At 32.4% G+C, this 144,179-nt stretch overlaps 1 protein-coding gene and 2 long non-coding RNA genes across 4 annotated transcripts; all 3 read right to left on the reverse strand.

Moving 5' to 3' along the window:
- Nucleotides 1-11,351: 11,351 nt before the first annotated feature.
- Nucleotides 11,352-100,589, reverse strand: LOC127738697 (uncharacterized). 2 transcript variants are annotated; one of them, XM_052250036.1, is made up of 6 exons: nucleotides 100,203-100,589; nucleotides 99,695-100,018; nucleotides 97,107-97,211; nucleotides 96,614-96,641; nucleotides 95,984-96,087; nucleotides 11,352-11,928 (listed from the first exon to the last, which is right to left on the reverse strand). In XM_052250036.1, the coding sequence occupies exons 1-6, from the start codon at nucleotides 100,417-100,419 to the stop codon at nucleotides 11,504-11,506; spliced, it is 1,203 nt and encodes a 400-aa protein (XP_052105996.1). In that variant the 5' UTR covers nucleotides 100,420-100,589; the 3' UTR covers nucleotides 11,352-11,503. The 2 variants fall into 2 exon arrangements, with proteins under 2 accessions (XP_052105996.1, XP_052105995.1); XM_052250035.1 differs by lacking the exon at nucleotides 11,352-11,928 and adding an exon at nucleotides 92,538-93,957.
- Nucleotides 59,031-60,371, reverse strand: LOC127738720 (uncharacterized). The gene is made up of 3 exons (XR_008000149.1): nucleotides 60,171-60,371; nucleotides 59,651-59,678; nucleotides 59,031-59,128 (listed from the first exon to the last, which is right to left on the reverse strand). It is a non-coding gene; the product is annotated as an uncharacterized LOC127738720 (long non-coding RNA).
- Nucleotides 100,590-104,542: 3,953 nt separating the features above from the next.
- On the reverse strand, nucleotides 104,543-113,955 carry LOC127738722 (uncharacterized). The gene is made up of 3 exons (XR_008000151.1): nucleotides 113,917-113,955; nucleotides 107,583-107,679; nucleotides 104,543-104,906 (listed from the first exon to the last, which is right to left on the reverse strand). It is a non-coding gene; the product is annotated as an uncharacterized LOC127738722 (long non-coding RNA).
- Nucleotides 113,956-144,179: the final 30,224 nt, after the last annotated feature.

A 144,179-nucleotide genomic window follows, 5' to 3' on the forward strand; every position in this document is an offset into this window, starting at 1 on the left:
ACTTCTGTGTGCAGTGATATTTAACACCTTTTAATTTCGAACAAGTGACTATGCTCAACAATGTGTGCTGATTTAAAGAGCAGAACACGATAGAAAAAGGTGTAACAGCCATTGATGTATTAAGATATACGGAAAGATTTGAATTTTCAATGAACTTATTGCGTAAAATGTCTCAGCTTTGAACCGAGCCATCATATATATCTACGTTTACGATATGGACAGAGGAATCGAATAAGATTCTATCATTACCGCCTACTTTAAATCAATTGTAGGTGCTTTAGTTGATATCTTATGCATCGGTAGCTGTATTGTCTGATATCTTTTTATGGGCTTTGATTTATGTTATTTATATCGATTCATGTAGTGTATGCTATCTGTTTGTCTGCTTTGCTTATACACATATGTATAGTATCTGTATCTGTATATTTGCCACCTTTTTGTGATGTTTAAGAACTTTAGTATGGGTATCTTTATTATCTTCTATCCAATATATACTTTTGTTTATGTTATATCTTTGTCTATTTGTATTCTTTGCTATCTTTGTATAAGCTTTGGTTAATGTTAAATGTATGGAAAATTGTATTTTCTGCTATCATTTTATGTGCTTTGGTTGATCCTATATACATATCTACGAGTATTTCTTTTTTCTGTTATCTTTTTTCTGTGCGTTGGTTGATGTCATATGTATAGGTATCTGTATTGTCTGCCATCTTTTTATGTGCTTTGGGTGATGTTATATGTATAGGTAACTGTATTATCCTTTAGTTTAATCTGTTTTAATTAATGGTATATGTATGGGTATCTGTATTGTGTGTTTTCTTTAAAATGCTTTTGGTTGATGTTATATGCATGGGTCAAAATCCCTTATACGCGTCAAATTGAAGTAGTTAATAACAAATATTTTTGTAGTGATATTGGACATGTCTCAAATTTTAACAAACGACTAAGCTTAACCAATTTCGCTGATTTGAAGAGCAGAAGAGAATATAATAAAGATGTGAAAACTACAGGGATTTTAAATCTATTGAAAGAACTGAATTTGGGTTAAAAAAAATGATTTTTACCTCGAGAAGCCGCATCACAAAGGTTTTTTTTTGATGGTTTACTAAATTACTGGAAAATGATTTCACTTCGTATCCCGAACATTTAACCATATATGTGAAAATGTCACAACCATTATACATAACCAAATTTACTATATGGGTAAGAGAATCGAGGAAAACGCTTCAATTACCACCTACCTAAACATAATTGTGCATATTGATCCAGATCCTTCAAATTCAGTAAAGGTTTTGATAGTACACTTCTTAACTATACAACAAAGATTCAATATTCATAAAAGAACACATATACTGCAAGCAAATAATGCAGTTGGATAACACTGGTCAAGTGTTATCTATTTGTTAGACATTTTGTAAAACAGTGAATTTTAAGTGAACGGTAAGTGACTCTCTATGGAAAGCCAACGGGGTCAATATCTATAAAAGGCATTCTACGTGTCTTGCCTATTCTGCCATTTACACAAATGTCGCTTGGTCTGCATCATATCCAATATAACATGTATACACTGTATTGACTTCCTCATTTCGAAACTTGATTTTTAAAACCCTTGTTTAGAATTGTGAAGCTACAGCTATAATCGCGAATAGTATAACAATAGACAGTTCATATCGTTCTTCGTTCGGCGTTGCAAAGATGAAAGTGAGAAACACCATTTCTTATTAGAGAAAGAAGAAACTTATGGTCAATAAAAAAAACCGAGAAAAAAAAACAAAAATAACAGTTCACAGAAGTTATAGATTAAGTAAAATGAACGCTACAAAAACTTAGGTATCAACGCAGATACTGCAGTGACTTCGTATTCTGATTTTCTCATAAAACGATTACGAAGAGACACACAAAGATAACAAGCAACATGTTTAAGCAGTCCCTTGCAAAAAAACTATTGACAAACTTATGTATACCACATGTACAATTTCGGCTGGATAAGTCATAACTGGTCATATTTACAGTTTTACATATACTTCTCTACGCAATATGTGTTTTCCAAAGCCCCCCGCCCCACTTTTCAAAAAAAAAAAATAAATACAAAAAAAAACCGTTAACGCAGTGGATTCTGTCAAAGAAAGTTTTTCAAAAAATAGGTCAAAATGCGAACAAGTACTGTTGTTATTAATCTTTCCTAAATAGTTTAGACTTTGTATAAAAAAAAGGAGATGTAGTATGATTGCCAATGAAACACCTATCCACCAAAGTTCAAAAGAAGTGGGTGTAAGCAATTATAGGCAACCATTCGGCCTTCAACAATGGGAAAAACCCATACCGTATAATCGGCTATGAAAGGCCCCGACATAAAAAATATGAAACAATTCAATTGAGAAAATTAAGGTGGCTGGGTGTCTTCCTCCATCTTGGATTTTGAAGTAGCAGATAACAATTGGTCTAGATCTTTAATGAAATGTGCAAATTTTGAGAGTAGTATGTAATTCATGTGTAAAACTTTCCTCCATCTTGGATTTTGAAGTAGCAGATAACAATTGGTCTAAATCTTTAATGAAATGTGCAAATTTTGAGAGTAGTATGTAATTCATGTGTAAAACTTTTCATTTTAATATAGAAAATTATGTGTTTTATCGTATTTACGGCTGTATTTTCATAAAAACACAATATTTTTGTTTGGTTCATTTTTTTTCAACTTTGCCACATACGGGGAGATAACTCAGATAGTAGGGGAGATAATTCAGATAAAGTAATTTTCAAAATAGAAAGTGTTGTGAATTTACCTATTTTAAATGTAGCAAGAAAACAAGTCCGGTGACCCCATTTTTTCTTTTTCTTATCTGAAAGCATGTTATAAGAGCTATCTTCTCACATTTTATCTCAATATTCTATGGTGTAGTTTTCTTTTTATCACTCAAAATTGGATTTTCCATGCATAATCTATACGAAATCTGACAATTTTGCACAACCTGTAGGTGACCAATACTTTTTATTATATTTTGGAAAAAAGCATGATAAAAACGGCATTTTGACAAATTATTAAAAAAAATTCTATGGATTTTATTTAAGACAACACCCCCATCTACTTTAACGGCCTTATTTATAACAAAACAATTTACCAAAAACCTATTTACACAGACATGAACTAACGACAACCACTGAACTACACGTTCCTGATTTGAGACCAGGCATATACAGAATGTGGCGGGGTTAAACATGTGAGTGAGCGCTCAACCCTTCCCTTAACTGGGAAAGTGGTGTAACAACACAACACAAGAACAAACTATAAAAATCAGTTGAAAAAGGTTTAACTCATCAGATCGATAGAAAGAAGAACATCAAACAAAAACACAGAGAGGAGTCGGTTAAACAAATCAGATCACAGCTTTTCGCATATGCGGTTCAATTTCCGGGGTACGAAGTGAGATTAAGATTTTTGCAAATTAGAATACCCCGAAAGCCTTTTTGGTTTTGGCTTCTCGAGGTTAAAAATAATTTTTTTTTTCACAAAATAAGTTCTTTAAAAATGCAGTTCTTTCTATATATTAAAGACTATCAGTCACCGAGGGTATCATCAGCTCAATGCTAAGACTTCGGTACTAACATTATTTATAACAAAACTTTCTTAAATTGACAATTCAAAAATTAGGAAATTATTAAGAAACTAAGGTTTTAACTCCCTCGGGTAAAGTTGACCTTAAATAGCCATGGCTATCATTTAGAAGTGTAAATATGGTTGTTATCAGTATAAATATTGATATTGTTATCAATAATTAAAATTAAAACCTAGCTAAATATTATTGTTATACACATAATTATGTACATTCACGGTAATACAACCTGTCGATACCTAAATTTTGACATTGTACAAGGTAAATATTTCTGTGACTGTAAATGACGTCTTTACACTAATTCCATTGAAATTTGGAGATGTAGTCAGTGGTATTGGAGTCTTAGATACATACTTTTCTTATTAGTTGTTATTAACTTTGAACTAGCTTTCGATAATTGCGAGTACTCTCAGATCTGTAGTTAGTGTCTTTTGTTTTTTTCGATAGTTGTTTTTGTGTATTGCATCAATCTGATGAGTTAAATCTTTTTAAACTGATTTTTATAATTGATTCTTATGTTGTCCTATCTAAAGGAGGGTTGGCACTCCCGGAAACATGTTTAACTCCGCCACATTCTATATGTGTTTGTCCCAAGTCAGGAGCCTATAATTCAGTTGATGTCGTTTGTTGTAGTATATCATATTTGTTTTTCGTTTATTGGTTTTTACATAGAACATGCCGTTAGTTCTTTCGTTTGATATGTTGTTCATTTGGCATTTCGGGGCCTTTCATAGCCTTCTATGAAGTATTGATTTTGCTCATTATTGAAGGCCGAACATGACCTATAGTTCTTAACCTTCTACGTCTTTTGTTTTCCATAGTGGATAATAATTGTCTAATTTGTTATCATAACACATCTGAATTTTAGATCATAAGTCCCTCTGCTAGGTTAAAAATATAAAACAATATTTGACATCTCAACCTTTTAAGTAAATTATTCCACTTTCTAAATCTAAAGACACCGTCTATCTGTTTTTGTACAAATTACGAACGCAAATACAAATTACTTGTTTTTGGAAAGTACAAATCACAACTGTACACATTTCTAATCAAACAAAACAAATTCTGACATCATCAATTACAATAAATGATTAAATTTTGTTCACGCAAATTTGCTACGTTTAAATACCGGGTAATTGGAACAGGTAAATAATATTATTACGAAAACTGACTGTGCCCTTCTTTCTACGGTTTGTTCTTTCATTTTCACTATGAATACTCCATACATGTACTTCTCGTAAATTTTTTAAACCGTGCACTCGCCTTTAAATCTCCAGTTTTGCTATGAAGATTATTTTCTTTTACTAAATAATCTATAAATTTTGTGACTAGGATTTTCACATCTATCCCATTATCTTCAAAAGAGGACTTTTTTTACATAATTAAGCCGAAGATCTTACAATAACAAGTGCTTTAAAACGTCTTTTAGTGAATAGCGCTTTCATCTATATGTAGGGACTTGTCAAGGATGAGATTGTGTTATTAAGTATTTTGTTGGGGAGATTTGGTGACGTTACGTGATCGTTTACATTAAACAAAGTAATTCTTCATTTATTTCCCTATACGAATCGATCTCTCTTTTACATTTCTCAAACGAAATGTTCACGCAGTGGAATCTTCAGATATTCCTTATGTTTTATTTGGTCTTTGTGGACACATACCTGTTCACCAAAAGTTTTTATACAATTTGTTAAGATTATTAAACGAACAAACTTTTGAGTTTCACTTTAATTTTCCGCTCAGTAACACAGTTTAAATCGCTTATTGTAGTCAGATATCTATTGTCCCTCTACTGTAAATATCAACCCATACAGTTTACTTCGAATATTACCTATGTGGAAGTTCTAAACCTTTCCCCAACTTTTTTTTTATTTTGGACCATTCTGTATGCACAAAATTAGTACACAGCAAATCGAGTTAAGTTTTAATTTTCTAGGAAAATTAAATACATTTGAACTTTATATATATTTGTTCATGCTATAACCCGCAAAATTTCCAGATGAAAAGGTTTGTTTGCACTCAGAGTTAATTGTATGGTGTAAACACGGCAATTTTAACCCTAAAGGTCCAGATGAACCTTATAACATGTGACGGGAATGGTTTTATAAATCAGATAAGCAAAACTAATAATATATAATATAAGGTAACTGCTACAAGAAATGACCACCACTCTATTTCAACATAAGACATAAGGTTCAAAATTGTGAAATGATTTTCTTTCACAAAATAATCTACAAGTTTTGTGACTAGGATTTTCACATCTATAAAGGCAACAGTAGTATACCGCTGTTCGAAATGTTATTTTCAAATAAAAGGACTTTTTGGATATGATTAATGCGAAGATCTAACATTGTTGGGTTACATTTGAGGTGAAGTATATATTTATATATGTATAAAAGTTAATGCTTACGTACAGAATAATTTATAATGGAAAAAAAATAGCAAGTGCGTTAAAATGTCGTTTAGTGCCGTAGCGCTTTCATCTATCTGTAGGGATTTGTCAAATAAAAGGACTTTTTGGATATAATTAATGCGAAGATCTAACATTGTTGGGTTACATTTGAGGTGAAGTATATATTTATATATGTATAAAAGTTAAGGCTCACATACAGAATAATTTATAGTGGAAAAAAAATAACAAGTGCGTTTAAAGGGACTTTTCAAGGATGATTCGATGTTATTGGTTACGTTGTTGAGGAGATTTGATGACGTTATGTGATTTGTAACCCTATTGATGCCAAATTCAAAAAATTCAACGTTATGACGTTGCCAATAGGTAATAACATTTGGACGTCACCAGTGCCAAATTCTTTTGACGTCGTCTTTTCAGGCATTTTTTATATTGATTTAGCAATTTTTTTTCCTACGCGAATTTATTTATAGAGGAAGTGACTAGAAAAACATTTTGATTAGGATATACAAATGTAGTGACTGATTGAATTATTACAATACAAATGTCAATCTTGTTAGATCAAGGAGGAATTTACAGCTATATACAACTGATAATTATTTGAAAACACTTTTACATTTGTGCAATTTACGTTTTTATAGCTGTTGATAATTAATTTATCCATTTACCTTTTCGTCTGGTAAGTCTTGCCTCTTTTATTTTGTCAAAGCCAAAAGGAGAACCAAATACAAAAAGTTCTTTTTTAAATTGCTAGAGAATATTGTAACGTATTATGTAATACGTATTTGCCATCTAAATATTAAAATGGTTAAATATTTTATATATAAATTGACAATATAAATATCGTTTTCTAAAAGATATTTTGAGGGCATTTATGTGCGGATTTTACATACTCTTATGTTGAAAGACATATAATTGCCAGCAGTTTATTTGTTTATTTGGTCATAATTTTGTCTCCAATTGTTTTTGTTTTCTACTGATGTGAACATAATAACAATAATATTTTTCAAATTAATTTGGTTACAATATATAGCAAATTTTACGATAAAATAAGTAATTGTGTTTATATCATCAGTAAAAGAGAACTCTTCACAGATATATTTATAACCATATAAAAAAATAAATATGTGATAATTATTCTTTTATCGGTACCAAGTTTATTGATTCCAACTAGAAATGACTTCATACAATTCATTTAAAAAACGTAGTTTTTTTTATGTAGTATTTAGCCAAAAGTTGTACATGACGAATACTTCTCGCCATTGTTTAAAAGAGGTTTATACCTAATTTCTTCTAAGCGGGTAATGAAGGGTCAGTTATAATCGTATATTGTTTCCACGTCGTTCTTCTAAGTGACATCTTGATGTAACGATGACCGATAAAAAAGGAAGCGAGTATTTTCGGGAATATTTCATCCCGTGCTCATTGTACTGTGCTGTAGGTATTTTTTTCCTTGCATTTAATGTTCAGGGATAATTTCAGCAGACTGGCTTAAACTTATTTTAACTCGTCTTGACTCGGGACTACTTACTATACAGTGAAGTTTTATATATAGATGCTTGCCTATTGTTTGTCAACCTCTATATGTCATTTTTTATTCAATGTGTCTATTGTTGATTGCTGTCTCATTGATGTAGCCCTAAAGCTGGCACTTTTTTTTTAAATGGAGATGGGGTCTTGAAAGTCACGATTTATTTTTTGTGTATGTTTCTGTAGAAAATCAAATTCAAAAGGGTGCTAATAAGGGCATGAACACTGTACAAATTCAAAAAGATAACAAATGCAACACAGTATGAAAGAAAGTTTTGCCCGTAGTTACAATCGGAAATAATTTAAGTACCAATACTCCTCGTATTTTTCACCTGCAAAACACCGTATATCATTTTTAAATGCTATATGTTATATCATTAACCGAAGAAAAAAAGGTAAAATGGATCCAGATTTTAGAGGCCGTAATAACCGCTGCTGAATTTATGTAAATATATTTTTGCCAGTATTTTGTGTCTCTTCTTGAATATTTCCTGTTCTCTTTTAACGAATGCAAAGAAAATTGGGTGTTTATTTCCGATTTTTCAATATAAATCATCGCACAGAGAAATAGAGAATACTATTATCGACTAGATCCCTTAAATTACAAATGAATGTCGAACACGCAGAGAACATTGTTTTATCAGTTCATTCCCTATAATTTATTTATTAATACTGTGGTATACGTTAAGTGAAATTCAGATCACTAGAATTACTTCTGTTTACTCTGGAAAAGCCAGACTTCAAATACAAAACACTGATCCCTTTTATGACACTTCAAGCTAGACACAGAATGTGCATGCATGGATAAAAATACTTAATAGTTTTATGTACCGGTAAATCAAAAAAGAAATCTGTAAAGGATCTATAAGAAATCAAATTAAGCTGATGCTAAAAGTTGATGAATATTCCCTGTTCATGCAGCACAAACTCCTTGAAACCATATTTGAAATAGAAATACAGAACCCATAACATCTCTCCGACATCTCTCTAAAGATTAAATTTAAGTTATTTCCCATTAGTTTTCATTACATGATTTTAAAAACTTTATTGTCATACTTGTACATGAGTATGAATAAGCTAAAAATAGATGTTATGAATTAGGCCGTTAGTTTTCTCAATTGAATTGTTTTACATTTTTCATGTCGGGGCCTTCTATAGACGACTAAATCTTTTACGGTATGGGTTTTTCTCATTGTTGAAGGTCGTACAGTTGCTTATACCACCTCATTTGAATTTTGGTGGATAGTTGTTTCATTGGAAATCATACCACATCCCCTTATTTGTATATCATAAGTATGAAATATTTGTCGCTGAACTATAAAATGACATTCAATTAATAAATTGTAAATTCAGTTAAGACTTCGGAGCTAAAATCATTTAATAGCTTTAGTTAATGTAAGTTGAATATTACGTTAGTAATAATAAAAGTTCACGAGATATATATAATAATCTCATCATAGATATCAGGATTGAAATTTTGTATTATACTATGTAAAATATGCAGATAACCCTTCCTTCCTTCGGGACCTCAGCTAGCAATAATAAAGAACTCTTTAAAACATCGAAAGTAGCATAAAACATGGTCAAATTCGGCTTTTGAAAACTATCAATATAAATTACAATTAAAATCATGTATTTGTTACTCATCAATCAAACACCCTTTGGATAAAAAGAACTGAACTCGGATTAGAAAAGTAGAAAATGACGGCTTGTTAAATGCATTGGCAGTGTGTATTTTATCAACAATGTCGGGAATTTCTGTTGAGTTTCATGTAGAAAATTAGTGTTTATTCTATACCCTTTTTTGGTATTTATCGAGTTTTTACTTTGTGTCCTATTGGGATTCTGCAAAGGGTGGACCGAAATGTCCGTTTGGACTCAGAGGGTAAACACATACAAATTACTATTAGAACATACGTAATGTATGAAACTTTCTAAAGCATTTTTCAACACACATGTAGTCTGACGAATATGTCGAAAATGCAGTCAATAAAGTGTTTTATATGATGTAAGTCTAAGTTACGATGCAAAAAGCGACGACCCGGTCATGTTGTTAAATTATCTCGTGTTTCGAGCTCGTTATATGTCAATTCTGAAATCTTCAGCACCAGTGTCATGTGCGTGCGTGCATGCAAATACAAAAACCAACAGTACTTGTAGACGACATTTTAAGAGACAGAAACACGAAAACTAAATTTACTTTTGCCATAATTATAACGTCACAATGACGTCGTGGATATGATGTCATTGCTTCAAAATACACTAAGTTGACCGATGGTCAACAATGTTATAAAGCAATAATTATTTAGTGTATTATAGGTTGCAATTTTTTTTATTTATAATGAATACTTATTGCAATATTGATGAAACGACATATATGTCGCCTTGGCATCATACCCCCAAACGACATATGTGTCGCTTTGGCATCAAAACTCAAACGACATATATGTCGCTTTGGCATTAAGAGGGTTAACGTTGAAATTGTAGTTGACGATTTAACATCGGGTTAAATGCCTTGATAAACAATGCCTCATTTATGTCCTGTATGAATCGATTTCTCTATTACTTTTATCGAACGAAATGTTCACGTAGTGGAATCTTCCGATATTCCTTTTGTTTTAATTGGTCTTTGTGGACACGAACCCGTTCACCAAAAGTATTTATACGATTTGTTAAGATAATTAAATGAACAAACTCTTGAGTTTCACTTTAATTTTCCACTCAGTAACACAGTTTAAATCGCTTATTGTAGTCAGATATTTATTGTCCCTCTACTCTATATATCAACCGATACAGTTCACTTCAGTTATTACCTATGGGCAGTTCATAGACCTCTCCCGAACTTTTTTTTTATTTTGGACCATTCTGTATGAACGAAATAAGTGCACAGCAAATCCAGTTAAGTTTGAATTTTCTTCGAAATAAAAAACATTTGAATTTTATATATCTAGTTCATGCTATATCCCGCAAATTTTCTAGATAAACAGGTTTGTTTGCATTCTAAGTTAATTAAATGGTGTAAACACGGTAATTTAAGTCTAAAGGTCCAGATGAACCTCACATCATGGGAATTGTATTATAAATCAGATAAACAAAACTACTACTATAATATAATATAAGGTCATTGCTACAAGAAATGACCACCATTCTATTTGAACACAAGAAATACAATTCAAAATTGTAAAATTACGCTAAGAAAGCGATTATTGGTAGGGATTAGTGGTTTTCCTTTCCTGGGTAAATTCCTTGGGTTTGCATTTTTGTTGAGAGCTAGATTACACAGTATAATTCTGACTATTCAGGTCAAATACAAAGCCGGGTATAGTTAAGAACAAATTCATAGCAGCCGAATTTTTGTCAACCATGAAACACCTATACACACGATACTGTATATAATATTATTCAATAATAAAGTTTAAAAAACCTCACATTTTTCAACAAAAACTGTTCTTTTTATCTATTTTTTTACATTCTGAAGCGTGCGAGAAGCATGAAAACGTCCGGTGTTTACATTTGACGCCGGAAGCATACATGTACATATGACGTTTTCTTGTTTAGTTGCCAAAGAAGATAACATCATTTGGCGGAATTTTCGTTTTATGATATTTTACATCAAAATAATAACTGAAATGGACTGATTTATTTATTTTGCATTAGAATAGCGATACCCGTGTTGTATTTGAAGCTTGGCCTATGTAAAACGTCGGTTTAACTGTCAAACATTGAGTTTTCTTTGTCATATAAATAAGATTGGCGTAATGTGGAACAGCTAATCTTGCTAAATGTGCATTTAAAAAGGCTTTTGGGCGTTAAACTGCCATTAATCAATCCGAAGGCATACCATCTAAGATTATACTAGTAACTGCAATCGGATCATACATATAGTGACCTCTTTTTAGAATACTATCATGTTTAGTAGTTCAATTAAAACGATAAATTCTAAAACACAATGTTATTGGTTAAGCGACAAGTTGATGTATACTGCCTTATTCATTTGCGGATAAATATAAGTGTGAGGCACACTATCATTTGTTTCGTTAAAGTCGTTCACTTCGTATTTCAGATTCCAATTTTCTTGGTCATCATGCGCATTTGTTTTATCTGATAAAGAATCTTCTTCTAAGAATTCACAGGCATGTCCACAAGCAACATTCTGAAAAGGAATGGCATTTTCATAATTTGACTCTTTTTTGGTAGTGAGATAAACATGATCGTCTTTTACTTGATCAGTAACCAACAGCGTGGTGTATGGTTGTTCATATCCATCTTCTAAACATTCCGAAGAATCTCTATCATTGTCCGATGATGTGGATGTATGTTCTGCCGACACTATGTCTATATCTCTATTGATCATTGACATGATGGAGTTATCATTTTCTGCAATCATAAGGACCACATTATATCATTTTCTTTTGAACAAAAAACTTGTGTAAATTAAAAAAAAAAACCGCCAGAGTTTCACGTTGCAGCGTTATATAACCTTTTAGATTTTTTTCAATTTTTATCATCTTTTTCAGTAATTGCATAACATGATTGGTGTCAATTTTCCCTACAACTCAATCCAAATCAAAATATGACAAGAAGATGGCAATTTGACTGTATATTGTAAAGGCACAGAAGCTTTTCTGAAGAGCAAGGAAAACTGTACAATTTTTCTTCAACCATGAGTACGTTTTATTTGGTGCAGATATATAAACAATGTATTTACGAGTGATTGTTGATTGTTGGAGTTTAATAGGCTGTATCATGCAGGCTAGGGTTTTTTGTTGAAGTTGCATGAGTATCCGACCAGAACAATCCACCGTCGTCAAGTAAAGTTGCATCAGTGACAAATAAGATAGGAGTCGAGCACTCTTCGTCATGAACGAAGTCCAAACTCACCAATTCAGAAGTGCAGGCTAGTGACCAATCAGCTACAAATCCCCATTTTTAAGCTCCCCTGATCCAAGTGCGCGTTAGCATTTCTGATTAGATAGCGTCTGACGTCTGACGTCTGTCATCTTTTTAGTTATAATACGTTGATATAGAAATATCATTCTCTGAAACTACTAGACCAATTGAAACCAAACTTGGCCATAATCAACATATGGGTATATAGATTAAAAAATGTGGCCAATTAACTCTGTTTTCAACAAAAATTGTAAAAACATAGAACATAGAACAAAGTGATAAAGTGATGTTTATCCTAAAAACCTCTTTGAGTAGAGAAATTGAGGGGCTTAAAAGTTCAGCATGCCAAGTTCTATATACAGTCTATTCGAATCGAACTGTTAGGAGAATTCTTAAAGGCCTTATTGCCTTAAATGCTGATTTCTATTATTTTGTTAATTTTTGTGTATGTTTATTTGTGTTATTGCCTATATTATCTCGAAACCTATAACAGATAAATAGAAACTAAAACTAAACAGCAAGACAAAATCCACAAATGTGCTAACATGTCCGAAATTATAAGTCGACTCCTGGTCAGATAAACAGCCCTACATGACAATGTTTACAAGAATTTACACTTTTGACCAAAACTATGGCAGATAAATAAATACTGTAAATAGCAAAAATGATACGTAATACAAGGTCTGCACTTATATCAACATAGCTAAAATATTTAATCGACTCCTTAAATAAATTGTTGTTTTTAAATAAGGACTATTAAACATTGTGTTCATTTATAGCGAAAGTTATAGCAGATAAGGTAAACAGTACACAGCAACAATGAGGAACAAAAATGAACTAGACAACTTTACCGATAATGCCGGATGACTTCTAATTGTTTGCATGTTGGGCAAAAAGCATAAAAAAATACTACTGATAAAAAGTAAATAGCAAAAATGATCAACAAGACAAAACGTACAAACAGGTCAACAAAACTCTGAAATATTAAGTCTACTAATAGAAGTTGTTGTTCTTTGAATGACGAGTGTTGCCTTTCGTTTTGGGCAAACACTACAGTAGATTGAAATGCACAGAAACAAGGAAACTGATCAGCAAAATTTATTTATAAATTCCAAATGAAACAAATTGGCCCTCTTTAAAATAATTTCAGTCATTAGTGAATCTAGATTTGCTTTTCATTATGTACAACATTACGACCGCAACTAATCAGATTGAAGACCTTAGCTGTGTGGAACTACTACTAATATAGTGTGCAAGATATGTACTACTGAAATATCCTTTATTAGGCACATTTGAGACCAATCATTCAACTTTTCCACTGAAAACTAAAACGAAAAATAGAAGCATGAAAAAAATATGGTAGGCACCGAAGCAATCAAGTATCTTTAAGGTAACATTTTCCAATGTAATGCTCAGCTCAAACTTTCTTGCAAATATACGAGAACAGATGCAATTCATTACTACAAAATGTCATTTAACTGAAATAAGAAACGAACCAATCATAACTTGGTTGATTGAGCCCTTTAACCTGTCTATCCGCATTGGTACCTACTAACAAGTAGTACAAATCGAATTGGAATGTTAACATTTCTTTGGTATTGTATTACATTAAGTACCTTGCGATGAGGGCTGTAGGTTATCATCTTCAAATATCTCTGTATAATGAGCACTTTCACCAAAAGTCCCTTCAGATGTTTGGACATTTATCGCAGGTTCAATCCTAAAATGTTTAAATGGCATGTGTAAACTAAAATTTAATTGCAAATGTGCAAAGCAGAAATCATTTAAAATTACCATGAGAACACTATTTATTCAAAACGTGTAATTCGCTCCCTTATAACAACATAAGCAAATCATTGCTCACTTAACCGTCTTCTGGTCTACTAAAACTACGTTTCCATGTTAAAGGAATTGGCTTATTAACTTCCCAGTATTTAAAAATAATTTCCTTGTTTGTTGTTAAATGTTTAATCGGACAGAGAAGGATCTACTATAACAACAAAGAATGATTGATACAAATGAAAATCCACTTATCCACAAACAACCAATAGTAAGTTATGCACATTTTGAAAACCGATGATTACAAAAATGATTTATTGCCATTAAGATCAATAAAACATTATATGACTAAGATCAATTTTCAATACAGAGTTGCAATTATACAAAATTTGAAAAAAAAACCAATATTGTTCTCTGGAATTTTATAAAATTCTGTTCTATCTGTTAACACAACATTAAACGAACCTTTCTTTGTACCTCTGTTTCAGTCTACCTGAAATTGAAACATAAAACAGACCTTTAATAACATTAATTTGCATTGAGTATGTAAATGTAGCATAGCAGTTAATGGATTTTTATTATAATCAATTTTGTGTAATTTTTATATTGAAAATAGATTATACTGATATCACTAAATTACAGTAAAACATATTTATTATACAGAGTTTATTCCAAACTAACGAAATGTTTAATACAGTTAAAACGGAACCGAAAAAAGTTATACGATGACCTTTTGAGACGTATATACTTTTTGTTATAACATTTGTCTAAAAAATCGTACTCTATGGTCCGTTATTCAACGCAATAAATATATATATACCACATTGCGTCTAATGAATAGTCATTGTTCAATTGGCATATGCCTTTCCTTGTGTGCAATATTACGTTTCGATTATGTGTTTGATATTCCGAACAATTGTCTATTAACATACTTTGAAATATGGAATAACCGTTTAACAGATGATATCGGATATCTTCCTTATGTCGTAACTACAATACTCTTCCCTTTTCACGAATGTGTCTTACCGAATTAGACTATTTACCGGATTTGTAATAACATAAGCAACACGACGGGTGCCACATATGGATCAGGATCTGCTTACCCTTCCGGATCAACTGAGATCACCCCCAGTTTTTGGTGGGGTTCGTGTTGCTTAGTCTTTAGTTTTCTATGTTGTGTCATCTGTACTATTATTTGTCTGTTTGTCTTTTTATTTTTGGCCATGGCGTTGTCAGTTTGTTTTCGATCTATGAGTTTGACTGTCCCTCTGGTATCTTTCGTCTCTCTTTTTTTTGAACTTACGAACATATAATCCCATCCCAGCTACCAGAAGTACAATGATAATCACTAATGATAAAATGACGACGCTTTGGATGGATAGGAATGTTTCTTCAATTGCATCTGAAATAAATCAAGCATATGTGCAAATGAATAAATCGTAAAAGTTGTAAAACCAATTGTACGTATATTTAAAACACATTTTGTATTCTACGAAAATGATTTGTTCATCTGAATCAATGATATTACTTCCAACAAATTATTTCTTCCGATTGTGAAAGCGTTCATCACATAGCAAAAAGAAAGTAAATCACTAGCAAAATGACTTTAACAAAATCGTATACAATGTATCTTTGAAAATCACTATATTTCCAATATTTGTTATTGTTGAGGGACATTAACAATAAAATTTCATTTTTAATGCTTCCACCTAACATACGGCAAAATCATATATCATTCGAAAGCATATCATCTGTTCTATTTTTTTTGCCCGGTCGTCAAATATATGTATGGTACAATTTCTGTTAAATCACGATAAAAAAGTAAAGACAAACAATTTCTTATTTTACAAGACGCAAATATTTTTGCATATTCTGTTTTTTAAATAATAAAATTCTGTATGGAAATAAGAAAAACTTTTAGAACAGAGACTATTAGTTAATTGTCAAACTCTTTTTAAAATAGTGTCCGTCCTTGACCATTTATCAAAAATGAAAAGAAGATAAAACGAAATTCCGAGAATAGCTCTGGCAATATATGGCTGACGGTATAAAACATAAGTGATTCGATTAATTTAAAATTTTCATACAGCATATTCGAATTTCAATTGTTTCGGTAAAGACTTACGGACATACATACGTGCGTGATTTAAAAAAAATAAATCTTTCCGAACGGAAAAATTGAATGTCCCTTTGGTATCTTTCGTCCCTTTTTTACCAGAAACACAATTTACAAAAAATATTTAAGAAAATAATACAGTTTTATGTTATGAACGGTAGAACGACATAGTTTGAGGTAAACATTTTTTTTTTAAATAAAGATCAAAGGAAAACTAGTATTCTGTATTTTCCTTTACATGTAAAATGAAGGCGGTTCTTTTTTGTTCAAATTAAACATAATTATATTTGAGTAACGTAAATTATGTTGTCTTTTTTCGCTATGGTGTCATTAAATATTTTTCTGTATGAATAATATTTTTCGCCACGTATCTACCACTGCTGGCTTAAGCTTGTCATATACACGCTATAAATATAATCGAAAATATATGTAATAAATTTGTTTGAATTGCATTTACTGCATTACTACATTACCAGTTTGTATTAGAATTTCTTCTGTTCTATTACTATCATTTATCCTGTTTCTTGAAAACATTCGAATGAGGTATTTAGTGGCGGGCTGTAATCCACAAATAACTGTCGAGTTGAATGAACTCGTTGTTTGATTGTTCCAGTTTATGTCTCCTATTTCTTTATATTCAACGATAAACCATTGAAGAAAGCCACCATTAAATCCTGGTATCCATAAGACAAAGATCTGTGTTTGTTTTGCTGCAGTTTGAAGAATCTTGGGCGTAAATGGATCACCTACAGAAAATTGGAATTAATGTTACTTTGTTTCGTTTCAGTAATTTTAAAATACGACCTTGATATACAGTTAAATTAAAATAATAACTAGAACTAAAGAAAAGTCATACTTTTTATATGTGTGCTCACGTGCAAAGAACAATTTTACGTTGAGATGTAAAAGTTCTGTAATTAAATTCACGTGACTTGCAAAGTGCCACAAAAAATAACTACAGGGTAAAAATGTTAAAAAGTGAAAACAATATTTAATTTGTTTGATTAATGTACTTGTATATATAAATTTTGTTATTAGAATATTACTTAAATTACTTCCAGAAACAAGTTTTATTGTATGGTTTGAGCATTCAACTACATTCTTGACAACTATTTTATACGAGTTAAAATCATCTAAAGTGTCTATTTGTATCTGTAAAGATATGATGCTTCCTTTCACCAAAACATTTTTACCATATATATTATCTGTTAATTTCATATTTCTGTAAACGGTTGCATTGTAATCTGCAAATTTTGTTCTATTCTTATAGACGCTGTAACTGTTATATTCGGGAACACTCACAACCTTTATCTTAATCTCTGCTGTCTTGAGATAAACTCCATATTGGGTGTTTTCAGTAGAGCTGACAAAATAAGGTGTGCCTAAAAGAAGTTGTTTTTATAGAAAATAAACATTTTACATAATAAATAGTATATGCCTAAAAAGCGAAATTTGCATCTTTGAGGACATTACATATATTATTACATTGTGCTTATCTTTCGTTATACATATTGCTGTATAATCTTAAGAGCACTCTGGAGGATTCATTGGAATTTTAACAAGATTCATTTAAAAGAGAGACGAAAGATACCAGAGGGGCATTCAAACTCATAAATCGAAAATAGACTGACAACGCCATGGCTAAAAAGGAAAAAGACTAAGCAACACAAACCCCACCAACAACTTGGGGATCTCAGGTGTTCGGAAGGGTAAGCAGATCCTGCTCCACATGTGGCACCCGTCGTGTTGCTCATGCAAGTACAAACCCGGTAACAAGTCTAATTCGGTAGGTCACATTCGTGAAATTCGTGAAAAGGGGACGGGATTATAGTTACGACATTACGAACATATCTGCTATCATCTGTTAAACGGATATTCCATAACGGTCGACCAACTCGTGATGACGTCCGTAAAATTTATGAAGGGATGATTTCAACTTCACCATTTGAAACTCTTCTTTTGATAACTTTCTTGTGAGCAGCAAACCTCTATCAAGGAAATCATGATAGGAAATACAAGCCCGGCAATATCGTATCAATTGGGAGATATATACTCCGTATGCAGGCGCTGCTGGATGTTGCTACAAAGAAATGGAAAGTTCACAATCATCTCTTTTGTCGTAAAGTTTTGTTTTCAACCGACCCTTATTGTCAATTTCTAGATTAAGTCAAGATTTAGCTTCATACGGCTTTATATTACGAATCCTCTAAGATTGAGAACCGATTAATCATTGTAGTTGGAGAACAGGATAACATTTTAGTGCAGAAAGGTGCTGTTGATGTCACCTTGACGTCGTGCTTATGGTGAAATTGTAATATTTTTGACCAAAAATGGCAACTTTACACATAGTTTTGGACAAGTTTTCTCATATTTGCACGGTAGGGGCATTAGCTGACAAGTTTATACCCGCCAAATTTATTCAAACTTTTGCATATTTTCTAACATATACCTAAATGTAATTTAGAACTACAAAAGTTCATAGAATACAATGATAGTTATAAAGATGGTGTCAAGTCAGGGGCGCATTACGTTTGCCCGCATTTTGGGATTAAGATTTGTTACGTTTGCCATCAGCTTTTGATTACAATTGTGGGAATTCATTTTACAGGTAACACAGGTAAAAAATAAAGATAATTCATATTGATAAGTATGAATATAGTTATTATGAATTTTGAACATACTTGTAAATTTATTATAAATTTTTCATATTGAATTCCAACAAATTATAAAATGATCATGAGAAATCCCGTAATAGTTTAAAACATACATGTAACTTAATTACAATACTTCAGAATAAAAAGTATTCTGTTTCCTAATTTTACCGAAAAATGATAGCTTAATTTAGTATTAATTACTGAAGTTAGTTTGTAAACTTGCGTCAAGCCACACACATCAAGTTTCGCTTGTCAGAAACAAGTCGGAGGAAAAAATCATTAGTGTACGATGGATATACTTTCCGTATCGACAGAACACTTAAATCAGGAGATATTTCATGGCGATGCATCGCAAATAGTTGCAAAGGTATTTCAGCAAATTCTCCATGGCATCACTACTATCAGCAGAATCCATGCGTACTCCATTTTGAAGTACAAACAGTCCGGAATCATTCCATGCTCACTACAATGAGCAATTTTATGCAGCACATTCATGTACTAATAGTATTTTTGTGTTTTGTGTTTTCTGAAAGCAGTGGGCTTCAAATTTTCAGAACGTTACCACATGTAAAGTTAGAACGTAAAATCTTAAGATTGCTGTTTTTATCTGTAACAGTATATATTTGAAGGACTAAGTGCCTGTGCATAATAAAACGGACTTGTCCTGCTCGAAAATAAAAGTTGAAAATATATAAATAAGTATAACCCTTACTGTATTTACCTGAGTTTATCTGTGAAATAAAGCGCGCAAATATAACAAAAAGCTGAACGCAAATGTAATGCACCGCCAGTCAGAAATACGATTTCATGCATTGGCAATTGTTTTCTTTTGAAGTGTTGATTACTGGGTAAACCATGAAATTATTAGTATCCTACATCCACTTCATTTGAACTTTGGTGGATAGTTGTCTCATTGGCAATCATACCACATCTCCTTATTTTTATACTAAAAAAAAGTGAATGGATTTCTTTTCATTAAAAATTGACTTAATTGTGCCGAAACATTACGCATGTATTTAACTGTTATCCCTGTTTGATTCTCCAATTACATCAAGGTTATCATGATTTTGTGGTTCAGTTTAAGTCTATGTTATCTAGACAATTGTAGGACCAATTTTATTACTACTCCTTTCCTGGGCAAAAATAATATGCATAGTCATGATTAAGACATTGGAACTTCTTAAGAGATTAAACCAATCTTGGAAACAAAACTTATATTGCTACTAGCAGACCAGATGAAAATAGCTTTCTTTACAATTATTTTACTTTGATTCCATACATATCTCAATATGGTGTGCGCCCATAACATAAAGATTCACTGAATATTGTATGGCGTTTTTATCAAATATTATCTAGTCATGTATTATTTCACTATGTAGCATCACCACTGGATAAAGGTACCTCCGAAGCGGTAAAAAAAACAAACAAATGTGAAGTCAGGTAAGATCAATTACTTCTTATTTTCATGATATTCTACGTTTTGCTGAAAAGTAAAGTTTTATGATAGTGATTCCTGATAATGTAGCTATTATTTAGAGTTGATTATGATCCTTAATTGGCTTTTCCCTCTCTTCAAATAATCGTCAATCAGATAGGGTGGTACTTGTTCAACGAAGCATGTGACGATTTCAAACTTTTTAAAAACACATTCATACTTCAACTGTTCATTTGACGTTTTCGCAGAAAAAAAGGTATATCATAATTAAGCTTGAACAACACTGTATTTCGAAATAAACTATTGTTTACACAGAGACGTTCTTGTAAATAAAGCGGATAGAATTGTACGGCAAATAGTTTTTTACTGTAAGGGGTTAGAATAGGTACTTTTTGCTATCAATGTTTCTTGGCTTCGGGGGTACCTAAATCCGGTAATTTGTTTACCTTTAGATTATTCTTATTCATTTCAGTTTTTAAAAAACCTATATATTAAATCTTATGATCAGTTGTATGACATTTATCCATCCTGTCTAAATGTTTTAGACCATTGTTTACCCTGGATTTGTCTTTCGCAAAATTTACGATCCTGATTTTTTATTACAAATTTCTTCCTTGCAAGTAAAAAAAAACAAATGGTTGCTTCCTAACGACGAAATTAGTGTTTTCATAATATGGATGTTCTTTACCACATGAAAACATTAGGAAAAAATAGACTCACCATTTAAATTTAAATTAAACTTTCGCATTACAAACATTCCATCAGTTGATGATATGTTATTTGAAGCCCGACAAATGTATATTCCTTTATCTCGATGATGATCTTTTCCAGTCACATTTTGAAGAAAAGTTAAAGTTGCGTTATTCCCTTCCTTCGTTGTCGCCAAAAACCTTATGTGATCGTTGTATTCGGTTGTATGTTCCCAGTCCTTAAACATGTAACTATCGGGGACACCACTTGGAATACAAACCATTTTTCTTTTTGTTGGAAAATATCGTATATCGATTGTTGGAGCATCTGGAAATTAAACAAACTCGTTTCTATCTGTACAAGGGAATGAAAATTTCGTTACACTAATAATGCCCGCAACACAGTTTTTTACACATGATGATTAAATATTGTCAGATTGGGATTACAAACTTTGAATTCTTAGATATGATTTGCATATCTACAAATCCTTTTAAATGTGATTGGTCCGTTAGAATTTGTTTCTTTGGTTAACACTCCAAAAGATCATGCTGCTAAACTACTTTCGTAATCAATGTTAAACTATGTCGATTTCACTTTGACTATGTTTATGTGCGATACATTCGTTTTGAATTTTAGGGTTCCAAGAAAGTTCAAATTGAATGAAAAAAAAAGTAATTGTTTAGGTTAAGAATTATAATGCTTAAACACATTTTTTACAGGTTACTGGTTTGTAAACTTGGTCGCTGACTGACACACTTTACATCAAAATACTCCCAACTTTTATTCAGTTAGTGAGTTTATCGGCCCAATTTACACATCAATGACTTATTGAAAAATGGTGTTTAACCCTAAAATGTAAATCTGACCTTATCTGTTATATTTATTTATATATTAGAGCAAGATTCGAATTGAAATCGTTATGTACATCTGATATAATTTTTATTTTGTGTTGCTGGTATCTTAAATGTTATAGCTGAACATTCAATGAAGGTACCTATTGCAAACATTTCAATCTGGTTTTCGTCGGTCTCCGTCCTTTCATTTACCAAATGCTTTAAAACCAGTGTTCATTACTATTGATTGAATTGAAATAAAATTAGGTCTGAAAAATCTAGGTTTCGCCTATCAGGTGTTCAAAACAGTCGCATCAAGTATCCCCTAGAAACGTGGTACGAATGTAGAAACGCATATATATGCATGTATATATTAGTTTGTTTATTGTATTCATACTTTCATCAGTATTGAACAATGCCTTATTCTAACTGCATCACTTACACTGCACAACAACTTTTGCATTGACCTCATAAACACCTGATTTTGTGTCAATTATGCATGTATATAGGCCTGCATCTGTCCGTTTAACTTTTTCAAATTTTAATAAACGACTTTTTTGAATAGTTGTTTGTGAAAGGTGTCTTATCCAAACAGTAGTTGCGTTTGGATCGTTCCCATCATTGCTGCAAATCAGTTGCGCTTCCGCACCTTCTTTCACAATTAACGTTTGATTGGGACTGAAGGTTATCTTTGGAATATCTGAAAGCATAATTAACGACAAGTTTATTATTATTAATATTATTATTAATAAGAATTTGGATGATGATAATGATAATGATAATGATTTTTGTAATTGCCTTTATTTATTTTTAATATAATTGTGTAAACTTTTAAAATATAATTACAATGTAATTGATACATAAAATGCTTCAGCTGGTGTTTGAATGTAAGTAAAATGCAAAGTTTAAATAAAATGTTCAGTTTCGTCAAAACAATAACGTAGAGGACCTCAAAAGAAAGTTTTTACAAAATCTGGTAGTGTCATCGATGGATATGGAAACCCATACCAGAAAAAAAATCAATTATTCTTTTTCAGGTCTCTATTTTGTATATAAAGGTCCTCATGTAAAAAAAGAAATATAAATCAGTGAAGTAAGAAAAGAGGTATGGCCAATTACCCCTGACCTTATTTCAACATTAAGAATATGTTCATCAAGTTTATCTATATCTATATATATATTTACTCAAATCCCTGTGTATGTACCATAAGTTTTAAACAATAGTTTGCCAATTTTTACATAAATAACTAAGTTATAAACGCCGGAATAAACTCAATACCGGAATTTTGATAAATTATGGATAATATCGAATATTTAACAAAAGTATAGTGAGGACAAAGTTAATCAAAACCGAAATTCTGATGAAAGTAAAGTTGTATAATCACTTTCTAAAAAAGTAAATAATTTCTAACGTTTTGTTTAGAAATGGCCTTCAATCCATAATTTTACAAAAACACGTTGCCTCCAACAACAATATATAACCGCTGAATGACCTTTTGATCCTGTTTGATAAAATGGTATTTCGATATATAAATCTCGGTGTCACCTGTTGCAGTCGTTACAATTCCTTTTCAGTAATTCAACTTTTAGAAAATACACGAATTGGACATGCACTGAAATTTTATGACAGCCATCAGTTATATGCTTGATTAAATTATGCATGTTTTGTGATTGTTAAAGTTTCACCTAAACGACATTTGTTAGATATTTCTAGCAATACCTGCAGATATTACAATAAAAAATTTGGTTTTTTATACCTTGACTCATCAGATCAACACAAAGTATAAAAACAACCATACAAAAGACACAAAGTGTCGATCTTACGAGTAGTTGCAGTTATTGAAACTAGTTCAAAACCAATTACAAATAAAAGATAAATTAAATTTTCCCCTTCTAAAACATCATTTAGCTTTGATAATTTGAAGCGAGATTAAAATGTTTCGTTCGCTTATTTTAATGAACCTATGAATAGGTTTGTAAAAGATCCTTTCTTCCTGAACTGTTTATGAATTTGCAAGAAATTAATTCTTAAGTACAGCCATTAATATAAGAGTGTAAAAGAAAAAGAGAGGCGAAAGATACCAAAGGGGTATTCAAACTCATAAGTAGAAAATAAACTGACAACACAATGGCTAAAAAAAGAAAAAGACAAACAGACATACAACATTACCCAAAACACAACAAAAAAAAATAAAGACTGAGCAACACGAACACCCCCCCCCCCCCCCCCCCCCCCCCCCAAAAAAAAAAAACGGAGGACACGATTTCATATCAGCAGGTTAAGTACGTCGAGCTTGCTTTAGTAACAGCAACTATGAGCATGTAAGGAATGACTGTAATATTTTTTCTGTCTATGAAGACATGTTGATGACGTCACGGTCACATGACCAAATTATGTCTATGAGCTGATAACCAAAATTCTCTCAGCCAATCAGAAAACGTGTTACATCCAAAATTAAATTATTCCGTGATAAAGTAGAGTTTGCTATCGTTTTTTTGCTTGTGCTTGTGTTATTATTTATTTTGACCGTTATTATAAACAAGCGTCTTTGGTGACCCGATTTTCATTTTATAATCTTATTTGTACTTTTTTCAATCCAATGACCGAGATTGAAAAACGGGGTGTATTTCGAACTAAAAAAACAATAGTTTTAGCCTGCCACAAGTTTATGTGTATTTTTAACTTATTTTTTGTTGTCATATCTTATTAGTGTTTTGGTTATTTTGGATACTTTGGTGTTGATTGTAAGTTTTGTTTAGTTTCTGTTTAGTTCATAACTTTTTTCAATTCTTGGCGATTTATCGCTCAACACCTGTCTTTTGCTGTTGATATTTTGATATTTTTTGGTTATTTGTGTCGATGGATTAAAGTCTCAATGACGTATACCGTTTTTATAAATAAATTTAAGATTCCTTCTTTGTATCCTATGTAAAGGAAGGGACATTCCCCTTGGTATCAGTATAGAGTAATTTCAATAATTCATCCGGGCTTGACAATGATTCATTTTAGGAAATGGATTCTTCAGGGACTAATGCAGCGAAACAAACTCGCTCGTACTATCCTCTCCAAACAAGCAATTAATGGAGGGTTGCTAATCACTATTTTGATCCTGTTTTATAAATTTAGTTATGGGCATATATTTTTTCTACATCTGCCTCCACTTCTACATTTCCTTTAAATTAATTGTTGTCTTATTATGATACTAGTGTAGTTCACCATGCATGTTCATGTTTATGCAATTATACATCTGTACGATTACTATGCCGTTTAAAAGTGTAAATAACATGTATAGCTAAAACAGAAAAACATCTTACAAAAAACTTTTAGGAGGACTGAGGATTCCATTATTTTCTCGCCGTCGCTGTTAAAAGCTTCACATTTGAATAGCTTTTCATTGTCAGATCTTTGAGGTATCAATCTGTAACTAACCAAACTTGGTCCATTATTTGCAACAACAACTCCGTCAGTAGACCAAGTAATATTGCCGCCAGGTTGTCCACTGGTTACCCTACATTCTAAATTATGTTCTCTACCTTGAACTGCAGTAATTTTTTGACCGGTCGCATTTACTATAACTAAGTCCGATGGATTTCCTTGATGAAATAAAAAGCAATAAGTAAAACGGTTTTAAAGTAACATTTGTCTTAATGTTAATATATTCAGTAAAGATATTTTGTAATTTCAGAAATATCAAGATTTTACACATCATCGTTTAAATATCTGAAAAGCACCTGGCGATTGTAACACGGCTTGTCAAAACAAATAAAAATGATAAAATTCTTGACATGGATCGCTTAATTCTGATAGATGATTTGCTAGGTAGATAATTGCTTACAAAATGTAGGTATTCAATTATCAAATGCAAAATGTGTGACCGCTTGAAAGTGTCAAATCTACATTTTTCTTCTAAAAATACAAAAGTTTTACATTTTTCAGTGGCAGTCTGAATTTCGTACCTTTCATCCTGACTGACCTACCTTACAGACCCAACCTATTGTATAACTTTTAAATAGTTTTCGTGCTGAATTTCCCAGAAATGTTTGCCACTGGACGTTAAGCAAGCAACACACAACCTCAAAAAGACATACTACCACAAAAAAGACATACAGTCTTATTACAGGCAACATTTTTTAGTGGTAAAAAACTATTTTTTTTGGTTAAAAAATGAAATATGTAGGACATCAAAAATGATATATATTTTTGTTTTATTCAGACATTCTTCGTTTAATAGCGGGATCTTTTTTCATTGTACTTTTTATGTTAAAAATGCCATATACTTGCAGATATTTCGAACTTCTGCATAAACACGAATAAAATAAACATATCTGGAATAATATGAACTCTTTTCTAGTGAATATTATTTAATAAATGCTGCATGTACATAATGCCTTTCAAAAGTTCATTGTGTACATAAACTCATCATAGATACAAGGATTGAAATTTTGTATTTGCGCCAGACGCGCGTTTCGTCTACAAAAGACTCATCAGTGACGCTCGAATCAAAAAGTTAAAAAGGCCAAATAAAGTTCGAAGTTATATGATCAGATGATAAATATTGAGTTGCGACAAAACATAAATATAGATTTGCAATGAACTCTTAAAAGATAATTACAAATTTGAAGAATCTTCATATTTTAATAAGATCATGGTGTTAGGCAATTCATAATTTCATTTGTGTAGTTGTTTTAATCTGTGTACTGATTAATCCCCACTCAAATAGATATGTATGTTATGTGTTGCTATTTATAGGCACTTATATATTTTATTAAAATTCATAATTCGCAAAAACTACATTGCACAAATAATAAATATTCGTTATAATAATGATTCTATTGCTTTCATGCAATGAAATATATACAATAAATAAATAATTGATATGTGATAGAACTTTTGGTTTTAATCTTACTTTTAATTATCAAGTTAAATTCTCTTTCAACATAAGTATCAGTTCATCTGAATTTTCCACTTTTGTCTTTCGTGAAATGGTGGATAAGTAAAATAGACTTTTTATCTGTGTCAGTTTCACTAATATCAACTTGTGTGGAAATTTCTGTTAGTACTTCCGTCCCTACACCGTATACTTTGAGATTTGGTGGTCCAAGCCAAGTAGTATTGATGATGGGACACACCAGCTTGACTGAAGATCCTAAACTCTTGTAAATACTTTCCTGGGTTACAACTAAATCTGTAATATAATTCATGTAAATGATTGTTTAGTTATTAGTTAAGAAATCTCATCGTCATCTATTTTAACTTTGCATAATTGTGTCCCTATCTATATGTAGCTTTTCATATTGAAGACGTAATCACAAAGAGATCTATAACCCAGATCGTAACATATATAGAATGTAACTCTTGAAGAAATACAATATTTCCTGGAGTCAATTAAATGCATATTGACCAGGTTAATCCATCATTTCATTAACCGTTACGGTTTGTACCCTATAATTTGGTGAATTATATTTGCGAGCATTACCATCCATTTGCGCATAAAAAAAAACTACATTTGCGCTCAGATTTTTATAACATTTGTGCGCTTTCATTTTACAAGTAAACATAAGTAAATTTAGGAAATTAAATATCATGATGAATATAGTGTTATGAACATATTTTTTATATATTCAATATGATAGATTTACTTGTTCTATCACAACTAATTAATTGTATGCATGTTCATTCGTATCAAAGTGCTCAAATTAACAGCCTCCTTTATCATTTGGTCTCTGGTGTAGAGTTGTCTCATTGGGAATTATAACACATTTTCTTATTTTTTTATTTAGGAAATGACAATAGAGAATGGAAATGGGGAATGAGTCAAAGAGACAAACCCGACCGCAGGGCATAAAACAGCCGAAGGCCATCAATGGGTCTTCAACACAGCGAGAAAATCCAGCAACCGCAGGCGGGATTCCGCTGGCCCCTAAACAAAAGTGGTACTAGTTCAGTACTAAACTCCAAAATATATAAATGAATTAAATTAAAAAAACATTCAAGACTATCAAAGGCAAGAGGCTCCTGACTTTGGACATGCGCAAAGATGCGGTGGGGTTAAACATGTATTGTGAGATCTCAACTATGTTCATTTTCCCGTTCTGCATGAACAAAATTCATTGTGATTTTACACTAGATTTTTATTTTCCTGAAAGAAAGATCACTTTATTTCAACATGTTCCAAAGATTAACTTTTACACTAACTGTAAACAAGTAATCAAATGATCGGGAATGTTATGGACTTTTGAACTCAAATATCAAAATATAACGCTTTTTAAGTACATACTTTCTACAGGTTCGTAATGAACAGTCTATACATATTTTACCCGTGTTACCTCAATACGCTCAAACTCAATAAATCTTGCACGCAATCGTGAAAAAAAATCCCCTAATGCGCCCCTATAATGATGATTGAAATGTTTACTTCATTTTCTTTCGTTTCTTAGATCAAAATAGTAAAACTGAAATTAATTGAAAAATGTACCTGTAACAATCTAAATTATATGAATTCAAATGTTAAAGGGGCATCAACTACGACACATTAAAGAAATTACAATATAATTTTTTTTCAATCATTAATGAAAATGAAATAGTGAAATGATAATTCGCATTTAGCAGCCAAATTGGTTCAATTTTGTCAAAATAAGCTAAGAAAGATCTCTGATGAACTATTCCATTCCAAGTAAATAATTTGAACTCATTGAATCTGTAGTTATGTGACCTTCAACTCAACCCGTAAACTGGAAATGGATTACGCATGTATTCAGCATTAAAACGGAAAAGAATGTCAACATTGAAAGTTAAAAAAGGATGAACCATTCGGTTGACGGATTCGATCCACAAAAACGCATTGTTATACAAGTAAAAACGATGATACACATACTCTTTACCTTACAACATGGAATCAAACAGACTTAGAAAAATCCAATTGCAAGTGGTCGCTATCTATTTATATTTATATCTATGTTTATTATGAGTTATATGACTGTCAGCAGTCTTCGGAGATCATTTCGATGGTTAATTAGATGACGTCTAAACAAAAATACACACGAAATGCTGATACATATTATCGAGTTCATGCATCTTTAATTGTTTATTTTAGACTTTTTGTAATTTGGATATACATTATAGTATCTTATAAATCAAATGTGAGAATTTGAGTCAATTCGATGAACATGAATTTCACAGCTAATGTCCCTGTTTAATACTGGTAGCTGATCAGAAAGGTATAATTATGTTTTTGGATCAGTCATTCTATTTAGTCTTTTACTTTTGGATCTCGCTACCAACATAGCAAAGATGACTTCAAATATATGTAGCGGAGTAAAACCAAACCCTCCCCTGACCTTCCCCCTAACCTTGGACAGTGATGTAACAGAATAAACTATAATAATCAGTTGAAAAGGGCTTAACTCATCAGATCGATAAGAGCACAAAAACACAAAGTACAGTTCTGAGAGTACTAACAATTATTAAAAACTAATTTTAAGGCAATAACAACTAATAAAAACATCATGTATCTAAGATTAAAAACCGGTTTTGGGGTAATTTGTAGGGTTGAAATTACTATTACATTTTTTGCAAATGTGCTCATATCCTTCACTTTATAGAAAGAGGTATGATAATAACTCTTATTTGGCTCTCAAATTAAAAACATAGTTAACTCAATCGAGCCTTTAAAAATAATGTTAATTTTATTGATAAATGCACATGTTTATATAATCTGGACACGTTAGTGCAGAAAGGTCACTTTTGATGTCACAATTTAAAAAGTAAACCAGTATGACCTCATGTTATTGTGGCATTATTTTCACATTATTTTCACATTGTTTTATATTATAATAATCTTTTCCGCGTCAACCTGTAAGTATCATTTCCAGTTTTATTGACCCTCTAAATGTAAACAATATTATTATTCAACTCCACTCTTAAGTTCTATTTCCTTCCGTGGTCCCATATGAAGTTAAAGTGGGTACAAATTTGTAAATATATATTCTGAACAAGTAATCGCAAATTTAATTGATTGTTTAATGTTTATGATTCAAAGGTTCAAATGCAGAATATTCCACATGGGAAAACATTGGATGATTTCTACCGAAAAGCATATTTGTGTGACTGAAATTTTGTTTTTGATTGAAAAACCGTAAATAAAATTTGAAGATGCCTGTATCTTACTGTACTAGTATGTTTTCAAGAGTGCAAATGCTGAAATGTCTTGCCTGCTTTAGATTTATTTTGAAAGTCTTTACTACAAGTTGATATCACTTAAACTTAACGTTGACCAATGAACCATGATAATGAGGTCAAGGTCAGATGAACCATGCCCGACATGCAAGTGCACCTGACAATCATACCAAGCACCAAATATGGTGATCCTATTAATCAAAGTTTCTGAAAAATAGAGCAAACCGAAAGCACTTAACATTGTCCAATGTAACATGAAAATGTCAAGGTTAGATGAAACTTGCCAGGCGGACATGATCACCTTACAATCATTCTATACACCAAATACGACTGACATATTGTTTATAGTATCTGAGAAAAGGACATGGACACGAAAACGTAACCTTGATCAATGTTCCATGAAATGAGGTCGAGCTCAGGTGAACCCTGTCTATCGGAAATGTAGTTAGACCTTGCAAGAATCCCATATACCAAATATAGTTATCATATTACTCAATAAGTGATTATTTCGCATGACAAATAAAGTACATATTTTTTTCAAGCAGTCACTGAACCATGAAAATGAGGTCAACGACAATGGACATATGACAGACAAATACTTTGTAACATAAGGCATCTGCAAACAAGGTATGCGGCATCCAGGTCTTCTAATTTCAAACATATAAAGTTTTTACTCATTGTTGAAGCCGTACAGTGACCTATATTTGTTAGTTTCTGTGTCTTTTGGTCTCTTGTGGAGTGTTGTCTCATTGACAATCATTCCACATCTTCTTATTTTTAATATACAAATAGTTTATGCCGCCGCTGGATTATTATCCCCATGTCTCGCATTCTGCGACTTGCAGGTGATAGCCGAAAAAGTAAAATAACAAAAATATTAAATTCCAAGGAAAATTCAAATCGGAAAGTCCCTTATCAAATGGCAAAATCAAAAGCTCAAACACATCAAACGAATGGAAAATAACTATCATATTCCTGACTTCGTACAAGCGTTTCCTTACGTAGAAAATGGTGGATTAAACCTGGTATTATAGCTAGCTAAACCTCTCACTTTTATGACAGTTGCATAAGGAGGATGGTTTCTCAATTTTTTTTAATTGAATTTAATTTCGGATACGATCTTCACGGCTTCACGGTAGGTGTAGATACAAATGTATTAAAACCTTTAACATAAATCTTTTAATTTCTATATCTAGAAATTTTCTAATGGAACATTACTATGTCATAAACAATATCAGAACATCAAAGCTGTTACATGAACTGTTTTCGAACACTGAAAATCTTTAAAAAAAAAAGGCCTAATTGATCGTAGACCTTAAACAAGTAAACGGTCTACTAGTAGTGGTCTCTGTCCATGGTTAGTAAATGAAACAATTGGGGCTGGAGTGTTTGTTCTATAGTGTGAACATTATTGCTGACAATTATCGAACAAGTTTTAAGATGGTGAACAGCAATGAAACCATTTCTGTTCCAACATTCCTTCAGGTGGTATGATATATATATATTTCAACCAGAGTTAGTTGATCTCAGTAAGTTAACAAACTTCCATGCGTTTAATACTTAGTAAATCTAAGCGGAATCTTTATTAACAAAATGTCCAATAACATCAAATCAGTTATAAAGCGTGATTTAATTTTGATCTGCTAAACTAATTTATTGATCTATAAAAGTAAACATATTCATTTTGAAAAGTTTCGATCAGAAGCACGTATATTTCTATCTGGTAAAGTTTGTACTTTTTTGTCATTGAAATTATTAAAACAAATCGCTGTTTTATATTAATCATCCATATTCTAAAATGACAGAACAAACCCGATTAATCTCCTTGCTTACGAACGCAGTACAATACCGAAATGTGCACGAAAAAAGGAAAAAGTGTCCGTTTAGAAACAAACATACAATAAGATATCTCAATTTTACATATTTGTATCTGAATATTCTAGTAACATACAGCAATACAAAAATAATTTATAATATTATTAAGTCAAGAACATATATTTAAACAGCAAAGAATTGTTTGACACTTACCACAAGAGAACAATAAAACACTAAGAATATTTCTGAACCTGTATCTGTCCATCAGGACTGAATTGTTGTTCAATGTTGAATTTGTCTATGTCTTTTACCTAATAAAAAACATACAAAAATGTTTTTGATATAGGATATCTAATTTAATCTCATTTCTAGAACCAATCTTATCATGGATGCCTGCCTATTAGTCGCTTTTATGCATGCAGATCGTATATGAGAACCTGGTATTGTTACAGTAAGTAACTTAATAATAATATCATTGCACCACATTGTGGAAACATTAAATATATATTTCAACACTGTCATAAAAAATGCTTAGTACTTTTTTTCCTAGATGATTATAATAACCTATTTAATTAAGAAGGGCAAACATTTTCTTAAGCTTTTTTACAAGCAAGTTTGGGTTAGTTTTGTCAAAATAAGCTAAGAAACATCGTTAAATTATTATTCACTAGCAAGTGAATAATTCGACCTCATTGAATCCGTATTTATGAGACCTCAAATTTGACCCATTAGCTTAAAATGGGTAACGCATGAACTAGTCGTGCTCAGCTATTAAAAGGAAAAAGAAGGTCAACAATGAAAGTGAAACAAGGTTAAACCGTTTGGTTTACTGATTCGATCCACAAAAACTAATTCTTATACAAGTAAAAAAAAACGAGCAAAAAACTTGATTTTGAATGAATTATATGACTATTATAGGTGTTTTGTTGTTAAACTTGAAGATCAATAAAAATTATAACCAAGTTCGTAACATATATAGAATGTAACTATTGAAGAAACACAATATTTCCTGGAGTTAATTAAATGCATATTAACCAGGTTAATCTATCAGTTCATTAACCGTTACGGTTTGTACCCTATAATTTGGTGGATTATATTTGCGTGCATTACCATCCATTTGCGCATAAAAAAAATACTACATTTGAGCTCAGATTTTTATAACATTTGTGGGCTTTCATTTTACAGGTAAACATGAGTAAATTTAGGAAATTAAATATCATGATAAATATAGTGTTATGAATATATTTTTTTGTTTATTCAATATGATAGATTTACTTGTTCTATCACAACTAATTAATTTTATGCATGTTCATTCGTATTAAAGTGCTCAAATTAACAGCCCCCTTTATCATTTGGTCTCTGGTGTAGAGTTGTCTCATTTGGAATCATAACACATTTTCTTATTTTTATATTTATGAAATGACTATAAATATGAGAATGGAAATGGGGAATGTGTCAAAAAGACACACCCCGATCACAGGGCATAAAACAGCCGAAGGCCACCAATGGGTCTTCAACACAGCGAGAAAAACCCGCAACCGCAGGCGGGATTCCGCTGGCCTCTAAACAAAATGTGTACTAGTTCAGTGAAAATGGACGTCACACTAAACTCCAAAACATATAAATGAACTAAATTAAAAATAACATTCAAGACTAACAAAGGCCAGAGGCTCCTGACTTTGGACAGGCGCAAAAATGCGGCGGGGTTAAACATGTATTGTGAGATCTCAACTATGTTCATTTTCCCGTTCTGCATGAACAAAATTCATTGTGATTTTACACTAGATTTTTTATTTTCCTGAAAGAAAGATCACTTTATTTCAACATGTTCCAAAGATTAACTTTTACACTAACTGAATAAAAGTAATCAAATGATCGGGAATTTTATGGACTTTTGACCTCAAATATCAAAATATAACGCTTTTTAAAAACATACTTTCTACAGGTTCGTAATGAACAGTCTATACATATTCTACCCGTGTTACCTCAATACGCTCAAATTCAATAAATCTTGCACGCAATCGTGAAAAAAAAAATCCCCAATGCACCCCTATAATAATGACTGAAATGTATATTTCATTTTCTTTCGTTTCTTAGATCAAAATAGTAAAACTGCAAGTAATTGAAAAATGTACCTGTAACAATCTAAATTATATGAATTCAAATGTTAAAGGGACATCAACTACGACAAATTAAAGAAATTAAAATATGGTTTGGTTTTTTTTTCAATCATTAATGAAAATGAAATAGTGAAATGATAATTCGCATTTAGCAGCCAAATTGGTTCAATTTTGTCAAAATAAGCTAAGAATGATCTCTTATGAACTGCTCCATTGCAAGTGAATAATTTGACCTCATTGAAACTGTATTTATGTGACCTTCAATTTAACCCGTAAGCTGGAAATGGATTACGCATGTAATCAGCATTAAAACAGAAAAGAATGTCAACATTGAAAGTTAAAAAAGGATGAACCATTTGGTTGGCGGATTCGATCCACCAAAACGGATTGTTATACAAGTAAAAACGATGATACACATACTTTTTAACTTACAACATGGAATCAAACAGATCTAGAAAAATCCAATTTCAAGTGGTCGCTATCTATTTATATTTATATCTATGTTTATATATGAGTTATATGACTGTCAGCAGTCTTCGGAGATAATTTCGATGGTTAATTAGATGACGTCTAAACAAAATTACACACGAAATGCTGATACATTTTATCGAGTTCATGCATTTTAAATTGTTTATTTTAGACTTTTTGTAATTTGGATATACATTATAGTATGTTATAAATCAAATGTGAGAATTTGAGTCAATTCGATGAACATGAATTTGTCCATGTTTAATACTGGTAGCTAACAGAAAAGTATAATTATGTTTTTTTGACAAGTCATTCTATTTAGTCTTTTACTTTTGGATCTCGCTACCAGTTACTAGTACTTGTATCAACATAGCAAAGATGACTTCAAATACATGTAGCGGAGTAAAACCAAACCCTCCCCTGTATTCCCCCTAACCTTGGACAGTGATGTAACAGAATAAACTATAAAAATCAGTTGAAAAGGGCTTACTTAACTCATCCGATCGATAAGAGCACAAAAAAAAAACACAAAGTACAGTTCTGAGAGTACTAACAATTACTAAAAATTAGTTTTAAGCCAATAACAACTAATAAAAACATCATGTATCTAAGATTAAAAACCTGTTTTACAGACAATTTTGAGGGTGGAAATTACTATGACATTTTTTGAAAATGTGCTCATATACTTCACTCTATAGAAGGAGGTATGATAATAACTCTTATTTGGCTCTCAAATTGAAAACATAGTAAACTCAATCAAGCCTTTAAAAATTATGTTAATTTTATTGATAAATGCACATGTTTGTATAATCTGGACACGTTAGTGCAGAAAGGTCACTTTTGATGTCACAATTCAAAAAGTAAACCAGTATGATCCCATGTTATTGTGGCATTATTTTCACATTATTTTCACATTGTTTTATATTATAATATCCTTTTCGGCGTCAACCTTTAAGTATCACTTCCAGGTTTATTGGCCCTCTAATTGTACACAATATTAATATTCAACTCAACTCTTAAGTTCTATTTCCTTCCGTGGTCCCATATGAAGTTAAAGTGGGTACAAATTTGTAAATTCTGAACAGGTAATCGCAAATTTAATTGATTGTTTAATGTTTATGATTCAAATATTCAAATGCAGAATATTCAACGTGGCAAAACATTGGATAATTTCTACCGAAAAGCTTTATTTGTGTAATTGAAATTTTGTTTTTGTTTGAAAAACCGTAAATAAAATTTGAAGATGCTTGTATCTTACTGTACTAGTATGTTTTCAAGAGTGCACATGCTGAAATGTCTTGCCTGCTTTAGATTTATTTTGAAAGTCTTTACTACAAGTATCACTTAAACTTAACGTTGACCAATGAACCATGATAATGAGGTCAAGGTCAAGGTGCACCTGATAATCATACCATGCACCAAATATAGTGACCCTATTAATCAAAGTATCTGAAAAATATAGCAAACCGAAAGCACTTAACATTGTCCAATGTAACATGAAAATGTCAAGGTTAGATGAAACTTGCCAGGCGGACATGAACACCTTACAATCATTCTATACACCGAATACGACTGATATATTGGTTATAGTATCTGAGAAAAGGACTTGAACACGAAAACGTAACCTTAATCAATGATCCATGAAATGAGGTCGAGTTCAGGTGAACCCTGTCTATCGGAAATGTAGTGAGACCTTACAAGGATCCCATATACCAAATATAGTTATCCTATTACTCATGATAAGTGATTATTTCGCATGACAAATACAGTACATATTTTTTCAAGCAGTCGCTGAACCATGAAAATGAGGCCAACGACAATGGACATATGACAGACAGATACTTCGTAACATAAGGCATCTGCAAACAAGGTATGCGTCATCCAGGTCTTCTAATTTCTGACATGTAAAGTTTTTACCCATTGTTGAAGCTGTACAGTGACCTATAGTTGTTAATTTCTGTGTCTTTTGGTCTCTTGTGGAGTGTTGTCTCAATGGCAATCATACCACATCTTCTTATTTTTAATATACAAATAGTTTATGCCGCCGCTGGATTATTATCCCCATGTCTCGCATTCTGCGACTTGCAGGCGGTAGCAGAATAAAGTAAAGTAACAAAAATACAGAACTCCAAGGAAAATTCAAATCGGAAAGTCCCTTATCAAATGGCAAAATCAAAAGCTCAAACACATCAAACGAATAGATATAACTGTCATATTCCTGACTTGGTACAGGCATTTCCTTATATAGAAAATGGTGGATTAAACCTGGTGTTATAGCTAGCTAAACCTCTCACATTTATGACAGTCGCATAAGAAGGATGGTTACTTTTATTGAATTTAATTTCGGATACGATCTTCACGGTAGGTGTAGAAACAAATGTATTAAAAACTTTAACATATATCTTTTAATTTCTATATCTAGAAATTTTCTATTTATTTTATAATGGAACATTACTATGTCATAAACAATATCAGAACATCAAAACTGTAACATGAACTGTTTTCAAACACTGAAAATCTAAAAAAAAAAAAAAAGGCCTGATTAATCCTAGATCTTATACAACTAAACGGTCTACTAGCAGTGGTCTCTGTCCATGGTTAGTAAATGAAACAATTGGGGCTGGAGTGTTTGTTCTATAGTGAGAACATTATTGCTGACAATTATCGAACAAGTTTTAAGATGGGGAACAGTAATGAAACCATTTCCGTTCCAACATTCCTTCACGTGGTATGATAGATATATATATATATTTCAACCATAGTTAGTTGATCTCATTAAGTTAACCCACTTCCATGCGTTTAATACTTAGTAAATCTAAGCGGAATCTTTATTAATCAAATTTCCAATAACATCAAATCAGTTATAAAGCGTGATTTAATTTTGATCTGCTAAACTAATTTTACTTTACTTTATAAAAGTAAACATATTCAATTTGAAAAGTTTCGACCAGTATCACGTATTTTTCTTGCTGGTAAAGTTTGTACTTTTTTATTCATTGAAATTATTAAAACAAATCGCTGTTTTATATTAATCATCCATATTCTAAAATGACAGAACAAACCTGATTAATTTCCTTGCTTATGAACGCAGTACAATACCGAAATGTGCATGAAAAACGGAAAAAGTGTACGTTTAGAAATAAAAATACATGGTTTTCAACTTTTCAATGGTTACTTCATAAAAGATAATCAGCACCTTCTAAACAAGATAGCGTAAAAAGGGGGAGTCCACAAGCAATTCAAATCATAAAAAAGCAACATTATTAATCTCTTCTATTTTAACCTTATATCGGAATTTCAAATGAAAAAACACACCACATATTGTAAACAATTATATACACTTGATGACCACAAATTAGGGCTATAGTTCGCTTTGAAATCTCTAAAATTGCAAAAAAAGAGTCCCTCGACCATGTGTAGTAATATATCTCAAGAAAATAAATTTAAAATGCAAAGAATTGTTTGACACTTACCACAAGAGAACAATAAAACACTAAGAATATTTCTGAACCTGTATCTTTCCATCAGCACTAAATTGTTGTTCAATGTTGAATTTGTCTATGTCTGTTACCTAATAAAAATTATACAAAAAATGTTTTTGATATAGGATGCCTATTTTAAGCCCATTTCTAGAACCAATCTTACAATGGATGCCTGCCTATTTGTCGCTTTTATGCATGTAGATCAGATATGAGAACCTGGTTTTGTTACGTTTCTAAACTCTTTTCCCGATCCAAAAAAATGTCACTATTTTTCATATATTATAAATGGTGAATTTAAAGGGGCATTAGCTACGAGATATATAAAAAAAATATGAAATAATTAACGAAAGTGAAATAATGATTCGCTATTACAAGCAAGTTTGGTTCAGTTTTGTCAAAAAAAGCTAAGAAACATTGTTGAATTATTATTCACTTGCAAGTGTATAATTCGACCTCATTGAATCCGTATTCATGTGACCTCAAATTTGACCCATTAGCTTAAAATGGGTTATGCATGAACTAGTCGTGCTCAGCTATTAAAAGGAAAAGAATGTCAACATTGAAAGTGAAACAAGGGTAAACCGTTTGGTTGACTGATTCGATCCACAAAAAATCATTCTTATACAGGTAAAAAAAAAACGAGCAAAAAAACTTGATTTTGAATGAATTATATGACTATTATGGGAGTTTTGTTGTCAAAACTTGAAGATCAATAAAAATAAGTTGGACATTTTGAATAAAACAGGTATAATTGCGAAATAATAGTAAATCGATTTGATTGTAAGTGATTTCACTCGAGAGAAAAAAAAACGGTCCACACTAAAATCAACACACACAATCCAAGCCTCCCACTATGCTTGGATTAAGTCAAACATATATTTTTGATAGGAATTAGTCATTAGAACAGCATGATATTTATGTTTAATTTATATGGTACCACAAACTTTTAATTTTAACAATTTAACAGAAAACAAATTTATGAAAGGGTCTTTCTAGTTTTTGCCAGTACTGAACTTATGTCACCAACTGATGGCGTTTATACAATTCAATACATTCAGATCTCACTAATATACGCACTTCAGCATAGATAAGCTTCGATACAAGGTTAATTACATGGTGTGATGAAATGCAGGTTCAAGTCAAATAACATTGTATTGAACTGTTACAGTCGTATTTATCCATTTACTGAAAGGTGTCGTCATTTATGAAAACGTTTTTATTTTGAATAAAAACAAAACTTTTATGTACTCTTAGTTAAATGTACTTCTTCCAAATCTTATGAATCATTTGGCATGCAATTAAATTATTGTTTTGTATCCTCGTGATTTAGAATTAATATTTCAGCTACTCGAACTACGAATCTTAGACGACTTACCTCTATCTGATTTAAGCGGGTTTATTTAATGTTATTCCTGGTGTTTACTGTAATGCATTGTTTTCTCTTTTTCCTTTTCGTCTTCTTATGCATAAATGTAATTGAAAATATTGTCAAATTTACAGAAATGCTATAATCTGCAGCATATGTCTGTCCTGTATTGCGATTGATAAACAAATTAATTATTTCCTTAAATAATCAAATAGATGGTTCTAATCATGTGACAAACGATATTAATTAAACAAATGCCGGAGTCGAAAAAGTTGTTTAGTTGCTCAAACATCTCTTTGTTTTAACACACACACACTTTCTACTTGGCCTCCGTCCTCTTCCGTTAATTTTTACAAAAAGTCTTCTCTGAAACTACTTGGCAAAATTTATAAAAAAAAAATTGGCCACAATCATGTTTTGTGTATCCAGATTAAAAAAGTGTATCCGATGATCCAACTTTCAAGCAAGCATGGCCGACATGGCTTAAAATTGAATATAGAGTAACATGCAAGTTTTGTCCATTATCTTGAAACCAGATATTGATGCAGAAAATCTAACACTTGGAGAAATGTACAGAATGTTGTGATAACCTCAAAATTGTCAGATGACTATTGCCTTGAAGAGACGAATTTAGCCAATTTTTTAATTTTTTTACTCTCATCTTTAAAACTATGATAGATACACACCGGATATCCCGATCCGGAACCGCGGATGGATCCGAATCCAGAGGAGCAATTAATGAAAAGTTTCCCACTCAAGAATACATTTCAACATCGGAATGTCACAAGTGGTGGATCAAGGGGGTGTAGAGAGCGTAACCAACCCCCCTTTTGATCGTGAAATTTTTTTTTAAAATATATGGAATTACGAACTCCCCTTTTAAAAAGAATTTTTAGATATGCACCTGGTCACTACACGGGTAAATTCATTAAAAAAAATCTCCCATTGACTTTAATGCAAATCTATGTCTTGAATTAAATTTATACCTCGTTTACCTTTAGAAATCAGAAGCTTTCATGTATCATTAATTAAATTCAAATGTAGCCCAATCTTTTGCAACAAAAAAAGCATGGGGTTGTTCGGCATTTTTTGCATTCACATGGCTTTTGTTTACAATTACTCTAGATTTGCACTTAAATCCTATACTGACCTCCATTACTTTTTAAACCTGTAGTTAAAAAATTAAGTGCATTCAGAATTCATTTTTTTTTTCATGTTTTTTAACTCTAGTTTTGTTCCATTTATCAAAAAATGTTTAATAGTTTTATCAAGAACAACATGAAAAATTGATACGCAATAACTTTTAAAAATGTAGTACATGTACCCCAGGATAAATTTCCATTTGGACAAAGAATATCACTACAGTATTTTATAGATATGAATTCATTTATATATGAAATATATGGACAAGTTGCCGAAAATTATTCCATAAACTTGCATTTGAAGAATCAAAATCTTCGACACAGAAAAACTGACGTGGGTGTTTCAGATAACAGAACACTATGCCTGTCTGCTTCTGCTTCCTGGGAATATATATGTAAGACTCAGATCGACGTCTCGTCTCTGACTGACTTCCAAATCTGACGTCATAATGAAATAAGATTTCAAATCGCCCCTTGATGTATTTCGGTTATCTTTGCCGTTGAGGTTTTGTCATTTTGTGATTGTCGTTTATCTTCATGTTATTTATTGATATGAATTAGAAAGAGATAAGACAATTTAGATCGAGTGGATTAACTTCTCTCACCAAAATATTTTAAAATGCATGTAAATGCAACATAATGTCGGTGTTTGTCTTATTGTCATTTACTGAAGTATGTTCTTCTATTTTTATATAGTTGATTATTTGGGACGGGGTGTTGCCTACTTTCATGTTCCTTCTCATAAAAGTCAACTAAGTCTTTATAATTAATAAAGTTTATACAAAAAAATAGTTTCTTAAAGTAATTTTACACAAGGTCAAAACGATACAGATTATGTAAACATATATGAAACTCAGAATAAACGAATAAATGATATTGGACATCGATGAGATGAAACTCCGATCAATCGGACGTCGTTTTGATAAACAGAGAATATTATTGTCTATTTCAATATCAAATCCGTATCAACCCAAGACACCAATCTAATCCTAGGAGCTCTGCTCGAGGGATTATATTGGTTGAGAGTCGATACGGTTAGGGATACAGAAAAAGCCGTACCATACACATTTATTTGTAGATCTTATTTTGCTGATTATTTTTGCTTTTAAAAGTTTCTGTTTATTATAATTTTCGAGATGAAAGGCAAAAATGAAAACATGTCGGTAAAATTCAAAGTGCAATTACGCCTCGAAAAAATCGTCTGACAGTTTTGATGCCATAGACATTTGGCGATCTCATCATTTTAACATGTTTGCTTCTATCAAATTTTCTCGCCCCCAAGGGTAACTGGGGATTAGAAGTATGGTTACCATTGGTCTTCCTCTAACCGGCAGTAAAACCCTCGCCAAATTGGGGCGTCCGTTTGGCTGTGCGTGATGTATAAATTTGTAGCCACGACCGGTCAGAATGAGGACGTTAAATCCGATGCTTCGTGTTAAGAGAGTGCCACGCTCTTTGCACGTTTAAGAACCCTTGTAACAACTCATTGAGGGGTCCGTAGGTGACCTGTTGCAAGGCAAAATTTCTTTCCCAATCTAATATACCCTCATTTCCCGTGGCAGTCTAAATTTCTCCGACCTTAATACCGGACACCTCCATTACAGAACCAACCTATTGTATTTATTGTTAATTTGTTCTCGTCCTGAATATGCATGAAATATTTGCCACTGGACGTTAAGCAACCAACAATCAATCAATCAAATTTTCTTTATCTATTACGGTTTTCAAGGTAAAAGAGAAACATTGCATTTTACACCTTTGTTCTTTTTTAGCAATGTCGGTCATGTAGGACAACCGGCAGCGTCTGAGTAAGGATTTCGGTGCTTAGTGATATGGTTCACTAGACGACGTTGTCAATGCGTAATGGCGGCCATTGTTGACGTTGGTTTTGGCATTCCACGCTGTAAAGTTGCTTTTATGACATTCTTGGATGCTTAAACTTTATTTTAAACAACATTAAAGATTTTAGTAGTTCAGTAGTCAGGTAATTATTTTCAAATAAGTGAGCTTTAAAGAAATGATTTAAACGGCAAAAATAAAGTGTGAAATTATTTGAAACATGAAATCCCATTCACACTCATTTCCCATTCATATATTGAATTCACTATTTACACCCAACGTTGATGAATTAAAATCAGATTTTGGCTTAAGGTACCCGCCATCGTCTCAGGAAATTTTATACGCACACAAGTTTTAAACATCCGTTTTCAAACTGTTCAAATTGTTCTCACATCTCCTTGTGCATTATTGATTGCTATCACTTAGTGCTCAGATAATAGTACATTATTGTAAGCCTAAACAGAAAATACATACCAACATGAATCAAATTTGAATGCACGGGTGATCACTTTTTTGCCGACTTTAAGTTCTCCAAAAAAGGAAGGGTCCTTTTTTCCAAATTAAACCACACGAAATTGGTTATTTTTTCTAATTTGCTGCACGTCTCAGGTTCAACTCAAATGGTTTACCAGTTACTAATGCATATCAACTATTTCAAATGCATAATGGGAAATAACTTTCATATGGAGTCTCCGGAAAGCTTCGGTCCAAATGATCATCCTATTCCTGGAGATATAACGAGTAATTTTGTAAAATAAATTTGTCGGTTTTTTTAAGGTTGCGAAGGAGTAGTGGACACAAGAAAAACAGTGACATATTTCTCCACTGTTATATTTAAAACTACGCATATGGTGATGTAACTCATTAAGCAAATATAATAAAGACCTAGGGTCTTTTGATTAAAGGTACTCGGTTTATGATCTTGAAATTGAGGTCAAGGGCATATTAAAATTAGATGTTTTCGATTATGACCGTTGCTTTTTCTTCATATGTTTACATGATAAAGCCATGGGACTTTTTGCATTAATTTGCAAGTAATTAGCCTTGAAAAAGCCAAGGGGAGGTGACCTTGTGTAAACCGGAAGTAGCTATTTTTGTACTTATTTAATGTAAAAGTATATAGAACCATATATTTTGGGAATCAGTGTCAAGAAAACTATCAAATAAAACGGAAATGATTTTTTTTTAAACCGGAAGTAGCAAATAATCTCTCTTAGTTCAAACAAAAGTGTATAAAAACCATATATTTTTGGAATCAGTATACAAAAAGCTATAATTTGACATTAGAAATGACATATTTAACTGGAATTTAATATTTTCATATCAAATATACAATGTATCGTTTCGGGTGTAATGACCTTCAATTGCTCTCTGAACAATTGCTTTTAATCATATTAAGATCTCTGCTTGCATGCTAAAAGACAAAAGAGGGGTTTAAGGCCTCATCAAAACCAACCGCAGCTGTTAATTGTAAGATGCACTTTTGGAATGAATGAATTCTTATTATCATGTAATTTTTATTTTGATTGTGTGATTTTGACATATTCCACAATCGAAATGTACTGCTCTTAAAATCAAGTTACTAGAATTGTCTGTGTCCTGTTAGCAAAAATCTGTTTTCCCATGTTTAAGCTTCTTTTCCTGCAGTTCTACAGGTTTTACACACTGGTTGAACAACTGAAAACATTAGATATAAGTTTTGTATATAGTCATCCACATCATCTAATAAATCCACTGTAAATGCAGCATGGTGGAACAAAATGTCGTATAGTAGCACCACAATAACTGATTTACACTTCAAAGTTACATGACAGACTTTCACGAAAAATCTGTCTGCTATCTCTAGGAAAGGTATCTTTGCATGTGTAGTTTTCCTCTTCTTTAATACGAAGAAGTAGTCCATCCCGAAGCAATGTTTGATATACAATTAAGAATAGAAACGGAAATTAAATTCAAAATGTTTACTCATCTCGCTAAATAGTGTCAGTTTTAATAAATAAACAGAATTAACTTTTTTTTTTTATTTAACAGAACACTTTTTGTAAAGTTATGAATCAAAGTAGCGTTTCCAAAATTTTCATTTCATTTCAGGAAATTCGTTATATCGTCGATTTGTGAGCCCTTTATATGTTTTAGTTGCAGCAATCCAGACCATCTCTTAGTTAATTTCTAACTTTATCTTATTATGCTCACTTAGTGTGCAACCATTGTAGAAGGGTTGGTTTGGGTTTATATATTTAGATTAGAACAGAAAGAAAGCTGTTGTAAATACCAAACCCTCAACTGCTCAAAATCTGAAAGCTAATCGTGTGTTATAGTTGCAATCTGTCAGATGTTCTATTCATTTATATTATTAAAATTTAGACAACAGAAACAATGCCGTTATCAGACCGCACCTTATATATGTTATAATCCCTGTTGATCGACTGAAAAGTTAAAACAGCTGTATTAAATGAATTCATTAACAATCACTCGAGTGATAACGAAACATCCCACGCATCATAAAATAAAATCTATCGCTTGTTTCCCTTTTGAATTCAGGGAGGACACAATTTGCAGATGTCTTTATTCCATTCAACCATCAACAGTATTGTTACAGTCCCTTAAAATATTTTAAAACATGTTTAATCTACCGATCGAAACTCGGTATACGAGCAGCTATTAAAATTATATTGATCACAAGAGAAAATCTTTTAAACAGCGTTACTTGAAGTAATAAAAAGCAACACCGATTATAAATAAGATGACAGTGCGTTAAAAAAGAGGAGTCTAGTAAGGACATGGCGAAATAAAAATTGGGACAATGTGCCGTGTCCTCCCATTTTCGACTGTAGGAAACACTTATTTAAGCTTCGGTGCACAATGTAAGCTTAAAGCCGTTTACAAATTTCATCAAATTGAGGTAATTAAATATATAATGTAATATGCAGTGAAGACATCCAGTGAGCTTAATACATAGGTATGAAAGAGTAGAAAAACAATTTATCCAAGTGGCTTGGTACTTTTACATCCCTCAAAAAATTAAGCAATTTAAATCGGTATATTCAACAGATTTATTTTAGAGATGAGTAAGGTAACGAAATAGAAACAGAGACTGTAATAATAAGTAATATAAACCAAACACCAAATGGGATAAATAAAAAGATGTAGTTCGACTCCATGCAGTGCTTCACATTTGGGTTATATTACTTATTATTACAATCTCTGTTTCTATTTCTTTACCTTACTCATCTCTAAAAACAATTTGTTGAATATACCAATTTAAATTGCTTAATTTTTTTAGGGATGTAAAAGTACCAAGCCACGTTCAACTGGTTAACCTTAGTCAAAATTTATTACTATATTTCAACAGCCGTTTGTTTGCGATGTTTAAATACGCAGACTCTGTTGTAACTACTCTACCGTTGTCAAATTTGAAATATTAACAAATTTAGATCGTTCACTGCTGTTTATTTGGAATTCTTATTGACGCAATCGTTCTTGTAACATCATAACTGTCGTCACCGTTAAAGCTTTAAAATTGTGCTAGTTCATATCGCACATTATTATCTTTATTTAAAGCATATATTTGAACTCTCTGTTGTAATTAGTCATATAACCTATGTCGTGTTTAACACATATTTAGAATTATGCAAGCGTCTTACCTGATGTTCGGTTTGACTTTTTTATTGTATAAATTTCAAGATTGTTATAGTTTAATCTAAGTAGACTGATATATGATTCATTCAACATCACAATCATATTTACTGATGAAGGATATCTGTTATCCGAAATATTTATAAATAATTACATTTATAGTTCCTTTTTAGTTATTGGTCTTGTTGTGTACACTTTTTATGCGTTAATATAATTTATTTATTGTGTACATGTATCGTTACTCGTAATGATCCAGCGACCTCGTGGGAAAAAATCGTTGACTATTATTCAGACGTTTTATATAAATTTTTATTCTTAGTCTGTATCGGGTGATTTATCACGCGATCCGATTTTTCTTACAGCCTTACCACCAGGCAAACTATGTCTTTTTTTTAAAAAAGCTTAGAGCTTTGAGTCTTAAAAAAGTTAAAACCGAACATCATGTATCAAATATCAAATTTAAAAACTTATCTGTCTCAGGGTATTGTTCCGATGGGGCTTATTTTGAAAGTTTCACCCCTTACCACCGGTGAAAAATCTATCAGATTTATGGATAGATGGAATAATATTCTCCACATCAGTTCCGTGAAATTGATGGATCTATTACACGCTGAAGCGTCTCATAAACATTTAAATTTACAAACTAGTTATAACCATCTTTACAACAAATCATGCCAAGAACTTTCCGGTCCTGAATTGCTCACCATCAACGAGCGCCTCCATGACATCTTGCGCATTAAATACCGGAAGTTACACAAAAATCAAATAAATAAATTTAAACGAGTCGGCGTACTTTTAGACACTGTTGTAAGAGAGCAGACCACCTTCACTCTTAATCGTACCATCATAACCGGAAAAAAATCCCGGAATCGCCGATTCAGGAGAAAAAAAACAAAGTTGCATGAACTCTACAAACACTGTAGTCAATTTGTCTTCAGTTGCTTTCTCGGAGACCGAGACTAAGGTACTGTCAAAAGGTCTTAATGTTTGTCCCACGCCGGACAAAATAGATTCTATACTTTTGGAAGATGACCTAGACAAGTTAGCAAGATCCCTCAGAATCAAGGAATATTTTTCTAAGGACACCACAAAAAGTACCACTGATAGTGACACAAGTGATCTCGACTCAGATGACGACCAAGAAGATGTCGATATTCCCAGATTCAGGAAAAAAAAGTTCATGGATTCCTAAACCCAGTAAATGTGCTACATTAGAACATATTATTGACAAAATTAAATCCGACGTTACACATCTGTCCACTGCCACTTCCCAAACATTCAACAATTTATCGTCTGAAGAAAATGAAGCTGTGCGGTTAATTAAATACAGAGACGACATTATAATAAAACCAGCAGATAAAAGTAGCGCTGTTGTCGTCATGGACAAATGTTACTTCAATTCAACAAAGAGATCACCACAAACCTGAAAAACATGTGTGAACAGGGACATATTGATGAAAACACATTTAAATATCTAAAACCTGAAAAATCAAAGCCGGGGCGTTTCTATCTTCTGCCCAAAATACATAAAGTCAATAATCCAGGTAGACCAATTGTTTCCGCCAATGATCACACTACAGAGAAAATATCATTATGGACTTTCATCTGAGACCACATGTGGAAAATTTACCATCCTATATACAAGACACAACACATTATCTGAAGGAAATGGAATCTTTGAACCCTCTACCACCTGAAACGATCCTTGTCTCGCTTGATATTACCTCCCTCTATACTAACATCCCCCACTGGAACTCTCGTAACACCTTACATCCACCGACTAAATGTCTCATCTAGCTTCTAACTTTGGTAGTACAATACAATAACTTCACATTCAATGGTGAACACTTTCTCCAAGTTAATGGAACAGCAATGGGAACAAAGATGGCCCCGTCTTATGCCAATATTTTTGTGGGGAAATTAGAACAGAGAATTCTCAATTCTTCTCTTTATCAACCCCTCTCTTGGTTCCGATTTATCGATGATATTGACATGAAGTGGGATAATACTGAACAAGAACTAAATTTGTTCATTCAACATGCCAACGATGCCCATCCCTCAATAAAATTCACAAATCTCTGACTCTAAGATCACATTTCTTGACACTACAACGCAAGTGAGGGATGGAAACATATTTACAGATCTGTATTGCAAGCCCACAGACAAACATCAATATCTATCTCCTTTGAGTTGTCACCCTAAACATTGCACCAAGAGCATTCCCTACAGCCAGGCCATACGAATAAAAAGGATTTGCTCCACCAACGATATTGCAAAAAAACGACTACAAGAACTTCGCGGTCACCTAAAACATCGGTGCTACAAAAGAAAAGACATTGATAAAGGTTTTTCTCTTGCTAACAACATCAGCCGAGATGAACTTTTACAATATAAAGTCAAAAAGGTCAACAGGAGGGTGCCTTTTGTGTTGACTTACCATCCAAAATTTGACAACTTATCTCACCAAATCCGCGAAAATTGGAAAGAAATCGAAAAACATCATAAACTATCCAAGATCTTTCCTGAGCCACCTGTACTGGCTTTCCGTAGGCCCAAAAGCCTTAAAGACTTGCTAGTGAGAGCTGATGTATCCTCTCAAGCAGGCTCTTCGTCTGTGGGCTCTTGCAAGGGTTGCGGAAACAAACGATGTCTGGCTTGCTACAAATACTGGTTACCCAGACTTTTAACAGTCACTCCACTGGTACAGAATACACCATATTTTTTAATGTTAATTGCAAGACTACAAATGTTGTGTATCTCCTACAGTGTAAATGTGGTAAACAGTATGTTGGCGAGTCAGAACAGCCGTTTCACAAACGAATGAACGGTCATCGTAGCGACTACCAATGCAAGCCAGACCTCCCTCTCAGTCGACATTTGAGATCCCCTGGCCACACTAAGGCAGACCGCAATCGACTGACCATTACAATCATTGACCACAACTCTGCTTGGTCTAGGGAGGATAGACTCACTCGGGAAAGATTTTGGATAAGAAAATTAACAACTTTGGCACCAAATGGGATAAATGAAAAGATGTAGTTCGACTCCATGCTTCACATTTGGGTTATATTACTTATTATTACAGTCTCTGTTTCTATTTCTTTACCTTACTCATCTCTAAAATAAATCTGTTGAATATACCAATTTAAATTGCTTAATTTTTTGAGGGATGTAAAAGTACCAAGCCACGTTCAACTAGTTAACTTTATTCAAAATTTATTACTATATTTTAACGGCCGTTTGTTTGCGATGTTTAAATACGCAGACTCTGTTGTAACTACTCTACCGTTGTCAAATTTGAAATATTAACAAATTTAGATCGTTCAGTGCTGTTTATTTGGAATTCTTATTGACGCAATGGTTCTTGTAACATCATAACTGTCGTCACCGTTAAAGCTTTAGAATTGTGCTAGTTCATATCGCACATTATTATTTTCATTTAAAGCATATATTTGAACTCTCTGTCGTAATTAGTCATATAACCTATGTCGTGTTTAACACATATTTAGAATTATGCAAGCGTCTTACCTGATGTTCGGTTTGACTTTTTATTGTATAAATTTCAAGGTTGTTATAGTTTAATCTAAGTAGACTGATATATGATTCATTCAACATCACAATCATATTTACTGATGAAGGATATCTGTTATCCGAAATATTTATAAATAATTACATTTGTAGTTCCTTTTTTGTTATTGGTGTTGTTGTGTTCACTTTTTATGCGTTTATATAATTTATTTATTGTGTACATGTATCGTTACTCGTAACGATCCAGCGCCCTCGTGGAAAATCGTTGACTATTATTCAGACGTTTTATATATATATATATATATATATATATATATATATATATATATATAAGTCTAGAGATTTGCACAACGATACTAATATAAGATGGTATTATACGAAGATGTTGTTAATAAATCGTGTTGACAAATATTTCGGCTTAACAAATAGCCTTCTTCAGTGTCAATTGTTTTAACAATATTTATATATTTATATATAAGTCTAAATTGAAAACAACGTTCAAACCTATGATTGCGTTGGATAAAAACCGCAATTTTTATACGTATGCATGTAAAACAAATTTCTTGGTAGAGGGGTCTAAATACAGCACAAACAACAATTTCAAAAAGACCAAAAAATGTGAAAAAGTCTATTTTAACAAAACACATTTGACTAACAGGTCGAACAACTGATGTTCTTAAACCCTGCTGACTACCATTGGCGATTGTATAAACAAGTCTAAATTGAAAAGAACGTTCAAACCTATGATTGCGTTGAATAAAAACGGCAATTTTTATACGTGTGCAAGCAAACCAAATTTCTTGGTAGAGGGGTCTAAATACAGCACAAACAACATTTTCCAAAAGACAAAAAAAGTGAAAAAGTATATTTTAACAAAACGCATTTGACTAGCAGGTCGAACAACGGATGTTCTTAAACCCTACTGACTGCCTTTGGCGATTGCCAAATAAATAGATCACCAGATGTAACAAAATGGTTCTTAACTATTAATTTTATACCAAACAGAAAACAATATATATCAGTATTTCTTTTCTCGTTTCTCTTTTTTTGTGTGCGTTGGTTGATGTCATATGTATAGGTAACTGTATTGTATGCTATCTGTTTATGTGTGTTGGTTGATGTTTTATGTATAGGTAACTGTAGTATCCTATAGTTAAATATGTATAAATAAATGTTATATGTAAGGGTATCGGTATTGTGTGTTTTCTTAAAGGTGCTTTGCTTGATGTTATATGCATGGGTCAAAATCACTCATACGCGTCAAACTGAAGCAGTAAATAACAAATATTTGTGTAGTGATATTGGATATATCTCATATTTTAACAAAAGACTGAGCTTAACCATTTGCCTTGATTTGAAGAACAGAGGAGCATATAATAAAGATGTGAAAACAACAAGGGTGCTAAATATATTGAAAGAACTGAATTTGATTTAAAAAAAATGGTTTACCTCTAGATGCCGCATCGCAAAGGGCTTTTTAAGGGTTCACTTGATTACGTGAAAATGATCTCACTTTGTATCACGAACGTTTAGTTGATACAAGAAGATGTGGTATGAGTGCCAATGAGACAACTCTCCATCCAAGTAAAAATTTATAAAAGTAAACAATTATAGGTCAAAGAACGGTCTTCAACACGGAGCCTTGGCTCACACCGAACAGCAAGCTATAAAGGGCCCCAAAAATTACTAGTGTAAAACCATTCAAACGGGAAAACCAACGGTCTAATCTATATAAAAAACGAGAAAGGAGAAACACTTATGAACCACATCAACAAACGACAACTACTGAATGTGAAAATGTCAAAGCCATTATACATAACCAAATTTACGATATGGGCAAGGGAATCGAAGAAAACGCTTCAATTACCACTTACCTGAAATGAATTGTGCATATTGACCCAGATCCTTCAAAATTCAGTAAAGGTTTTGATAGTAATAAAATAAACAACATAAAAAACTATTTTTTATAGTACACTTCTTGACTATACAACAAATATTTAATATTCATAAAAACACGCAAGCACATAATGCAGTTGAATAATTCTGGACAAGTATTTGAATAATATATATTCATTTGTTATACATTTTGTAAATCAGTGACTTTTAAGTGAACTGTAAGTTAGTCTCGAAGTCTTTATATCTATTATCTATAAATGATATTCCAAGTGTCTTGTCTATTCTGCAATATACATAAATCCCTCTGGGTCTGCATCATATCCAATATAACATGTATAAACTGTATTGACTTCCTCATTTCGAAACTTGATTTTTGAAACCCCTGTTTAGAATAGTGAAGCTACAATTATAATCTCGAATAGTCTTACCATAGACAGCTCATAAAGTTCGGCAATCGGCGTTGAAAGTTAAAGATGAAAGTGAGAAACACCATTTCTTATCAGAGTAAAAAAAGATACCTAATGGTCAATAAAACAAGTCGAAAATAAATCCGACGAACAAACAAAAATAAAATTGAAAATGGAAGCGGGGAATGTGTCATAGAGACAATAGCCCGACCAAGGAGCAGTAAACAGCATAAGTCCAGCAATGGGTCTTCAACACAGCCAGAAAATCCGATCCCTTGCAAAATAAACTATAGACAAAATTATGTTTACCACATGTATAATTTCGACGAGATAAGTTATAACTGGCTATATTTACAGTTTTATCTATACTTCTCTATATTATAAGTTTTCCAAAGCCACATCCCCTCCCCCCCCTCCCCCCCCCCCAAAAAAAAACCAAAACAAAACAAACAAAAAAAACGTTAACGCAATGAATTCTGTCAAAGAAAGTTAAAAAAATATAGTCAAAATGCGAACAAGTACTCTTGTTAGTAATATTTCCTAAATAGTTCAGGCTACTTTTAAAATAAGGAGATGTGGTATGATTGCCTATGAGACAACTATCTACCAAAGTTCAAATGAAGTTGATGTAAGCAATTAAAGGCAACTGGCACCGGCATTCAACAATGAGAAAAACCCATGTCGAAAGGCCCCGACATGTAACATATGAAACAATTCAATTGAGAAAACTGACGGCCTAATTTAACAAAACAATTTACGAAAAACATATTATGACAGACATAAACCAACGACAACCACTGAACTACATCACAGGTTCCTGATTTGGGACAGGAACATACAGAAAGTGACGGGGTTAAACATGTTTGTGAGCGCTCAACAATACCCTAACCTAGGACAGTGGTGTAACAGCAAAACACAAGAACAAACTATAAAAAGCAGCTGAAAAAAATCTTAACTCATCAGATCGATACAAAGAAAAACATCAAACAAAAACACAGACAGGAGTCGGTTATACAAATCAGATCACAACTTTTCGCATATGCGGTTCAATTTTCGGGGTACGAAGTGAGATTTAGATTTATGCAAATTAGAATACCCAGAAAAGCCCTTTTGGGTGAGGCTTCTCGAGGTTATTTTTTTTTCACAAAATAAGTTCTTTAAAAATGCAGTTCGTTTTATATATTAAAGAATACCAGTCCCCGAGGGTATCATCAGCTCAATAGTAAATACTTCAATGCAAACATTATTTATAACAAACATTTCTTCAATTTACAATTAAAATATTTTTAAATTATTTAGAAACTAAGGTTTAAACTCCCTCAGGCAAATGAGAACGATTAAATTTTGTTCACGCTAATTTTCTACGTTTAAATAGCAGGTAATTGGAACAGGCAATTGTTATTATAATAAGAACTAACTGTACCCCTCTTCTTTCGGTTTGTTCTTTCATTCTCATTATGTAGACTCCATACCGGTACATCTCGTGATTTTTTTTAAACGTACACTCACCTTTCAATCTCATGTTTTTCTATGAAGATGAATTTCTTTCAAAATATAATCTATAAGTTTTGTGATTAGGATTGTCACATCTATCCCATTATCTTCAAATAAAGGAAATTTTGAATATAACTAATGCGAAGATTTTAAACGTCTTTTAGTGTCTAGCGCTTTCATCATTCTTGTGCTTGTAGGTGTCCATTAGAAAATTCTCTATTACTTTTATTGAACGAAATGTTCACGTAGTGGAATCTTCCGATATTCCTTATGTTTTAATTGGTCTTTGTGGACACGAACCCGTTCACCAAAAGTGTTTATATTTTTTATAAGATTATTAAATGAACAAACTCTTGAGTTTCACTTGAATTGTCCACTCATTAATACAGTTTAAATCGCTTATTGTAGTCGGATATCTATTGTCCCTCTACTGTAAATATCAATCCATACAGTCCACTTAAATTAATGCCTATGGGGCAGTTCTAGTTAAGTTTAGTTTAAACATTTTTTATTGTCTAAATAAACAATATGATTAGATACAAGTTATAACAACTTAACATAATCCTCTCCAAATAATTACAATATACAAAATTTCAAGACAGTAACTATATAATTAAGTACAATATAGAAAATGTATACAATAGATAATTATGTTTAAACAATAACAGTTGGATACGAGTACATTTTAAGATACAGCAATATTAATCAAAGAATCGTTTTGTATGGCGTATATAACTATGTATATTTCTGAAAAGAATTATGTTTTGTTCAACACTAATTTCGTCTGTTCCAAATAAAATATGTTCTATGAAATAGCAACTAATATTTTCAAAGAGCTGATTTTTAAAATTTATGTAGAGTGGACATTCTAAGAAAAAATGAATTGAATCTTCTAATGGACACCAACAAGCACAACTTGGGTCATTTTCTAAATTTGCTCTGTTTAAATCAGCTTTTAAGGGACTCAACTGTGACGTAATTTTGTATGCAATATGTTTTCTATCCTATTTCCAAAAAGGTAATATTTAGGTACCAAAAATGAAATATCATTTCGGCGGATTGTATTTTTGAAATTTGAAGATGACTGAATGGATCTAATATCTAACGGCAATAAATTCCATGCAAGAATTGAGGAAGGGGAAAATGATTTAGAACATATGTTCAATCTACATCTAGGTACACTATAGTGAGAACGGTTTCTAGTAGTATAATAATTATTATCTGCATAATCTGAGATACAATCCATAAGATATTCTGGGACATTATTATTATGTATTTTATGAAATAAACATAATTTAGGTCTATTTCTTCTAGAACTTAAAGTTTCTCCTCCAGTTTCAAAAAGTAGGGATTCTTTGCTTGCAAATTGCGAAAATCCAGTAATAATTTTGGCTGCCTTAAGCTGCAAGCGCTCATTTTTTTCAGAATCTCTAACACAGCACCCATCCCATTCCCATAGCTCGCATGCATATTCTAAAAGTGGAAGTATGTATGCGAGATATATCTTATTAAGATTGTAAGGGGCAGTTCTCAGACCTCTCCCCAACTTTATTTGATTTTGGACCATTCTGTATGAACGAAATAAGTGCACAGCATATCCAGTTAAGTTTTAATTTTCTAAGAAATAATACATTTGAACTTTGTATATCTAGTTCATGCTATATCCCGCAAAATGTCTAGATGAACAGATTTGTTATCACTCAGAGTTAATTTTATGGTGTAAACACGGCATTTGAGCCTAAAGGTTCAGATGAACCTTGCTTGTAATGGGAATTGTTTTATAAATCACATAAACAAGATTAATTATATATAATATAAGGTCATTGCTACAAGAAATGACCACCACTCTATTTGAACATAAGACATAAAGTTCAAAATTGTAAAATTACGCTGAGAAAGCGATTATGGGTATGAATTAGTGGTTTTCCTTTTCCGAGTAAATTCCTTGGGTTTGCATTTTTGTTGAGAGCTAGATTACACATTATAATTCTGACAATTCAGGTCAAATACAAAGCCTCGTATATTAAGGAAAAAAATCATGGCAGCCGAAATTTTGTCAAGGAGAGAGGGACGAAAGATACCAGAGGGACAGTCAAACTCACAGATCGAAAACAAACTGACAACTCCATGGCCAAAAATAAAAAGACAAACAGATAAATAATAGTACAGATGACACAACATAGAAAACTAAAGACTAAGCAACACGAACCCCACCAAAAACTGGGGGTGATCTCAGGTGCTCCGGAAGGGTAAGCAGATCCTGCTCCATATGTGGCACCCGTCGTGTTGCTTATGTTATTACAAATCCGGTAAATAGTCTAATTTCGTAGGTCACATTCGTGAAAAGGGAAGGGTATTGTAGTTACGATATAAGGAACATATCCGATATCATCTGTGAAACGGTTATTCCATAACGGTCAACCAACTCGTGATGGCGTCCGTAAAATTTACGAAGGGATGATTTCAACTTCACCATTTGGAACTCTTGGTTTAATAGCTTCCTTGTGAGCAGCAATTCTCTATCAAGGAAATCATGATAGGAAATACAAGCCCGGGCATCGTATCATTTGGGAGATATATACTCCGTATGCAGGCGCTGCTGGAATGAAACCCCTATACACACGATACTGCTTTGCCTGTTTTGTTTTGCCCCCATATAATTATAATGATATCATATTATTCAACAATAAATAAAGAAAACTCACATTGTTCAACAAAACTTGTTCTTTAATCTAATTTTATTACATTTTAAACCGTGCAAGACGCCTGAAAACGCCCGGTGTTTACATGTGACGCCGGAAGCATACATGTAAAGTTACTTTGTTTAGTTGCCAAAGATGATAACATCATTTGGCGGAATTTCGTTTAATTGACATTTTACATCAAAATAATAACTGAAATGGACTGATCTGTTTATTTTGCTTTAGAATAGAGATAACCGTATTGTATTTGAAGCTTGGCCTATGTAAAACGTCGGTTTAACTGTCAAAAATTGAGTTTTCTTTGTCGTATAAAAAAGGTTGGCGTAACCTGAAACATCCTATTTTGTGTATTAATGCGTCTGGACTAAATGTAGATACTGTCGTTATACTGGTTGACGATACATAGGTCGTCATATAAGAATCACATGTCCTTTTAATGTAATCTTGCTAAATGCGCATTTAAAACGGCTTTTGGGTGTTTAACCACCATTAATCAATCTGAAGTCATAAAATCTAAGATTATAACTGCAATTGGATCATACATATAATGGCCTCATTTCAGAATACTATCATGTTTAGAAGTTCAGTTAAAACGATAAATTTTAAACCTTATGTTATTGGTTAAGAGACAAGTGGATGTATTCTACCTTATTCCTTTGCGGATAAATATGAGTGTGAGGCACACTATCATTTGTTTCGTTAAAGTCCTTCACGTCGCAATTCAGATTCCAATTTTCGTGGTCATCATGTGCATTTGTTTTATCTGATAAAGAATATTCTTCTAAGAATTCACAGGCATGTCCAAAAGCAACATTTTCATAATCTGACTCTTTTTTGGTAGTGAGATAAACATGATCGTCTTTTACTTGATCAGTAACCAGCAACGTGGTGTATGGCTGTTCATATCCATCGTCTCAATATTCCGAAGAATCTCTATCATTGTCCGATGATGTGGATGTATGTTCTGCCGACACTAGGTCTATATCTCTAATGATCATTGACATGATGGGGTTATCATTTTCTGCAATCATAAGACCCACATTATATCATTTTCACTTGAACAATAAAACTTGTGTAAATTAAAAAAAAAAATAACGCCAGAATTTCAGGTTTCCGCGTTATATAACATTTAAGAAGCATACCGGGTATATGCAATTTTTTTTTCAATTTCTGTCATCTTTTGAATAACATAGTTTGTGTCAGTTTTCCCTAAAACTCAATACAAATCAAAATATGACCAGAAGACGGTAATTTGACTGTATATTGTAAAGGCACAAAAGCTTTTCTGAAGAGCCAGGAAAACTGTACAATTTTTTCTTCAACCATGAGTACGTTTTATTTGGTGAAGATATATTAACAATGTATTAATAAGTGATTGTTGGAGTTTACCCCACTTTGTGCTACTATGGCTATATCATGCATGCTCGGTTTTTTTTCTACTTTTTTTTGTTGAAGGGTGCAGGAGTATGCGGACAGAACAATCGACCGTCGTCAAGTAAAGTTGCATCATTGTCAAATAAGATAGGAGTCGAGCACTCTTCGTCATGAACAAAGTTCGCACTCGCCAATTCAGAAGTGCAGGCTAATGATCACCGTAGATGATCCAAGTGCGGGTTAGTGTTTCTCATTACATATCGTATGACGGGTGTCGTCCGTCATCTTTTTAATTTAAACGAAATATCATTCTCTGAAACTACTGGACCAATTGAAACCAAACTTGGCCATACTTATCAATTGGGTATATAGATTAAAAAATGTGGCCAATTAACTCTGTTTTTAACAAAAATTGCTGTCATGACTAAACATAGAACATAGTGATAAAGTGCTGTTTATGTCTTTTATCTTAAAAACCTCTTTAAGAAGAGAAATCTGAGGGGACATAAATGTTCAACATGCCAAGATCTATATACTGTCGATTCGAATCGAACTGTTAGATGAATTCTTAAAGGCCTTATTGACTTAAACGATGTTTCCAATCATTTTGTTAAATTTTGTGTACGATTTTGTTTGTGTTATTACTTATATTATATTGAAACCTATGACAGATAAAGAGAAACTAAAATTGATCAGCAAGTAAAGATCCACAAATGTGCCAACATGTCCGAAATTGTCAGTCGACTCATTGTAGGAGTAACAGCCCAAAATGACAAGGTTTTACAATTATTTACATTTTTGACTAATACTATGGCAGACAAATAGATACTGTTAACAACAAAAAATGATAAGCAATACACATGATACAAGGTCTGCACTTATATCATCATAGCCGAAATAATCAATCGACTCCTTAATTAAATGGTTGTCTTTTAATGATGATTATTAACCATTGTGTTCATTTATGACGAAGGGTATAGCAGAGAAAGTAAACTGTACACAGCAACAATGAGGAACAAGAAAGAATGAGTCAACTTTACCGATAATGCCAGATGACTTCAAAATATTTATATGTTGGGCAAAAAGCATAGAAAAAGCACTACTGACAAATTGTCCAAACTTATTTATCAATTCAAAATAAAATTTGCCCTCTTAAATATAATTTTAGTGATTAGTGAATCTAGATTTGCTTTTTCATTATGTACAACATGACGACCGCAACTAATAGGATCGAAGACCTGAGCTGTGTGGAACTACTAATAAAATTGTGTGCAAGATACGTACTACTGAAATATCCTTTATTAGGCACATTTGAGACCAATCATTCAACTTTTCAACTGAAAACTAAAATGAAAAATAGAAGCATGAAAAAAATAATGGAGGCACCGAGGCAGTCAAGTATCCTTAAGGCAACATTTTCCAATGTAATGCTCAGCTCAAACTTTACTGCAAATATACGAGGAAAGAAAACAATTCATTACTACAAAATGTCATTTGAATGAAATAAGAAACGAACCGGTCATAACTTGGTTGATTGAGCCTTTATGCCTGTCTTTCCGCATTGGTACCTACTAACAGGTAGCAAAAATCGAATTGGAATGTTATCATTTCTTTGGTATTGTATTAAGTACCTTGTGATGTGGGTTGTAGGTTATCATCTTCAATTATCTCTGTATAATGAGCACTTTCACCAAAAGTCCCTTCAGATGTTTGGACATTTATTGCAGGTTCCATCCTAAAATGTTTAAATGGCATGTGTAAACTAAAACTTAATTGCAAATGTGCAAAGCAGAAATCATTTAAAATTACCATGAGAAACACTATTTATTCAAAAAGTGTATTGCGTTCTCTTATAACAACATAAGCAAATCATTGCTCACTTAACCGTCTTCTGGCCTACAAAAACTACGTTTCCGTGTTAAAGTAATTGGCTTATTAACTTCCCAGTCTTTAGAAATAATTTCCTTATTTGTTGTTAAATGTTTAATCGGACAGAGAAAGAACTACTATAACAACAAGGAATGATTGATAAAAATGCTTTACAAATCCACTAATTAACAAACAACAAATAGTAAGTTATGCGTATTTTCAAAACCGATGATTACAAAAATTATTTATTGCCAAAAAGATCAATACAATATTAGATGACTAAGATCAATTTCAATACAGGGTTGCAATTGTACAACATTTGAAAAAACCACCAACATTGGAATTTTATAAAATTCTGTTCTATCTGTTAATAAAACATAAAACTGACCTGTCTTTGTATCTCTGTTTCAGTCTACCTGAAATTGAAACATGGAATAAACCTTTAATAACATTAATTTGCATTCAGTATGTAATTTTATAATCAATATTTACATTGAGTATGTAATTTTATAATCAATATTTACATTGAGTATGTAATTTTATAATCAATATTTACATTGAAAATAGATAATACTGATGTCACACAATTACAGTAAAACATATTAATTATACATAGTTCATTCCGTACCAACAAAATGTTTAATACAGTTAAAACGGAACCGTAAAAAATTAAACGATGACCTTTTGAGACATATATACTTAATTTGTAATAATGTTTTTCTAAAAATTCGTACTCTCTGATGCGTTATTAAACGCAATACATATGTAAATACCACATTTCGTCTAATGAATAGTCATTGTTTTATTTGGAATATGCCTTTTCTTGTGTGCAATATTACGTTTTGATTATGTGTTTGATATTCCAAACAATTGTCTTTGGATTAACAAATAACACACTTTGAACTTACGAACATATAATCCCATCCAAGCCAACAGAAGTGCAATGATAATCACTAATGATAAAATGATGACGCTTTGGACGGATAGGGATGTTTCTACAATTGCATATTTGTCTGAAATAAATCAAGCATATGTGCAAATGATTAAATCGTAAAAAGGCGAACCAATTATACGCATATTTAAAACGCATTTTGTTTTCTTCGAAAATGATTTGTCGTCTGAATCAATAATATTTCTTCCTACAAATTATTTCTTCCATTTGTGAAAGCGTCCATCATATAGCAAAATAAAGTAAAATCACTAGCAAAATGACTGAAACAAAATCGTATATTTGTGACAATTATAAAATGTATCTTTGAAAATCACTATATTTTCAAAATTTGTTATAGTCGAGGGACATTAACCATAAAATTTCATTTTAATGCATCCACCTAACATACGGCTAAATCATATATTATTCGAAAGCATATCATCTGTACTGTCTTTTTTGCCCGGTCGTCAAATATTCGTAAGGTGCAACTTCTGTCAAATCACGATAAATGGTCAAGGCCGAACAATTTCTTATTTTACAAGACGCCAACATTTTTGCATATTCTGTCTTCTAAACAATAAAATTTTGTATGGAAATATGAAAAACAGAGACTATTAGTCAATTGTCAAACGCACTTTAAAATATTGATGACGTATTTTAAATAAATAGCGCCATTTTCCTGAAATTCCGGTGAAAAGGATAAAAATGAGTGAATACCAACATGTTTGTCTGTGATTCAATTGTTAATCCCCATAAAACCAAATAACATATTTCATTTAGTGCAAAGGAAGTTTTTGACATCATAAAATTACTGCAAACATGCTTCTTGCTTATAACACAGCCAATCATAACAACCCATACAGTTGTCCAAATACCACCATCTGCAAAAAGATAGCTTTTCAGCTGTTCTACGTTAAAACATATTTTTATGTAGTCAAATTTAGGTTGAAAAAACACATTTAGAAAATAAAAAAAATGTTTGAAGGAAATAATACACTCGGGATGCATGCTTTAAAGGGGAATTTAATTATCTAAACTTTGATATTTCAATATGTAGCTTAATTGCCAGCCTATAAAAAAAAACTGTTCTTGTTATTTTGCTTGTTTTTTCATGATTATCATTAAAAGATATAGATATGAAGCTAGCCCAAAAAAGCTAAATACTTAAATAGATAATTACATTAGTTCAAAAGCTAATTAATGAAAAGTTGAATTTCAAATATTTCTCTTATATAAATTATAAAATTTGTTTTCTTGGTTATTATCATTATCTCAAATTTACCAGATGCAGTAACCACTTTCCGAAGATGTTTTAAAGTTATGGATAAGGGATGAAAATCGTAATTGATACTATTTGTCTGTCATCAAATTGATAACATATCAGTGCTTTTGTATGGAAATATGAATTGCTGTTCTATCTTGTCTTTTTCTGGTTTAATTGCCAAAACCTGACCTGGTTGTTGATAAATGATTACATTTCTATGTAAATAATAAAATAATATTGATGTGAGTGCATGATGAGTACAATTATCGTCCTTCACAGCAGACAAAAACAGCTGGTCTGAAAAAAAAATTGAAAACAACACGTTTAATAATTTCATGCGTCCGAAGCTCTTTTCTGTTGCCACATACATCATGTCCTGATAAAACCGACGAGAAAAAGCGTTACTCAAATATCGACAGCTTTATCTTATAGCGTAGGCGGTCGAGTGATCTAGGGCACTGGACACAGTGCAGGCGGTGTTGCCACGATGTCACAGAAATAGGTGTTCGAATCCCGCTGAGGGAAGAACAAAAATTTGAGTTAGCAAATTTGCAGGTCTAACATTGTAAGGCTAACTTTCAGACGAATTATATATAAATTGTAGTGTTAGCTCTGTATAACCATGGAAAAAGTCTGTTTAGACGTATATTTATTTATAACATATATGTAAATATTTGTAATTTTTATATTTCTTTAGAGAAAAATGGTTATTCAAATAAATATTCGGGAATAAAAAAATTATTTTTAAAATAATATGATAAGAGACAAATGATAAAATTGTATTATATGTCTCTGATATGACAGATTAAGGATCATTGTCTAAACGTATAATGGTATTTTTCATACAAAAAAAAGTGTATAATCATTTATTTAACAATTTCAAAACGAGATACAAGAAGTAAAATTACAGTAGATTAATGATGACAAATGCATGAAAACTAAAAAAAAAAAAAAATTACATAAAAAGAATTTAACTTAATCATAATTAATTAATTTTGTCAAAATTTTGTGACTTATTTTTCGTGTTCTTGGGTTCTAAGTGAAAAATCTTTTATAAATTAAAAATAACCAAGGATTTTTGTAATAAATATATATTCACGTTTATTTACTATCTGATGAATATCTTTCAAATTCAAGATTATAAAGATATAATTATGCTTCTACACATATCAACTCTTTAATAATTAAACTATGTTCTTAATAATCAATTTATGTGGCTTTTAACTTTTGAAATACATTCAGATATTCACAACTAGCTTTTAGTCCTGAGATTGTTTTTGTATTGAACACAATAATGTACTTTTTTTTAGGAAGAAAAAATTGAAATTAAGCTCATAATAATAATAAAATGAGTAAGGCCTCAACCTCCCAAATTGTGTGGGAGCATTGGTTTTTAGAGAGATTCTTACTTTTGGGGGGGAAATTACGATTTACGATTTAATTCAAACAGTTTTTTTTTCAGAAAGAAACAGAATATTTTTGAATCAATATCGTTTTCATTGTTTTCCCTAATTTAAATAAAAGCAAAATGTGTTTTTCACTTTGGCAAACAATTTATAATTAAATTTTACTTTTGAATAAAATAAAAAATAAAAAAGTTATGTGGCTTTTTCTTATAAAATAAGAGTTAGATGGTTTTTTTCCTGCTCTTAAAAACATAGTTCTGAAATTTTTTTCAATATATTAGAATGGTACTAATAGAATAAAACAGTGTATTGAGTGACACCTCCTCGGAATTAAACTGTTCGGATTTTAATCTGCAATCCACACCAGGAAGACTTGACATGTCCGGTTATTGTACTATTAACATATACAGGTAAATGATCATGTAATGTTTTACACGATATACTCTGATCGTTTATCTTTAGAAGGTAATGAATATTAATGATTTTTTTAGGAAGTGTCTCTACTCTTGGATTTATAAATATATAAATGATGGTGTTTTAGTCCCAGTCCTCAAACCATGATCAGAGAAATTACCTACAATTTATTATTTAAAACTACTAATTTTTGGCAAGATTTGACTGTAGAAAAGTACACAGACAGTATCCCCATTTATCTATTACTCATCCTAAACATGCATGCAATATTTGCCACTGGACCTATGACCAATATATAAATGTATTAGAATGGACGTAAAAGAAACACTAATCAATCAATGAATTGTCAAATGCAAACAAGAATGAGTCAGATTATACATATATTTAAAATCGTTCTGAATATGTCTGAAATATTTGTCACTAGCTGTTAAACAAGCAGACTCATATATTTTGGTATGATAACTTTAATTTTGTTTTATTTTCAATGACACAATAAAACTATGCTTTTTCAAATTTATATGCTTTGAAGAAAATGTTTCACAAGACGCAAAATGGAACTGGTATTGCAGTAACTGGGTGTCTTTGAATAGTGGTGTCGGAAGCTAGACATATGAACTTTGATGATCGGTATTTTATGAAATGTCAATAGTTACTTTGTTATATCAAATTTTATTCTAGACCAAAGTATCTATCAAATTTTTATTTTAATTTATGAATCATAATTGCTATGAGAAAAATGTTTCACATGAGGAAAAAAGGATCGGTATGGCAGTAATTCCGTATCTTTGAATATAATATTCTGTTGTCAATAGCAATCAATATATTTCAATATAGACTTTATTTTGGGTCTCTAAAAAAACACGCCTAAAGTATCCGAGGTATTATTATTGTGAATTCATAAATAGTAAAAAAAATGTAATAAAATAATATAAAGGATAATAATAACAATTATACATAACAATTATTATCATTTTTTACATTGTTGTTGTAATTTTTTAAACTATTGCATTTTTCGAACTAAGAAAATTTGTTCATAATTAATAACTATAGATAGCATATTTATAAACCGATATTTTGCTGTGAATATTAAAAAACAAATAAAATTGTAATTTACTTTTGTATTTGTCAGTGAAAATACTAATATTTTTGTTATTTGGACCTAAAAATCGTTCTGATTATGTCTGAAATATTCGTTACTGGCAGTGAAACAAGCAGTCTTATATTGTCATGATAGCATAGATGATTTTTCAGTAAACTATGCAATCAAACTATGTTTTTTTTTCAAATTTATATGCTATGAAGAAAATGTTTCACAAGATGTAAAAAAAAAATGTTATTGCAGTAACTGTGTGTCTTTAAATAGTGGTGTCGGAAGAATTTTGATGATCCGTATTTCAGAAATGTCAAAATTGAATTTGTTTTATCAAAATGTATTCTGGACAAAAACATAGTATCTATTGAAATGTTCTTACTTTACGATTCATAATTGTTATGAAGATGTTTTTTGGTTATTTATGTCGTTGGGCTGTTTGATGAAAAAGAAATATACCGGTTGTAGTCTAAAAATGATTGTAATGTGAGTGTATCGTCGTGAATTTTTGGCTTTGAGGAATGTTTCTATGACAAAACTCTCTCATTTTAAACCTTCTTACAAAAATAAATGAATATTTAAAACATTTGTTCTTGTTTTTAAAGACTGCTTTTTAACACTGATAATTAATTGTAAAAGCATTCTCTGTGTTCATGCTAATGGGAATTAAGTCCTCATTATACAATAGTTATTACTGAACTTTACTCAACCTTACCAGGCAAAGACACATTTTTATCACTGCCACACTGTGAACAATTAATACAATTTCTAACTTATTTTCCAAGAAGAACAGCTAAATATATTTTACAAGCATTTATAAAACGCAGACAATTCATTTATGTAAATAATTGAACTACAGGACTCTACTATGAAATGTTTTTTTAGATTTATATTTTTTAAGTGACTTATAGGTCCAATGGGCCGGGTGTACACACATTGTATTGACAAATATTATTATTATACTGTATATATACACAATGTCACTATAATAAACAAATTCGTATTCGTATTCGTATTATTTGTGGATCATAAATATTGCTTTATTTTTTTATGTTAAATGTCCAGCCTTTATCTATATGTTCATATTTTGCAATATTTTGCAATATTTATGTATGAAAATATTTGTCGACGAGTCGATAATTGAAAATCTTAGATATCTCGTAATCGTATGCATATCCGTACCGACTTTTAAAACGGCTTCGTAGCGCGTAATCAATCCGCGAGTGGCCAGTTTATTCAACTTACCGATTTTCGCAATATTTAATAAAAAACAAATATGTGTTTTCCTATAAAATGACATTTTTACCAATTATATAAACAAATGTATGTCCTTTGGGCTCTTATTAAACTTCTTTGTGGTCCTTTGAGCTACATTGTGCTCCTTTGTGCACAAAGGAGGTCCTTTGCGGTATTTTTAGTTATTTAGTTTTAATCATTCTAGTTTTTTTAGTTTTAATTATTCTCATATTATCTAATCTCCTTTTCCTGCTCATAAATAAATCTTTATTGGTTGACGGATTATCAAAATGAATTATCAACAATGAACGATGTATTTATCGCAAGAATGCACGATTTTATCCTTTAACTTTATTATAACCGATACATTGACAAATTGAAATCAACTCACTTGTACACAAAATTTGTCATCATTTTATTCGGTTTTTTTTTCTTCTCAATTTTGTATTTGAATTTTCATATATATATATTGGGGTATTATTTATAGATTATTTATATAAGTTACACTCATTTGTTTTATGCAAATTATGTAATTGTGGAATATAAATCAATACGTTTAGTAATTTATTGGAAATACATACTACATTTCCATAAATTTTTCCAGAAATCCATGTTAATATTTAAAAATTTAAAGAACTTGCGACAGGTTTAGGATATCTTTGCTAAGATCATCCTAAGACAGCTTCAAGACGAGGTCTGAGATATGTCCTAAGATAGTCATAAGAGGATCATAAGACATGTCCTAAGATATATCTTATGGCAGGTCTTAGGATAACTTCGTGAAACCGGCCCCCGGTTTGAATATATGTATGCCAAACTTTTAATCTTTGGAAATAATTTCTTTTTGAAAGATAAAATTGATTCTTCAGTTAACTGATTTGTTCATAAGCATTTACCAATTCATAAATAAAAAAATATCAAATTTACAATTCAAATAATTGAAAATCATACCATGATGCAGGGGCCTGTTTATCGAAGCTGTCCTAGGATTTGTCCTAAGACCTATCTTAAGAATAAATAAGGATAAAGTTAGGACCGACTTACGACATGTCTCAGCATGCACATCGAAGCTATCTTAGGACTATCCTAGCTTGGATGTCCTAACCGCTGTCCTAAGTGTTAGCGTAGAGGAAAATATGATTTGAAGATTAAAAATTAGAATTATCATTAGTATTGTTATAAAGATAATAAATAATATTTAGCTAATAATTGTACATTCAAACTTTATGAAACAAAAACAAAAAAACCACAAAAAATGTAAATACGTTTTATATTGTATAATTAAGAATTGAACAACATATTTGTAAATCGTGAGAACTAAATATATATTTTTGAGTGAGTTTAAATCGAAGTATCACGGTTTTATACTTTATAGAGTTCAAAGGCAAATCTCGTGCATCTTTCATGTAAATCCGGAGTACATAAATTATTTCATTACAGATCACAGGCGCTTGGGGACCTTTTTTTCTGAATCTTTAGTTTTTTGTTTTTTTGACTTTTTTTAAAGTAAATATTTTTTTCATATTTTAACCTTTTTCTTCATTTTTTAATGTGATTTTTTTTTATATTATGTGTATTGCTACCTAAATAAACATATATAGGCGGGGTGGTATTTAATATAAATTTACCATCATATAATATATCCTAAAGTTAGGACTATCTTAAAATCATCTTTAGACACTTAAATAAGTGTACTAAACTTAGGACGCTTCCTATGACTTTTCCTAAGTTACGACGTGTTTATTAAACGCATCTAGGACAAAGATATGTCCTAAGATGATCTTGGGACATGTCCTAGTCCTGTGACACGGCTGTCATTCGGTATATCGAGAAAAATGATCGTGAAAGAATAGGTAACGGTGGTCAAGTATTGCGATTGGATCGCGAAAGATCTGGTATAGGATCGAAAAGACACATGCAACGTCAGTTAACAATCTAATTTAATCATAATGACATATATTTGGAAAAATAAAACTGTCTGTAAAAATGGTTCAACATTATGTTCAGTATCCAAGAAATGTCAAGGCTTAAAGTACACCGTTTTTACAAAACTACAAAAGGCAGATTGCTCCTCGAAATTTCAGAGAAATAAAAATGTAAACAAACATGACTTTTTTTTTTCAAATTTTTAATACATAAACTACTTTTCTCTTAAAAATATCGTTTAATATTACTAATTAGAATATTTCTTAAAGTTATTTTTTATTTATATTAACAGAAACATTGCAAAAATGGTAATATTTGCAAATATTTTATATTTCGGATCGTGAAAGATCAGGTACCGCATTTTGATGATCGTGAAAAGGATCGTGAAAGATCTGTTACCGGTAATTCTCTATTGCAAACAAATGATAATTAATAATTTTAATTGGTATACCAAAAGATTGGATTTGCATGACTTATTCGGCTTCACTTTTGTTTGTGAATAAGGCTATGATGGTTCAATGCCATTGGATCTGATTATTTGATTATACCACACCGACTAGTTCCCTCATAATAATATAAGTCCGTCTGTCCGTCCTGCATATGTTTAATGTCGTTTGAAGAGTTAAGATGGTCTCATCTGATTTCCATTAGTTTTTATGCATTGTCATATGTATAAAACGAAGATTTCTTGTTGATTTTATCAATAATTGATTTGATTCTTGTTGAAAATTGGAAAAAAAATAACGTCAAAATGATGTGCACAACTTTCAAACTCGTGCTAACGACTTTCAAAAACAGTGCGCACGACATTCAAATTGGTGCGCATGACTTTCAAGAACTGGTGCATACGACTTTGAAACTCGTGCGTACGACCTTCAAACTCGTGCACACCAGTTTGAATTACGTGATCACCAGTTTGAAAGTCGTGCGCACCAGTTTAAAAGTCGTGCGCACCAGTTTAAAAGTCGTGCGCATCAGTTTTTGAAAGTTGTGCGCACCAGTTTTTAAATTTCATGCGCACAAAATTAAAAGTCGTGTGCACGAGTTTAAAAGTCTTGCGCACGATTTTTAAACTAGTGCGCACCAGATTAAATCTATGGCAAACGAAAATAATTACTTTAGGGACTTTTAAATGACATATACACTTTCCCGATAAAATACAAAATAAGTAAAATATAAATACAAAATGAAAACAACACTATAAAAATCTCATAATCGCTGCTAAGGTGAGGAAAATTCATAATTTCAAAATTGAAATCATCTCGATTGTCATAGACTCTGGTATTGAGATGATTGCTGTAGTCAAATTCGAGGCACATGTCGAGGCTGAAGAAGCTGTGTATGTGGTGTCTATAATCTCTAATTTATGACTTTTAATGGGTCCCAATCAGAGAATTTTGTATTGTTAATGGAATGAATATCTTTAATACACCTATATGTAAAATTAAATGATATAGCTTCTTTGATCTAACCCCTAGGAAAACAAAAACGTTCACATTAAGATATTTCCAGGAGAAGACCACTAGACTCCCTCTCGCTTCACTCATTCGTGGATGCCTTTAGCATTATATAGACAAAAATATCTACTTTTCGCTCCTAGAGGTTATCTTATTATCTTGGATGCCTAGTTACATGTAGCATTGCCTCTTAAATGAAAACAGGTCTAAATATGGGTATATATATATAAATATATATCACCAATAAATGAAAGCGTTAATTTACATTCTGAGTAAGTAATCACACGCTTCAACCAATTACAAGTATATCAATTGGTAATAAAAATGTTGTTTTCTAATTATTAAGTCTGGTCACGCATTGTCTTTCACGATCAAAATAATGCATTGAATGGTCTTTCACGATCAATTTTAATAAAAATCATCAAATTTATACTTTTTTCAAAAATAATTGGAACTTTTTTCAAGTAATAACATACTTTTATTTTACTGGACTATCGGACACAATAAAAATTAAGTTTCAAATATATCATAAATTGGAATGTGACCATTATAGATACAAAACGTGTTTTTTTCCATTATGATTCTCAGAGAATTGTGTGTCGCCTTGTGTGTTTTCTTAAAAAGTACTGCATTTTCATCTTTAGGTTAGTGCACTGTGGTACCGTTAAAGTCCACAATTCATCTAAAGTCCACAACACCGCTAAAGTCCACAACAAATTTCCGCTAAAGTCCATAACGCCGCTAAAGTCCACAAACTTTCCGCTAAAGTCCACAAAATGATCTCCGCTTAAGTCCACAAGAAAACGCCGTTAAAATCCACAATAACAAAGTCCGCTAAAGTCCACAAAAAATTACCGTTAAAGTCCACACATTTTTTTTGATCATTAAATTAAAAATCACTTCACTTTTTTCCCCTCGTTAGTACAATACAAACCATGAGCGTTTGTTCTTGGTAGAATTTTTTTTATCAGTTTGATAAATGAAAAAAGTACAGTGTCTGTAGAAGATTTTGTTCCATTAATTTGATCTTTGTATTATGATGATCCGATCAGTGAATCAAACAGGCCAATTTGGACATCAATTTAAATAAATTATCTAGTCATAGTAAATTCGTTAGTTATTTATTTAACATAATTACTGCATTCTTCAAGTACTGTTTTTTTCTTCTTTTTCTTTGTATATAATCACTTTTTGACGTAACTAATGAAATAATGACGTTACGAGCAATGACACAAAAAAATCGACTTTAAATAAGAAAAATACAGGAAAGATCAAGGGTTATTTTGTGTAAAAAATTAAAGCACCTCAGAAATTAAGTTACAGATAGCTTATCGGTTTTTATTTGGTCTAGTCAATCAGTTTTCCGAATACTAACAAGAAAATTTTCATATTTTTCGTGTAGACGGGTAACATACTAATGTTGTTCTTCCAGTATTCCTTCTATTTTCGGGTACTCATAGGTATATAAACATCATAATGCTATACCATTTGGAAGAGGAACACTAGGGCTTTGGGAAGACATGTGTGTAAAACGGAAATAACGCAATTTTCGGACCGAGTAAGCCTTGAAAGAAGTCATTTTTGATCGAAGACACCAAAGAAAAGTATAACTTCCTTACGGCACAACAGTTCAAAATGCATTTATAGCGAAAAGATTATATTCTCAAATTTATGATAGCGCATATCCTGTTGTAAAACAAGTTTGGAAAACTGTTTGAAAGCAAAGAAATCCGATGTAAATGAGCGAATCTCATGAAAACTTCGACATCATTACCAGAAAACCAATCCCAAAGTACACTATAACAACAACTTTAAAAAAACTTGTTCTATAGAGAAATTATCAATATTGATTAAAAATGTGCAAAACTGTTCATCTAGTCAGAAAATGTAACATGCCTCCTATCTATAACATTTGAACGGCATTCATTCGGACAGCAATCTTAATTATAACATAAAACAAAAAAATACTAAGCATATGAATCCCCAAAGGTCTCCTGTCACAAAACTTTTAACCAACGTTTTACGTTAGTAATTTCGGTTTTGGTTATATAAAGCAACAAAAAATATGTTTATGCATTTCAGAACGGAGAAATGAAGCCAGTATGATAAATTCCAAATAAAAAATTAAATATTTTATGCTTTAAATTATATTTTTATCGATTAGTATCGAATATCGATGCGTTGAATGGGTGTCTACCACAGAAAATGTCACAATAAAAGCGTCTTCATTTTTTCTTTGAATTATTAAGGACAATTTGTTACAAATCTTCAAAAAGAGTAAAAACAAGATCAGTTTTTTTTTCGAAAAACATCACCAAAATGTCAAATTCCTTTGCAAAAGAAACATTTTGATAAAAAATAAACTATAAAATAAAGAGTAATGTACAAAGCATCAAAATTAAGCGGTCGCATGGTGGTCTACCAAAATATCACAGCATCGCTAATTTGACGCTCACTATATTATAGGCAACGTATGTTTGCGTTATGGTGTTTGTGAAACGTATCTGTTTTACTAAGAGAATACATAAAATATGAATTTATAATATATTTTTTATTTCCTTTCGTTGAAATGTGTTCTTTTTTTCAATATAACATTCTGTATGTGCCTGTCCCAAGTCAGGAGCATGTAATTCGTTGGCTGTCGTTTGTTGCTGTATATCATCCCCCTCCCCCTCCCGTTTATTATTATGTAATATTATTAAGGAAGTTGAATCATTTTGACAAACATATTTTTTTTCTGATTTGTTCCTACTTTTGAAAATACAGCAGATTTTCCCCAGATTTTTAGTAGAAATATACTTAATTGCATTCACGATCCGATACCAGATCTTTCACGATCAGATCGCAATGCTTGACCACCGTTAGATATTCTTTCACGATCATTTTTCTCGATATATCGAATGACACCCGTTTAAGAGAGCTGTGATAAACAGGCACCAGGTCTTGGCAAGATTAAACTTGTTTAAAGTCACGGATAAAAAATCACACGAAATAAAGTCAAATAATGAGAACAGTAAAATAGTTATGTTGGTATCATAAATTTTCAAATGTGTTTTTCATACATTTTCAGAGGATTTAATTAAAATATTTAAAAGTTTTTTAAAGTATTTTATTGTTTTTCTCTTTTTTTTTAAGAGTTGAAATTAATATGTATATTGCATAATAATACATACATTTGATTGGATAACAACAATCGCGAGGCGTTTCACAATCACTTTTTATTTCCCAATCAAATGCAACATTAATGACTGCACGTGTTTCCCATGACAACGTCACGATAATGCATAGGAAAATAAACCAAAAGCTTCAGATATCTCGTAATTTCATGGTTGTAGCATATAAATGTAATTATATGAGAGTTGAATTTTTTTTTGTAATTTTAATGGGTTGTTAAAGCGTTGATCGTGCGCACATTTTTAGTGAGGCGCTTCTGCGCTTCATACAAAATGAGCTTCAGTCAATCCTTTTCCACACGAATAAAATTACAATAAAGGGATTTCAGTTCTTAAATATGAAATTTTATTAGTAAATATATAAAATTTCACTAGTTTCATGAATTGAAATTAAACAGCTGCATTTTTTATTTATATCAGCATTTTCAAAAATTCCATTTTACATCTGTGTTATAATATGTCCAGTCATATTAAGACAATTAACAGGAACTGTAAATAGTATATTGAAGCCAGATAACTAGTTAGATAACGATGATTTTGCATTGTTTTATAAACTTGACATTTACATGGATACAGTTATGTTTATTATGTGGTTCCTGGATTGCCTACACCATACATTGAATAGATATTGTTTTAGTGAATGGATGTTGCTTTAGAACAAAATTTGATTATTTGGAAAGAAGTAGTTTAACGGTAATAATATTTTGAAATCGAATGGAATAATAAGTAAAATTATATAACTAAAAATCAAAAAGAATTTTATAATTTAAATAAATAAATGCAACTTCAGCTGCATTTCTAGATATTTTTTAAAATTACCGAAATGAACTGTAATTTAAAAAAAATAAACTTATATCTATTTGCTTATTTACATGATTATTAGGGGAGACATTTGTTTGTGCCAAAAATGCGTCTTTTTGTACAACAACTCATTTATGCCAATAATACGTTTGCCACACAGGTAAGTAGCATTTGTGCCAAAAAATAAGTATAGTTACGATTACGATACGATTCGTCTTTTGTCTAATTTTACAATATACAACTGAAAGCTGTTTTTGAGAAAAATACCAAAATGTAAATGAAAGCAAGTGACGACACCATATGAATGTACCATCAGGAAAAACATATCATGCATCCCAACAGGTTTCAAAGAATCTCAAAATCAATAATTATAATCAACAAAACTTTCAATATCATTAAATAAAACGAAGTTGTCAATACTACAAGTTCTTAAATTTTTCTAAAATTCTTTTTAGTTTTTTCGTCTGACCTAGATACAACACCACCTTATAAATATATACTCTTCTGCGTGCAACAATATTCGAATTTATTCCATAAAGTATTGCATTTTATGTACCATAATTTGTTAAGACTTAGATATCTATCAGCGTAATGGTTAATTGTTGTTGCTGATCGTCCAGTGGCAAATAGTGAATGCATGTTCAGGACTGGGACCATTATAGTATAGAACAAATTAACAATATATACAATAGGTATAGGTCCGGTTGTAATAGGGGTAGACGCTTGGGGTCTCCTTATTCTAGTTATCTTAAATATGCTTTCACTGAGCTGTTAACAAGAGCTTAACGGTTTTTTATCGTTCCGCAAAAAAAAATCCTCATTTCAAACAAACAGAAAAAAAACGTTTATTCATTGCAAACAGACGAATGTTAATATTTTGAATTTCAATTTGAAGAGTAAGTTTACCCGCACTAATTATAATACTATTTGTTTTGACTACACTTAATGAGACACTGTTCCTTTAATGCCAACATAATTTTAGCTGTATTATGTCGGCATATCAAAGGATGTTTGCATTGAAGTAATAAACCGTTTATAAGCTTGGAAATTTTATGCAATTGCAATAAACACAAACATTGAAATAGTACATCCCTGTTTTCTCACTTTATTAGTTTTTTGAAAGAAACAAAAGGGTTTTAATTACAACCTGAGGGAACGGGGATTCAGTGGGAGAGAATCGGGATTCAGCGGAAGGGAGGATCCCCTAGGGAAGACGGAATGTGAATGAAATTTATATGATAAGCGACGATTTTGTGGCGGTTATTAAGGAAATTTTCGACAAAAATTTGCTCTGTGAATCTCAATACAGAGGTATGATAACGCTTATGTTTAAATCTGGGGACAGGAAGGACATAGAAAATTGGCATCCTATAACGCTGTTGAACGCAGACTATAAAATCATATCTAAAGTACTTGCGGAAAGGTTAAAAAGTGTACTACCGCAAATAATTGATTTGGATCAAAAAGGTTTTGTCAAAGGGCGCAACATTTTTCAAGGCAATAGATTACTGCAAGATATATAATAAGTGTTTACGAATTAGGGGGAAAATTCAGGAGTTTGGAAAAAAGGCTTTTCATTAACGCTAAGACGTGTATTCAAACGAATGGGTTTACTTTTAGATTTGTAAGCATAACTCGTTCAATTCGTCAAGGATGCACAATCGCTCCCATGTTATATATTCTGCAAGCAGAACCACTTGCAGCATCAATTAGAAACAACCCGAATATAGCAGGAATAAAACTTCCAACTAGAACCCGAGACTATATTGAAACAAAGCTAAATATGTTTGCTGACGATACTCAACACTTTAATAAAAATGAGGAGTCTATCGATGAAACATTTAAAACTTTAAAACTAAAGGAAAACGCTTCAGGAGCTAGAATGAATATGGAAAAGACTGTAAGTATGTATTAAGGCAGGTGGCGCAATAAAAAATCAAAATTTAACCAAATTGAATGGTCTAAGCGGCCTGTGAAAGCATTAGGGGTTCAACACGGATATGAGGTGGATTTAGATCAAATTTGGTTAGAAAAAATAAATAAAATATATAATTGTATGGAGGTTTGGAGATCAAGATATCTCACATTTACGGGAAAAGTTTTAATTATTCAATCATTTGCACTGTCTATGATTGGATACGAAATTGAAATGAGAGGTATTCCAGATATATACGAAAAACAAATGAATAATATTATATGGTCCTTTGTATGGGACGGGAAAGTAAACCAAATCGCAAGGACAGTGTGCTGTTTACCGAAAGAAAAAAAGTGGATAGGAATGATAGACTTAAGGAATTTTATAAATTCAAAAAAGGTGAAAAGTATGCACAGTATTGTAAACTCAGAAACACATAAATGGAATGCTATAGGAAAATACTGGTTAACGTCACTAGACGAAAAATATGATACAGACTTTTTCCTATGTTCTTGTTCGGACACTAGAGGTATGGGGCAAATAAAAATGTCTAAATATTATAAAAATCTTTTCACTTCCTGGACCGACTTGCAGAAAACTCAAAAATCCGTCACGAAAGAGGACCTTATAGAAGAAAATATTTTTGGCAATTGTAAATTCAAGTTCAAGGGTCATGCTTTATATTATGAAAATTTTGCCTCCAGTGGAATAAGAAAAATAAAAGATATATGGGACTTAAATAATAAATCTTTTGAAACTTCTCTCGAAATTTTTAACAAGCTAACAGATAGAAGGAACTGGATATCACAATATAGCCGCATTAAAGCTTCATTAACGCCTGAACAAATTGACCATTTAAAAACCGACACCATCGTGCAAAGTCATTCTGGTAGACCTATGAAAATAATAAATTCTTGTCAATTTAGAAAAAATGGATGGGTCGTTAATGCCAAAAAAAATGTGCCTGAAAGATATTCGATACCTTTATGAAAATAATATAACTCCAAATAGTTTAAGTGGAACTTACATTTTGGTAATGAACTACCATGGAGAGATATTTGGGACAATTTAGATAAGAATTTAGCTAAAAGGAAAGCGAAACAACTACAATGGAAGTAACTTTATAATATAGTTTAAGAAAAATTACAAAAAATTAATCGCTCAAACGGAAAGTGTCACTTTTGTAATAAAAAGAATCACTATTTCATCTTTTTATATACTGTAAACTGGTGGAAGAAGTTTGGCGGGAAATTTTTGAGAAAATATGGGATTTTTTTTTTCAAAATTGAGTATCGAAAAATGACAAAAATCAGAAATATGTATCATTTTGGTGTCATAAATGCAGATATATCTTATTTTCAAATTCTAAGTACGGTGTTTATTATCACGAAATGGGTTATTTGGAAAACTAGAAACATCGCAAAATATCAAAAGAAAAGGATAACAAAATTGAGGATTTTGAATATGATAAAACATGAAATGGAATTTTTGTTCAAATCTTTTAAACAAAATACGAACAATGAAGCCTTCTCTCCTTTGTGTGGGGCTTTTTGTAGATAACTTTATATTTTTGCGTGGTCAGGTTAGTGCAATTACCACTTCATTATTGGATAAATTATCATAAACATTGCGATTTAACACTCCCTATGTACTATGAATTTTCTATTGTGTATATAAACCAAGTCTATTATATACTTGTAACAAAGATAAGTTGTATCAACAGGTACATATTATAAGCAAATATTTACTCGTCATATCTCCGAAATAACTCCTTTTTAGAAAACAAAATTATAAATCTACTTTTTATGAATGAATTATACATTTCCTTTCAAATAATTTTTAACGAGTAGCACGTGGCAAAAGATCATTCGACCGGAATGTAATAGAAATTAGCATAACAAAGAACGGAATGAAGGGCTGTAAAATCGAAACTGCTTAATATATACAAGTAGCTCTTGTGATAAAAAAATATACAGATAGAATGAATACTTTGTTCAAATGACTATATATGGTGTGGTGTATAAATATATAGATAGATGATAATATATAGATAGATGTTAATTATTTATAATGGGAATTTTTTTTCCTCATTTCCATTTTCCCCTACAAATGAGACAGTAATAATAGAGTCCCAGAGAACATTTCCAAGTTTCAAATGCTTTGTTGGAAGCTTACCAGAGGTATTGTCAGAGAACAAAACAATTTTGCACTTTATCAAGGGCACAAATCAGTTATGACATATTAGAATTGGACCTACGATAATATTCTGGTAGCGGTTAATTACATTTTTCGCCCAAAACGAAATAATTTGTATTTTTCACTTTGTGTAGGGGCATTACTCTAGAAAACTAAAGGGAGATCTGCCAGAATCAAACTGGGACAGTATTGAGTGTTCCTTTAAAATATAACAAAATATCAAATGATTTGGTGGTGGCTAACCGAAGTATTAACTACTTTGTGTATTATCCGGGGAAATACATATAGGATGAGATAATTGAAAATCAGATTCAATTCAAACTGTATCTTTATTAACTAGTCCCTAACAGCATTTCAAAAGTTCAAATGAGTTGGCCAAGGCTTACTTAAGTCTGGAAATCCCAAAATTTGTAATTTTCCGCTTTTTCAAGGGCATAACAGTAGACAAGCAGATAAGGAATCAGTCAAATTCCATCTAAATCAGTGTCTAAACAAAACTCATCAAAGTTGTAGATAGGCGTTCCGTCTTCAGGACTTCAGGACTAATCAGTGGTGCGAGAATCAAAAATAGCTGGAAGGGAAAATCAAATACGTAGATGATGAGCATCAAACCCTAAAATTCCAAAATGAGTGCAGCTCTGGCAATATATGCCTGGGGGTGGAAAACCTAAGTGTCTTTATTTGTTCAAAATTTTCAAACAGAGAATTTCAATTGTTTCGGTATAGACTTACTCAAGTTATCATACGGACATACTTACATATGTATGACTTAAGTACAAGAGTGAAACTTTCGTCGCTTCTCGGTGGGGATATAAAAATGTTCATAAGTTGATATTGAAAAAACAATATGAAAATATTTAAATAAATATTCCCGAGTAGTAAAATTACCAGAAACACAATTTACCAAAAAAATATTTAAGAAAATAATACAGGTTTATGTTTTGATGTGGAAATCGGTAGAACGACAAAGTTTGAGGTAAAAAAAATAGTTTTAAATAAAGATCAAAGGAAAACTAGTATTTTGTATTTTCGTTTAAATCTGAAATAAAGACGGTTCTTACTAGTATCTGAATAACGTGAATTATGTGGGGTTTCTTTTCGAGATACGGTGTCACTGAATGATTTTCTGTATGAATATTTTTTTTACGGCACGATTCTACCCACTGCTGGCTAGGCTTGTCATATACACGATTTGAGTATAATCGAAAATATATAAAATAAATATGTTTTAATTGCATAACTACATTACCCGTTTGGATTATAATTTCTTCTGTTCTATTACTATCATCAATCATGTTTCTTGAAAACATTAGAATGAGGTACTTAGTTGCTGGCTGTAATCCACCAATAACTATCAAGTTGAATGAACGCGTTGTTTTATTTTTCCAGTATATGACTACTATTTCATTATATTCAACGATATACCATTGGAAAAAGCCACCATTAAATCCTGGTATCCACAAAACAAAGATCTGTGTTTGTTTTGCTGTTGTTTGAAGAATCTTAGGCATGAATAGAGCACCTACAGAAAATAAGAATTAATGTTACTTTGTATCGTATCTGAATCAGATTTTGTAAAATACGACCTTGATACATGTATACAGTTAAATCAAAATATTAACTAGAACAATATAGAAAAGTCATACTTTGTATGTGTGTACTCAATTGGAAAGGACAACTTTTATGTTGAGATGTAAAAGTTCTTTAATGCAATTAAATAACTAAGGGGTAAAACTTTTGAAAAGTGAAAAAAAATATTTAATTTGTTTGATTAATGATATATAACTTTTGAAAAGTGAAAAAAATATTTAATTTGTTGGATTAATGATATAAAACTTTTGAAAAGTGAAAAAAATATTTAATTTGTTTGATTAATGATATATAAATTTTGTTATTAGAATATCAATTTTAACTTACTTGCAGAAACAAGTTCTATTGTATGGTTTGAGCATCCAACTGCATTCTTTACAACTATTTTATACGAGTTGAAATCATCTAAAGTGTCTATTTGTATCTGTAAAGATATGATGCTTCCTTTCACCGAAACATTTTTACCATATATATTATCCGTCAATTTCATATTTTTTTTAACAGTTGGAGTGTAATCTGCAAATTTGGTTCCATTCTTATAGACTTTGTAATTTTTATATTCGGGAACACTCACAAACTTTATCTTAATCTCTGCTGTTTTGAGATAAACTCCAAATTGAGTGTTTTCAGTACAGCTGACAAAATAAGGAGTGCCTAAAAGAAGTTGTTATTATAGAAAAAAAACATTTTTAAATATAAATAGTACATTACCCAAAAGTATAATTTTCAACTTTGAGGATATTACATTTATCATTACTTTGTACTTATTCTTTGCAATACATATTGTTGTATGATCTTAAGAGCACTCTGGCGGATTCTTTTGAATTCGAACAAGATTGAATTAGCTATATACGGCTATATATTATCAATTCTCTAAGATGGAGAACTGATTTCTCCTTGTAGTTTTTAGGACAGGATAATATAGTCTGAACATTTTAGTGCAGAAAGGTTACTGTTCGTGTCACCTTGACATTGAAATTGTAATATTTGACAAAAAGTGGCAATTTTACACATAGTTTTGGACAAATTCTTCCATATTTGCACGGTAGAGGCATTAGCTGACGAATTTATTCAAACTTTTACATTTTATATGATATATACTTAAATGTAATTCAGAACTACACAAGTTCATAAATTAAAATGGTTGCTGATAGTTAATTAGATGGTGTCAAGTCAGAAATACACGCGAAATATTTATACTGTTTAACGACTTCAGACATTGGTCATTGTTTTCTTTTGAAGTGCTGATTACTGGGTAAACCATGAAATCATTAGTATCCGTATACAGTGAATGAAAGTTTTTAACGACACTAACGGAGTATTAGCTGTTAAATTCATGTTCACCGATTTGACTCAAATTTTCATTTATGATTTATAACATACTAGAACATATTTCTAAATTATAAAAAAAAATCTAAAATAAACAATTTACAATGCATGGGCTCGATAAATGTATCAGCATTACGTGTGTACTTTAGTCTAGACGCCATCTAAATAAACATCGAGGTGACCTCCGAAGACTGCCGACGGTGATATAACTCGATATAAACATGAAATTGATAGATATAAATAGATAGCGAACTCCTGCAATTGGATTTTTCTAGGTCTGTTTGAATTCATACTATAGATTAAAAATATATTTTAATCATCGTTTTTACCTGTAAAAGAATGAGTTTTTGTGGATCGAATCAATCGATTAAATGGTTTGTCCTTGTTTCAAATTCAATGTTCACATTCTTTTCCTTTTAATAACTCAACACGCCTAATGCATGCGTTACCCATCTCTAGCTAAGGGTTAAATTGAAGGTCACACGAATACGGACTCAATGAGGTCAAATTATTAAAAGTGAATAATTCATCAGCGATGCTTCTTTGCTTATTTTGATAAAACTGAACAAAACTGGGTTCTAGAAGCGAAATTTTATTTCATTTTTTCACCTACAATAATGATTTAACAAAGACAATCATATTTTCTTTTTTTATATAAATCTCGAAGATAATGCAACTTAAAAATTGACTTAATTATGCCGAAACATTAACAATAAAATTTATTGTTATCCCGCTTTGGTTCTCTAATGACATCAAGGTTATCATAATTTTGTGATTCAGATTTAGCCTATGTTATCCAGACTACTAGTATAAAGAATATAGAATATAGAAAAAATACATTTTTTTTATCCATAATGCCATTGATATAAAACTTTTCCTACGATTATCTTTGCAAAAAACGGATCCGAAATGGAGCTTATCTGGCAGTCTTAATATTCATTCAAAACCCGCTATTCAAAAATTCCTAAAATAAAGGTAATTTAGACAATTAAGAACCATTTTAAATATCCTTGTTCGGATCATACCTGGACTATGATATACAGATAATGACGTAGACAACATAGCAAAAACCCAAAAACCCAAAATGAAATGATCAAACTGAATTCCAATGAAAACAGGACATGGATTCGTGTGATCCAGAAGAGTACGGTTTTACCTTCTATTATAAAACATCTGTCCAGGTTTTACTCGTTTCGTTGGAAAGTCAATGCATTGAACAGGAAAAATATCCAGCTAAAGTTATTTTTGGAAATAAAAGACAAAGTTCACTTTTGGCAAAATATGGCGTCGAATTTTAACTTCATCATAAATTATCAAAAACATCTTACAACAAACCTCAAGATGGACTGAGGATTCCAATACCCTCTCGTCTTCACTGTTAAAAGCTTCACATTTGAACAGTTTTCCATTATCAGATCTTTTAGGTGTCAACCTGTACTAACCGAATTTGGTCCATTTTTGGCAACGACAACTCCGTCCTTGGACCAAGTTACATTGCCGCCAGGTTGTCCACTGGTTACCTTACATTCTAAATCACGTTCTTTACCTTGAACTGCAGTAATGTTTTGACCTGTCGCATTTACTATAGATATGTCTGATGGATCCTCTTGATAAAAGAAGAAAAGTTAGTAAAACGGTTTGTAAGTTTCTGTAGTCTTAATACAATGCTAATAAATTCAGTAATTAAATTTTGTAATTCCAGAAAACAAAGATTTTACACATCATCGTTTAAATATTTGAAAGACCACTGACGATTGTAACAAGGTTTGGCAAAGCAAATAAAAATGATAAAATTCTTGACATGGATCGCTTAGATTTTCGACATATTTGTTATGCAGATAATTGCTGACAACATTTAGCTATTAAATTATGGAATGCAAAATTTGCAAAATAAACAAGAAGATCAAAGAAGCCAGATCATTTAATTTTACATTCAGATATATTGATGATGTTCTTTCCATTAACAATCCAAACTTTTCTGATTGGTTTCCATTTATATATCCAGAACTAGAAATTAAAAAACAACAGACACGGCTTCCTCTGTCTCATTTTTAGCCTTATACCTCGAATTTGACATGAGCGGTCATCTCAGTACCAGAATCTATGACAAACGAGACGATTTTAATTTTGAAATTATAAATTTCCCCCACCTTAGTAGCAAGATACCAACTTCACCTGAATATGGGATATACATTTCCCAACTCATTCGGTATTTAAGAGCTTGCAGCTGCTACTCAGACTTTGTAAAACGTCACCAGTGTCTGAGTAGAAAGATGATGAACCAGAGGTATGTCAAAGAACGTATCGGTCTTTTTTCTAAAAAAAAAGTTCATCGGAAGATACCAAGACCTTGTTGATAAATATTCCGTATCAACTTCACAAATAATACACGATGGTCTTGAAATATATTCTAGGTACTGACGTTGTTTATCATCTTAATAACGTGTTATAATATTCTTTTATTTTTCTTTGTAAATTAAAACTTTTACTGTTTAGTCTATTTTTGGAAATATCCATTTGACGTGGCTCGGTACTTATACATCCCGTCATTGTGTTATTGTGCTATGGTTAATTTTTGTATTCTTGTCTTTTGTTTTTTTTTTTATGTGCTTTGTCTACATGCCTTTTTGTTTATCTTTGTTGACATATTTGCTTGGTTTTATAGTAATTAAGATTATAACACAATGTTGACTGCTGTACCCCTATTTTTGACATTTTTACCTATTATGTCTGTTTGTTTTGTTCACACATCGTTGCCAATATAATGGAATTTTATGCGACTGTCATACAAGTGAGAGGTTTAGCTAGCTATAAAACCAGGTTTAATTCACCATTTTCTACATTAGAAAATGTCTGTACCAAGTCAGGAATATGACAGTTGTTATTCATTCGTTTGATGTATTTGAGCTTTTGATTTTGCCATTGCTTAGGGACTTTCTGTTTAGAATTTTCCTCGGAGTTCGGTATTTTTGTTAATTTACTTTCTTTTTTTTTAGAACACTTAGAAGTGCTAAATTACACTTTTCTTCTAAAAAATACAAATGTTCATTTTACAGTGGCAGTCTGAGTGTTAAGCCTTTCATCCTGACTGACCTAAAGTACAAACCCTACTTATGGTATGAACTGTTAATAATTTTTCAATTTGAACATGCCAGAAATATTTTTCACTGAACGTAAAGCAAACAACAATTAATCACAAAAAGGCAACATGTTTTCAATAAATAACGTATTTTTCGTTAAGAAACTACTCTTAACAAACGTATTTAAGATGTTTTGATATAACATGTTGGATATCAGAAATGAAATACTGTTTTTTATTCACATTTATCATTTAATTGAGTGATCTTTTTTCGTTGTACTTTTTATGTTAAAAATATTATATATTTAAAAGCAATTGAAGATATTTCGAACTTCTGCATGAAAATGAAAAGATTAAATACATATATCTGAAATAATATTAACATCTGCACGTATATAATGCTAATCAAAAGTTCATTTTGTACAAATGATAAAATATATAATAATAAGGGCTTTCATTTTAAATCTTACGTTTAATTATTAAGTTAAATTCTCTTTCATCATGAATATCACTACATCTGAATTTTCCACTTTTGTCTTTGGTGAAACGGTGGATAAGTAAAATAGATTTTTTATCTGTGGCAGTTTCACTAATTTTCACTTGTGTGGAAAATTCTTTTGATACGTCCGTCCCTACAGCGTATAATTTATAATTCGAAGGTCCGAGCCAAGTAATTGCCCGAATAGTCTTGACAATAGGACAAACCAGCTCAACTGTAGATCTTAACGTCTTGTAAATACTTTCCTGGGTTACAACTAATTCTGTAATATAATTCATGTGAATAAGTGTGTAGTTGAAAAAGCTTTTCTATAGCAGTTAAGAAATCTCATCGTCATTTATTTTAACTTTGCGTAATGGTGTTAATATTTAAATGTGGCTTTTCATATTGAGTGATAATGAAAAATTAAAGAGACTAAAAACCCAGTCCATCACAGATATGCATGTAGAATGTAACTCTTGAAGAAAACAATATTTCCTGGAGTTAATTAAATGCATATTGACCAGGTTAATCAATCAGTTCATTAACCGTTTCGGTTTGTACCCTATAAATCGGTTGATTATATTTGCATGCATTACTTAAATGCATATTGACCAGGTTAATCCATCAGTTCATTAACCGTTTCGGTTTGTACCCTATAAATCGGTTGATTATATTTAAAATAAAATTGAGAATGGAAATGGGGAATGTGTTAAAGAGACAGCAACCCGACCATAGAGCAGACAACAGCCGAAGGCCACCAATGGGTCTTAAATGCAGCGAGAAACTCCCGCACCCGGAGGCGTCCTTCAGCTGGCCCTAAACAAATATGTATACTAGTTCAGTGATAATGGACGTCATACTAAACTCCATGCATTACCATTCCATTTGCGCATAAAAATATACTACATTTTTGCTCAGCTTTTTATAACATTTGCGCGCTTTCATGTTATAAGTAAACATAAGTAAATATATGAAATTAAATATCATGATTAATATAGTGTTATGAACATATTTTTTTATATATTCAATATGATTGATTAACTTGTTCTATCACAACTAATTAATTGTGTGCATGTTCATTCGTATTAAAGTGGTCAAAATTAACAGCCTCCTTTATCATTTGGTCTTTGGTGTAAAGTTTTCACATTGACAATTATAACACGTTTTCTTATGTTTATATTCAGGAAATGACTATGTTCATTTTCCCGTTCTGCATGAACAACATTCATTGTAATTTTACACTAGAGTTTTATTTTCCTGAAAGAAAGATCAATTTACTTCAACATGTTCAAAAGATTCACTTTTACACTAATCGAATACAAGTAGTCAAATGATCGGGAATTTTATGGACTTTTGACCTCAAATATCAAAATATAACGCTTTTTAAGTACATACTTTCTACACGTTCTTAAAGAATAGTCTATACATATTCTACCTGTGTTACCTCAATACGCTCAAATGCAATACATCTTGCACGCAATCGTGAAAAAATAATCCCCTAATGCACCCCTAAAATAATGATTGAAACGTATACTTCATTTTCTTCCGTTACTTAGATCAAAATAGTAATACCGCAAGTAATTGACAAATGTACCTGTAACAATCTAAATTATACGAATTCGAATGTTAAAGGGGCATAAACTACGACAAATTAAAGAAACTAAGATACGATTTTTGTTGTTGTTCAATCATTAATGAAAATGAAATAGTGAAATGATAATTCGCTTTTAGCAGCCAGATTGGTTCAATTTTGTCAAAATAAGTTAAGAAAGATCGCTGATTAATTATTCCATTGCAATTGAATAATTTGACCTCATTTAATCCGTATTTATGTGACCTTCAATTTAACTCGTAAGCTGGAAATGGGTTACGCATGTATTCAGCCATAAAAAGGAAAAGAATGTCAACATTGAAAGTTAAAAAAGAATAAACCATTTGGTTGACAGATTCGATCCACAAAAACTCATTGTTATACAAGTAAAAACGATGATACACATACTTTTTACCTTACAACATGGAATCAAACAGACCTAGAAAAATCCAATTGCAAGTGGTCGCTTTCTATTTATAATTATATCTATGTTTATATATGAGTTATATGACTGTCAGCAATCTTCGGAGATCATCTCGATGGTTAATTAAATGACGTCTAAACAAAAATAAACATGATATTATGATACATATTATCGAGTTCATGCATTGTTAATTGTTTATTTTATACTTTTTGTAATTTGGATACTCATTATAGTATATTATAAATCAAATTCGAGAATTTGAGTCAATTCGATGAACATGAATTTCACAGCTAATGTCCCTGTTTAATATTGATAGCTTATCAGAAAAGTAAAATCATGTTTTTTGCACAAGTCATTCTATTTAGTCTTTTACTTTTGGATCTCGCTACCAGTTACTAGTAAAATGTATCAACATAGCAAAGATAACTTCAAATACATGTAGCGGAGTAAAACCAAACCATCCCCCTAACCTTGGACAGTGGTGTAACAGAATTCTGAATAAACTATAAAAATCAGTTGAAAAGGGCTTAACTCATCAGATCGATAAGAGCACAAAAACATTAAGTACTGTTCTGAGAGTACTAATAATTACTAAAAACTAGTTTTAAGCCATTAACAACTAACAAAAACATCAAGTATCTAAGATTAAAAACCTGTTTTACAGACAATTTTGAGGGTGGAAATTATTATGACATTTTTGGCAAATGTGCTCATATCCTTCACTTCATAGAAGGAGGTATGATAAAAACTCTTATTCGGCTCTAAAATTGAAAACATAGTAAACTCAATCAAGCCTTTAAAAATTATGTTAATTTTATTGAGAAATGCGCATGTTTATATAATCTAGACACTTTAGTGCAGAAAGGTCACTTTCGATGTCACAATTCAAAAAGGAAACCAGTATGACCCTAGCTTAATGTTGCATTATTTTCACATTATTTTCACATTGTTTTATATGATAATATCCTTTTCTGCGTCAACCTTTAAGTATCATTTCAAGTTTTATTGACCCTCTAATTGTAAACAATATCATTATTCAACTCAACTCTTAAGTTCTATTTCCTTCCGTGGTCCCATATGAAATTGGGTACAAATTTGTAAATTCTGAACAAGTAATCGCAAATTTAATTGATTGTTTAATGTTAATGGTTCAAAGATTCAAATGCAGAATATTCCACGTGGCAAAACATTGGATGATTTCTACCGAAAAGCTTTATTTGTGTAACTGAAATTTTGTTTTTGTTTGAAAAACCGTAAATAAAATTTGTAGATGCTTGTATCTTACTGTACTAGAATATTTTCATGAGTGCACATGCTGAAATGTATTGCCTGCTTTAGATTTATTTTGATAGTCTTTACTACAAGTATCACTTAAACTTAACGTTGACCAATGAACCATGATAATGAGGTAAAGGTCAGATCAACTATACCTGACATCCAAGTGCACCTGAAAATCATACCATGCACCAAATATAGTGACCCTATTAATCAAAGTATCTGAAAAATATAGCAAACCTGAAAGCCCAATTTCAGTGTCAGCAAATTAATTTTCACTGGTCCCGCGGTCACTTCGTAAGCAGACCCAGACAAGAAACCAACAGTGCCAAAGTTGACATCCGGGTATCAGTGCATCAGGTGACTGCGCATAATCAATCGATGTGTACACACGAGTCGTCCTTAATCACAGGTCGTACCTACGTTCTTGTAAATCTCTTGTACGTCTCTTCAACACATTATATTACAATGAAATTCAGTTTTGAATACGGAAACAATAATGATTCCAAAGTTGAAGCATCATATATGGATTTTATCGAATTAAATGCCCTTTCCGTATAACTTGTCCATCAGTAGAGGGCCGAAATCTACATTGTGGCGAGTGTTTATATTTGAGATAAACGTCGTCACCAGTTAAAAAATGGACTATTCGTCTACCTTGGACTACCGGTGTTTTTGTCGAGTAATTAAAACTTGTCATCTGGCTGTCCGAACAATTTTTGGTAACGGTTCTTAAACCGTTCCGTTCTGAATTATTCATTAGTCCCCCTTTAATGGACCGTTCCGTTTTAAATCCGAGAAGGGGGTGGATGTTTTTCTCTGATGGGTATCAAATGACATTTCTTAGTGGCACCGATTGGCTCACATATATCTGAGGTGTCTTTCTTGCCTAAATATTTTATTGTTTCCGTATTCAAAACTGAATTTCCTTGTAATATAATGTGTTGAGGAGACGTACAAGAGATTTACAACATATGGCAAAATTTGGGGTAATTTGCTAATTTGCATAGCGGCCATTTTGCCTTATCATGACGGCAGCCATTACAATAGGATTATATAAGCCCTTTTAATAGAAATGCCAATATGCAAATACCTATGTCGAATGAACAATTTGTTCGCATATAGGTGAATTGTACATGTTTTTAGGCTTCTGTCCGTGTACAAATGGACATTGTCTACTCTGAAATCTTTCGGCCTTTTTAGTTTAAAAATCGGAAGCGTAACCATTGTGTAATTGCTATATAAGAACAAATAAAATGACGTAAAATCGTAAAATAGCAAGATTCAAAACAGAAATACACATGCAAGAAGATATTGTTCATGATTTGTTCGCATATAGGGAAACACCTTGTAGGTTGAATTTTAAAGTTAAATAACTTTTAACTTACCTGCTTTCTTAAGTTTTCGGCCAAATTCTTTTAAAAACATGATGATTTCAACCTTCCCATTTCGTAAAAAGTCAAATTTTAAGCATTTTCCTTTAGAATTACACAGCATTTTTGTAAATATCCGCCAAAGGAAGTTTTTAAAGATACATTAGTTTTAGATACATGACGGAAAAGGACTGGATTATCCGCAAATCTATAATAAATTATATTTTCAATCTTAAGCTAAGGGAAGTAATTTGATCAAAAGGGACAAAGTCACGTGGTGCAAATGATTTAAATAAAGTACCTTTGATTTTGCCATATGAGTCACCTGATGCACTGATACCCGGATGTCAACTTTGGCACTGTTGGTTTCTACTTGTCTGGTTCTGCTAACGAAGTGATCGCGGGACCAGTGAAAATTAATTTGCTGACACTGAAATTGGGCTTACAGAAGAACTTTTATCGGACCTCAAAGATCGGAATTGTTTACAGGACAAAGAATCCGACATGATAGCTACATGTATGTCCATCGGACTGCATCATTTTTTGTCAATCGTGTCCGACGATTTTCAACAACTCTACTTTCGTCACGTGACCAATGTCATGACATTATAAGTTTGCCGTCTAACTGTAAATAGATTTGACAGGGCCAGTTAAAACATGATAGTGTTATATATGTAGGAAGGAAAGAACATCGAAGTTCTCTCGTTAATTGGTCAATGCATCGGTGCAACATATTACAAAGACGTTACTTCTGAGACGCACATAGTGTTATAAATCCTTGAAATATACTTTTCGTCTTTAAGTTCAAGTTAAAATTACCGCCAAACCAAGTTCAAGTTAAATTTCCACCAAACAATATTTATGAACCTATTGCCATTTGACAAATATAACCGACGTGTAAAGAGCAAGTTTCGTCGATAAAATATTTCATACAATTGTTTTTTAACATCTTTGCCAAAAGCACAGAAAATATAAATTAATGTAAGAATTTCCATTGAACACTATTTCCTATGTGCAACGTCATTTATTTTAGATTGTTCGACGATCATTTAAGGTAATTTTTGTTTTTTCCAGAATTAGAAGCATGAAAAAATGTCCAGTTAGTTATAAATAATCCACCAGCACTCTAGATAAAGGCAATGGTATGGCAAGCCGTTCTCGTCAAAACTATGTTTAAACCCTTTTTTCGAAAAGGTTACACACTGAGAATTAAAAAAAACACTGAGATTTAAAAACCAAAAAATAAAACACTGAGAAATCGAAATTTCACACGGAGATTTAAAAAAATGAAAAACACACTGAGAATTTAAAATTACACACTGAGATTTAAAAAAGACACAGTGAGATGAAATTAATTGAAAAACACACACTGAGAATTGTTAATTACACACTGAGATTTCAAAAATACACACTATTAATATGCACATTACTAATGAATATTCATGAGATGAATAATTCAACAGATTAATATCTTGGTCTCCCGAACTCTCGTCATTATAATCGAATGCGGTTCCTTCAACCAACATTCGTAATAAATTTCAAGACTTAACATAGTTTTTTGCTAACTCATATTCATAACTTTGTTGCCTATAATTCAGATTATTACTTATATATCACTTAGTGTATAGGAATTTTTTGCTTAAAACTGTTTAAGCATGGGTCCCTTTTCAAAAAGTCTTTCAACTGTTACCCTGATTTCGCAAGGAAATCTTTTATATATTTGTTACGTTTATATGCTATAATAGGCACTTGGGTAAAAATTTCACTGCATTGTTTGGTTTTTTTTTTTGCAGATTGTTCCAATGTTTTATTATAATTTTAATAAAGTTTTTCACCATTTGGTTATATTTTGTAATGAGAGTTAGTGGGTGTATTTCTTCTTGGTCTTTAATAACGTAGTTTTTGTATATATTGTATTTCTACTGTTTTTATAAAACATTTGGCGCCAAATTGAAGGACTAACGATTTCTGTCCCCTAGTTGTTTTAAGCTTGTAATAGATACAGATTTAAGTATATTAATTAGATATGTGCGCTTAAAAAGTGCGAACAAATCTAAGTGTGTAATTTTAAATTCTCAGTGTGTAATTCCAAATTCTCAGTGTGTGTTTTTCAGTTTATTTCATCTCAGTGTGTCTTTTTGAAATCTCAGTGTGTAATTTTCAATTCTCAGTGTGTGTTTTGCAGATTGTTCCAATGTTTTATTATAATTTTAATAAAGTTTTTCACCATTTGGTTATATTTTGTAATGAGAGTTAGTGGGTGTATTTCTTCTTGGTCTTTAATAACGTAGTTTTTGTATATATTGTATTTCTACTGTTTTTATAAAACATTTGGCGCCAAATTGAAGGACTAACGATTTCTGTCCCCTAGTTGTTTTAAGCTTGTAATAGATACAGATTTAAGTATATTAATTAGATATGTGCGCTTAAAAAGAGCGAACAAATCTAAGTGTGTAATTTTAAATTCTCAGTGTGTAATTCCAAATTCTCAGTGTGTGTTTTTCAGTTTATTTCATCTCAGTGTGTCTTTTTGAAATCTCAGTGTGTAATTTTCAATTCTCAGTGTGTGTTTTTCATTTTTTGTAATCTCAGTGCGTCTTTATCATGCATGTTTATGAAATCTCAGTGTGTAATTTTTATTTCTCAGTGTGTGCTTTTAGGTTTTTTAATCTCAGTGTTTTTTTTTTTTTTAAATTCTCAGTGAATATATTTTCGAAAAATGGTTTAAACATAGTTTTGACGAGAACGGCTTTCCATACAATGGTACCTATTTCAGTATTCCTGGAAAAAAAGCAAATCTAGTTTGCTAGCATAGGGCAGCTTAACTGCCCAAAAATATTTGACATCCCAACCTTTTACTTGGTCAAGTATTTCACTTTCTTAAACTAAAGACACCGTCTATCAGTTTTTGTACAAATTACGAACGCAGATACATATACAAATAAATTGTTTTTTTAAAGTACAAATCACAACTGTACACATTTCTAATCAAACAAAACAAATTCTCACATCATCAATGACGCACACACACCGAATAATTTATATATGAAAAAAAGAAAGTGCGTTAAAACGTCTTATATACTGCAGCTGTGCTATTTGCGCAGTCAAATTGCATTGACCGTATAATCATTTGTGATATAGTCACTGACCATATATCGCCTTGTTTGTGACGTTGACAATGCTTTTCCGTAGAGTTTTATTTATGACGTCATTTAACATGTTTAAAGTACAGGTTCGCAGAATATTTTACGTCGTTTGCTCCAAATTTAAAAATGGTGATTTTTACCCTTAATAATTCATTTTAAACAGTTCTAGGAGTTTCAGTATATGAAGAATAACCACACATTGTCTCGAAATATAAATTTTATTCGTACTCGGCTCAAAACAGGATAGAAATGCTCGGCACAGCCTCGATTTCTTCCTGTTTCTAAGCCTTGTACAAATAAAATTTATATTTCGAGACAATGTATGGTTATTCTATATCTATATTTATGTCTAGCGCTTTCATCTATCTGTAGGGACTTGTCAATGATGATACTTTGTTATTGGATACGTTGTTGAGGAGATTTGATGACGTTATGTGATTGTTTATGTTGAACTTGTAGTTGAGGATTTAACATCGGGTTAAATGCCTTGATAAATAATGCTTCAATTATTTCCTTTATGAATCGATTTCTCTATTACTTTTATCGAAATAAATGTTCATGTAGTGGAATCTTCCGATATCCCTTATGTTTTAATTGGTCCTTGTGGACACGAACCCGTTCACCAAAAGTGTTTATACAATTTTATTAGATTATTAAAAGAGAGGCGAAAGATACCAAAGTCGAAAATAAGCTGGCAACGCCATGGCTTAGAAAGAAAAAAGACAAACAGACAAACACAAGTACACAAAACACAACATAGAAAACTAAAGACTGAACAACACGAACCCTAAAGAACAAATTCTTAAGTTTCACTTGAATTGACCACTCAGTATAACAGTTTAAATCGCTAATTGTACTCAGATATCTATTCTCACTCTAATGTAAATATCAACCCATACAGTTCACTTCAATCATTATCTATGGGGCAATTCTCAGACCTCTCCCCAACTTTATTTGATTTTTGACCTTTCTGCATGAACGAAATAAGTGCACAGCAAATCCAGTTAAGTTTTAATTTTCTAAGAAATGAAATACATTTGAATTTTTTATATCAAGTTCATGCTATATCCAGCAAAATTTCCAGATGAACAGGTTTGTTTAGCACTCAGAGTTAAATTATGGTGTAAACACGGCATTTGAGCCTAAAGGTCCAGATGAACCTTACATGTGATGGGAATTGTCTTATAAATCACATAAACAAAACTACTAATATGTAATATAATATAATTGCTACAAGAAATGGCCACCACACTATTTGAACATAAGACTTACAGTTTAAAATTGTAAAATTGCGCTGAGAAAGCGATAATGGGTAGGTATTAGTGGTTTTTCTTTCCTGAGCAAATTCCTTGGGTTTGCATTTTTGTTGAGAACTAGCTTACACAGTATAATTCTGACTGTTCAGGTCAAATACAAAGCCGGGTATATTTAAGAAAAAATTCATGGCAGTCGAAATTTTGTCAACCATGAAACCCCTATACACACGATACTGTATATCATATTATTCAATAATAAATTAAAAAAAACCTTACATTATTCAACAAAAACACTTCTTTTTATCTAATGTTATCACATTCCGAAGCGTGCAAAAAGCCTGAAAACGTCCGGTGTTTGACGCCCGAAGCATACATGTACATATGACGTCTTCTTGTTTAGTTGCCAAAGACGATAACATCATTTGGTGGGATTTTCGTTTTATGACATTTTGCATCGAAATAATAACTGAAATGGACTGATTTGTTTATTTTGCATTAGAATAGAGATAAAGGTATTGTATTTGAAGCTTGGCCTATGTAAAACGTCGGATTAACTGTCAAAAAATGAGTTTTCTTTGTCGTATGAATAAGATTGGCGTAACACGGAGCAGCCTATTTTGTGTATTTATGCGTATGTACTAAAGGTAGATACTGTGGTTATACTGGTTGACGATATACAGGTCGTCATATTAGAATCTCATGTCATTTTAATGTAGTATATTGCTAAATGTGCATTTAAAAAGGCTTTTGGGCTTTCCATTCTCAATTTTATTTTGGGCGTTTAACTATCATTAATCAATATGAAGGCATGAAATTTAAGATTATAACTACAATCGGATCATAGATAAAGTGACCTCATTTCAGAATACTATCATGTTTAGTAGTTCAATTAAAACGATAAATTCTAAAACTTAATGTTATAGGTTAAGTGACAAGTTGATGTATTCTGCCTTATTCATTTGTGGATAAATATAAGTCTGAGGCACACTATCATTTGTGTCGTTAAAGTCGTTCACGTCGTAATTCAGATTCCAATTTTCGTGGTCATGAAGTACATTTGTTTTATCTGATAAAGAATCTTCTTCTAAGACTTCACAGGCATGTCGACAAGCAACATTCTGTAAAGGAATTGCATTTTCATAATCTGACTTTTTTTTGGTAGTGAGATAAACATGATCGTCTTTTACTTGATCAGTAACTATCAGCGTGGTGTAAGGCTGTTCATATCCATCGTCTAAATATTCTGAAGAATCTCTATCATTGTCCGATGATGTGGATGTATGTTCTGCCGACACAAGGTCTATATCTCTATTGACCATTGACATGCTGGAGCTATCATTTTCTGCAATCATAAGAACCACATTATATCATCTCATTTGAACAATAAAACTTGTGTAAATTTGAAAAAAAAAAATAACACCAGAGTTTCAGGTTGCAGCGTTATATAACCTTAAAGAAGCATACCGGGTATAATGCAATTTTGTTTTCAATTTTTATCATCTTTTTCAGTAATTGAATAATATAATTTGGTTCAGTTTTCCCTACAACTCACTCCAAATCAAAATATGATCAGAAGACGGTGGTAATTTGAATGTATATTCTAAAGGCGCAAAAGTTTTTCTGAAGAGCCAGGAAAACTGTACAATTTTTTCTTCAACTATGAGTACGTTTTATTTGGTGCAGATATATAAACAATGTATTTACATTCAAGTGTTTGTTGATTGTTGGAGTTTACCCCACTTTGTGCTACCATGGCTATATCATGCATGCTAGTTTTTGGGTTTGTGTTTTTGTTGAAGGGTGCAGGAGGATCCGGACAAAACAATCAACCGTTGTCATGAAAAGTTGCATCATTGTCAAATAAGAAATAGGTCGAGCACTCTTCGTCATGTACGAAGTTCGAACTCGCCAATTCAGAAGTGCAGGCTAGTGATCGTAGTAGATGAACTTTTCAGACCAGTCAGCCACAAATCCCATTAAGCTCAGGTTCGCGTTTCTCATTACTTAGCGTTTGACGTCTGTCGTCCTTCATCTTTTTAGTTTAAAAGAAATATCATTCTCTGAAACTACTGGACCAATTGAAACCAAACTTGGCTATAATTATCATTTGGGTATATAGATTAAAATGTGGCCATTTAACTCTGTTTTCAACAAAAATTGCTGACATGCATGGCTAAACATTAAACATAGTGATAAAGTGCTGTTTATGTCTTTTATTTTAAAAACCTCTTTAAGTAGAGAAATCTGAGGGGGCATAAATGTTCAGCATGCCAAGATCTATATACTTTCTATTTGAATCGAACTATCATGTTAATTCTTAAAGGCCGTATTGCCTTAAACGATGATTCCTATCATTTTGTTAATTTTTGTGTTCGTTTTTGTGTTATTGCTTACATTATCTTGAAACCTAAAACAAATAAAAAAAAATAAAAATGACAAGCAAGTCTAGATCAACAAATGTCCCAACATGTCCGAAATTGTTGGTCGACTCATTGTAGGAATAACACCCCAAAATGACAAGATTTTACAAGAATTTACATTTTTGACTAAAACTATGACAGATAAATAAACACTGTAAACAGCAATTCACATGATACAAGATCTGCACTTATATCAACATAGCCGAAATAGTCAATCGACTCCTTAAATAAAAGGTTGTCTTTTAATGATGATTATTAACCATTGTGTTCATTTATGACGAAGGTTATAGCAGATAAAGTAAACTGTACACAGCCACAACGAGGAACAAGAAAGAATAAGTCAACTTTACCGATAATGCCAGATGACCTCAAATTATTTATATGATGGGCAAGAAGCATAGAAAAACACTACTGACAAATTGCAAAAACTTATTTATAAATTCAAAATAACATTTGCCCTCTTAAATATAATTTTAGTCATTAGTGAATCTAGATTTCCTTTTTCATTATGTACTACATGACGACCGCAACTAATCAGATCGAAGACCTGAGCTGTGTGCTATTACTACTAAAATCGTGTGCAAGATACGTACTACTGAAATGGTCTTTATTAGGCACATTTGAGACCATTCATTCAACTTTTCCACTGAAAACTAAAACGGAAAATAGAAGCATGACAATAAACATACGGGAGGCACCGAGGCAGTCAAGTATCTTTAAGGTAACACTTTCCAATGTAATGCTCAGCTCAAACTTTACTGCTAATTTACGAGGAATGAAGACAAATCATTACTACAAAATGTCATTTAAATGACATGAGAAACAAACCAATCATAACTTGGTTGATTGAGCCCTTTAGCCTGTCTATCCGCATTGGTACCGACTAACAGGTAGTAACAATCGAATTGGAATGTTAACATTTCTTTAGTATCGTATTACATAAAGTACCTTGCGATGTGGGTTGTAGGTTATCATCTTCAATTATCTCTGTATAATGAGAACTTTCACCAAAAGTCCTTTCAGGTGTTTGGACATTTATTGCAGGTTCCATCCTTAATGATTAAATGACATGTGTAAACTCAAACTTGAATGCAAATGTGCAAAACAGAAATCATTTAAAATTATCATGAGAAACACTATTTATTCAAAAAGTGTATATACCTTATAACAACATAAGCAAATCATTGCTCACTTAACCGTCTTTTGGCCTACAAAAAACTACGTTTCCATGCTAAAGCAATTGGCTTATCAACCTCCCATTCTTTTAAAATCATTTCCTTATTTGTTGTTCAATGTTAAATCGGACAGAGAAAGAACTACTATAACAAGAAGGAATGATTGATAAAAATGCTTCACAAATCCACATATCCACAAACAACCAATTGTAAGTTTTGGACATTTTCAAAACCGATGATTACAAAACTGATTTATTGCCAAAATGATTAATACCACATTGGATGAATAAGATCAATTTCAATACAGGGTTGCAATTGTACAACATTTGAAAAAAAACACCAACATACTTCCCTAGAATTTTATAAAATTATGTTCCATCTGTTAACAAAAGATTAAACGCACCTTTCCCTGTACCTCTGTTTCAATCTACCTGAAATTGAAATATGGAACAAACCTTACATAACATTAATTTGCATTGAGTATGTGAATGTAGCATAACAATTAATGGATTTTTATTACAATCAATTTTGTGTAATATTTACATTGAAAATAGATAATACTGATATCACTCAATTACAGTAAAACATATTTATTATACAGAGTTCATTCCAAGCTAACAAAATGTTTAATACAGTAAAAACGGAATAGTAAAAAATTATGCGATGACCTTTTGAGACATATATACTTAATTTGTAATAACATTTTTCTAAAGGTTCGTACTCTATAATGCGTTATTCAACGCAATAAATATAAAAAAAATACCACATTTCGTCTAATGAATAGTCATTGTTTTATTTGGCATATGACTTATCTTGTGCAATATAACGTTTCGATTATGTGTTTGATATTCCGACCAATTGTCTTTGGATTAACAAATAACACACTTTGAACTTACGAACATATAATACAATCCCAGCCACCAGAATTACAATGATAACCACTAATGATAAAATCACGACGCTTTGGACGGATAGGGATTTTTCTACAATTTCATATTTGCCTGAAATAAATCAAGCATGTGTGCAAATGATTAGATCTTAAAAAGGTAAACCAATTATACGCATATTTAAACGCATTTGGTATTTTCGGAAATAATTATTTCATCTGAATCAATGATATTACTTCCAACAAATTAATTCTTCCAATTGTGAAAGCGTTCATCACATAGCAAATAAGTAAAATCACTAGCAAAATGACTTGAACAAAATCGTATATTTGTGACAATTATAAAATAGTCATTCTAGACCTATATTCTATATTTAGCAATGTCGGTCATGATGGTTGACAAGCGGGGTCATCGGTAACAATTTTGCAATCTAGATACCCCAATGATGCTTACAGTGTCCAAGTTTGGTTAGACTTGGCCAAGTAGTTCCAGAGTCGAATATTTTTGGAAAAGTTAACAGACGACGTCGGACGACGACGAGTGCCAATGGACGCCAAGTGATGAGAAAAACTCACTTGGCCCTTTAGGCCAGGTGAGCTAATGATGGTAAAATTAAGATCATTGATTATCTGCTTCTCTCATATAGCTTTCTTTTAAATATTTATTACACTATTTTAAAATTTCTGAAGGGTAAATTTCTTTTCTTTATAGGCTTCAGATAGGTATGTTTAACCATGAAGGATTCACATCCAGGGTTCAATCACAAACTTTCGCATTTTTTTTTTGTAACCGTACATCTTCTCCACCAAGAAAATAGTATCTCACAGTTAAAAGTCACATAAATTTAGAACAACAGACGTTGAAGTCAAATGATACGATAGTGAGGTGCTGACGAACTGAACACGGGATATCATTATACGTTGTGTCTAGGAATGGCGTATACAAACTATATTCCATCAAATTTGTGGAATAATAATATTCAAAAACTAAAGAAATTGAAAACGATAGGTAGAAGTAAATGTGGCCTCTTTTATTCCATACGCAACTATTATCAGCACCCAGTTTTATATGGTTGTTAAAATTCTTATTAAGTACAGTTAGACTGAAACATGTTGACATAGATATTGATACAGATAGTCCTGCAGAAAAATTTATCGCACACCGCAGCGGGACGTCCTTATACATATCATCAAATGCAAGTGCGGAGTGTAATATTATCAAAACACATACATGTATGACAAATCAGTAAAATCATGCGAGATGACTCATAGTTTCCTCTAATGAGGAACATAATTGGCCATGCATTCCACCCACTTTGCAGAACTTACACCTTGGATGTTTTGCTAACTAATTCTCGACTTCAATATACACGGGCTATAAGTCACTAACCGTTAAGCACACTACAGTCATCAGCTTCTTTAGACCCAAATCGCTGATTCCTTGACCGGCTTTGTCTATACCTTTTGTCCTTTTTTTGTTTATAAGCTCTTCATGTTTTAATAAGTTTTGGATATAACAATATATTGCCTCTGGCATCACTGAATAGACATTTATTGTTAGAATGCGCACACGGTGAGTAACATTTGTACTGTTAATGTAATTGGTTATAACATGTCACTCAATACAAATATGACTTTGACTAGTTGACGGTTAGATTGTCAGTAAATACTGAAGTAAACAGTGGGCGGATTACTGAGAGTTCATCGATTGAGCAGTTGATACATCCGTCTATCACTTTGCCCGGCTTTATCTAAATTGTATATTAAGGTTTTTTGACGTCAAATACATTGACCCAGCCCCCAATAACTTGTCATCTACGTCCTTATGTTTGAACCGACGTTGAAAAGTTTGACCCAAACTTGTGGGGACCACTTTTGGTTTGCTGACGAAAGAACAAAAACATGCAAAATCATTTAGATACATCGATTATCAGATGTTCATCATATTAATATTGGAAGCCTTTTTTTAACTCATAGTATTTCATATCACATACATTTAAGGTGGACTTAAAACAAATTAAGCGATGTAGTGTGCAATCTTTTATGAGAATCACTCTGTTGGATATATGCTAATCAGTTGTCGGTTTAAGTCGACAGTCACTATTCGATTCATTCACAAGACGTGTAGATTCGGGGATAGTTCGAATCTTGAATATGGTATTGATACTTGTTTAACTTTGAAATATGTTTTAATCTCAAAACATTATTATGCAATTGTGGTCGTAATTTTTCGGTTGCTGCCTTCAGAATGTTTTTATGATTACCTTAACCTCCATAGAAAAGTACAGAATTTATCCTGAATAACTGATATTAGGGAAGGGTTTGGACCTCAATTTGGAACTTTACGTTTCAGTTACATTTTTTATTCTTTTTTTAAATGCATTGGTAAGCGGTAATTGCATCGGTCATCCTACACTAAATAAGTGTTGACTTAAGAAATATTTCTTGATATTTTACTCTCGGTTACTCTTGATTTTTGTTTGCTCTCATAGAACCGTCACGTAATATAAAAATAAAACTGTAAGCTTAAAATCTTGTATGGCAACCAGTCTAAAGTAAAGTTTAGTTGATAAAATAACATTTTTTAAAAAACGTTACCTTGCGACTTCAATTCTGTTACGTAATCAGCACTACCGAGTTCGTTGGAGATAGTTATTGTGTAGTTTTGAAACTGATCAATGGTTGATTCAGGGAATCTGAATACAATTGTCCATCCAAATAAATGAATCAGTTGACCATGAAATGTGTCCTTGATCTTGATATGATATATTGCTACCTTTAAATGTTGTATTTCACGTACAGTCGTTGCAACGGAATGATTAGTAATGTTCAACCAACTTTGTACATACACCATGAGGTCCATTGGTTTGCCAATATCACCGTACTGAATCTGCTTATTGTCCTTTACGAAAACTGGAGGACCTAAATAATTATACTAAAATGTATCATGTAGTGTGCAATTAGGATTGTAATAATTAAGTAGAAAAGACGCTAAACTACCTTTCAGAATGAAATTTAGCCGAATCTTATAAGAAATAGTTTGTTGCTTGAGATAAATCGTCAGTTAACACTTTATTCTATAGTATTTATAACAGTTCTACTATACCTTTTGAAATAACATAAGACTGTTCTTTCTGGAAATATTTTCCATATTCATCAGGCACTCCATTCGAAACACTGCAAACATAAATGCCGCTGTCTTGATATCGAACTTGTTTTTCTTGTAAAGGCAAAATCAATATACCAGATGCTGTTCCATTTAGATATCTAATATGATCATTTAAGAAAGACTTATGTTCCCATTTCCCATATGTATATTCCATTGGATCTCCGTTAGCTATACATTGAATGTTTCGTTGAATATCAAAAGAATCGAATGTGTGATTTAGCAGCGTGACACTAGGTGGATCTACAATATATTGTTAAATGATGTAATTGGCCTTAAGAACTTACTTTAAATAAATCAAATATTAACAGCAATTACTGTCCCTTTCTAGATTTATATATTTCAGTATTACACCAGAAACTCTACACAAAAAAATACTACAAAGGGGATGATTTTTCTTTCCCTATTGTAAATTTTCCTTTTTTGGACGGTGATGTTCCTTTGGCACCGTCCTATGGTGTTTATATATTCCAACTTGTTCGCTATGCTTGTGTCTGTAGTGACGCTTTTGGATTTCAATGAGCGAAATCGATGTCTTACTAGTAAATTATTAAGTCAGGGATTTCGTTACCACAAATTACTTAGAACCTTTACTAAATTCTTCCATGTATACAATAATTTGATTTGCAAGTTTGGCTGTACCTGTAGAAAACTCATTTCAAACGGAATAGCACATCCTGAATTTTACGGTGATGTTGTTAACAGATACCGGAAATTTAGATACGATCCGGGTAAACTTATTAATCCTTTAGATAAACTTATTCTAAAAGGTAACCTGTTCAACACTGTAATTAAATCTTTGAATATAGGTTTTATTGGTAAAAATATTGATTTTGTTATCAGTAACTTAAAACAATACCAAATATTACCGATATGTACTTTCACGATACTTCAATCTGTCGATACCTTTATTTTGGCATTGCACAAGGTCATGTTTTTTTCTCTGACTGTTAATGACGTCTTTCCACTAAATCCATTGGATGTTGGATGTGTACTGATTGATATTTTAGTCTTAGGTACATGATTTATTTTTGAACTAGCTGTCAGTAACTGCGAGTACTCTCAGATAAGTACTTAGTGTCTTTTTTGTTGTTAGGGATGAATGACAAAATTGAGAATGGAAATGGGGAATGTGTCAAAGAGACAACAACCCGACCAAAGAGCAGAAAACAGCCGAAGGCCACCAATGGGTCTTCAATACAGCGAAATCCAGCACCTGGAGGCGGGCTTCAGCTGGCCCCTAAACAACTAGAGGCTCTCAAGAGCCTGTGTCGCTCACCTGTATTTACTGATGCTTTGGAAATCATGTAAAATAAGGTTAAAATCATAATTAATAGTATTAGATATTAGATATTATAATGATATCTAAGATAATAACAAAAAACTGCAAAATTTTTGTAAAATTACTAACTCAGGGGCAGTAACCCAACAACGGGTTGTCGGATTTGTCTGAAAATTTCAGGGCAGATAAATCTAAACCTGATGAACATTTTTGCCACCTGTCAGATTTGCTCTAAATGCTTTAGTTTCAGAGATATAAACCAAAAACTGCATTTTACCCCTATGTTCTATTTTTAACCAAGTCGGCCATGATGGTTGGAAGGCGGGGTCATCGGACAAAGTTTTTTAACTAGATACCCTAATAATGATTATGGCCAAGTATGGTTAAATTTGTTTCAGTAGTTTCAGAGAAAAAGATTTTTGTAAAAGATTACAAAAATTTACGAAAAATTGTTAAAAATTGACTATTAAGGGCAATAACTCCTAAAGGGGTCGACTGACAATTTTGGTTATGACAACTTATTTGTAGATCTTACTTTGCTGAACATTATTGCTGTTTACAGTTTATCTCTATCTATAATAATATTCAAGATAATAACCAAAAACTGCAAAATTTCCTTAAAATTACCAATTCAGGGGCAGCAACCCAACAACTGATTGTCAGATTTGTCTGAAAATTTCAGGGCGGATAGATCTTGACCTGATAATCAGTTTTAACCTTGTCAAATTTACTCTAAATGCTTTGGTTTAAGAGATATAAGCCAAAATCTACATTTTACCCCTATGTTCTATTTTTAGCCATGGCGGCCATCTTGGTTGGTTGGCGGGGTCATCGGACACATTTTTTAAACTAGATACCCTAATGATGATTGTGGCCAGGTTTGGTTAAATTTAGCCCAGTGGTTTCAGAGGAGAAGATTTTTGTAAAAAGCTAACGACGACGGACGACGACGACGGACGACGGACGACGGACGACGGACGACGGACGACGGACGCCAAGTGATGAGAAAAGCTCACTTGGCCCTTCGGGCCAAGTGAGCTAAAAATGAGTACTAGTTCAGTGAAAATGGACGTCATACTAAACTCAAAAACAAATAAATGAACTAAAATTAAAAATCATACAAGACTAACAAAGGCCAGAGGCCCCTGACTTGGGACAGTCGCAAAAATGCGACGGGGTTAAAAATATTTAGTGAATTCTCAACCCTCCCCCTATACCTCTAGCCACTGTAGAAAAAACAAACACACAGCAATGCGCACAGTAAAACTCAGTTGAAAAGAAGTCCGAGTCCGATGTCAGAATAGGTAATTAATGAAACTAGGCAAAATGACAAATGATACATAAATAAATAAAGGACTACTAGCAGTTACTGACATGCCAGCTCCAGACCTCGATTAAACGGATTGAAAGATTATGTCTACATTTTGTAAATCAAGATACATATATACCATGCCACGTCCTGTCTGCGTTTTTGTATCGATTTGATGAGTTAAGCTTTTTTCAACTGATGTTTGTGTTGTTACACCACTGTCCCAGGTTAAGAGTAGGGTTGAGTGCTCCCATACATGTTTAACCCCGCCACGTTCTTTATGTGACTGTCCCAAGTCAGGAGCCTGTAGTTCAGTGGTTGTCGTTGGTTCATGTCTGTCATATTTGTTTTTCGAAAATTGTTTTGTTATAAATCAGGCCGTTAGTTTTCTCAATTAAATTGTTTCATATTTTTCATGTCCAGGTCTTTTATAGCCGACTATGGTATGGGTTTTTCTCCCTTGATGGAATAAACAGTAGTAAGTTAAACGTTGTTAAAGTTTCTGTTTTTCACTTTCAAATATATAAAGATATTACACACCATCGTTTAAATATTTGAAAGGAATAAGACGATTTTAACGCGGCTGGGCAAAGCAAATAAAAAGATAAAAATTATGTGTATTGAACACTAAGATTCACCTGACTAATCTTCTACATGATTTGCCATGCAGTAATTCATTTACAAAATGTATATATTCAATTATGGAATTTAATATTCTTACCACCTGGAAGTGCAACATCTATACTTTTTTCCTAAACACACAAAATAATTCATTTTCCAGTGGAATTCAGAATTTCGTGCCCTTCACCCCAACTTACCTACCTAGTAAACCCTACTTATTTTATTAACTGTTATGAATATTCTCATCCTGAAAAGGCTTGCAATACTCGCCACTGGACGTTAAGCAAGCAACAATGAATCACAAAATTGAAGGCATACACGCATCAAAAATTCCTAGTAAATCACATTTTTGAAATTTTTTCGCGAATAAACTACTCTTAACAAACGTATTTTAGATTTTCTAATGTAAAATGTTGAATATAAAAAAAAAGATATATCGGTTTGCATGATCTTTTGTAACTTTACTTATGTGAGCAAATATCATATATTTAATCAACTGAAGATATTGGGGACTTCTGCATTAACAAGAAAAGATTGAACACACAAATCTGAAACAATGAAAACGCTTTTCAAGGGATTTTCATTTGAAAGATGCTGTTTGTATGACTTGTACTCCAAAAGTTCCTTTCGTAACTTGTATCATAAAATAATGATTTAAAAAAAACTTATAACTTTGAAGATTCTGCTTTCATATAGAGGTATTCCCGTAATAGTGTGGATCACTTTATACTAATGTTGTTAATAATACTTAATCATTTATCTTTAACTTGTTTGTCATCGGCTATCGATAACAATGATTTTACGCTCACCAAGTCTCTCTAAGTCCTTCCAGTAGGGATTTAAATAGATAAAAAAAGTAATGATCATGCATGTATGTGCATGAGAAAGAATAAAACGACACATACCCACACTCAGAAAAGGAAGAATATAGTTGGTGCATAATCATAAATACGTTTCTGTTGCCAAGGTTTTTTTTTCAAGTATAGTAGTTAGCAGAAAAGTTCCATTTTCCGACATACAACAAACTATACATTTAACCTATTTCACAAAATAAATTCAAATTTTACACGGCTTGCTCCAAATAGCTTTTTGCTGTGCGCGACAAAAAAATTCTGACTCAGATTCCTCCCCCTTATCTTACTTTTAATTATTAGGGTAAATTCTCGTTTATCATCAAAATCACTACATCTGAATTTTCCACTTTTGTCTTTGGTGAAACGGTGGATTAATAAAATGGACTTTTTATCTGTTTCCGTTTCATTAATATCCACTTGAGTAGAAACATCTTGTGATACGTCCGTCCCAACTGCGTAAATTTTATAATTTAATGGTCCGAACCAAGTTATAGGCCGACTAGTCTTGGCAATAGGACAAACCAGCTCGACTGTAGATCCTAACGTCTTGTAAATTGTTTCCTGGGTTAGCACTAAATCTGTAATATAATGTATGTGAATTATTTTCTAATTGGAAACAAAAATTGTCATAGTAATAAAGATACATCATCGTCATTCTTTCTAATTTCTCATAATTGTTTCTACATTTACATAAAGATGTTAAGGTCGTCGACGTTTGACGTATCATTTGCTTTGGTACTTATAAATCCTTTGCTTTCAAATATTTGGCTTTGAGTGTTCCTGATGAAAGTAAATCCATAAAAGCGCTTCGGATGCATGAAATTTATATAACGTGTTGTTTTCATTTTTTGCATCACTGGGTCGATACCTCTGCTGGTGGACTATCAGTCCCTGAGGGTATCATCAGCTCAGTAGTCAGTACTTCGGTACTGACATGGTTTATAACAATCTTTTCTAAATAAAGGCAATAGTAGTATACCGCTGTTCAATAGTCATAAAGTGACTAAACTGACTAAAATCCGGGTCACAAACCAAAACTGAGGGAAACATATCAACTATAAGAGGAAACAAAACGGAACAGAAACTGACATGATTTATAACAATCCTTTCTGAAATTGTCCATTTATAAATTTTGAAATTATAAAGAAACTAAGGTTTCAACTCCCTCAGGCAAAGTTGGCCTTAGATGGATTTGGCTATTTTATTAGGTATTTTTTGGTCATATAGCTCTTCAATTGTTTCGTTACTTATAAATCCATGGCTTTCAAATAGTTTGCTTTGAGCGTTCCTGAGGAAGGTTAATCCAGAAAAGCGCTTCGGACGAATGAAATTTACATAACGTGTTGTTTTCATTTTTTACATCACTGGGTCGATACCTCTGCTGGTGGACTATCAGTCCCTGAGGGTATCATCAGCTCAGTAGCCAGTACTTCGGTACTGACATATTTATAACAATCCTTTCTAAAATTGTCCGTTTTTATAACGTGTTGTTTTCATTTTTTACATCACTGGGTCGATACCTCTGCTGGTGGACTATCAGTCCCCGAGGGTATCATCAGTTCAGTAGCCAGTACTTCGGTACTGACATAATTTATAACAATCCTTTCTAAAATTGTCCGTTTTTATAACGTGTTGTTTTCATTTTTTGCCAAGTTGGCAGCATATTAAATGCTGGATGAGACTTTGTGAAAATTGAGAAAAATGTAAAAGCGTTAAAACAGTTTTTTTTAATATGCCAAATACAGAAAGGAAATAAAACTGACCCTATGTTATTGTGACATTATTCTATTTTCATGATATCCTTTTCTATGTCAACTTTTAAGTGTCATTTCCCGTTGTGTTGATCCGCTAATTGCAAACAATATTTTTATTTAACTCGGTTTTATTTCCTTCCGTGGTCCCATGCAAAAACAAGTTAATGTGTAGTTCAAATATTCTATTTATTGACTTGTTTTAACCTTTGTGCGTGGATTTTTCATGTCCACTTTCTGATTTTGTTTTTTTTCAATAACAGTTCTTTTAGTTGATATATGTCAGTTTACCAATCAGAATGCGTCGGGGCATATTTGTTTTTAAACATGATTTAAACACTTAATGTTCAGCCTCTTTTGTTCAAATGTATCTATTTTCACAACGCTCAGTTTCCCCATGTTTTTATAATTCAGAAAGCGTAAATTAATTTTGATCTGTTTAACCAATTTGAAAAAAGAGACCTACTTATTTTGAAAAAAAATCCAAACAGTATCATGCATGTACATGTCTAGCAAGCAAGCAACCTTTAATTGCTTTCGTTAAATGATTAAAACAATGTCTAGTTTTAGACATTCATATTCAAAAAAAAGGAAAACATAAATCTGTAAAGGCCTTTTTTATCAACTAAGTACAATTTCCAAATGATTATGAAACAAGGAAAAAGCCGACGCATAGAAAAACATTAAAAAAATGAAATTCAACCTTTTCATCGCGACTTCATAAAAAACAGAATATTCTTTTTAGGACTATAGTATGATTTTTTATACGAAAATAGTACAATCAAAAAGGGCTGAGTGATTACACAACACAGACCTACGTTAAAATACATAAGTTATCTCTTTTATGTTTGCTTAATGTCAACAATTAATCAAATAAAAGAAAGAAAAAAAAACATATACATGTAAACATTTCGGTATTTCTAGATATAGTTTTGGAGTAGTCTAGTACATGAAATTCCTCGATCCTTTGTAGCTCTATAGTAACTTTACTTCTCTAGTAGATGAGGTGAAAGATACAAAAGGAACAATCAAACTCATAAGTCGAAAATATATTGACAAAACTATTGTTAAAAAAGAAAAAAAGACCAACAGACAAATGACAAACAATAGTACACAAAACACAACATAGAAAACTAAAGACTGAGCAACACGAACCCCACCAAAAACTGGGGATGAGCTCAGGTGCTCTGGAAGGATAAGCAGACGCTGCTACACATATGGCACCCTTCGTGTTGCTCATATTAGTACAACCCCGGTAATAAGTCAAAATCGGTAGGTTACATTCTGTGAAAAGGGACGGGATTGTAGTTACGACATTTGGAACATATCCGCTATCATCAGTGAAACGGATATTCCGCAACGGTCAACCAACTCGTGATAGCTTGACTTGTCACTTTAACATACTTGTATTTGAATTTATAACATACAGTAATATGAAACAAATTTATGTATAATAATTTCAGGAAAGAAATATGAACTTCAAAAGAATTGTAAGACACTCACCACATGAAAACATCACTAAAGTAAGAATATTTCTGAACCTGTATCTTTCCATCGGCACTGACAATTGTGTTATGCTGAATAAGACCAAGTCTGTAACCTGATAAAAATTCAATAAAATAGAAACTATCATTTCATAAAGGTGACCTGTTGAAAGTGATGTGTTTTTTACTTTATCAATCTTTTCATTTATTCAATGTATAACCATAATTTTAAAGAACAACTTGATTTAATAGTTCTGTGTTTGATTTAGAAACAATAAAATTATCTGATGATGAAAGTGTGGTATATAAGCTAATCATAACTATCAGGATTAAAACATGTTACGCCAGATGCGCGTTTCGTCTACAAAGGACTCATCAGTGACGATCAAATCAAAAGAGTGAAAAAGGCCAAATAAAGTACGAAGTTGACGAGCATTGAGGACTCTAAATTCCGAAAGGTTTTCAAAATACAGTTCAGGTACTTTATACCTTTGGGTAGAAAATCCTTAGTATTTTGGAAAATTTCAAAGTTTTGTTCATAGTTAATTTAGAATTTTTACCATATCAATGATAATTCATGTCAACACAAAAGCGCTGACTACTGGGCTGGTGACACCTCCTTCGAAGAAACCTCCACCAGCAGTGGTATCGATCCAGTGGTTGTAAATAAACACATCATTAATACCAGAGTTAAAATGTTGTACGCCAGACGCACGTTTCGTCTACAAAAGACTAATCAGTGACGCCCGAATAAAAAAAGCTAAAACAAAAATCCAAGTATAGTACGAAATTAAAGAGTATTGAGGACTCAAACTTCCGGAAGGTTTTGGCAAATTCCTTGGGAAAGAAAATCCTTAGTATTTCAAAAAATCTCAAAGTGTTGTTAATAATTAATTCATAATTATGACCACATCAATGATAGTTCATGTGAACTGACTACTGGGTTGGTGATACCCTCAGGGAGGAAACCTCTACCAGCAATTGTATGAATGTTTGTTCTTTGCAGGCACAGTTCAATTTGATTAATAGTCCGGTGCTAATCGATATTCGAATTGTACATTGATAATGAATTGTGGCACTATATTTTTGAGTAACTGGTGTTACATTTCTGAAATGTTTCAATATATGGTTTTCTAATTTCTTGTTCTATTTATACCTTCCCTTTTTTGAAGTATAAGTAAGCTGCCAATAAAAAGTCTGATGCAGTTTCCCCATATTACACAATAGTTATCTAAACGACAGGAACGTGAATATGTTGCTGGGTTAAATTGTTTTTAAGTCACTTAAAACCCATCCTTTTTAATTTCGACGAGTGGAATTACAAAGGGTATATACAAGAACGGAATTAAATCAGCTATGAAAAAGCTCTCAACTCTCTCGGAACATTCATTTTATTTTATGACATCAGGATTCAACTAGAGGCTCTCAAGAGCCTGTGTCGCTCACCTGATTCTACTTTGGTTTTGGAAATCATGTAAAAATAGATTAAAATAATAACAGATACCCTAATAATGAGTGAGGCCAAATTTGGTTTAATATTGGTCCTGTAATTTAATAAAAAAATCCTGGTGGCCATCTTGAACAGTAAATCAGCAACAAAGTAGCAACACTTAATCAGCACCTCATAAGAAACATTTATGCCATGTTTTGGTTTCATTCCATTCAGTGCACCTCTAGAAGAAGCATTTCTATGTATTTCCCATAGGTTCTTATGTTAAAGGAAGTCCCCCCATTGGCGGCCATCATGGAAGAAGGATCAGCTTCAAAGTAACAAAACTTAGTCAGCACCTCATAAGGAACATTCATGCCATGTTTGGTTTCAATCCATTCAGTATGTGGTTCTCTAAAAGAAGACATTTGTATGTATTTTCCATAGGGTCCTTTGTTAAACATTGTCCCTATCTGGCAGCCATCATGGATGAAGGATCAGCTTCAAAGTAACAACACTTGGTCAGCACCTCAAAAGAAACATGCATGCCATGTTTGGTTTCATTCCATTCAATGGTTCTCTAAAAATAAACATTTGTACGTATTTCTCATAGGGTCCTATGTTAAACTAAGTCATCCGCTGGCGGCCATCTTAGATTATGGATCGGCTTCATAGTAACAACACTTGGTCAGCACCTCATAAGGAACATTCATGCCATGTTTGGTTTCATTGCATTCAGTGGTTCTCTAAAAGAAGACATTTGTATGTATTTCCCATAGGGTCCTATGTTAAACTAAGTCCCCCGCTGGCTGCCATCTTGGATGATGGATCAGCTTCAAAGTAACAACATTTGGTCAGCACCTCATAATTAAGGAACATTCTTGCCATGTTTGGTTTCATTCCATTCAGTGGTTCTCTAAAACAAAAAGAAGACGTTTGTATGTATTTCTCATAGGGTCCCATGTTAAACTAAGTCCCCCGCTGGCGGCCATCTTGGATTATGGATCGGCTTCAAAGTAACAACACTCGATCAGCACCTCATAAGGAACATTCATGCCATGTTTGGTTTCATTCCATTTAGTGGTTCTCTAAAAGAAGACATTTGTATGTATTTCTCATAGGGTCCCATGTTAAACTAAGTCCTCCGCTGGCAGCCATCTTGGATTATGGATAAACTTCAAAGTAACAACACTCGGTCAGCACCTCATAAGAAACATTCATGCCATGTTTGGTTTCATTCCATTCAGTGGTTCTCTAAAAGAAGATATTTGTATGTATTTCCCATAGGGTCCAATGTTAAACTATATAAAGTCCCCTGCTGGCGGCCATCTTGGATTATGGATCAGCTTCATAGTAACAACACTTGGTCAGCACCTCATAAGGAACATTCATGCCATGTTTGGTTTCATTCCATTCAGTGGTTCTCTAAAAGAAGACATTTGTATGTATTTCCCATAGGGTCCCATGTTAAACTAAGTCCCCCACTGGCGGCCATCTTGGATTATGGATCGGTTTCAAAGTAACAACACTAGGTCAGCACCTCATAAGGAACATTCATACCATGTTTGGTTTTATTCCATTCAGTGGATCTCTTAAAGAAGACATTTGTATGTATTTCCATAGGGTTCCATGTTAAACTAAGTCCCCCTCTGGCGGCCATCTTGGATTATGGATCGGCTTCAAAGTAACAACACTTGGTCAGCACCTCATAAGGAACATTCATACCATGTTTGGTTTCATTCCATTTAGTGGTTCTCTAAAAGAAAACATTTGTATGTATCTCCCATAGGGTCCTATGTTAAACTAAGTCCCCCGCTGGCGGCCATCTTGGATTATGGATCGGCTTTAAAGTAACAACACTTGGTCAGCACCTCATAAGAAACATTCATGCCATGTTTGGTTTCATTCCATTCAGTGGTTCTCTAAAAGAAGACATTTGTATGTATTTCCCATAGGGTCCTATGTTAAACTAAGTCCCCCGCTGGCGGCCATCTTGGATAATGGATCCGCTACAAAGTAACAACACTTGGTCAGCACCTCATAAGGAACATTCATGCCATGTTTGGTTCATTCCATTCAGTGGTTCTCTAGAAGAAGTTCAAAATGTAAAAAGTTTACGCCGACGACGGACGACGACGGACGACGCCGGACGACGGACGCCAAGTGATGAGAAAAGCTCACTTGGCCCTTTGGGCCAGGTGAGCTAAAAAGGCCTTGATCATTTACCTAACATGGCAATTATTTATTGTCTACACTTCCAGTTAATTCAAGTACCTGACAATGGGATTGTCTTAAGAAATAGTCACTCCTATTATTTTATGGGGGAAAAATCATCAGTCCAACATGAATATTTATGTTTGCTAAATGTCTTTTCTTGTGGAGAGGTTGTAAAATGCACAAGCGCTCTCTACGTTTCAAAAAAATTCAAAATAACTGTCCATTCCTAAAATAATAATGGATAATTCAATGATTATATTTTGAACAAGTACATTTCAAGTCCAAAACATAATTGACTCAGGTATCGTCCGCCAAATTACAAAAGCTTCTAGTGTAAATTTTCATTTTTTCAATTATGTTATTATACTTAACCTAGTACACTCGAAAACTCCCAAAATATGATGTCAATCATGACCATAGATGGCTTATCCAGCCACATTTTAAACCTTGGTTTTCAGGTCGCAAATGTCATTTGTATTTATTAGCACTAACTTTTTTGTTTTGATGATTGGTATTCCAGAAATATGTGTCTGGGAACGAAAACGGTACTTAAACATGGCTCTCTCTCTCTGAAGAAGACAATTGTTCAAAATTATTCCGGCTGTCATTCAAAAGATTCCCTTATCAGATCATTAATATCTATGAATGTGTGTTCTGATTACCTCTCTTTATAAAAAAAAATGCCCTATGTCTGATAAAATATACTGACCAATTTAAGAAAGATAAAATCAAAGGGTCTATTTTTTCAATTGAAAATAAGATTGGTCAGAAAATAGTTGCCATACTATTTTTACAACTTAATAAAACCATTTAGGAGATATCCATGATGGAAGTCGAAAACATCATTAGATTTTTATTGTTATTGTTATTACAAGGTACTCGTTTTAAAAAAAGAGAGGCGAAAGATACCAAAGAGACATTCAAAGTCTAAAATAAACTGACAACCCCATGGCACCCCTCATTTGCTTGATTTCTAAGACTTTATTAAAGATGTAAATGTCTTAACTTATTAACCACCTAGTTGAAACACATCTCAAAGTATAATCTGAAATAATTTGGTTTATGCATAGGCTGTATGTACATTAGTAGGTAAAATTAATGAACTTTTCAGAAATTGACTGGAAATTCTTACCCATCTGGGCACCTGAGTTCATCATCGGATTTTATTGGGGTTTGTATTGCACTATGTGTTTTCTGTAGTGTTTTGTGGACTTTTGTTTGCCTTTCGTTTGTTTCATGTTGTCGTGGCGTTGTATATAGTCTTACGATTTTATATTACCATCTGAGTAATTTATCCTTTTTTAAACATTGATGTAACTTTTAAACACTGAAGTTTGATTTTGTCTTACACCTGGTCATTATAAGTAATTCCTTCGCAAAATTATGGACCAAATACCTTCAAAATTCTGTCAAACAAAAGTCCGCGATTAAGTGTAAAAAATATTCACCCCTCATTTTCTTCATTTCTAAGACTGCATTAAAGATAAACATGTGATCGAAAACTCCCTGATTTAAAACGTTGAAAAAGTATTTTGATGGCTACATATATACCTGGATAGAAAAAAAAGTAACATTGGTTGATCGATATGCGATAGCTTTTTCTCCTTTTCGCATTTACCTGATGTTTTCCCCCTCCACTCCCTTATGTTAAAACATTTTAATCAAAGGAATATTGAGTTACTGAGGTGTGAACATTTGAAAATTTTGGATAGCTGAATTATTGTACATACAAACCACCAACAAGAACGTTTTAATTCATAGAATTTGATGGGAAAATGGTGCATGAAATGTACCGAAGCCGAACAGTTGTACGTTATTTACGTAACATTGTCGATCTCTCCCAGCTTTCGGAAAATAAGCCTAGAAGGGCAGCGCGTATAAGATACTGTTATTGTAATATCGTATGGATAAGAGCAAAAACACATTGAATTAATTAACTGGTTTAGATATCAAAGTATTTCCATTTGGTTTAAAAAAAATCAAACACATCGGAAAAAGGGCGTGTACCCATGCCCTGAGCCCACATGCTTGTGTCACCTAATGATAGCATTTACACGTCATTATTAATTCTCGTCTCACTAGACCGATTCTTTCAAAGAGCACAATCACTTGAATTATACAAACTTCAGCATTTATAAGTTTCGTCTTTAGACTAAGTACACGGTGTAACGAAAATATCGGTTCAGTTAAAAAAAATACCATTAGAATCTTACTAGAATGTTTTCATGTATGGCAAATGACGTCATTTATGTAAATGTCTTTTTTTTTAAATTATACAGCCAATAAGTAGACTAAGTACATTGTTTAACAAAGATATTGGTTCAGTTCAAATTTTTTTAACATAATATTCTTACTTGTTAATTCGTTCAAAAAACTCGGCCTGGAATTGGATTTGCATCATCGTCATTTTGATTTGATAATATTAGGATTTCCGTTAAGATGTTGCCTCATTAATTTTTACCCAGAGCTATGATATTACATGGGTATTTGACTAATTAACCTTTTACAGAAGACTGTAAAGTAAATTCAACATTAAGGGTTTTTTTATTTGCGAATCTTTGATGACTTACCGCTATCTGATCTGAATGGGATTACTAAATCTTAGTCTGAGTTTTTAGTAACGTATTAAATTTTAATAGCTTTCCATCTCCTTTGTCAAAAAAGAAAAATGAAACCTATTGTCGAATTTACAGATATGCATACTTACCTTTAATCTACAACTTATATGTAGCCGGTACTGTGATTTATGAGCAAATGAATTATTTCCTTAAATATTTATATAGATTATTATTTAAAACATGTGACATATGATCAGGTGCTGGGAATCGAAATTGTTGTATAAGTACGTTAATACTTTTTTATTCATTTTAATTGATATTTTTAACACTTGAAAATATTGTTTTATTCTATTTTCCAAATATACATTGTAAGTATCATTTGACATCAAAGAACAAAGATGATACCGAAGATCCAATGCGAACATTGAACAAAACACACACGACAATCTCACTCCGACGCGCTTAGTTAAAGTTCATTCACCTGCTCGAATTCCGTTTCAAATATGTTAGTAATAGATAGATAAGCTGTGAGTCAAAATTGACATTTTCATAGATTCACTAAAAATCATACAAGTTAGACGATGTTATGTGTCCATCATTAATATCTTTTAGTCTGGGTTTTAGTTTTTAGTCATGGATAGTTAGGTTCAAAGATAAATTTTATTTCATAGCTCAGAATTAAGACATGAATTGTGTATTTAATGATACATTAAAAAAGCAACTTTTCTGAAATAAATGTTGCTATTTCCTACACTTAATATACAAATTATCTTATTTGTTTTCAGTCGTTATTGTTTTTAATTTTTTGTATTTTTTGTTGTTTTTGTTTTGTTTTGTTATGATGCTTTCAGACAATTTGTATTAACTTTCAAAACTTTTGTTTGAATAAAAATAAGGAGATGTGTTATGATTTCAAGTGAGAAAATTATTTAACATGATAGTCTAAATGACGTGAATGTAATAACCGTATGGCCCTCAACAATTGGGAAAGCCTATAGCGTATAGTCAGCTTTAAAAGGCCCTTACATGATATGTGTACGTGTGTTTTAATTGATTTTAGTCTGTGATGCATGCTTTTTTATTGTTAATTGTTTTTGGCTTTTAACTAGCTTTCAGTAACGGCGAGTACGTACGCTTGAATCGTACTTTCGTGTTTAGTTTGACCTGTTGACACAATTTGTAATTTATTTCTGTATTTCAATGTTTACTTATTTTGTGTTATATCTCGTCTTACTATTTTAGATATGTACCACCGTTGATAAGTATTTAGTATGACGATAAATGTTCACTTCTGCATGTTCTATACTCGTACTCTAAACAACAAATATATTAATTTTGTTCTAATGCGGCGTAAGGTAACCAACAATCAATATTAATTTTGTAAAAAATGTTTACTTCCGTACTCCTATCAACAAAATTATTATATTTAAATTTGCCTGTGTACGTTGTTTTATTTGACGCCGTATTGTCCCAGGTAAGAATTGTCTTATTGACAATCTTCCTACATCTTTTTTTATTACTACCTTTAGCGTCTATGTTATATAGGCACCTACGTTTTGATATTGTAATTTTCTTGTGTAATAGATCAAACTTATTCCTTCAGTGTATGTTTACTTGTTTTTGTTTTTGAATGTCTTTTTGATCGAGTTAAGGCATTTCAATTGATATTTTATATATAGTGTGTCTTTTTATGTTGTAATGTTACACTACTGTCTCAGGTTAGGGTGGAGGTTGGCGCTTGTTAAAACGTTTAAACCCGCTGCATTTTTATGCACCTGTCCTAAGTCAGGAGGCTGTTATTCAGTTGTTGTCGTTTGTTTGTGTGGTTCATAGGTGTTTCTCGTTTCTCGTTTTTTATATAGATTAGACCGTTGGTTTTCCTGTTTGAATTGTTTTACACTAGTCATTTTGGGGCCCTTTATAGCTTGCTGTTTGGTGTGAGCTAAGGTTCCGTGTTGAAGTCTGTACTTTGACCTATAATTGTTAACCTTTTATACATTGTGACTTGGATGGAGAGTTGTCTCATTGGCACTCATACCACATCTTCTTATTTATGGTGTAACGTGTAAACGAGAAAACCAACGGCCGAATTTATAACAAATATAAAAGACGGTGGTTGTCGTTTGTTTCTGTGTATCATATTTGTTTTTCGGTTCATTATTTTGTATATAAATTAGGCTGTTAGTTTTCTTCTTTGAATTGTTTTATATTTGTCAGATCGGGGCTTTTGGAGAGTTGTCTCATTGGCAATCATACCACATCTTCTTATATTTATATTAACCAGTGACAGCCACTGAATTGCAGGCTTCGACTTAGGACAAACACAACACATTTATTGCGGTGTTGCACTAGAATTTGGTGAATACTAAAATCCCGGAACTTCTATTTCTATCATGTTCATTTGTGTTTCGAAGTGTCACATCGTTTATCAAATTATGCTGAGCTGTGATACTAATTTTGAATGGGTGTGCAATATTCGTCTTTTTGTGTAGGCTGACTATTTATTCCTTGGTCGTCAAAATACCGATTTTTGAATTGAACGATATTGGAGTCCTGATCGATGGTATATTTACTAAGTGATAAAGCAATACGATCTTCTTCATCCGCATCTTAAACTTCTTGTTCGTCGTTTTTCACGTCTGGTCTGTGTTGGTTTTTTTTTTTTTTATGTTTTTCTGCTTTGTATCGATCTGATGAGTTAAGCCTTTTTCAACTGATTTTTATAGGTTGTTCTTATAGTGTGCTGTTATACCACTGTCCCAGGTTATGGAAGGGTTGAGCGCTCACAAACTTGTTTAACCCCACCACATTTTGTGTGTGCCTGTCCCAAGTCAGGAGTCTGGTTTTGAATGGGTGGCGGCCATGAACAGACGTAGGTAGATTGGTCCCACATTTTTGTGCCAGTTTTGCATTTAAAGAGATATGTTTGTCATTTAAACTGTAGGAAATGTGCTTCGTATAGATGATCTATAGTTATTCATATGTATTGGAGACGGAGGTAGGGAAATAAAAGACTTTTGAACAGTACACACCTGGTAATAGACATTATTACAAATCAGTTAGGGTGCATTCGACTTATCGAAGATGTCGCAATCTCAAATTACAAGTTTTTTGTCTAAAGCGTCTGTGGGAAAATTGAAAAACTGTAATGATAATGCAACAAATAAAGTAGACACAACTGAATCAGTATTCGATTTGAACAATACAAATACAAGTGACAAATCTAACCCAAATAAACGTCCACGGACATGCATATCAGATAGCTCAGATCACTCTGTATGTATAGAGAGGGAATTAGAAGACATAAGAAAATCCATGGATAAAACAGTTAAAAAAGATGATATTGAGGAAATTGTCACCAATATTATGGGAAAATTACTTATTTTGTGTTATATCTCGTCTTACTATTTTAGATATGTACCACCGTTGATAAGTATTTAGTATGACGATAAATGTTCACTTCTGCATGTTCTATACTCGTACTCTAAACAACAAATATATTAATTTTGTTCTAATGCGGCGTAAGGTAACCAACAATCAATATTAATTTTGTAAAAAATGTTTACTTCCGTACTCCTATCAACAAAATTATTATATTTAAATTTGCCTGTGTACGTTGTTTTATTTGACGCCATATTGTCCCAGGTAAGAATTGTCTTATTGACAATCTTCCTACATCTTTTTTTATTACTACCTTTAGCGTCTATGTTATATAGGCACCTACGTTTTGATATTGTAATTTTCTTGTGTAATAGATCAAACTTATTCCTTCAGTGTATGTTTACTTGTTTTTGTTTTTGAATTTCTTTTTGATCGAGTTAAGGCATTTCAATTTAAATCATAGATTTTGATAATGCAAATTTACTTGAAAAAAATGCTGCTCTGCATAAAGAACTCAGAAAGATGACAGAAGAGATAAAACAAATAGAAATAGGGGTAATAGAAGGGATTCGTATGGCAAATTGGAATGAGCAATATTCCCGTAAGAAAAACATAAAGATACACAACTTAGAAGAAAGACGAGGTGAACAATTAATACCAGAATTGATAACTACATTAAAAGACAAGGTAGGAATAAATCTAAACAAATCAGACATTGTAGCTATGCACCGCATTCCTGGAAAACATGGTTACCCAAGACCAGTTATCGTAAAATTCCTGCATATGGAAAATAAAATAGCTATTCTCAAGAAACGAAAAGATCTACAAAAGAGCATAGAAATTAAAATAGGAGATGATATAACACAAAAGAACCAAGGTCTGATTTATAGAATGCATCTACACGAAAGTATCACTAGTGCTTGGTACTTTAATGGTCATGTTTATGGGACAGACACAGATGGTGAAAGGCACAGATTTGACATTTTTGACAATATAAACCAAAGACTCAAAAAATAAAAAGTTTTGTCTGTCTGTTTATTGGGAAATGTATTTTGACTTTTTGTGTTTTGATTTTTTGATTTATCATTACTTTTCTTGATATTTTATATGTTTTCCGTGATTGGAACTTCATAATCCAAAAATGTCTTTCTGAAACAAATTTTACGTATCGAGGAATTGCGGAAAATTTTGGGGCCATATTCGGAACATGTATTTTTAATCACACCATGACACTTCCGTGTTTACATTTTCGATCTGTAATAAAAATTTACCAACTGTCGTACTTCAAAAAAGATAGTCAAATGGCTTATATTTTTTGCCTGTATGCATGGAAATAATTGGGTAACATCTACAATTGATTTACATTTAGGGTGGGAACTAGATAAAAACATTTTAGGTAATATACCAGAGAAAATGTCACTTGACAAATCGTATGTCCTTTTTGGAACATACATGTACAAAAATATCGCCAAAAAATGACATAATTTGTCAATGTATACTCAAAATATTTTTAGACTTAAGCGAGGCTTTGAAACTTTTGGCTGCAGCTCTAGAAAATCTGATCTACAGATATGTACAAACATAAACAATGGGAAATATAAATTTATGAAAATATAAACAAACCACATATACAAAAAAAAACCTGATACAATGTATAATTCATGTCTCTGTTGGAAGGGAACTTAAATTAGAATAGAAATAGTTTTGTTTAAATAGTAGTAACTAGCACACTAGTATGGTATTATAAACATAACACATATCTGAGTTCTTAATACATGTACATGCAGACATGATTTTTGTTGTCCTAAATTGGGTTAACATATTTATGGTCTATCACAGGATGTTGAGTATGTAGATTATTGTTATATAATTACCATCGGTTATGGTTAAAGTAAACTGGATCGTGATTATGTTTGGCCAGAATCTTTTTTCTCTGGTAAAGGTGTATATATTTACCTATTCATACTTTGCAGTCCCAACTTTTAATAGTACAAATTAAATGGCTGTTACATGTAGAACAATATTTACAGATTGTTAAAAAAAAATCTTTTTGTGTAATAGACAGGCAGTCAACTGTCTCATTTATCATGTTTATATTATATATATTTATCCATGTTATAAAGAAACTACACCTTTTCTTTGATATTTAATACAACTATTATATAATTAGTCATTTATGAAAATATTGATAAAATAAACTAAAGACATGCGAAAACTACTTTTTTGTACATCCTAGCAATACTTTTGGCTACAACACACTGGCACCTTAAATGTGTTTGAATTTTTTATTTTCTTTTTTTTTTAATATATAAATACATGAACCACAAAAGGGGGAAAATTGTAACTAAATTTATCTTTATTTTTTATTTTTATATTTTTCTTTGGTACTTTAATTTAGATCTTACTTTAAAAGAGCAGATAATTCATATTGGCAGAATGCATTTAGATAACAAGGCTTCATCAGGGGGGTACCCACACACAACCAAAATTATTAAAGACTACACAAGATATGAATCTTGGTGTACAGTATGCAAAACATGTAAGTTATATAAATCACTTGGGACAGATAGCAACAGATATAAGTGTGTAATATATGTGGATAATATTTTATTGACAAAATTTTTGTATGCATATCTATGGCATCCATAGTAGTAGGTTCTGTAAACTGTAGGGGATTAGCAAATAAGGTAAAAAGATTAGATATTTTTTCAATTTGTAAGAAACGTTATGATATTGCAGTGTTGGTTGTTACTCACTGTTGTTTAGAAAATGAAAATAAAGGTGTAATACCACCATTGATTTTCCCCTATTAGTCTTTGTTAAATTTGCACTTTTCAAAATATTGTGCAGAATTTATCTTTGTTTCAAATAAAGAAATACTTGGCATGAGTAAAGTTTGATCCTGTCCAGTACTATAGAAAAAATTTCACATAACATTTCTTTGCATATAAGAAAATAACCATCACTGGAAGTTAACCAATCAAATTTTCCCCCTTTTTTAACCTGTGTACAAGCTTTAGTAACCATGTAACCTCAAGTTTCCAAAATATTCTATAGAAACCCCAAATAAAAAAAAAATGGTGCTTTGAAATACCCAAGATATATGTTTATGACCCAGAAATGTTTTACTGCAATGAAATGTAGGATCAATTATCTACAACTGTCAAATTCAAGGGAATATTTTTTTTCGACCTATTTTCGTATGCAACCGGATGTGACGTACTATGATTTGGTGGTATTACACCTAAAGAAGACTTTTTTGTTAAATAAACTGAATGTGACTTTTTTCCTTTGTAATACTGGTTATTTCAAGCATTCCTGTCAAGTTTTGTCATAATCAGTTCAATAGTTTGAGAAAAATCTAGTATAATGTAAGACGACATCTACAGCGATTCGAGCTAAATTTCTTCGAAAAATCCAAACCAAGCCGCATCATGATAGAATATAGTGTGGACCAATAAATGATCAAATATTTATCTCATCTGCCTACAAACAGTTGAATATGATACAAAAGATGACTTTAGGATGATAAATACTACTAATGGACCTCTTTGTCTTCTTTATAAGGTCTCTTTTGGTCCATTTATACCTCTCATTTCCTCAAAATTTCTACTTTATAGGCCAATAAATAAAAAATTTGGGGTAACTTTCACTCATTTATGATAGAAATGTTATAATAAATGATTAATTGAAGTATTCAAGCTGAATGAACTATCCATATAAAAGTTTACTGTCTCCAAGGAGGTTTCCATAAGTCCTTACGTAAAACTTAAATTTACGCCGCGTTCCAGAGAGGGACATAAAAAGCTTCTCTTTTGGTGAATAATTTGTTGTTACTGCTTTAAAAATAATTTCATTTACTTAAAACTATATATTTATTAAAGTATTTCTTAGGAAAAATTTTCTAGTATAGCAGAATATAAGAAAAAAGGAGAAAAGGCTCCCCAAAACTCTAAGTATGGCTTATTCTGTCAACTAATATTCATGGTAAAGTCCTATTTCAAGGAAATTTTCTCATAAAATGTGTTTTGGAGACTCAATCCACTCAGAATATTTCATTATTAGTAATATTTCACTTAAATAGCAAGAAATTTTAACACATGAGAGTACTCACAAGGTCAAAGGTGCATGTACAGCTTCCCATATTATAAAGAAGACTTTTTTGTTAAATAAACTGAATGTGACTTTTTTCCTTTGTAATACTGGTTATTTCAAGCATTCCTGTCAAGTTTTGTCATAATCAGTTCAATAGTTTGAGAAAAATCTAGTATAATGTAAGACGACATCTACAGCGATTCGAGCTAAATTTCTTCGAAAAATCCAAACCAAGCCGCATCATGATAGAATATAGTGTGGACCAATAAATGATCAAATATTTATCTCATCTGCCTACAAACAGTTGAATATGATACAAAAGATGACTTTAGGATGATAAATACTACTAATGGACCTCTTTGTCTTCTTTATAAGGTCTCTTTTGGTCCATTTATACCTCTCATTTCCTCAAAATTTCTACTTTATAGGCCAATAAATAAAAAATTTGGGGTAACTTTCACTCATTTATGATAGAAATGTTATAATAAATGATTAATTGAAGTATTCAAGCTGAATGAACTATCCGTATAAAAGTTTACTGTCTCCAAGGAGGTTTCCATAAGTCCTTACGTAAAACTTAAATTTACGCCGCGTTCCAGAGAGGGACATAAAAAGCTTCTCTTTTGGTGAATAATTTGTTGTTACTGCTTTAAAAATAATTTCATTTACTTAAAACTATATATTTATTAAAGTATTTCTTAGGAAAAATTTTCTAGTATAGCAGAATATAAGAAAAAAGGAGAAAAAGCTCCCCAAAACTCTAAGTATGGCTTATTCTGTCAACTAATATTCATGGTAAAGTCCTATTTCAAGGAAATTTTCTCATAAAATGTGTTTTGGAGACTCAATCCACTCAGAATATTTCATTATTAGTAATATTTCACTTAAATAGCAAGAAATTTTAACACATGAGAGTACTCACAAGGTCAAAGGTGCATGTACAGCTTCCCATATTAGGTGTAATACCACCATTGATTTTCCCCTATTAGTCTTTGTTAAATTTGCACTTTTCAAAAAATTGTGCAGAATTTATCTTTGTTTCAAATAAAGAAATACTTGGCATGAGTAAAGTTTGATCCTGTCCAGTACTATAGAAAAAATTTCACATAACATTTCATTGCATATAAGAAAATAACCATCACTGGAAGTTAACCAATCAAATTTTCCCCCTTTTTTAACCTGTGTACAAGCTTTAGTAACCATGTAACCTCAAGTTTCCAAAATATTCTATAGAAACCCCAAATAAAAAAAAAATGGTGCTTTGAAATACCCAAGATATATGTTTATGACCCAGAAATGTTTTACTGCAATGAAATGTAGGATCAATTATCTACAACTGTCAAATTCAAGGGAATATTTTTTTTCGACCTATTTTCGTATGCAACCGGATGTGACGTACTATGATTTGGTGGTATTACACCTAAATGGCTTCAAGAATGGGGATATACAGGTAAATTTAGTAGTTACTCAAACAGAAGCAGAGGAGTAGCAGTCTTGTTTAAGAATTCCTTTGAATTTAAAATAAATAATGAAATGGTAGATAATAATGGTAATTTCATTATTTTAGATATTACTGTTCAAGATTAGAGGTTAACACTTGTAGCATTGTATGGTCCAAATGAGGACTGTCCTGAATTTTTTTATTAATTGGAAAGCAAAATTTGTCTTTTTGAAAATTCTTCAGTTATAGTTGTTGGAGACTGGAATGTAATACAGAATTATAGTCTTGATACTCTGAACTATCAGACTGAGAATAATCCCAGAGCTCAAGTTAAGATTCATGAAATGATGAATAATTTAGACTTACTAGATATTTGGAGGACACAAAATCCTACAGTTAAAAGATATTCTTGGAGGGGCCCTAACAGAAAACAAGGTCGTCTTGATTATTTTTGTATTTCTTCCGACTTAGAGCCGTTTGTTGTGACATCAGATATTGGGATTAGCTATAGATCTGACCACTCACCAGTGAGGATTGAGCTCAAATTTATTAATCAGATCAGGGGAAAAGGGACTTGGAAATTTAACAATAGTTTATTGAAGGATATTGATTTTATTAAAAAAGTCAAGCATGATATTACAGAGGTTACATCTGAATATGAATGCAATCCAAATGAAGATATTGAAAACCTTGATAAGGCATACAAAATTGATAACCAACTACTTTGGGAAACTATTAAAATGCAAATAAGGGGCACAGCCATTTCTTGCTCTTCATTTAAGAAAAAAGAAAAAGACAAGATGGAGAATATGCTTTTTGAAAAATCAAAAAAAATTAAACAACCTATTTGTTTTAAATATTCAGATGAAATAAGACTTGATATTGAAAAGGCTGAAACAGAACTTAAAATTTTAAGAGAAGAAAACATTAATGGAATTATAATAAGAGCAAAGGCAAAATGGCAAGTCGAAGGGGAGAAAAATACACGTTTCTTTTGTAATCTTGAAAAAAAACATTATACAGAAAAAATTATATCAAAATTACATTTGGAAGGTAATCAAGTTATTCAAGATCCAAACGCTATACTTAGAGAACAAAAATTATTTTATGAAACTTTGTACAAAAGTTCTAACCCAAGGGATGAGGAGAATGCCACCCCTTACAGAACTGAAAGGTTTGCTGCAGATCTGCTGCAAACTTGCTGCAAAAAAAAGCTTGCAGGAACCCTTTCAATAATGTTTGATAGATGTTCGCAGCTAGATTGCAGAAATCTTTGAAAATTCTATATGTTTGCAAGAACATTGCAAGTACTACATAGCATGACTGAGCATGCCTATTGGTAACTTCTTGATAGATAGAGATTTGAAATTTGAAAATATTGATGGTGTTTGAGTCATGTTATATATTAGTGTTCAAGGACGCATTTAAGTTTGAAATTAAAAGTTTAGTTTTCAAAGACATTATTTGTAAGTAAAAATTCTTCAAAGAAGTACTAGTGTAATTTATAAAATTTTAGATATTCACGCATGCAATTTCATTTGAGCATGCATGTACAATGTACTTGAACAACAAAAAAATACCTTTAAACTAGTTTTCAAAGGTATTAACTTATGCTATGATAATTTTGCAAATGATAAAGTATTTGGATTATTGTATGTATATATGTATGAAACATATTTTTTTTCAGAATTTGCTGTGTAATATTAATAATGTGATGTGTACCACAGTCAACATGACATTGGTTAATTGTGTAATGTATGTAGTTCCTGCAAGTTTGCAGCAAACACGCAGGAGGAAGATTAATTTGAATATAAATGTTTGCAGCTGGTCTGCAGCAAACACTCATTTGCATATTTATGTTTGCAGCAGGTCTGCAGCAAACACTCATTTGCATGGTAAATTGTTTGCGGCAGACCTGCAGCGTATTTGCAGCAAACATGCCGCAAATACAGACTCAATGTTCGCTGCAAGTCTGCAGCAAGTTCGCAGCAGACTTGCAGCAAATGTTTGCAGGAGGCTGATTTTTTCAGTAAGGGACATTCATGAATGAAAATAATCCCTTCTTAAATAAACCAAAATTTAAAGTCACCAGGCATAGATGGTTTTACTGCAGAATTCTATAAATGTTTCTGGAATGACATAAAATTTCCACTTGTCAATTGCCTGAATGAGAGCCTTGAAAAGGGAAAATTCTCAGTAAGTCAGCGACAAGGGTTAATAGTATGTCTACCAAAGGAGGGAAAAGAAAAACACTTCATCAAAAATTGGCGTCCAATTACTTTACTATGTGTTGACTATAAATTAGCATCTGCTTGCATAGCAAATAGATTAAAACCTCTACTGCAAAATATTATAAGTCAGACACAAAAAGGATTTTTAAGTGGAAGATACATTGATGAAAGTGATAGAATTATTGCAGATTTGATAGATAATTTAGAAGAAGATATTCCAGGATTATTATTACTGGTTGACTTTGAAAAAGCCTTCGACACGGTCGAATGGTCCTTTATTGAAAAAACTTTAGATTTTTATGGGTTTGGTCCTACACTTTGTAGATGGATAAAATGTTTTTATACAGACATTACCAGTGCAGTTTCAAATAATGGACATTTATCAGAATTTTTTACTTTGGCTAGGGGGGTTAGGCAAGGGAATCCATTATCCCCTTATTATCTTCATCCTTGTGTTGGAACTACTTAGTGCAGCTTTAAAATATGACCCAAAGGTATCTGGTGTCACAGTAAAAGACTCAGAGTTTTTACTAAGTCAATATGCAGATGACTCCTCTCTGATTCTGGATGATAATGAGGAATCTCTTAAACAAGCTTTGCACATTTTTGATAGCTTTACTGCTTGTGCTGGTTTGAGGGTAAATGTAGATAAAACTGATGGCTCAAGATTGGGCAGTAATGAAAAACTATTACCAAATAAGAAATTATCTTGGAATACATCAGGAAAGTTTAAACTGCTGGGAATTCGTTTCAATCTCTTAAATGAGGATAAAACTTTAGAAAACTATACAGAAAAAATTAAAAGCATAAAAAGCCTTCTCAATTTATGGTCATACAGAAACTTGACATGTATTGGCAAAACCATTGTTATAAAAACTTTGGCTCTCCCACTTTTGGTACAGGTTCTGACAGTACTTCCAAATCCACCAGTTCAGGTTATGCAAGAAATACAAGGAATTTTCATTAAATTTTTATGGGATGGAAAACCAGACAAAATAAAAATGAAGGTTATTATAAATAATTATGATGAGGGAGGTTTAAAATTCCCCCATATAGAAAGTTTTTGTATGTCCCTTAAAATGTCATGGCTTTATAAATTGCTAGATCCCCCTTTTTTTATGAACAAGAGTGCACACGCTGAAATGTCTCGCCTTCTTTACTAATCATTGATATTATGTTGATAGTCCTAAATATAAAGCTTTATTACAACTGTCACATAAACTTAACATTAACCAAGTAAACTAAACATTGACCAATGAACCATGAAAATGAGGTCAAGGTCAGATGAACCATGCTAGGCAGGCATGTACAGCTAACAATTCTTCCATACAACAAATATAGTTGACCTATTGCTTATAGTTTAAGAAAAACAGACCAAAACACAAAAACTTAACACTGAGCAATGAACCTTGAAAATGAGGTCAAGGTCAAATAAAACCTGCGTGACTGCCAAATAGATCATAAAATATTTCCATACACCAAATATAGTTGAACTATTGCATATAGTATTAGAAAAAAAGACCAAAACTCAAAAAACTTAACTTTGACCACTGAACCATGAAAATGAGGTCAAGGTCAGATGACATCTGCCCGCTAGACATGTACACCTTACAATCATTCCATACACCAAATATAGTAGACCTATGGCATACAGTATAAGAAAAACAGACCAAAACACAAAAACTTAACTATAACCACTGAACCATGAAAATGAGGTCAAGGTCAGATGACACCTGCCAGTTGGATATGTACACCTTACAGTCCTTCCATACACCGAATATACTAGACCTATTGCTTATAGTATCTGAGATATGGACTTGACCACCAAAACTTAACCTTGTTCATTGATCCATGAAATGAGGTCGAGGTCAAGTGAAAACTGTCTGACGGGCATGAGGACCTTGCAAGGTACGCACATACCAGATATAGTTGAACTATTGCATATAGTATTAGAAAAAAAGACCAAAACTCAAAAACTTAACTTTGACCACTGAACCATGAAAATGAGGTCAAAGTCAGATGACACCTGCCCGCTAGACATGTACACCTTACAATCATTCCATACACCAAATATAGTAGACCTATGGCATACAGTATAAGAAAAACAGACCAAAACACAAAAACTTAACTATAACCACTGAACCATGAAAATGAGGTCAAGGTCAGATGACACCTGCCAGTTGGACATGTACACCTTACAGTCCTTCCATACACCGAATATACTAGACCTATTGCTTATAGTATCTGAGATATGGACTTGACCACCAAAACTTAACCTTGTTTACTGATCCATGAAATGAGGTCGAGGTCAAGTGAAAACTGTCTGACGGGCATGAGGGCCTTGCAAGGTACGCACATACCAAATATAGTTATCCTATTACTTATAATAAGAGAGAATCTAACATTACAAAAAATCTTAACTTTTTTTTCAAGTAGTCACTGAACCATGAAAATGAGGTCAAGGACATTGGACATGTGACTGACGGAAACTTCGTAACATGAGGCATCCATATACAAAGTATGAAGCATCCAGACCTTCCACCTTCTAAAATATAAAGCTTTTAAGAAGTTAGCTAACGCCGCCGCCGCCGTAAGCGCCGGATCACTATCCCTATGTCGAGCTTTCTGCGACAAAAGTCGCAGGCTCGACAATAAAACCCTGTAACTCGGAAACGTTAAATCTAAAATTTATAAAAATCCAAAAGGGAGCTCATGTCAATAGATATAAACAATTCACCAAATTTCTTGCAAGTTGGTGAAAGCATTCTTGAGTTATTGTCGGAAAACTGGAAAATCCCCCCTTTTTTAATGAATAAAACCCCAAAACTCGGAAACGGTAAATCTGAAATTTATAAAAAACAAAAGGGAGCTCACATCAATAGATATAAACAATTCACCAAAGTTTCATGCATATTGGTTAAAGCTTTTTTGAGTTAACGTCCGACATGTTGACGACGGACGGACAGAGAGACGGACGGACGGACAGACAGACGGACAGACGGTCAACAGTATACCATAATACGCCCCGTAAACGGGCGTATAAAAATGGATCTTATTATTAATTTATTACCAAACAGAAAACAATAAACTTGCGGAAAAGATGGTATACCGCAAACATGAGGTGCAAAAATTTTTACACCATATCTGGATTTCGACAATTAATGTCTCTTCAGTGATGTTAGGAATCGAAACGGTATTTGGAAGGTCATATAATTTACCTCAATTTAGGAAAGACTCTTGAATTTTGAAGGAGTCGAAATAGGATGAACGGATCATATAAACCCAAAGGCAAATATACAAGCCTAAACGAAAAAATATAAACAAGTCAAAATTGAAAACAACGTTGAACCCTATGATTGCATTGGATAAAAACCGCACTTTTATACGTGTGCATGCAAAACAAATTTCTTGGTAGAGGGGTCTAAATACAGCACAAACAACATTTCCCAAAAGACCAAAAAAGTGAAAAAGTATATTTAAACAAAACGCATTTGACTAGCAGGTCGAACAACTGATGTTCTTAAACCCTGCTGACTGCCATTGGCGATTGCCAAATAAACGGATCATCAGATGTAAAAATTGATCTTATTATTAATTTATTACCAAACAGAAAACAATAAACAGAATAATTTTACTTACTTGTCACACTGAACTGAAGCAAAAACACTCTGGGAATGGGATGATTGATCTTCATCCTATAAAAATGATATTCAGATAATTAATTCACTAGAGGTATTGTGAGCATGAGATCTCATTAAATTATAATTTTATCATAAAATAAATAGGAATGGCAAAATCCGTGTTTTGGAAAAGGTAACTACAATCAAAGAGCATGATTACTCTGAGGGACACGATTGCCATTGTTTTCATTGATATTATTATTATTCTTAAAAATAATTCAACTGCACATGTAAAATGTACCTGTGTCCCACCTGTGTTCTCTTTTTAATTTACGTAATCTGAATAGTTTTTAAACTTTAAAAAATAGCCAATCCTCGATACAAGTGTATGAACAATGTTATTATTGTGTTTTATTTTTGTACTATCAATTCCAAGTTTACTTTCCACAGCAGTCACTGAGAGTGAGAGAAGGTATCTCACTTCGTACCTCATCACCTATTAAAACAGGCAAACAAAAGGAAAGAAAGACAGAATCTTAACTTAAAAAGAAAGCTAGGTACTGCAACAGCATCTCAATCTCCAAAACTGAAACAGAAAACCCAAAGCTGTCAAACCAACAGTCAACCGAAAAAATTGGTGTTGGAAAAGAGTAGCCAATGCAATCTACAAAATGCAGACAGTGTAAAGTTGAGGGAAGAAATATCATTTTGGCAGACACACAACCTTGCAACAACAAGAGGAAGACCTTGCTCCAACATTTAAATTTAAATTGAAAGAAGAGGGAAGAGGAAGCCCCTACTCATGCCAAGTTAGGGAAGCTGTTTACAGCTGTCTGCAGTTCAATGTTTCACATGAAAACATCTCACCACTAATTAAAGAAATTCACCGGATTTTTACTGGAGAGGACATAACTACTTTACCAGCTCCATCATCAATTAGTACAATGGCAAGAGAAGCCGGTATTTTGTCTGAACTACATTTAAAAGAAACTTTGTCGAAAAGTAACAATTTAACCTTACTGCGGGATGCCACGACCAAGAGAGGACGCCATTATTATGGTGTCAAATTATGTACAGACACACAAGATTTTACATTAGGTAATTTAAGCTCTGTTAGTTTAAATAGAGACAAAAGATACCTATTAGGGATATTCAAAATCATAAATTGAATTCAAACATAAAACTCCACTCTGAAGTAACTGTATTATAACAAAGTCAATGTATGACTTTCTTTGAGATATAATTAGGGCCCCGCCGAATGGCGGACACCTTATAGTGATCAGTCTGTCTGTCCGTAACAAATTGTGTCCGCTCTTTATCTAGAGAACCGTTATAATTTCAAAGTTTCATGTATATTAACCAACACCAGAGGGTGTGCCATAATGTATACATGTACAAATTCCTAGGTCAAAGGTCGAGGTGAAAAACTTGGGTTTTAGTAGACAAACCAATGTCCTATAGTAAAGATCGTGTCCGCTCTATATCTTGAGAACCATTATGATGTCAAAGTTTATACTTGACATGTATATACACCAACACCCCCCTTTTGTTTTAAAAATTGTTGATTATATAGGAAATCACTGAAGCATGACTGGATTGGGGCCCCTCTTAGGGCTGTCAGTGGGCCCTCCTTATGAAAATTTCTGGATCTACCCCTGTTCCTTAATGTTGCGTGCTAAGTGAAGAAGCAGCAAAGACCAATTTTAAAGTCTTTGGTTTGACCCTGCTGGAGTCCAAAGCCACTGTTGGCAAACAGGCTGCCACAAGACTACTGATGCAATAGTAAAGAGAGGACTCCATTATTATGGTATAAAACCATGTTGAAAGGCTAGTCATACAGAAGTTGAACTACTTAGGGGCCAGCTGAAGGACGCCTCCGGGTGCGGGAATTTCTCGCTGCATTGAAGACTCATTGGTGGCCTTCGGCTGTTGTCTGCTCTATGGTCTGGTTGTTTTCTCTTTGACACATTCCCCATTTCCATTCTCAATTTTATACTTAGACCAACCTGCCACTGAAGCCCCAATACTGAACAACCAAACTTCATTAAATACAGGGATTTATGATTCTACAACAAAAACTTTCTTTGATTGATTATTGGTGTTTAACAAAACTTTGAAAGGTTTTAAATATTGCATTTAGCCATCAAAATCACATAATGATATCAGTTTTGACATGTTTAAGATATAAAAATCAATGCTGAAAATATACATATGCATACAAAGGGTGTGTTTTAATTTCTATAGGTACTAAAGAAATTTCATGTGGTACTGCTGAACAATATACTGAAGCCACTGTTGAAATGCTTGATAATATTAGTTCACCCGAAAATCCTATCGTATCCAAAATATCAAATTTTATGACTGATAGGAGCGCAACGGAAATAAAGACCAACAGATTAACAAACAATGTCATTGAATCATTAGAAGAAAATAAAAAGACATCATCATTTCATTGTTCCGTTCATCCCCTTTTACAGTTTGCAGATGAGGCCGAAAAAGTGGCAAAACATTTGGAAAATATCAAAAATTTACAATTCAACAAATTAGTTTTTAAAAGTCATGGAGAATCATTTACTCAAAATTTTCTACGTTGTGTATCCAAAATGTTTTATGATGACAAATCCGGAGATCCTGGCTTTTCACAACATTTTTTAGACATGGTTGGAATTTCTCATATACCGATAATGAAATTTAAAGGAAACAGATTCAACACCTATTTTTACAATGCAGCTGGAACTTTTTCGATTCATCAACATCTATACAAATATTTAACTTCATCAAAAATTCGACCGAATATTCTTCAAAATTCCATCATCCATTATATTAGAAATCCTGTTATACTCTCTATATGCCAAGCCATTGCTCTTGTATGTCATCATATAACAACACCATATTTTCACCTTGCTTCTTCAACATCAACAGCCTTGCAGATGTCTTCAGTCTACAACGAACTTATAACAGGTCTAGAAAAAATTTCAGAAAAACCTCAACATATTTTTGATAAAAATTTTAAAATATTTTCATTACAACATTTGGAGACCAAAAAAACAGAGAAACCGGATTTAGATTATAATATATTCGAAAAAAACGGAACTAGTAATCAGGACACTATTTTAGAAGCCGCTCAACTTATTTGTAGTAATTTATTAACTAAAAGCAAAAAACTCTTTGGCGATTTTTTAAATGGTGGCAAATATTCAAACCCGTCAGAAGAAATGATCCTAACTTCAAAATCATGTCCAGCCAACAACATAATTTTAGAAAGACAAAATGCTCAGATAGATCGCCAAAAGACCATTGCTCCAAACACCAGCATTTCCACAATAAATTCAAAATTAATGTTTAAAAATAATGGCACTGCAGATTGGTTGAAGGAAAAAACGGAGGATCAGAAAAATACTCTCATAGTTAAATGCAGACAAATGGGTGAAGAAAAAAGACAAAGAGACATCAGAGATTTCATTAAAATTTATAATGAAAAAATCAACAATTATTGAAGCCAGAATAAAAGAAAAGGAACTAAAGGAACCTAAATTCAAGCTGAAAAGGAAAAAATTATTTTGGAAATCAACAATTTAGGCGGAAAATGGACAAAATTAAACCAAATTTATTCTTTTATTTCAACTTGCAAAACCAAGAAGCTTAAAATAAATGCCATTAAAGCACAAATAACGTATCGCAAAGAAATAGAAATCCAAAAAGTTGATACCAATTCAAAACATCTTTTTAAAAAGTCTCTTGACCTTCCAGAGCTTACAGAAAATTTAAAAAAATTAAGTAGTAGAGAATTGATAAGAAGTAGTGGATTCGTAAACGATAATCAACGAGCGACTTTAGTCGCAAGTTGATTATCGTTTCCGAATCCACTACTTCTTATCAATTCTCTAGCTTAACCCATTTCTAGTAAAACGACTGTCTGTTTTACGTTTTGACAATGAATCAACAATATTTCATAAAAAAAGTTTGGTATTTTGTCTTTTTTATTCTATAATAGCTGGAAATGAATATATCCACACGGTTCGCATCTATATTTAGACATTTGACAAGTTAACATAAGTTTAATATAACTTAAAGGGGGTGTTAGCTCCCCTTTTTAATACCAGATTTTATTTTTGTATATACATATTTCATTTAATCTTTAATCATTACAAATTATTTAAATTAAATAGATTTTGGTATATTTAATTTATTCAAAAAGACATATATTGATATACAGAATTTATTTATCTTGTTTTGAAAAGTTAAAAAATTTTAATTACCAAAATTTAGAATCTTCAAAATTTATATACATAATATTTAGCAACGTGACTTGGTATAATGAAATCATAACACCATTATGTCGTTCCTAGTCAATTAAATATTATTAGCGTATATGCCATAAATCTGCCATTTCATAATTCATATTGCTGTTTAAAGTATTAAAATTATGTGCTTACGATTTAAATTGAACAATTATATTTAAATTTTGTTTAAACTGTTTCCGTTTCATTTAAGTTAAGATTATTTTAGCGTTATTACATTTGGTAATATCATTCACCGGTCAGTAAAATAGTTTTTCTGTGGTACGCATTCTGAATCCACATCAGAATTGCTCTTGCTACGGATGTACAATGAATAATTATGTTGATGTCATAAACTTACCATCAAGATGTTCATAGCCGTGATCGTCTAGTCGTTGATAACGAATGTCATAACGGTGATATTAACAGTGCAAAGTTCGAACCTTGTACGCGGAATGAATTTTTTTCATTGTAATTTTTTTTTCTGGACCAAAATATTGTTTTAATCCTAGAACATGTAGAAGTATCATATATTTCATTTTCATATAATGGCAATGATTTTGTTCAGTTTTTATTGTCAAAGAAGTAGTTTTAACCCGTTTCTTAAAAAAAAAAAATAACACCCAAAATAAAACAAATTCAATAAACATGAACAAACCAAGATATATATATTTCATTAGATTACAAAAGCGAGTTATCAATGAGACAGAAATACAGTTAAATGACATGTATTGACAAGTAAGCGCTTTAAGAGTACTATTTATATATTGATTGATGTCAGCCATCGTGGTCTAGTGGTATCATGCATAGACTGAAGACTGTATTGATACGAAGAAAATACGCGCGGGTTCGAATCCTACACATGCCACTCGTTTTTGAGAGGATAATGGTTAAAGTTATAATATAAGTTCTCTTAAGTTAATACTATGGTCAGTGGATTCTTGAAAAATAATCTACAGCCAGAACAATAGACTGACGTCAGAGAAATGGGTTAATACAGCTGGAACAATCTTCTTCTGAAAACAGAGAAGAACATGTAGAAGACATGGAAACCAATGCTTCGACAATTGCCAATGATAACCATGACAACGACTTACCAATGAGTATTGCAAGCGATAGCAACAACAATGTCACATGTATTATGGACACGTCCATACATGAAGTGCAAAATGACAACCTTCCAACAAACTATGTAGGCAAACATATACTTCATATATGGGATGAAGGAAGCAACAAACTAACGGAATATGACGGAAAACTTTTAGATTATAACAGCTCAGCAATGACATTTAGGGTAATTTCCTGCTTCTTGAATACCCTCAAGCACATGTATTCATCAGCAATGTACTATGCACAATAATATTCCACACAAATTATTTAATGTCTTCACACTCATATTGTATTCCATAAAACTAAATCATTTAACAGTTATAATGTTGGATTTAAAATGACTATGCTTACCCTAAACATGCCATTAGGATATAATCCTAATAATTTTAATTGTCACCATAACAATACATGTGATTTAATTTGAATTCACCAAAAATTAAATAGGAAATTAAATCATAAAACCAGATTTGGTTGGTTATGATTTATACTGCAGTCATTTTTTAACACATTTTATTACCATGATGAATAATTATTTTCCTTACTCCTAATAGATAAACACATAATTTTGAATTGATGCTTCACTAGTTATACTAATTGCAAGAGAATATTACTATTTTCCAAGCCTAAGTTGTATATCATAATAAGTTAAACATTAATTAGTAGTGAAAAAATTGTAACTTTAATGTTAAACTGAAGAAACACCCTGAAAAGTAGCTCATATGTATAGAAATGAGAGTTGTGCATGATTACCAATGAGTCAACTCTCCACCAAAGATCAAACAGAAGTTGCTGATGGAATGTTCTTTATTAGGTCTTTCCACTTTTCCGTGGAAAGACCTATTGCTTTTGTTCTGATTATTATTAGGTCTTTCCACTTTTCCGTGGAAAGACCTATTGGTTTTGTTCTGAGATTTTATTTTTTTCTTCCGCCACATTTTGTTCTTGCGTAGTATTGTGGTTTTGCAAGATGTCGCTTAGATTTTTCGCATATGATATCGAACAGTTATTGCGCTTTTGGAACTGACCCTGTAAAACCGTACACTTTACGTTGTAAGAGTTATCTCCCCGAACACTGTTTTTCTTGTGTCCACTACTCCTTCGCAACCGTAAAAGATTACGACAAATTTATTTTACCAAAATGCTTCCTATATCTTCAAGATGATGAGTCGGTTTGCACCAAAATTCTCCGGTGTCTCCATATGAGAGTTATTTCCCCTTATGCAATTGATATAAGTGATATGCATATAAACTCATAAACCGTAAGCCCTATAAACCTAGAGTCGCTTTATTGAAGGTCCTTGGGTCCCAACTTAGAAAATAAGGTCAAGGTCAAAGGTCAAGGTCATGTTCTAAATTTTGACATTCACTTCAAACTGATTTTACTCAAAAAAAAGTTAGGGGTAAAATTGAACTAGCGGCTCTCAAGAGCCTGTGTCGCTCACCTGACTCTACTTTGGTTTTAGAAATCATGTAAAGATAGATAAAATACATAACAGATACCCAAATAATGATTGAGGCCAAATTTGGATTAATATTGGTCCCGTTATTTAATAAAATATCCTGGTGGCCATCTTGAACAGTAAATCGGCAACAAAGTAACAACACTTGGTCAGCACCTCATAAGGAACATTCATGCCATGTTTGGTTCCATTCCATTCAGTGGTTCTCTAAAAGAAGACAATTGTATGTATTTCCCATAGGGTCCTATGTTAAACTAAGTCCCCCGCTGTCGGCCATCTTGGATGATGGACCGACTGCAAAGTAACAACACTTGGTCAGCACCTCATTAGGAACATTCATGCCATGTTTGGTTTCATTCCATTCAGTGGTTCTCTAAAAGAAGACATTTGTATGTATTTCCCATAGGGTCCTATGTTAAACTAAGTCCCCCGCTGGCGGCCATCTTGGATGATGGATCGGCTGCAAAGAAACAGCACTTAGTTAACACCTCATAAGGAACATTCATGCCATGTTTGGTTCCATTCCATTCAGAGGTTCTCTAAAAGAAGACATTTTGTATGTATTTCCCGTAGGGTCCTATGTTAAACTAAGTCACCCACTGGCAGCCATCTTGGATGATGGATCGGCTGCAAAGTAACAACACTTGGTCAGCACCTTATTAGGAACATTCATGCCATGTTTGGTTTCATTCTATTCACTGGTTCTCTAAGAGAAGACATTTGTATGTATTTCCCATAGGGTCCAATGTTAAACTAAGTCCCCCGCTGTCGGCCATCCTGGATGAAGGACCGAGTGCAAAGTTACAACACTTGGTCAGCACCTTATAAGGAACATTCATGCCATGTTTTGTTTCGTTCCATTTAGTGGTTCTCTTAAAGAAGACATTTGTATGTATTTCCCATAGGGTCCCCTGTTAAACTAAGTCCCCCGCTGGCGGCCATCTTGGATGATGGACCGACTGCAAAGAAACAACACTTAGTCAACATCTCATAAGGAACATTCATGCCATGTTTGGTTCCATTCCATTTATTGGTTCTCTAAAAGAAGACATTTTTATGTATTTCACATAGGGTCCTATGTTTAACTAAGTCCCCCGCTGGCGGCCATCTTGGATGATGGATCGGCTGCAAAGAAACAACACTTGGTTAACACCTCATAAGGAACATTCATGCCATGTTTGGTTCCATTCCATTCAGAGGTTCTCTAAAAGAAGACATTTTGTATGTATTTCCCGTAGGGTCCTATGTTAAACTAAGTCACCCACTGGCAGCCATCTTGGATGATGGATCGGCTGCAAAGTAACAACACTTGGTCAGCACCTTATTAGGAACATTCATGCCATGTTTGGTTTCATTCTATTCACTGGTTCTCTAAGAGAAGACATTTGTATGTATTTCCCATAGGGTCCAATGTTAAACTAAGTCCCCCGCTGTCGGCCATCCTGGATGATGGACCGACTGCAAAGTTACAACACTTGGTCAGCACCTTATAAGGAACATTCATGCCATGTTTTGTTTCGTTCCATTTAGTGGTTCTCTTAAAGAAGACATTTGTATGTATTTCCCATAGGGTCCCCTGTTAAACTAAGTCCCCCGCTGGCGGCCATCTTGGATGATGGATCGACTGCAAAGAAACAACACTTGGTCAACATCTCATAAGGAACATTCATGCCATGTTTGGTTCCATTCCATTTATTGGTTCTCTAAAAGAAGACATTTTTATGTATTTCCCATAGGGTCCTATGTTAAACTAAGTCCCCCGCTGGCGGCCATCTTGGATGATGGATCGGCTACAAAGTAACAACACTTGGTCAGCATCTCATAAGGAACAGTCATGCCATGTTTGGTTTCATTCCATTCAGTGGTTCTCTAAAAGAAGACATTTGTATGTATTTCCCATAGGTCCTATGTTAAACTAAGTCCCCCGCTGTCGGCCATCTTGGATGATGGACCGACTGCAAAGTAACAACACTTGGTCAGCACCTCATAAGGAACATTCATGCCATGTTTGGTTTCATTCCATTCAGTGGTTCTCTAAAAGAAGACATTTGTATGTATTTCCCATAGGGTCCTATGTTAAACTAAGTCCCCCGCTGGCGGCCATCTTGGATGATGGATCGGCTACAAAGTAAGAACACTTGGTCAGAACCTCATAAGGGTGCAATCAACAGTTTTTTTCTATGACGTCATATTTTAAGGGACCATGTCTAAGTGACCCTTAGTGGTGGAATGGTTAATAAAGATACTTGTATAAAACTAGATATCACTGGAATCAGAATTGTCTCTAGTTTATATTGAAATAAAAATATAGTGTACTTTTAGTATAGTAAAAAAGTTCTATCCAGAGAAAATGGGGAAAAAGTTGCCTAATCTGAACATAAAAAACCTGAAATCAGCTCATGTGCATACCCATGTAAACATGATACAGGCACATTTCCCATAATCAAAACTGTATGAAATTCATAGGTTTTTACCTGGCCTTTAATAAAAATCATGTTTCAGGGTACGGTTTCCTGCTTCGAAAAGAGCTACAGTGGCTGCAAATAAGTTTTCAATTTTCACTGCCAAAACAACAGGATGTTTACAGTGTTGTCTCCCCTCAAAACATGTATATTTAATCTAATTTTTAAAATTATTTTAATCATTTAACCTGTTTAAATTGAAAGCTAATTAACTAATTTATACAATCAAATACAAATAAAATGCTCCGCTGGGGCGCAGCTTGATACGACCGCAGAGGTCGAACCCTGAACAGTTGGGGCAAGTATGGACACAACATTCAAGCTTGATACAGCACTGAATTTGGATTCATACATGTGATGGACTGTGAAACTCAGATCAGGAGATTGGAAAATTTTGGTCAGGAGATTAGGACTCAGATCAGGATATTTTTTATCGTAAATGTAACCGTGTGCTGTAAAAATTGTCTTTTAAAGTGTGTTTTCTTCAACTTTCCATCCAATGTATTATGTTTATAGTACCCTTGTAATTATAAAGTTTCTCTATCTTTATATTCTACATGTTCAATCTAACATTTTTTTTTTTTAGTATGTTCTTTAAATATTTTACTTCATATCTTTTATATCATTATTTTATAGAACAATCAATGCAATCAGAACATTTGTTTAACTATCTGCAAATGCAATTAGTTTTTATTTGAATATTCAGAAACTCACTCTAACCTGATAGAAGGGTCATAGTTTCTATATAAATTTCAATTTAAGCCTTGAAAGGAAGTATAGAACCCTCAAATAATTTTCAAATTATTATTTTTTTATTTGTCCTAAGACATTTAAAATCATTTAATTACCATCCTTTTATGATTATTTGTTCAATTTATATTTTATTTATATTCTTTTAAAAATTTTCATTATTTAAAGGAAAGTAACTTAAAACAGGATAAATCAAGGGAAGTAACCCAATAAATACACAAATTTTTATTACACAACGGCAGTTAGCCTGAGGTAAAAATCGTTGATTACCAGTATGTTTGACACCCAAGCTGACAAGTGAAGCCATATAATTATGCATGTTAATTGATTTACAGGTAAAATATAACTTCAGGTAATGTCAGTTACACCAGGCAGATGTCTGAGATGATATGTTGGGCCGAAATTTTTCATTCATGAAAAATTTCATACACTGGATTTTTTTCTCTTCAACGGGAGGTCGGGAGGAGACCCCTGAAAACGGGATTATTGTACTCCCGTTGGGAGGTTCACATGTATGTGGATTGTAATTAAATATTTGACACAGCATAGGTTTCTGACACAGAATGAAAGTGGTCTAAGAACTTGAAAAAAAATAATTTACCTATTCAAACCATATCATTATTATTTGCTTTTATATATAAATCAGAAATAACCAATTTAAAATGGTAAATTTTAAAGAAAAAAAAGAAAAAAAAATCCCCCCCCCCCCCCAATTTTGTGAACCCCCTTTTGATTCATCACCCCCAAACTCAATCCCAGTCTTCCCTTTGTGGTATGGTACCTTGCAGCACAATTTCAGAGAGATCCATACACTTGAACACAAGTTATTGTCTGGAAACTAGAAAAATGCTTGTTTTTTGGCCTCTTTTTGGCCCCAAATTCCTAAACGTTTAGGCCAATTACCCCCAAACTCAAACCCAGCTTTCCTTTTGTGATATGGAACCTTGCAGTACAATTTCATAAAGATCCATATACTTACACACAAGTTATTGTCCTGAAACTAGAAAAATGCTTGTTGTTTTGCCCTTTTATGGCCCCTAATTACTAAAATTTGGAGGGAATTACCCCCAAAATCAATCCCAGCCTTCCCTTTGTGGTATGGTACCTTGAAGTACAATTTCAGAGAGATCCATACACTTGAACACAAGTTATTGTCTGGAAACTAGAAAAATGCTTATTTTTGGCCCCTTTTTGGCCCCTAATTCCTAAACTTTTTGGGCAATTACCCCGTAACTCAATATTCCAGCTTTCCCTGTGTGATATGGAACCTTGCAGTACAATTTCATAAAGATCCATACACTTACACACAAGTTATTGTCATGAAACTAGAAAAATGCTTGTTTTTTGCCCCTTTTTGGCCCCTAATTCCTAAAATTTGGAGGCAATTACCCCAAAACTCAATCCCAGCATTTCCTTTGTGATATGGAACCTTGTTGTACAATGTCAGAGAGATCCATACACTTACACACAAGTTATTGTCATGAAACTAGAAACATGCTTGTTTTTTGCCCCTTTTTGGCCCCTAATTCCTAAAATTTGGAGGCAATTACCCCCAAAACCAATCCCAGCATTCCCTTTGTGATATGGAACCTTGTGGTACAATGTCAGAGAGATCCATACACTTACACACAAGTTATGTCTGGAAGTTACAAAAATGCTTATTTTTGGCCCCTAATTCCTTAACTGTTGGTACCATAACCCCCTTTTGTGATATTGAACCTTATGGTAAAATTTCATTGAGATCCATTAACTTAAACCCCTAGTTTTTTATACGAAACTGTTTATAGCACCCTAAGGAACATTCATGCCATGTTTGGTTTCATTCCATTCAGTGGTTCTCTAAAAGAAGACATTTGTATGTATTTCCCATAGGGTCCTATGTTAAACTAAGTCCCCCGCTGGCGGCCATCTTGGATGATGGATCGGCTACAAAGTAACAACACTTGTTCATCACCTCATAAGGAACATTCATGCCATGTTTGGTTTCATTCCATTAAATGGTTCTCTAGAAGAGGTTCAAAATGTAAAAAGTTAACGCCGACGCCGGACGACAAGTGATGAGAAAAGCTCACTTGGCCCTTTGGGCCAGGTGAGCTAAAAAAAATGTGAGCAAAATGTTAGTCGCGACATTATTTATGTATAATTTAATTTTGGATGTAACGCGTCTTCTGATTGGCTGACGTTGTTTTGTTTATCAGCTCATAGACATAATTTTGTCATGTGACCGTGACATCATCAACGTTTTTTCATGGTTTACTCCGGTTTAAAATGGAATTTAGAATTAAATTATAAGAAATGACTGTAATATTTTTTCTGTCTATTCGAAATAACATAAAAAATGTTATTCAGCGTGCACCACATTTTTGATGTTTTTTCTTCATAGACAGAAAAAATATTACAGTCATTCCTTAACGTGAATATTTGTCGAAATAATACGCGTAGTATTTTGGGGGTTTTCATGCCACTGAAATGGAAAAATCAACAAATTGACTAATTATAGCTTCAAACATTACAGCTCTCATGATGCGTACATGCAATTTATCTTTGTAAATCATCCAATGCCCACAACTACCCATCTATCCCCCCTTTTTTTTTAGGAATCCCATTTCTATTTTATTATAAAAATGCTAATCCTTCTTTTTTTATGAATAAATTTCTTTCTGAAATACAAATCTATTCCTGCAAAATAAAATATCTGCTCCAAATCAATTGTACATGTATTTCTGAAAATTAATCGATAAACGTTTTTTAAAGTACTATAATTTAATTTTGGATGTAACGCGTCTTCTGATTGGCTGACGTTGTTTTGTTTATCAGCTCATAGACATAATTCTGTCATGTGACCGTGACGTCATCAACGTTTTTTCATGGTTTACTCCGGTTAAAAATGGAATTTAGAATTAAATTATAAGAAATGACTGTAATATTTTTTCTGTCTATTCGAAATAACATAAAAAATGTGGTGCACACTTTAAAATAACCCGCTACGCTGGTTATTCAGTGTGCACCATATTTTTGATGTTATTTCTTCATAGACAGAAAAAATATTACAGTCATTCCTTAAATAACACCAGCATTATTTTTGTGTGCATGCAATGAATGAGTCGACCAGTGGTCAGCGATTGGACAATAGTTTACCTGTAAAAAAAATCGAAAAAATATATTTTCCGTTAGCAGTATAAATCACGTGCAGTCCGCTTAACGTTCCAATCTGGATTGAGAAATTAAAATCAATTACGTAGAATTCCCTCCAAAGTTCGCAAATAGTAGTAAAATCCTAGAATCACATGTCTAAACATGCATTAAAATGAAATCTGTGTTCCCGTAAATATGTGTACGAAAAAAGCATGCATGATCAGACTTCAATGACCTGTAAATGAAAGAAAATTAAATCTGTTTGCACATTTTGTATACATAGGTGTGGTCAGAACGACGTCTCTCTCTGCAACTAAATTTTAAAAATAAACAGTCTACTGTGTATATCAATCAGCTTGGTGACGTCACAATCACTTCAACCATCCGGTGCAACGCCTTCTACCTAAAATAAAATAGGGGTTTCCCCCTTTTCGGAAAGAATTAATCACATAGGTTAAATACCAAAGATCCATGCAGGTCAGGTCGGGCCATTTTAAATACAAAATTGAATACAATGCACACACAATAAGATCAATAAGTAAAAAATAAGACACAAATTCCGGGAAGCACTTTAAAAAAAAAGAACATTTATAAAGAAAGATGCAAGGATATTTTTGAAGGCCTGTTTAAATCCTTGCATGTTCCTACAAATATAACTTGAATATAACTAAAATGTTGCACGGACCCGTTTTCGTGTACTCCTAGAGCCTAGGTCTCAAGTGTTTGAACACGGGCACTGGGCTCTCAATGCCTTTTTCGCGTGTTCCTAGAGGCTAAGTCTCAAGTGTTTAAACACGGGCACTAGGCTCTCAATGCCTTTATCACGTGTTCCTAGAGGCTAGGTCTCAAGTGTTTAAAAACGGGCACTAGGCTCTCAATGCCTTTATCACGTGTTCCTAGAGGCTAGGTCTCAAGTGTTTAAACACGGGCACTAGGCTCTCAATACCTTTTTCACGTGTTCCTAGAGGCTAGGTCTCAAGTGTTTAAAAACGGGCACTAGGCTCTCAATGCCTTTTTCACGTGTTCCTAGAGGCTAGGTCTCAAGTGTTTAAATACGAGCACTAGGCTTTCAATGCCTTTTTCACGTGTTCCTAGAGGCTAGGTCTAGAGTTTTTAAACACGGGCACTAGGCTTCCAATGCCTTTATCATGTGTTCCAAGAGGCTAGGTCTCAAGTGTTTAAACACGGGCACTAGGCTCTCAATGCCTTTTTCACGTGTTCCTAGAGGCTAGGTCTCAAGTGTTTAAACACGAGCACTAGGCTCTAAATGCCTTTTTCACGTGTTCCTAGAGGCTAGGTCTCGAGTGTTTAAACACGGGCACTAGGCTCTCAATGCCTTTTTCACGTGTTCCGTGTTTAAACACGGGCACTAGACTCTTAATTCCCTTTTTGCGTTGTCCTAATGGATCGGCCCCATGTGTTTAACCAACCAACCAACCAACCATTACATGCTTGTTGTGGTCCCTTGTGTTTAATACAGGTCCAAGATCTCATTTGTTTCGTGTTTGCTTGTTTCAAGCGACCCTATCTCACGTGTGTAATAAGTCAATCAATCAATCAATCAATCAATCAATCCATCCATCCATCCATCCAGCAATTAATCAATCAATCAATCAATCAATCATGTTTCGGAGGGGAAAGACTGTTAACAATTGTTTTTAAAACAATTGATTTATATTTATTATTATTAGGTCTTTCCACTTTTCTGTGGAAAGACCTATTGTTTTTCTTCTGATTATTATTATTATTATTATTTTTTTCTTCTTCCGCCACTTTTTTCTGACGGTGCTTTTTTGTTTCACAAGATGTCTCTTAGATATTTTGCGTATGATATCGAACAATTATTACGATTTTAAAACTGACCCTGTTAAGCCGAACACTTTTTATTGTAAGAGTTATCTCCCCAAACACTGTTTTTCTTGTGTACAAAACTCCTTCGCAACCGTTAAAGATTACGACAAAATTATTTCACCAATTTACTGGTTATATCCTAAGGATCTTAAAAATAATTTTGAGCGAAGCGGTCCGGACACTCCATATGAGAGTTATTTCCCCTTATGTATTTAAAATAATTAAAATGTAAATGTAATTGGTAAACCATAATTGATAGAGACCTAGGGTCTTTTGATTTGAGGTCCTTGGTCCAAACAAAAGAAAATAGGGTCAAGGTCAAAGGTCAATGTCATTTCTTAATTATGATTTTGGCTTATTTTTACCCATTTGCAAACATCATATTAGATATCAACAACATATTTTTACTTAATTGTTAGTTGCGACATGTAGTAACACATACATATTGGTTTAAAGGGTACGCTAACATTAAATTAGAGTTTCCTCCCCTCTTTTATTTAAAAATATGCGTATGGTGATATAACTCATCAACCAAATATAATTAAGACTTAGGGTCTTTTGATTTGAGGTCGTTGGTTTATAACCTTGAAATTGAG

This window comes from Mytilus californianus, unplaced genomic scaffold (genome assembly GCF_021869535.1).
Source record: "Mytilus californianus isolate M0D057914Y unplaced genomic scaffold, xbMytCali1.0.p SCAF_4, whole genome shotgun sequence".
Lineage (NCBI taxonomy): Eukaryota > Metazoa > Mollusca > Bivalvia > Mytilida > Mytilidae > Mytilus > Mytilus californianus.

Coding starts and splice junctions, on each gene's coding strand:
- LOC127738697 (XM_052250036.1), bottom strand. CDS start 100,419: ATGGAATATACATATGGGAAATGGGAACATAAGTCTTTCTTAAATGAT. Junction 96,642..97,106: donor TGGGATTGTATTATATGTTC/GTAAGTTCAAAG, acceptor TTTCAATTTCAG/GTAGATTGAAACAGAGGTAC. Junction 11,929..95,983: donor CCTACAACCCACATCGCAAG/GTACTTTATGTA, acceptor TTATGATTGCAG/AAAATGATAACTCCATCATG.